General features: G+C 41.0%; 7 protein-coding genes, 1 non-coding gene and 1 pseudogene across 19 annotated transcripts; 4 read left to right on the forward strand and 5 right to left on the reverse strand.

The window, feature by feature from the left end:
• Positions 1 to 1842: 1842 nt before the first annotated feature.
• Positions 1843 to 23423, forward strand: ADORA3 (adenosine A3 receptor). 4 transcript variants are annotated; one of them, XM_003933459.3, is made up of 6 exons: positions 1843 to 2936; positions 15730 to 15836; positions 17413 to 17760; positions 19614 to 19680; positions 20423 to 20523; positions 23012 to 23423. In XM_003933459.3, the coding sequence occupies exons 1-6, from the start codon at positions 2587 to 2589 to the stop codon at positions 23080 to 23082; spliced, it is 1044 nt and encodes a 347-aa protein (XP_003933508.1). In that variant the 5' UTR covers positions 1843 to 2586; the 3' UTR covers positions 23083 to 23423. The 4 variants fall into 4 exon arrangements, 3 of the variants coding, with proteins under 3 accessions (XP_003933508.1, XP_074237359.1, XP_010342327.1); XR_012512536.1 differs by having other exon boundaries at positions 1846 to 2936; positions 17570 to 17760; XM_074381258.1 differs by lacking the exons at positions 15730 to 15836; positions 17413 to 17760; positions 19614 to 19680; positions 20423 to 20523; positions 23012 to 23423 and adding an exon at positions 4582 to 5086 and having other exon boundaries at positions 1849 to 2936.
• On the forward strand, positions 16078 to 16179 carry LOC120360564 (U6 spliceosomal RNA). The gene has a single exon (XR_005577028.1). It is a non-coding gene; the product is annotated as a U6 spliceosomal RNA (small nuclear RNA).
• Positions 23424 to 29406: 5983 nt separating the features above from the next.
• C11H1orf162 (chromosome 11 C1orf162 homolog) lies at positions 29407 to 43497 on the reverse strand. Of its 3 annotated transcripts, none has more exons than XM_039460987.2 (7): positions 41421 to 43497; positions 34497 to 34576; positions 31847 to 31894; positions 31024 to 31093; positions 30491 to 30585; positions 30146 to 30195; positions 29407 to 29938 (listed from the first exon to the last, which is right to left on the reverse strand). In XM_039460987.2, the coding sequence occupies exons 3-7, from the start codon at positions 31881 to 31883 to the stop codon at positions 29798 to 29800; spliced, it is 393 nt and encodes a 130-aa protein (XP_039316921.1). In that variant the 5' UTR covers positions 31884 to 31894; positions 34497 to 34576; positions 41421 to 43497; the 3' UTR covers positions 29407 to 29797. The 3 variants fall into 3 exon arrangements, with proteins under 3 accessions (XP_039316921.1, XP_074237363.1, XP_074237362.1); XM_074381262.1 differs by having other exon boundaries at positions 31847 to 34576; positions 41421 to 41461; positions 42196 to 42238; XM_074381261.1 differs by having other exon boundaries at positions 31847 to 34576.
• Positions 43498 to 43680: 183 nt separating this feature from the next.
• On the reverse strand, positions 43681 to 55440 carry ATP5PB (ATP synthase peripheral stalk-membrane subunit b). The gene is made up of 7 exons (XM_010344023.3): positions 55296 to 55440; positions 55004 to 55040; positions 50635 to 50780; positions 48779 to 48942; positions 48279 to 48404; positions 45352 to 45531; positions 43681 to 44096 (listed from the first exon to the last, which is right to left on the reverse strand). Exons 1-7 carry the CDS (start codon positions 55333 to 55335, stop codon positions 44019 to 44021), a joined length of 771 nt encoding a protein of 256 aa, XP_010342325.1. The 5' UTR covers positions 55336 to 55440; the 3' UTR covers positions 43681 to 44018.
• A 140-nt stretch (positions 55441 to 55580) lies between these two features.
• WDR77 (WD repeat domain 77) lies at positions 55581 to 68361 on the forward strand. 3 transcript variants are annotated; one of them, XM_039460765.2, is made up of 11 exons: positions 55581 to 55836; positions 56075 to 56260; positions 57297 to 57438; positions 57731 to 57780; positions 61077 to 61147; positions 61280 to 61334; positions 61802 to 61873; positions 62967 to 63075; positions 64432 to 64500; positions 65123 to 65198; positions 65254 to 68361. In XM_039460765.2, exons 1-11 carry the CDS (start codon positions 55722 to 55724, stop codon positions 65314 to 65316), a joined length of 1008 nt encoding a protein of 335 aa, XP_039316699.1. In that variant the 5' UTR covers positions 55581 to 55721; the 3' UTR covers positions 65317 to 68361. The 3 variants fall into 3 exon arrangements, with proteins under 3 accessions (XP_039316699.1, XP_074237360.1, XP_003933504.1); XM_003933455.4 differs by having other exon boundaries at positions 55583 to 55836; positions 65123 to 68361; XM_074381259.1 differs by lacking the exons at positions 61077 to 61147; positions 61280 to 61334; positions 61802 to 61873 and having other exon boundaries at positions 55582 to 55836; positions 65123 to 68361.
• Positions 68362 to 70197: 1836 nt separating this feature from the next.
• Positions 70198 to 77962, reverse strand: CIMAP3 (ciliary microtubule associated protein 3). 2 transcript variants are annotated; one of them, XM_010344022.3, is made up of 6 exons: positions 77492 to 77962; positions 77160 to 77299; positions 76465 to 76563; positions 75572 to 75702; positions 73991 to 74108; positions 70198 to 72978 (listed from the first exon to the last, which is right to left on the reverse strand). In XM_010344022.3, exons 1-6 carry the CDS (start codon positions 77586 to 77588, stop codon positions 72910 to 72912), a joined length of 654 nt encoding a protein of 217 aa, XP_010342324.3. In that variant the 5' UTR covers positions 77589 to 77962; the 3' UTR covers positions 70198 to 72909. The 2 variants fall into 2 exon arrangements, with proteins under 2 accessions (XP_010342324.3, XP_003933506.1); XM_003933457.4 differs by having other exon boundaries at positions 77526 to 77957.
• Positions 77963 to 101428: 23466 nt separating this feature from the next.
• Positions 101429 to 125769, reverse strand: CHIA (chitinase acidic). Of its 4 annotated transcripts, XM_003933450.4 has the most exons (11): positions 112694 to 112718; positions 111496 to 111525; positions 110849 to 111050; positions 108333 to 108389; positions 107483 to 107648; positions 104210 to 104334; positions 103905 to 104028; positions 103455 to 103640; positions 102775 to 102894; positions 102546 to 102687; positions 101526 to 101785 (listed from the first exon to the last, which is right to left on the reverse strand). In XM_003933450.4, exons 1-11 carry the CDS (start codon positions 112716 to 112718, stop codon positions 101526 to 101528), a joined length of 1437 nt encoding a protein of 478 aa, XP_003933499.1. The 4 variants fall into 4 exon arrangements, with proteins under 4 accessions (XP_003933501.1, XP_003933502.1, XP_010342323.1 ...); XM_003933452.3 differs by lacking the exons at positions 110849 to 111050; positions 112694 to 112718 and adding an exon at positions 125671 to 125769 and having other exon boundaries at positions 101429 to 101785; XM_003933453.2 differs by lacking the exons at positions 110849 to 111050; positions 111496 to 111525; positions 112694 to 112718 and adding an exon at positions 125671 to 125769 and having other exon boundaries at positions 101429 to 101785.
• On the forward strand, positions 104695 to 105380 carry LOC101046221 (protein MIX23 pseudogene; annotated as a pseudogene).
• A 4668-nt stretch (positions 125770 to 130437) lies between the features above and the next one.
• Positions 130438 to 134875, reverse strand: LOC101044746 (acidic mammalian chitinase-like). Its single transcript, XM_010344020.3, has 9 exons — positions 134676 to 134875; positions 134059 to 134115; positions 133798 to 133963; positions 133429 to 133553; positions 133124 to 133247; positions 132304 to 132489; positions 131678 to 131797; positions 131423 to 131564; positions 130438 to 130766 (listed from the first exon to the last, which is right to left on the reverse strand). Exons 1-9 carry the CDS (start codon positions 134750 to 134752, stop codon positions 130495 to 130497), a joined length of 1269 nt encoding a protein of 422 aa, XP_010342322.2. The 5' UTR covers positions 134753 to 134875; the 3' UTR covers positions 130438 to 130494.
• Positions 134876 to 141928: the final 7053 nt, after the last annotated feature.

The raw sequence follows: 141928 nt of genomic DNA on the forward strand, positions 1-141928 counted from the left end.
CCCCACCCACCCCAGCAGTGATGGACCTTGTCTATTCAGAGAACATGAAGGAAGGGCTTCCCTTGTTCACAGAAAAGAAATTCCCATGGTGCATGCAGAGAATTCTGAGGGTAGAATTCCCAGGTGGGCAGAGGTGGCTAGGTTGGTGACCCTAAGTAGGTCTCCTGCCTTTCTTCTCTCTAGTGGGTTATTCTTTCATGTGTTAGCTTGCCTGCAGCATGCTATGTTTAGACACAAACCTCTTTCCTTGGTTTCCCTGACCCAGCTGAGATGAACTGATTCCAAAGGAACTTACCTATGTACTGGAGTAAGGGAGGGCGGGTTATTTGTAGTGTTTAACCGCGATTCAAAGAGTGCTATATAGTGAGAAAGGCTGTTTTTTTTTTTTTTTTTTCTCTTGGTAGCATGCAGCCTCCTAGAAATTTCTCTCAGCAACTTTCTTCTCTGAAGCACAGATAAAGAAAGCAGTTACAGTAAAAACATTTAAGAGAGGCCACATTGGAGGCCGATGAAGTTTTTCAAGTTCCAGCAGTGCAGGGGTATGGGCGGAACTGACACTGGAAAATACTAGAATGACGGAAATTCAGCTGGAGAGGACTGCCTTTTTTTTTTTTCACATTTATTTATTTATTTATTTATTTTATTGCATTTTAGGTTTTGGGGTACATGTGAAGAACATGCAGGATTGTTGCATAGGTACACACATGGCAATGTGGTTTGCTGCCTTCATCCCCATCACCTGTATCTGGCATTTCTCCCCATGCTATCCCTCCCGACCTCCCCATCCCCTGCTGTCCCTCCCCTATTTCCCCCCCAACAGACCTCAGTGCATGATGCTCCCCTCCCTGGGTCCATGTGTTCTCATTGTTCAACACCCGCCTATGAGTGAGAACATGTGGTGTTTGATTTTCTGTTCCTGTGTCAGTTTACTGAGAATGATGGTTTCCAGTTTTATCCATGTCCCTTCAAAGGATACGAACTCATCGTTTTTGATGGCTGCATAGTATTCCATGGTGTATATGTGCTACATTTTCCCTATCCAGTCTATCATCGATGGGCATTTGGGTTGGTTCCAGGTCTTTGCTATTGTAAACTGTGCTGCAATGAACATTCGTGTGCATGTAGGACTGCCCTTTTTAATGTCTGGGGAGTTTGCTCAGGGAGAAGTGACAAATCTGGCAGGGATGAGCATGGGATTTGGTAAGACTTGGATCAACTTGGGATACAGTGATGAGGGGTGGGGGCAGAATCAGTGAATGATGCCAAAGCAGAGCAACCAACAGGAGGTTGCTAGGCAGAAGCCTCTCCCTTATTCCCCTCTCCAAAGTGCTTGTTAGTAAACACCAGAACACCATTGTCGTTACTGCTGAATTTTATTTTAGGCTGTACATATTTAGATGCTTAAGGTAAAGACGATAAAGCCCTCAAGCCCCTGTGTGGCTTCAGTCCAAGTGTTCCTTCCCGCTGCCTCTCTAACATGCCTGGTTAAAACAATCCCTTTGTGTGTTGTTGAGACGCACCTGAACCAGATAAGCTCCCCAAATAACAATTGCGTTCAAGTGTCTGGTTCCCAGAAGTTGATGACTAGGTAAGGCATTTTCAGGGAGGGGGGCTGATTACCAGACAGTCGTCTGTTCCTGCGGGGTGGGACTGAGGCTTGGGGAGTGTGGGCAGCAGGGTATGCCATGTGATTCTGATGCACACCTTCCTTTTCCTTCTTTTTGTATGTCTGGTCATTCTGTTATCCTGTCGTTCCTCACATAGGCTGGACACTGGCCGTGTGATTTTGCTGGGGTGTGAGCAGCAGAGAATCTTTGCTTATCCCTTTGACCAAGCATCTCTGCTGCAAAGGCTGGGTATTAGCAGTGCTCAGTGAGGCGTCAACTCATGCAAGCACTTAGCAGGAATAGTTCTGGCTAAGGTTAGGAGGCTGCCACCAAAATCTCTTTTTTGTTCCTCTTCTTCTTCTGTTTGCCTTTTTATCGTGAGATCTTTTTGCAGCTGGCAGAAAGATTGCATAGTCAGTGCTTCCAGCTCCCCCAATTCTGCACTGTCATCTGGTCCCTGAATAAATCAATTCTGACACCCGATCTCGTCTTGAGCCTTCTCCATGCCACTCCTGACTCCTCCTCTGCTCTTTCCATCTTTTTGCTGAGAGTTCCTGGCCTCTGTACTTCCTCCTGGGCCATCTCACTTCCTGAAACACCCTGAAGAGGGTTGCTTATCTCGATGGAACTAAAAAAGCTGAAGAAAGAGGCCTTGACGGCCTCTGTTTGGGGAACTAGGAGCAGCAGCACTTTCAGATTCAGTGCATGTAGAACTGTCCTCCAGGGTTCTGGGAACTCGAGGATGTGTGGCGCTCAAAGGGGCTGGAAGTGATCCACCTGTGATGAGCCCTTTCTAAGGAGAGGGATCTCCAAGAGATCACCCCACCAGAAAAGAGTAGGAATGAGTGAGTTGTGAATTTTAGACTGTCACTGCACATGGACCTCTGGGAAGACGTCTGGCGAGAGCTACACCCACTGGCCCTACAGACGGATCTTGCTGGCTCACCTATCCCCGTGGAGGTTCCCCTGGGAAGGCAAGATGTCCATCAACAGCACTGCTGTGTCATTGGCCAACATTACCTACATCACCATGGAAATTTTTATTGGACTCTGTGCCATAGTGGGCAATGTGCTGGTCATCTGGGTGGTTAAGCTGAACCCCAGCCTGCAGACCACCACCTTCTATTTCATTGGCTCCCTAGCCCTGGCTGACATTGCTGTTGGGATGCTGGTCATGCCTTTGGCCATTGTCATCAGCCTGGGCATCACGATCCACTTCTACAGCTGCCTTTTTATGACCTGCTTGCTGCTGATCTTTACCCACGCCTCCATCATGTCCTTGCTGGCCATCGCCGTGGACCGATACTTGCGGGTCAAGCTTACCGTCAGGTAGCCTGCGGGGTGGGGTGGGCAGCGATTGAGGCACATGGGAAATGAGGCTACAAAGCCCAGAGCCCAGACTTTTTGAATGAAAATGAATCCAAATTGGCCCTTGATGTTGAAAGAGGGCAATAAGTGTCTTTTTCTGATATGGTCTGTGAGGGGGTTAGCAACAATGAGTTGGAATTCAGGAGCTAGAATCAGAGGAATGCTCCGATCTTGTCTCCACTGACTAGGGGTGGGTGCTCAGTCCCCCCAGCTATAACCGCTAATCACTGGCTAAAAATGATGAAATCTTGATGCATTTTTAATTTGTAAAAAGTGCTCTTGAATTTTAGAAATGATTAAAACCTACTAGATAAGACGTACTATTTTAGGGGAAGCAGGCAGATAAGAATGAGAGGAGATAAACTGATGGTTCTGTTGTTTTGCAAATGTAGGTTGTTATTTTATCTTTGCTTCCTGTTCTGTACCCACTTCAGTGCTGAGAAAGGGATTCTTGCTGTATATATACGTATATGTTTCCCCCCTCCTCCTCCTCCTCCTGAGGTGTGAGAGCTTTTTTTCCCCAAAGATGTTTTTCATTGCATGTGATCATATGAAGAGAAGGGGCTGCGAAATGGAGAAATCTCCTTCCCCGGGTGACCTAAATTGCACTGGTCTCGTGTTTCTCCCCACTTCTCTTGAGGACAGAGCACAGTGAGGGAGCGACAAAGAAGCTTTAGATGTAGACAGGTCTGGGTTCAAGGCTCAGATATGCGATCTGATCTCGGACAAGTTGTTTGACCTTCTGCCCTTTGGTCTCCACTCCGCGTCACGGTGGCTACGATGCCTGGCACTCAGACTTACCTCGTTTTAATTTTAGCCCCACCACTTCTAACTTGTGTAAATTACTTCTTTGTGTTTCACTTTTTAATCTATAAAATGGGGATAATTGGACTTTCCTCATAAGATGAAATGAGTTAACATATGTCCAGTACCAGTCACACAGTCTGTGCTCAATAAATGGTAGGTGTCGTTACTATGATTTTCACTGTTGTCATCAGTAAAATTGAGATTGTGGCCGGGCGTGGTGGCTCACGCCTGTAATCCAAGCACTTTGGAGGCCAAGGTGGGCGGATCACCTGAGGTCGGGAGTTCAGGACCAGCCTGACCAACATGGTGAAACCCCATCTTAAAAATAAAATAAAATAAAATAAAAATAAAAAAAAGAAAAAAATAGCCGGGCGCGGTGGCTCACGCCTGTAATCCCAGCACTTTGGGAGGCCGAGGCGGGTGGATCACGAGGTCGAGAGATCGAGACCATCCTGGTCAACATGGTGAAACCCCGTCTCTACTAAAAATACAAAAAATTAGCTGGGCATGGTGGCACGTGCCTGTAATTCCAGCTACTCAGGAGGCTGAGGCAGGAGAATTGCCTGAACCCAGGAGGCGGAGGTTGCGGTGAGCCGAGATCACGCCATTGCACTCCAGCCTGGGTGACAAGAGCGAAACTCCGTCTCAAAAATAAAAAAAAAATAAAAAAATAAAAAAAAAATAAATGAAATAAAATTGAGGTTATAATAAAATAGCTCCCATTTTTGTTGTGAGATTTAATTGAGTTAAAATCTACTGATACTTAACTATTTTTGTTTCCTTTTTATGGCCTGTGTAGGCTGTTGTCAGAAAGGACAGTTTAAGGAGAAATGGGGACTGTGACTGGAAGAGTCTTTTAAGGTCTCATGTTTCTCTCTGAAACACTTCAACACAATTTTGTAACTTCATTGATTCATTTAACTCAAATACCAAGCATGGATGCCCATGAAGGTAGAGAAGTAGGAGCAGGCTGTGAGCTCTCAGGAAGTGGAGCCCTGAGTGGGGCACATGAGCACTTGACTCTAGGCAACATCTTCCTAATCTATTCAAGAGTGTTCTTCTTTAGACAAGTCCTCAGAGGAGTTTGCTGGATTTCTCTCCAATCGTTGTCTGCTCATTTTGACTTCATATCCGGTGGAGTTTAGCTGGAATCACCGTAGAACATCAGTACTATCCTCTCTTAACAGAAGATTGGAGAATTAAGAGAGCGTATGCCCTACTTCGCCTTCTCTCTCTCCTTTACCAGCTCCATCTCCCCCCACCCTTTAGCAGTTCCTGCTGTGGACTCACTGACTCTCTTCATTCACACAGATACAGGAGGGTCACCACTCACAGAAGAATATGGCTGGGCCTGGGCCTTTGCTGGCTGGTGTCATTTCTGGTGGGATTGACGCCCATGTTTGGCTGGAACATGAAGCTGACCTCAGAGTACTACAGAAATGTCACCCTCCTTTCATGCCGGTTCCCTTCTGTCATGAGCATGGACTACATGGTATACTTCAGCTTCTTCACCTGGATTTTCATTCCCCTGGTCATCATGTGTGCAATCTATCTTGACATCTTTTACATCATCCGGAACAAACTCAGACAGAACTTCCCTAACTCCAAAGAGACGGGCGCATTCTATGGACGGGAGTTCAAGACGGCGAAGTCCCTGTTTCTGGTGCTTTTCTTGTTTGCTTTGTCATGGCTGCCTTTGTCCATCATCAACTGCATCACCTACTTTCATGGTGAGGTACCACAGCTTGTGCTGTACTTGGGCATCCTGCTGTCCCATGCCAACTCCATGATGAACCCTATCGTCTATGCCTATAAAATAAAAAAGTTCAAGGAAACCTATCTTTTGATCCTCAAAGCCTGTGTGGTCTGCCATCCCTCTGATTCTTTGGACACGAGCATTGAGAAGAATTCTGAGTAGTTATCCACGAGAGATGACTCTGTCTCATTGACCTTCAGATTGACCATCAACAAGTATTTGAGGGTCTGTCTGCCTGGGCCAAGGGATTTTTACATCCTTGACTACTTCCACTGAGGTGGGAGCATCTCCAGGGCTCCCCAGTTACACCTCCCCGACTCCACTGCTCTCCATTTTTATTTCCACTCCATTTTTCCCTTGTCCTTCTTCTCTAAGTCAATGTTTTGGAGGCCTGACTTGGGGACAATGTATTATTGATGCTATTGTCTGTTTTCCTCCTTTCCAAATAGAAGCATAAGTCATGAAGCCTAAAGGGGACCTCGTTGACTTACTGACAAAAGGTTGTAGGTGGGCTGGACATGTGTGTGGTGGTGACTCAGTTCCATGCCATTGTGGAATTGAGCCGAGAACCTGCTCTCAGAGGGTGCCTAGGAGATGCTGGGAACAGAAGGAATTAGCTAAGTTTAAGGAGGACTTAAACTGCTGAATTCACCTGTGGATGTTTTGAGTAAATAAAGGACAATAGCTAACTGTCGTGTAGCTCTTTGCTGGGGTCACTTGGGGCTTAAAAACCCAGCTGGCTGCCTTTAGCACTCAGCCTGCTTGCTACTTGGAGCCAGGTGGTGGCACAGGCACCTCCTTACTCTTTGCCCCAGAACACCCTGCTCCTTATTCTCGGGTTCGTCAGACCATTTGCTAATTTTATGAACCATTCATTCATCCATTGTGAGAGAAAGAATCCTATTCATTTCTCCTGGAGTTTCATTCTCGTAGGATTAGTGGGGGAAGGGCAAAAAGAGACAAGGGATAGCTATTATTTGCTGAGCACTTTTCTTTCTTTCTTTCTTTCTTTTTTTTTTTTTTTTAGAGATGGGGTTTCACCGTGTTGGCCAGGATGGTCTTGATCTCTTGACCTCATGATCTGCCCACCTCAGCCTCCCAAAGTGCTGGGATTATAGGCGTGAGCCACTGTGCCTGTCCGCTTTCCTTTCTTTCTTTTTTTTTTGAGACAGTCTTGCTCTGTCACCCAGGCTAGCACGTAGTAGCTTGATCAACAGATCACTGTAGCCTCAACATCCCTGGCTTGAGGGATCCTCCCACCATAGCCTCCCAAGTGACTGGGACCAGGTGCATGCCATCAAGCCCAGCTAATTTTTTTTTTTTTTTTTTTTTTATCAGTTTTTGTAAATACAGGGTCTCTTTATGTTGCTCAGGCTGGTCTCGAACTCCTGGGCTCAAGTGATCCTCCTGCCTTGGCCTCCCAAAGTGTTGGGATTACAGGTGTGAACCACAGCCCCTGGCCTGTTGAGCACTTTCTATGCACTAAGTTCTTTGGATGCATTATCTCCTTTGATCCTGACAATCTGTGAGGTAGGTTCCACCATAATGATCATCTCCATTTTGCAGAAGAAAAAATTGAGGCACAGAGAAGTTAGGTAACTTGTCCATCGTTTCCTGATTAACAAATAATAGAACCAGAAATTAAGCTTAACTCTGCCTTACAGGGCAACTCAAGTTTCTTGCCACCTACTCTCAGACATAAAGAGGAACTTGTAACTTTAAAGCCCAAACTTTCAAGATCATCTTATGTACGATGAACAGACAGACAGGTACAAACTACAGCTTTGTGCATTTGAGGACTTCCGGTTTTTTGCCTTAGCTACTATTGTCGATCTCTAATTAATCAGGATACCAGACAGGACAGAGTGCCAGTCACGTCTTCTGAGCATTGACTGTGGCTTTAGAGATTCAAGGTGGCATCTCTGGTTTGGTCTATCCAAATTTGCTGCTGTGAACTCTTACTCCCAAGACAATATTTAGCTTGACAAGAGCAACAAGATGGATATTTCAATTAAACAATATTAAAGAGAATAAGTGTATCTGAAAATGAAATTAATTCTTAGCCAGTCCTGAAGGTTTATCCTAAACCTGATTTTAGGCCAGAGCCTGATAACCCAATTTATCTTGTTAACATTTCATTTCAGTAAAGGAACCTTGCTTCTCCTCCAGTCAGCCCAGGAATCCAGAATTCTAGGCGTTTCCCCTCTAATTTGTGGTAGTTAAAAGACACCTCCAGGGTGAGGCCGTAGCTTTATTCAATGGCTTCAGGTGTCTCACACTATTCACCTTGGGACAACTCTTGCCCCGTTTGGAGGAATGAGAGGAAGGGTCCTGCATCCCTAGTCTCCTGGGAATAATCTTCACACCATGCTTCTTAATTTACAAACAGTTTCTAATGTAGTTGCCATAGAAACACTTAACACTAACTACCCGGTCTTTCAAAACATGATTTAAATGGACCACTTCCCTCAAGACAAAACAGCATTCTGTCCTGAGCCATTTGGTATCCTTAGCTCCCGAGTTTCAGAACCGCTTTTACGTTTTTCTTTACTTCCCTCTTCCTCCTCCTCCTCCTCTTCCTCCTTCTCTTCCTCCTCTTCATCCTCCTCCTCCTCTTCCTCCTCCTTCTCCTCTTCCTCCTCCTCTTCCCCCTCCTCCTCCTCTTCCTCCTCCTCCTCCTCCTCCTCTTCCTCCTCTTCCTCCTCCTCTTCCCCCTCCTCCTCCTCTTCCTCCTCCTCCTCCTCCTTCTCTTCCTCTTCTCTCTCTCTCTCTCTCTCTCCTTTTACTGATTGTCACAGCTTAGCAAGTCCACTGATAGCTTGCTGGGAGTTGTGTTTTTTATTTTTGTCTAATGGGAATCTCCTGACTTAAGGTGTTCCATAAGCCCAGGAGTCCTCATAGTGAAAATAAATATCTTTCAAAGTAAACTCAAAAGAGATGAACCAAGAATCACTGGTGAGGAGCTTGATTAGAAACGATAAGATTCACCCTGGTTTCCGGTTTAGAGATTATCGTCATGGGATTAGTGTCACAGGCCCCTCTTCGGGCTAGCTCTCTTTCAGCTCAACAGTAGAAGATAACCGTGGGCTGTTATTCTAAAGAAATAAGATTACCAAGGCCACCCAGGCAAAACTGAGGTTTGCTTCCTCCTTCTCCTCCATGTGAATAAGCTGGAACAAGGGTAGATGTTGAGTAACTGGGTTTATTTGCCTTTTTTAAAAAAATCAAGTCAACTGGGGAAAAAAATAGAGGCCGGCCTAATGAGAAGAAGCAAAGGCTGTTTACTCTGAGCTTCTGTGTCAAGGGAGTCAGCTGTAGTCACTTGCATTTTGGCAGAGACTCAAAGGTAGGCAGAAGAGTGGGAAACATGTATAGTAGCATAAAAATACAAACTAGTAGCATCAGTGATTCATGAATTGGGCAGCACCGGACTGCAAGTGGTTCAGTGCTCCACCAAAGGAGGTGAGAGAGGAAACTGTTAGGAGGTATATGTGGAAGTAAGACAAAGAAAATACATTTTATTGGTTAAAGTGGGAAGCCCCTAGTTTGAAATTAGTTTGGTGGTTTCTGATTGGCTTAGCTTAAGTTTTGTTTTACTGTTTGCACTGTTTCAGTTTGTGTTAGGTAGGAATCCAAGGCACTATAGCCGTCTTCGACTAATGGCTGTCCAATGAATTTTTTTTCAACAGTGAAAACAGGGAAAGGCTTTAGGTGTGCCTTGATTCAAGGCTGTTGGCATGGGGAAGCTGTAGGCAGGCTAACTAGAAGTGAGGTGTCCTATGTGATTAATTGGGGGCACATATTTGGCTTTCTTGGTTGGTCCTATGTTGAAACTGGAAACAAAAATTAGGAGAGTTTTTAGGAAGATGGATGGAGCTGGAGGCCATTATCTTTAGCAAACTACTGCAGTAACAGAAAACCAAATATTGCATGTCCTTCCTTAGAATTCCCCTAATTTTTCTCTCCAGTTTCAATTTAGGACTGAGTAAGAAATCCAAATACGTTATTAATCAAGTCCTGGCTATTTTTTAATGCTGCTTTAAAAAAAATTTTAATACTTTTAGGTTTAAACTTCCATTTTAGGGTCAGGGATACCTGTGCAGATTTGTTATATAGGTGAACTCACGTTACGAGGGTTTGTTGTATAGATTATATCACCACATGAGTACTAAGCCTAGTACCCAACAGTGATTTTTTTCTGCTCCTCTCCCTTCTCCCACCCTCCACCCTCAAGAAAGCCCCTGTGTCTGTTGTTTCCCTCTTTGTCTCCATGTTTTATCATTATTTAGCTACCACTTACAAGGGAGGACATGCAATATTTGGTTTTCTGTGACTGCATTAATTTCCTAAAAACAGTGGCCTCCAGATCCATCTATGTTCCAGCAAAGGACATGATCTTGTTCTTTTTCATGGTTGCACGGTATATATGTGCTACATTTTTTAAAAAATCCAAACTGCTATCGATGGGCATTTAGGTTGATTCCATGTCTTTGCTATTGTGAATAGTGCTGCAATGAACATACACATGTATGTGTCTTTATGATAGAACAATTTATATTTCTTTGGGTATATACACAGTAATGGAATTGCTGGGTTGAATGATAGTTCTGTTTTTAGCTCTTTGAGGAATTGCTACACTGCCTTCCACAAATTGAACTATTTTCATTTAATAATTGGTTCAATTCCTACACTAGTTGAACAATTTACACTCCCACCAACGTTTAAGTGTTCTCTTTTCTCTGTAACCTCACCAGCATCTGTTATTTATTGATGTTAATAGCCATTCTGAGTGGTATGAGATGGTATCTCATTTTGATTTTGATTTGCATTTCTCTAATGATCAGTGATATTAAGCTTTTTTTCACATGCTTGTTGGCTGCATGCACGTCTTCTTTTGAAAGGTGTTCATGTCCTTTGTCCACTTTTTTTTTTTTTTTTTTTTGAGATGGAGTTTTGCTCTTGTTACCCAGGCTGGAGTGCAATGGTGCGATCTCGGCTCACCGCAACCTCCACCTCCTGAGTTTAAACAGTTCTTCTACCTCAGCCTCCCAAGTAGCTAGGACTACAGGCACGCGCCACCATGCCCAGCTAATTTTTGTATTTTTAGTAGAGGCAGGGCTTCACCTGTTGACCAGGATGGTCTCAATCTCTTGACCTCGCGATCCACCCGCCTCAGCCTCCCAAAGTGCTGGGATTACAGGCTTGAGCCACCGCACCCGGCCCTTTGTCCACTTTTTAATGGAACTGGTTTTTTTCCTTGTAAATTTGTTTAAGTTCCTTATAGATGCTGGATATTAGATCTTTGTCAGATGCATAATTCACAAATATTTTCCCAATTCTGTAAGCTGTCTGTTTACTCTGTTGATGATTTCTTTTGCTGTGCAGAGAAGCTCGGAAGTTTACTTAGATCCCATTTGTGAGTTTTTGCTTTGGTTGTGGTTGCATTTGGCCTTTTCATCATGAAATCTTTGCCAGTTCCTATGTCCAGATGGTATTGGCTAGTTTGCCTTCCAGGGTTCTTATAGTTTAGGATTTTCTGTTTAAATTTTTAATCCATTTGAGTTGATTTTTGCAAATGGTGTCAGGAAGGGGTCCAGTTTCAATATTCTGCATATGGCTAGCCAGTTATCCCAGCACCATTCGCTGAATAGGGAGTCTTTTCCCCACTGCTTGTTTTGCCAGTTTTGTCAAGGATCAGATGGTTGTAGGTGTGTAGCTTTATTTTTGGGTTCTCCGTTCTATTCCAGTGTCTGTTTTTGTACCAGTACCATGCTGTTTTACTTACTGTAGTCCTGTAGTATAGTTTGAAATTGAGTAATGTGGTATCCTCTAGCTTGGTTCTTTTTGCTTAGGATTGCCTTAGTTATTTGGGCTTTTTTTTTTTTTTTAATTCCATATCTTTTTTTTTTTTTTTTTTTTGAGATGGAGTTTCACTCTTGTTACCCACACTGGAGTGCAATGGCGCCATCTTGGCTCACTGCAACCCCCACCTCCTGGGTTTAAGCAATTCTCCTGCCTCAGCCTCCCGAGTAGCTGGGGCTACAGGCGTGCGCCACCATGCCCAGCTAATTTTTGTATTTTTAGTAGAGACGGAGTTTCACCATGTTGACCAGGATGGTCTCGATCTCTTGGCCTCGTGATCCACCTGCCTTGGCCTCCCAAAGTGCTGGGATTACAGGCATGAGCCACCGTGCCTGGCTTCCATATCATTTTTTAAATAATATTTTCTAGTTCTGTGAAGAGCGTCACTGGTAGTTTGATAAGAATCACACTGAATCTGTACATTGCTTTGGGCATTATGGCCATTTTAATGATATTGATTCTTCCTATCTATGAGCATGGAATGTTTTCCTGTGTTTTGTAATTCTCATGATAGAGATCTTTCAGCTGGGCATGGTGGCTCACGCCTGTAATCCCAGCACTTTGGGAAGCTGAGGTGGGTGGATCACGAGGTCAACAGATTGAGATCATCCTGGTCAACATAGTGAAACCACGTCTCTACTAAAAATACAAAAATTAGCTGGGCATGGTGGCGCGTGCCTGTAGTCCCAGTTACTCAGGAGGCTGAGGCAGGAGAATTGCTTGAACCAGGAGTCAGAGGTTGTGGTGAGCTGAGTTGCACCATTGCACTCCAGCCTGGGTAATAAGAGTGAAATTCCATCTCAAAAAAAAAAAAAAAAAAAAAAAAAAAGTAGAAATCTTTCACCTCCCTGATAAGCTGTATTCCTAGACATTTTATTCTTTTGTGGCAATTGTGAATGAGATTGCATTCCTGATTTGGCTCTTGGCCTGGCTGTTGTTGGTATATAGGAATGCTAGTGATTTTTGTACATTGATTTTGTATTCTGAAACTTTGCTGAAAATGTGTAATAGCTGAAAGAGATTTTGGGCTGAGACTATGGGGTTTTCTTGATATAGAATCATGTGGTCCTTAAGCGTGGATAGTTTGACTTCTTCTTTTCCTACTTAGATGCCCTTTATTTATCTCTCTTGCCTGACTGCTTTAAGTCCTGGCCATTTTGGGTTGATTGTTAAAGGGGCTATTGTTTGGCTTTCTGGCTTAAGAAAGCAATCTGACTTCCTATAAGTCTGACTTGCAGCAGACTGGCTTACTATTTATTGATTAGCAGTTGGTTTTCTGAGCAGGTTGCTGCAGGTTGTAGGTCAGAATTCTACTTTCATATATGGTCTGGCTTCCTAATAGTCCACTTGTATATTCAGTTTCTTACAAGCAAATGTACATTTTCTAGGGAAACTCTGCTCCTAGCTGCTATAGCTAAGTATAATGGGAATAAGAAAATTTGGGCTGCATGTTTTCCCAACTACTCAAATGACAGAATTTCTGTAAAGAACCTTTGTAAATTCTAACATGCTCTACAATTTTACAGTATTACAACTACCGTGAAAGCAGCACAGTGTGACGAAAATAGTTTTTGTTTGTTTTCCTCCCAGATTTGCCATAAGATCATAGTGATTCTACCAGCTGTGTGAATATGGGCAAGCTACTTAAACTTCTGAGCCTCAGTTGTCTTCATTTGTAAGATCAGTTTAATAATATCTGTGTCAAAGTTGTTTTTGTGTTTTGATTTTTACTTTTTCTTATGGAAAATTTCAAACACACAAAAGTGGAGTGACTATGTCTTTGTTTGTTTGTGTTGCGATAAGAGAATACCTGAGGCTGCATAATTTATGAAGAAAAGAGGTTTATTTGGCGCACAGCTCCACAGGCTGTCTAAGAAACATGGGGCTGGCATCTGCTTGGCTTCTGGTGTGGGCCTCATGCTGCTTCCACTTATGGTGGAAGGCAAAGAGGAGCCAGCATGCACAGATGACGTGGTGAAAGCAAGGGAAGCAGGGTGTGGGAGGGGCCAGGCTCTTTGAAATAATCAGTTCTCATGGGAGCTAATAGATTGAGAACTCACTCATTACCATGATGACAATGATGGCACCAAGACATTGATGAGGGATCCACCCCTATGATTCAAACACTTCCCACTAGACCCCACCTGCAATATAGGGGATTAAATTTCAACATGAGGTTTGGAGGGTCAAATATGCAATCTATAACAGACTAAAAGAAGGACCCCTTATTTGTCTATTATCCTGCTTAGTAATGATCAACTTAGGTCCAATCTTGTTTCATTTGTGCCTGTATCCACTTGCCCTGCCCTGATTATCTTGAAATTCCAGATACCAAGTTATTTCATCTATAAGCCTTTCATTTGGCATTCTAAAAGATCTTTTAAAAATTATGTGATTTATTCTTATTGCCTATTTACCTTCATATTTATACATCTAAATAGAATGAAAGTTAATTCTATGGAATTACTACATTAAGTAATAGTCAAAATACTAGTAGACACATTATTCATTCTCTGTAACCCTTGCACTTTCATTTACTTTAGAGTTACTTTATTGTGTCTTGGGCGTTTTGCTGGTGTCTGTGCACAATGCATTTCTCTTTTTGCCGGTTTCTTTGGCTTCATGTTGCCATCTCTGAGCAATGCTGAGTGTGTTTGTTTTGCATGCAGTATTGTCAGAGATAAGGACTGCTTTTTAAAAATATAACCACAGTATTTGCAGTAATTATCCATTGCTGTGCAACAAATTTCACCCAAAACTTAGAGGCTTGAAACAGCAATACTTTATCATCTCTTATGGTTTCTATGGGTCAGGAATTCAGGGGGCATTTTGGTTGAGTGGTTAATGCATGGTCTCTCATGAGGGCACTAGGTCTGCAGTCATCTGCAGGCTTGACTGTGGCTGGAGCATCCACTCCTGAAGTGACTCTCACATGTCTAGTGAATTATTTTTTCCATATGGGCCGCTGTACAGTCTGCTCAAGAGTCCTTGCAGCATAGTGGCTAACTTTCCCTAGAGGAGCAGCACGAGAGACTAGGGCGGAAGCTGCACACCTTTTATCACCCAGCCTCTGAAATCACATGCCATCACTTCTGCCTTATTTTATTGATCACACAGGCCAGTCCTGATTCAGTGTGGGAGGACACTACATAGCAGCATGAATTCCAGGAGCCATTGTGAAGGGTGGCTACGACAATGCCATGATCACATCTCAAAAAATAAATTGAAGAATTATATCCTAATTGTATCACTGTCCATATATTCTGAATTGTTTGCTTCAATCAAGATCCAAATAAGTTCCATATATTATAATTTGTCAAAAGTCCCTTTTGATCCATAGATTCTCCTTTCTTTCCTTCCTTTTTCATTCATGTAATTTATCTGTGGAACTCATAGATGTTTTTGATGAGGAGCACCTGAGGTGATGTAGCTAAAAACCTCCCATGATACAGGCTTGCTGGGGGCCCACATGCTGACTACACATGAATTAGACAGGCTCCCCTTCCTCCAGAGAGGACATTATTGCACGACGTGGACAATCCATGTATGACCCTTGGTGGGACATGCTGACTCTGGGGTGTGATAAGTAGCATCCTGCTGAACTTCACCTGAGAGCTGGTTCAATAATTCAGACTTTTAAAGCCAGTGGTCAGAGCACGTGAGTCTCATTAGAATCAGGAGCAGCTGCTGCAGCTGCATAGATGGATCTCCCTGATTTGTTCCAGCTCTTCTCAGGAAAGCTTTCAGGAAGTCTGAAGACTGCAGCCCAAACCGTGGTCATCCAAACACCCACACTTCCGCTTGCTCGCATGTTTCAGGTCCCAGGCACGCAGGCTACTGACAGCTGGCATGCTCCACCCCTGGCCGTACTCCCCATATGAGCCTGCAGTATCCACTTGGGGGCTGGGTTAGTTGAGAATCTGATTACTAGGATTCCTCTCAACTATATAAGAAATTGGGCCTCCAAGAGTGGTGAACAGACAAAACGAGTGGCCTCTGATGAAGCCGGGACCATTGGCAGCAGAACAGGGTACAGTGGAGCACATACAGATGGGTGCCAGTGATGGTTGTGAGCATGTGCTTTTCTGAGTGTGGACCAGAGCCCATCTATCCAGCAGGGACATCTCTACTGCCCAGAATTTTCTTAGTTGCCCTGTCAATAAGTTTAAGTCTATGAAGAGCATCTGGTGTGGTACCCTTGTGCAGTGTACCTATACATGGCAGCACTGCTTGGATTAACTGGTTGCAATTAACAAGACCTTTTCACTGGTCTTGTTAAACCAGGATAAAGCCATATTAAGCTCAAGCGTATCTGTTTCCCTTAAACAGATTTGGGATTCCTGTGCTCCCTGGGTGCATTCTATTAATCCAGTTGATGGCTCGCGTCCTTCTTGTCATGTGGCTCGTCATTCTACTCCCATTGACTCTCTTTTCAGGTAGGATGGGGGAAGGAACAGTTCCAGCCCTTTAAGCTGTGGCCTTTCCAGAGATTTTGCACTGAAATCCTCTCCTACTTGGAGTCCCTGCTTATTAGTTTGAACCATCTAAGGAATGGGACGGGAAAATAAAAGGAGGCAAAAATAGGTCTTGTCCATGTTAGTTCTTGTTCTTAGCTCAGATTTTGTGAGACTTTGTGAGGAAACTGGAAAGCCTGGCTGAAATGATGGCTCTCTGCATGCACGTCGGCCGCACACATACTAAAATTGGAAGGATACAGGTAGATTAGCATGGCCTTTGTGCAAGGATGACATGCAAATTCATTATGCATTCTATATTTTCCCCAGCATCTCCACCAAAATAAAATAAAATAAAATAAAATAAGAGCTCCATGTTTTCTCTTTTAGCTCATCCAAGTTCCCCTTCCCCCTTTTCCCCTCAAAACTATATGTGCAGATATATGAGGACACAACTTGCCTTTTTCTCGCTCATGCTTGAGCCCACAGAGGAGACTGGGAAGACTGGCCTTTTCCGAGCTCTGTCGACCTTCAACTGTGCAGTGTTTAGAGTCGCTGAACCTTTCTCTGGGTCAGCATTCCTACTTCTAAACTGAAGATCATACTGTCCTCCTTGTGGGGTTGTTAGAAAAACACAATGTTATAAAGGACATGAGCCTGCATTTGAGTGGTCTCTGCTACACATCTGGAAGGCTGAAGGACGGATGGGCTGTGCTGTCCCGTCTCCTCTCCTTGGTCAGACATTTGCCCTGCCACAGTCCAGCTGGACATGGTGTGCGTGACTTTCTCATTGTGCAATATCTGAGATGATAGAGGTGCCTATGCTGCTCTTGCAGGAGGGAACATGAAGTTCTTATCTCCTAAAGACAGAATACGACTTCCTCTGTTTTCAGCCCTGCGCAGTCAGCAGAAGATAAGTTCAAGATCAAGGTGTTTGGCGAGTTTGGTTTCATTCTGAGGCCTTCCCTTGATCTGCAGATGACTGCCTTCGGGCTGTATCCTCACGGGCCACTCCTCTGTCTGACGTCCTCACGGGCCATTCCTCTGTCTGACGTCCTCACGGGCCATTCCTCTGTCTGACGTCCTCACGGGCCATTCCTCTGTCTGATGTCCTCACGGGCCATTCCTCTGTCTGACGTCCTCACGGGCCATTCCTCTGTCTGATGTCCTCACGGGCCATTCCTCTGTCTGACGTCCTCACGGGCCATTCCTCTGTCTGTACTGTCAGAGTCCTCATCTCTTCTTTTTATAAGGACACCAGTTAAATTGAATTAAGGACTACCCCAATGACCCTATGTTAATTCATTATCTCTTTAAAGGCCTTATATCAAAATACAATCACACTCTGGGGGCACGGGAGGTTAGGACTGAAACATATGAGTTTTGAAGACAACATAGTTCAGCCCATAACAGTTGCCAATCAAATAGAGGCAAAAACCAGTCTCCGATTCTTGAATTATCCTTCAGGAGGGCAGGAGCTGCAATGTTTTGAGAGAACAATGGTGCACGCGTGTGTGCATGTGCATGTGTGTGTGTGTGTGTGTGTGTGTTTTCACAGATGCCATGGTCATGGATGAAAAGGTCAAGGAAAGCTTTGTGCTGGACACGGCTTCTGCCATCTGCAATTACAATGCCCGCTACAAGGACCACCGCAAATACTGGTGCCGAGGCTATTTCCGTGACTACTGCAACATCATCGCCTTCTCCCCCAACAGCACCAATCATGTGGCCCTGAGGGACACAGGGAACCAGCTCATTGTCACTATGTCCTGCCTGGCTAAGGAGGACACAGGCTGGTACTGGTGTGGCATCCAGCGGGACTTTGCCAGGGATTACATGGATTTTACAGAGCTGATTGTAACTGACAACAAAGGAATCCTGACCAATGACTTTTGGTCTGGGAAAGGTAAGGAGCCTGCCGGGGTCTGGGTGGAGGTGACCCACGGCCACAGGTGTTTGCTGCTGAGAGAGAATTCACTGCAGCTGGTGAGCCCCAACTCGGACCCCCGCTGTGTTCTTTGGGGCTGCGTGGCCTCTCTCTTCCTCCAGCAAACGTGGGGTGGTCATTGACAGAGCTGGGGGATAGCTGGAAGTCGGGGACAAGGAGAATGTCTGTGGCCTGGGGCGTATTTAGAACCTCTCTTCCCTTGCAGCAATATGCTTTAAGGACCTTGGAAAAGGCTGACAGGGCCTAGTAGATGTGAGATCTTTGTGTTGAAAGGCTTTGAAGTTGTTATTAAATGTCTGTGTGCCTTGTGGGTCTAGAATTTTGAAGATTAGTTTCTTGAGAGGTGTCTAAGCCTGCAAAATATGACCCAGGTGCCTGGTAACTGTCAACTTAAATCATTTGATAATGTACCAAGGTAGCCAGGTAACGGTGGCTCACTCCTGAAATCCCAGCACTTTGGGAGGCTGAGGTGATTGGATTGCTGGAGCCCAGGAGTTTGAGACCAGCCTGGCCAAAGGGGAGAAAGCTCATCTCCACAAAAATGACAAAAATTAGCTGGGTGTGGTGGTGCCCACTTGTGGTTCCAGCTACTCGGGGGGCTGAGTTGGCAGGATCATCTGAGCCCAGGGAGGCTGAGGCTGCAATGAGCTGTGATTGCACCACTGCACTTCAGCCTGGATGACAGAGTGAGAACCTGTCTCAAAAAATAATGATAATAATTTACAGAGATAAATGCCGTGGCCCAACTAGTAAGCACTCTCTTTTGCTTTTAAGGAGTGTGCAGTGTTTATTCAGAGACCACGGGGAAGCTGTAGGTGGAACTGGAGTCCATAGCCGAAAAGTCTGAGTTGACCAGTTGTGATTTTTGGCTGGAGCTAAGACACAGGATTTCCAGATGTTTCCCTAAGTTCTTTCTGCTGAATGATGAAAACCTCCTTTTGCACAGAAACACCTCTGTCTCTCAGACGGAGGACTTATGGAAGGCACTAGACCTTCTTTCTTTCTTTCATTTTCCTGTACCTTCTCCTTGTTTCCATTTCTAGAAAGGATGTCCTTTTCTATCACAGTCCAAAGTACAATGCTGGTAGGAAAACAAACCAGAAGAGCTTAAGGGGTGCTTGGGAAACCTGTCCCCATGCTGGAAAGAGAGTTTTGCTCACACTTCGCCAGCTGGTGATTGACCGCCAGGCTCTTACTGAATGTGACATCGTTCATGCCCACAGTGTTTCTACTTTGTGTGGTTCTGCTTTTAGTCAACTGTGCAGCTTGACCCGAATCTTAGTGTAAATGAAGCACAGATCCCTCCCAGGTCTTATCAGAGGAGGCATTGCAGGTGGTCGTGTTGCCATTGCTCCCACTGGGTTTTCGTGGCTGTCATAAGAACAATACGGCAATTATATCACCAAATGAGCAGTTCTTTAAAAATAGGATTGACCCTCTGGTGCTTCTGGTGTCCATCCCCTCCTATGGGGAAAGGACCACAGTGTGGGACTCTAGGCCACTTCTAGTCCATGTGGGGCCTTTGTCCAAATCTGGAAAGGGGCCGCTTCCTTCAGGTGCATGGAGGCAAGGTGCATGGCTTAGCAAGCAGAGTGCGGGCTAACTGTGGGCCCTTGTTTGTCCCCTCAGCCTTGCTCCCTGTGCAGGGCACATTTATACAACTGTACTTGGTGCCTCTGTTTTACTCTGAAGTCAACCAGGGGACCCACTCTCTGGAGACTGAGAGAATCACAGGCAGCGCTGCAGCTGAGAGGCAGAGGCAGGGCCTGGCTATGGGCCTCACCTGACGTAACAAATCCTTTCTGATTCAGACCTACCAGGCAACAAAACCAGAAGCTGCAAGGCTCCCAGAGTTGTCCGCACGGCTGACCACTCCAGGTGAGCCATACTCTCAGGGTACGAATGGGCGTGGGGCAGTGGGGCGGAGATAGGGGCTAGGGTGACAATTGTATGATATGACAGTTGATTTGCACCGACAGCTTTTCTGCTGCACATTATTTCTCCATTTGAACTATGTATCCTTAATATGAGTATCTGGTTTCTTTCAAATATATATATATAGTTTAGGACTCTTGGTTGAAAGCCGAAAAAAATACCCTCTAGGTATTTTAGTTAAAAGGGGGCATTTATCATAAGGAGAGAATGGTGTTTCAAATGCAGGAGCAGGGATGTTGGCCACCCTTGAAAATCGTCAGGAGCTTCATCAGGACTTTACCTCCATCTCTAATCTGCCTTGAAACTGTGTGTTTGCTTCCTTCTCTCTCTGTACTGACCTAGTATATTTCTCTTTTTTTCCCCAACACTCATCCATTTATAGTTCCTGAGTTTATTTCTCCCCCATTCAAGAGGCTGGCCAGTCTGAGACTGGATTCTCCTAGTCCCAATCCACAGTTAATTTCTGAGGCAAGGATTCGTTGGCCCAGCTCAGTCAGATGCTTAGCAGGTCCCATCGAGTGTGGTTCAAAGGACAGGATCACTCTAAAGGAATACAGCTGCCAGGAGCTACTGTAACTGGATGGGGGGCGGGCAGGTGTGCAAATCCCAGAGAAAGGGATCCAGAGCTGAGAACCAATAGGTAGTTTCTTCCAAGGAACATAAAATCTGCTGTGGTTCCTTCCAGGACATCCATTCTCATCATTTGCATACTGATCACGGGTTTGGGAATCATCTCTATAATCAGTCATTTGACCAAAAGGAGGAGAAGTCAAAGGAACAGAAGGAGTAAGTAGCTACTGTTGGAGCGGGGGAGGAGCGGTGGGCAAGAATTAGAAAAAATTAAAGAGGTCAAGGATCATCTTTCAAATGAGTGAATGTGAGCCTCTTTGTATTGCCTGGTCACCTGGGAACAATCCAGCCAGCCATGGGCCAGGGTAGATATCTACTTGATGGTGACAAGATATGAGACGTAACAGAGGGAACCCTAGAGCTTTCTTTCTTTTTTTTCCTTTTTTCTTTCTTTCTTTCTGTTTTTTTTTTTTTTTTTTTTTTTTTTTTTTTTTTTTTTTTTTTTGAGACAGAGTTTCACTCTTGCTGTCCAGGTTGGAGGGCAGTGATCTCAGCTCACTGCAACCTCCACCTCCCAGGTTCAAGCAATTCTCATACCTCTGCCTCCCGAGTAGCTGGGATTACAGGCATGCACCACCACACCTGGCTAATTTTTTGTATTTTTAGTAGAGATGGGGTTTCACCATGTTGGCCAGTCCAGTTTCAAACTCCCGACCTTAGGGGATCTACCCACCTCAGCCTCCCAAAGTGCTAGGATTACAGGTGTGAACCACCGTAACCCACTGGAGCTTTTTTTTTTTTTTTTTTTTTTTTTTTTTTAAAGATGGGGTTTCACCATGTTGGCCAGGCTGGTCTTGAACTCCTGACCTCAGGTGATCCCCCCATCTCGACCTCCCAAAGTGCTAAGATTACAGGCGTGAACCACCGCGCCCTGCCTGGAGCTTTCTTAAGTGGATACGTGTGTAGACCAGGAAGGAGGGAGGCCCTGAGACCACATCACAGGTTCCACATCTGCAGAGCCACCTACCTCCCTGGCTCACAAACTCTGGGTTCCTGTCAAAGGAAGGAGCTTCTGGGACCCCTGGGTAAGCAGGTGTAGAAGAGTCTCCTTTTTCATATACACAGGGTGTGGCTCTGTCGCCCAGGCTGGAGTGCAGAAGTGTGATCATAGCTCACTGTAGCCTCATACTCCTGGCCTCGAGTCATCTTCCCACCTCAGCCTCTCAAGTAGCTGGGCCCACAGGCACCTGCCACCATGCCTGGCCAATTTTAATTTTTTTTTTTTTTTTGGAAACAGAGTCTTGCTCTGTTGCCCAGTCTGGAGTGCAGTGGCTCGATCTCGGCTCACTGCAACCTCCACCTCCCAGGTTCAAGCGATTCTCCTGCCTCAGCCTGATCTTGTCTCCGCATTCCTAAATAGAGAAGGGACTGTGTGCCCACCTTTCCCTTTGGGGCAGCACCAGAGACACAAAGGCTGGTCTTACTGTTTAGAGAATCCTCTGAGCCAACATGTGGTGAATCTGCCAACCTCTGAAGGGTACACAGAGGAGAAAGAACATCACACAGTTGCCACTGTTTGGCCAATGGTAGTTTCTCATTTTTCTTTTTACACCCAGAAACCACAGGAACACCTTAGGCACTGAAGAGACTGTAGGCATAATTATAAAACAGACTGCAACCTCCTGTGGGCATGGAAATGCAGAAGAACAACATTTCAGAGAAAGAGAGAAAAAAATCTCCTAGTAACTCTTGCTAGTGACACACCAGGGTCCGTAGCCAGAAGAATCTGAAATGCGAAGCAAAGGCTGCAAGGCCTCGTACTTTCCCTGTGATTTTTCGTTCCTGTGGTCAGAATAGGAGCCCTAAAAAAGTAGTGGCTCCTACAACATTGTTGACCTTTGTCCTCTCACAGCCTTGAACTACAAAGCTGGGGCATGTGGGCAAGGCAATACCTTTCTCAGGTCTGCCCAAGACCATTCCCTCTGGGACAGAATTGCAGTCTAGGTTTTTGCTAAAACCATTGTCAGTTTTTAAAGGTGTGACCTTGGGCAACTTTATACTTTTCTGGGCCTTTTTTTCTTCTCTATAAGTTGAGGGTCTCATTTTCATACTCTCCAATATTTTTATTCATTAGTTCAACAAAAAAGGACCATGCTAGCTAGATGCTGGGGAGACAAAGATGGGTGAAAGCAAGGGCGTCTGCGTTTGTGGGACTTGTAGAGAGGGAGGAAGACAAACTGTCACACATTGACGCCCAAATGTAACACTGCCAGCTGGAGCTGGGGCTCTAAAGCAGAGGCACGTGATACTGTGAACGTTGAGGCAGTAGAATCCAGCCCTCTTCCTTTTGAGCAAGAAGTTGTACAGCCTGTTGTAGCCAGGTCTGCTTCCTCACACTCAGGCAGTTGAAACGTGGTAGCCTGAACGAAGGCTTTGAGATTCTTGGATTCTGAAGTTCAGTTGTGTTCACATTGCCAAAACTTGGGGAGAGGTGAATGCAAGCCCCATGTACTAAGCTTTCCTATTGACTTTCCTATTGATGAGCTTGGCAGTAATGATACCTGATCTCAGCCCTGAAAATAAACTTGTGTTTAGTCCCCATGAAACCCCCATGATAGAATTTGCAACTTTTGCTGCAGAAACACTCCTCAGAGGTAGGCAATAGATCTCAACTCGATTTTTCTCTTTCTGTTCCCCAACAAAGTAGGCAACTCTTTGAAGCCCTTCTCACGTATCCTGACTCCAAAGAATATGGCTCCTACTGAACAGATGTGACTGAAGAATTCTTTTATTTAGTTCATAATTAAGTGATGCTACAACAGAACAGCCCCCATGACAACTGCCCCACACCTCAGAGACCGATTCTGATCTCCCGGGAATTCTGAAGGACCCTCTATCCTTGCCAGCAGTCATTTGCAGCCTGGTAACAATAATGGTAGTCAGAGGAGCTATGATAGACCACATCCAAGCAAGGCTGCACTCAAATAACATCTCAAGATCTAAGTTCTCATGCGTTCCATCAGTCAGAAGTGAAGAAGAGGTGAAGAATTTGCATCGGGGGCCAGGAAATCACTTATTTTTCTTAGCCAATAAATTCCTATCTAGTGTTGAATGAACTCCGAGATACTAGTAACTTCTTCTAGGGTATCACTGGAAAAGTATTTCTGGAAAAGTTTCTTTCAAAGAATAACATTCTAACTCATTTCTGAATTGGTATCAAATGCTGTCCAATCCAAAGACAGGGAGACAGACTAAGTCAGTAGTTCTGAGATTCTCCTGGTGAAAAGGCCGTTCCTCCCATCCTTTTTGGGAAACTATCACCTGACTAAAGGGATGCTGCTTTTGATCAGTGAGAAACCAAGGTGTGATAACTTAAGTGAAATATCCATTCAAATTGAGAAACACAAATCAAGAACAAGGCATCAGCAGCCATAGATGCAAGTGAGGTCATATTGTCATTCATGCCAGAATTACCAACACTCTTAGCTCCCACCAGCATATCTATACCCTCTCTCCCCATATAGGGTCTCTCTTGCTGTTTCTGGGAGTTCCCAAGGCCTCCTCATCACTGTCTGTGCTGCCCTTATCATAACCCTGCTTTTCACTATGCCATGATCTCTTCTGATGGGGGTACCGGCCAGCTTCAGTCCTCTGGATACTCAAGTGGCCTTCTAGTCTGAGCAGAGTTGGAACAGGGAGGTTGTTGATATGATTCTGCACATGCCCTGCGTGTTTACACCCAGACTCCCACAAAGTCTTTCATGAACACACTTCTTTCAGCTTCCACCCTAACTCCTCTCTCCAAAGGTAGGGAATTCAAAGCTACTCAACAGCCTGATGGGAAGGGATGAGAGTGTGGACACCACACCTCTGTGTTTCTGTACAAGCCACCTCCCTGCCAGATACTCAGATCAAACATCAGAAGTGTTCTTTTTCTCCTCAGCCACAAAACAGCCCCAAAATCTCCATTGTGGCCCTGTACTGAATTTAAACAAACGGGGTCATTAACCCACCATTTCTGCAAATAGCAATTCAGTTTGGGTTCAGTTAGGACAGCCCATTCTACAAGGTGAGATAGCAGATGTGGAACTTCCGCAACTGATGAAGACATCCACAGATGTCTTGGAAGATTTACACTCATGATGTCTGGAGAGCTATTTCCCTATAGGTCTGTCCGGATTCCATGATCTAGGATTCAAAAGCCTTTGTTCTGCTCTTACCTAGGAAAGATCTTTGAATCTGGGATCAATCTTTTATCCACCAGCAAGGCTGGTTGCATAATGTGAAGACAAAAATCAAGACTTGGTATAGGGCTGTACTGTTAAAAAAAAAAGGGGGGGTGGGGTGGGGCGGGGACATCTTCAAGAAAACAGGGAAGAGCAATTAATTTGATGTTTCCTGTACGAGTGGATAGCCGTGGGATAATGCTTACTCTGCTCTTGCAGCTATGTTTATAAGGTGCCGACCCTGAACTGGAAGGCTGATATGGCCTCTAGCTTCAGGGCTGGCAGAATTGTTTGATGTCAGCCTCGAGTTCGCGAACAGCTGAAAGCTCAAGAGGCCTTCCTTTGTGTGCTTCCTACAGTGAGTGAACGGGAGAAGGCCATTGCTGGGTCTCTGCTGCCCTCGTGGGGCTGGCCGCGCTAGTGTTGCTGTGGCCACTTCACTGAACTAGCTCCCTTGAACCCGTCTTTCTCCTAGACCTGTTCACCCTCACAGAGAGATTATGCTTTTTTTTTTTTTTTTTTTTAAATCATACTTTCTTTCACTGGCCTCTCCCTCAAAATCCAGCTTCCAGGAGCAGCTGCTCTGTCTCAGAAAGAACATGCTCTCTGGATCACGTCACCTGACTCTTTGCCTGTCTTGTCTCTTTGCCTACATGAGTGCTATGGGGCGGCTTGGTGTGGAGGCCAGATGCAAGGAATTTAAAGTCAGAGGACGTGATTTAAATTTTTGTTCTGCCTTTTTTTTTTTTTTTTTTTTTTTTTTTTTTTTGCCAGATGTCGTTGAGTAAATTATTTCATCTCCTTGGACTTCAATTTTCTTAACTTGATTTTGCAAATTGTTATTATTAAGACAGAGTCTGACTCTGCCACCCACGCTGGAGTACAGTGGTGTAATCTTGGCTCACTGCAGCCTCAACCTCCTGGGCTCAGGCAATCCTTCCACCTCTCCCTCCCAAGTAACTGGAACCATAGGCATGCACCACCATGCCTGGCTAATTATTTTATTTTCTGTAGAGATGGGGTCTCCCTGTGTTGCCCAGACAGGTCCCAAATTTGGGGCTCAAGCAATCTTCCTGCCTTGGCCTCCCTAAGTACTGGAATTACAGGCAAGAGCCATCACACTCAGACCCCAAAATACTATTTTATGTATTTTTGAAAGATCTCTGGTGGTTGCTTCTCTCCCACTCCTGCTTCCTTTGGTATTCATCACATCCTCACAGAACACTATGAGGTTACAACTGTTACTCATTTTAGATACAAAAATGGAGGCACAGAGAGGTTAAATTGCTGAAAGTGTAATAAGCCTCTGTAAGTTCTAGCCAATTTGGTGTAGACAGGGATCCATTAAGGCAACACTCCTCAGTGACTCCCCGTGGGACGTAGAAGGGACTGTCTGACATTGGAGACTGGGAATAGGAACTGGGCATACATACTTTTTCTCTTCCTCTTCCTTTTTTGCTCTTTTGGGTGCAACTTTGAAAGAGCACTTGATCTCTTCTGCAACTCCTTATGGGCAGGCTGAACGACCGCATTGCTTGTGGGAAGGGGTGGGGCTTGCTCATAACTCAGTTCTGGAGTTCAGTGTTCTGAACTTCTTTGCAGCTGTCATATAAGCTCTGTTCTCCAATGTTGACCATATTCATAATAAAGATGATATTTTGGTTTCTGTCTGCTGAGTCCTCTTATTTATGTCTATCTATTTAGGGATCCTCAGTACCACAGGTAACAATTTCCCCTCCTAAGAGGCTGTCACTAAGACCTGTTAATTGTGTTTTCTTCGGGAGATATACTAGATATATAGGTACACATATACTTCGCTACATGTGAGTAAAGCATATTCAGAATGCTGTTCAACAGCTTGCAATGTATCATAGATATCTTTTTAAATTAGAACATATAGAGCTGCTTCATTCTTTTTAATGACTGCATTGCACCCGATTAACCAGCTACGTTGCACCTGATTAACCAGTCCCCTCTCCATGTACAATGAAGATTTTCTCAATCTTTCACTATTTCAGAGAATTGAGCATAGTGGATAAACGTGCAAACTCTGGAGCCAGCCTACCTAGGGTTGAGTTCCGGTGCCACTACTTACTAGCAATGTGAACCTGGGTAAGTTACTTAACCTCTCTGTGCCTCCATTTCTGTATAAAATAAGTAATAATTGTAACCTCGTAGTAGCTGGAATTACAGGCAGGCACCACCATACCCCATTAATTTCATAGTGTTCTGTGAGGATTCGATGAATGCATGCCACACATTTGGAATCATGCTGAAAGTGTAATAAGCATCAGTAAGTTCTAGGCAATTTGATCACTGCTGCAATTCAAGTTATGTAGGCAATTTTCCATGTATTTGAGCAGAATAAATCCTTAGAAATAGGATTTCTTATAAATTCTTAGAAAAGAATTTAGAATGTTGTTGGCTGTTGCCAAATCATCTTCTGTGGTAGCTGTACCAACGGGCCGTCCTACCAGTAGTATATGTGTGTCTTGGTTCCCCTCAATCTTTTATTTATTTATTTTGAGACGGAGTCTCTTTCTGTTGCCAGGCTGGAGTGCAGTGGCGTGATCTCGGCTCACTGCAACCTCCCACTCCCTGGTTCAAGGGATTCTCCTGCCTCAGCCTCCCAAGTAGCAGGGATTACAGGTATGCACCACCATGCCCAGCTAATTTTTGTATTATTAATAGAGACGGGATTTCACCATGTTGGCCAGGATGGTCTCAATCTTCTGACCTAGTGATCCACCCACCTTGGCCTCCCAGAGTTCTAGGATTACAGGTGTGAGCCACCGCTCACCGCAGTACCCCTCAATCTTGTTCACACAGTTCATTAGCAAACTTTTTCAATTTTGCCAGTCTTATCCATGAAAAAATTATCTAATCATAGTTGCGATCATTATTTCCCTTATAATGAGTGAAGTTGTGTATCTTTTCATATATTTTAGCCATTTATATATTCTTTCCTGCAAGTTGCCCACCTGTATCCCTTGTCTTTTCTATTGCATTGTTCATTTTCCCCCTATTGATTTAAAAGAAATCTTTATTTGTCTATAAGACACTTTGCAAGTGTTTCCTACGCTTGTCATTTGTCTTTTGTCTTTTTTTTTTTTTTTTTTTGAGACAGAGTTTCACTCCTGTTACCCAGGCTGGAGTGCAATGGCATGATCTCGGCTCACCGCAACCTCCATCTCCTGGGTTCAGGCAATTCTCCTGCCTCAACCTCCTGAGTAGCTGGGATTACAGGCATGTGCCACCATGCCCAGCTAGTTTTTTGTACTTTTAGTAGAGACGGGGTTTCACCACATTGACCAGGATGGTCTCGATCTCTTGACCTTGTGATCCACCCACCTTGGCCTCCCAAAGTGCTGGGATTACAGGCGTGAGCCACCGCACCCGGCCCTGTCTTTTGACTTTTTAATGGTACTTTGGAAGTCAAGTTAATCTTTTCTGATTTCTGGGCTTTGTGACATATATTCAAAGGTATGCTCTACAAAAATATTTTTTAAAATTCTCCCATGTTTTCTTCTAGTGCTTTATGATTTTTTACAGTTACATTTTTGACATATCTGGAATGTATTATCACATAAGAAGTGAAATATGGATCCTACTTTATTTTCATTTACAAGGTTACCTATATATCTTAATTCATTTATTGAATAAACCAATTTCTCCCAAATGATTTCATATGCCATCTTCATGATACACTAAATTTCCTTATGTGTTTTGGTCAATTTCTGGTCTTTAAATTCTATTCGATCGATTAATTTACTCATGCACCAATACCATATTGCTTTAATTTGTCATGCTTAATAAAACAGGCACTTTAGTTAGCTGCAAGGGCTAGCCTTCTCACATAACTTTTATTTATTATTTACTTATTTTTATACATTTTCCTGAATTTGCTGTTTCATTTATTGTTCACATAGGAAATTTAGAGTAAGCTTGCCTAGCGAAAAATAATCTTATTGATATTTTGTTGTTGTTCACCTTTGGGACTCATCGGATGCTTTTTTTCTTTTCTTTTTTTTTTTTTTGCGGGGAAGCTTTCTGGCAAAAACCGGAAAGCCTGCTATAAAAATGCCATTATAAATATCAACAAGTGTCTTGGGCACAGGGAAGGGAATAGCACTCACAGGGCTAGGTGGAGGGGGGAGTGGAGGGAAGGGGAGGGACAGTTTGAGGGGGAGGATGGGAAGGGATAACATCGGGAGAAATGCCTGATGTAGGTGATGAGGGGGCAGGGGCGGATGGAGACAGCAAAGCACCATGGCATGTACGTACCTATGCGACAGTCCTGCAGGATGCAGGACATGCACTTATACCCCAGAGCCCAAATACAAAAAAAAATAAAAAATAAAAATAATGCATATCATTAAGCGATACAGCTCTTTTATAATGGCATTTTATATGTGATTATTCATTAGGATTTGGGGGGAATTAATGTTAGATTCATCTTTATCTCTGGTTTTCATATAATATTGTTATGCATCTCTCTAATGCTATAGGACAAAGGTGAAAATCTCCATTTACGTAGTGCTTTTATACAGTAGAGACCTTGTATTTGTGTAGAATTCTGGGATGTATGTAATGCTTATGTATAAGATATTTCATTTAATACTCATGCTAAATATTAGTGTTAAGTGTTATCTCTGTTTTCAAGATGAAAAACGTGAGGCTTGAAAAGTTCAACAAGCTTGCCTAAATGAATGCAGCTAGTTAGTGGCAGAGTTTGAGACCTTCACCCCAATCAAATCTGACCTTGTTTCCAAGTGCCGTCACCTTTAATGGCTGTGAATGAGCTATGGACTTTTAGTCTTGACCTCTGGAGAAGGTGGCAGGAACAGACAAATAAATAATAAAGAGGGAGGTAGCACTATGGGGGGTTGCTTTTATTTGGAATTCCTGGTAGATTGTTCATTTGGTTGACTCCTCCCAAGCTGATTCATGATACTGGGCAAATATCTGTTCACTGAGCTCCGTACCGCACACTTTGGAAGGGTACAAGGAAGGCAGTCTATGCCCCCAACGGCCTCAGAGGCTGTCATTTCAAGTGGGAGGGTCATCCGTCTTTTCTCTGTCCAGGAAAAGACTGACCATTGGTCTTCAAAGCTGCTAGACAGCATTGCCAGATCACACCTAAACAACTCCGACTGCGGTTTTATCTGGGTGTTGGTCCAACATTTGTAAAAAAGGGAAAGTGATGTGTGAAGATGGAGCTGAGAGGAGAGGAAGTGGATTCAAGTGTCATTGGAAAAGCCGGGTCAGTTCTTTACGATAATTTGAGCATAGACAATGGGGTCGAAGTCTGCAGAACGGTTCTCAGCCGAGTGATTGCTCTTTTCTTCTGAGTGTTTGAAAGTCATGTTAGCACAGGCAAGGGATTCCTCTGGGATGGATGAAAGCTGCAGTGGGAGAAAAAGGAGGAATGAGTGAGTTCAGTTTGGAGCAAAAGGTTACTCTTTAGAAGCAACCTGAGCACTGTGGTCAAAGAATCCCTTGCCCAGTATCTGGAAATCGATACCACCATTCTAGTAGATAATGCAGAGTGTGCAGGGGAAATCCAATGACAGTGACTTTTCAGTGTCCTCAAAACAGTGTGGTTGTCTTACCATGGCCGGAGGATCTGTGTGAGGATCCAGGGCTTGGGGCTTGGGGTGACCTGCCGTAGTGCCAGAAAGAAGAGGGACCCATCTTAGCAATGAGCCTGGAGAAATGGGAAGCCTCTCCCTTCAATCTTGGGTGAAGGGTGGGGTGGGGAGGAGGAGTTGGCAGGTGGGGAGGGCAGGGTAGAAGAAAAATGAAGGGTTTCAAGTTCTCAGTCTGCAGACAGGGTGGGCTAAGCAGGTTTTATCACACTGCACCCTCCCCCACCTCCTCCCGCTACTCACTCATAGCTAATTCTAGTCTCAGTGGCAGAGAAAGAAGGGCTGTCCTATCCCCTGGAGACTGCTTACATTTTCTGTAGCTCTTTATGATGAGGAAGATAAAGGCCATCAGCAGCAGCGTCAGTAGAACCCCAACACAAAAGGCAAGGATTAAATGTTCTTTGCTGTTTTGGCAAAGAAAGGGAGAGGATGAACTGTTGGACTTTTGAAGGCCTTTCCGAAAGGTCAGAGGGTAACTTTTCCTGCCTATGGATGGACTCCTGAAATGGTTTTCATACTGGTTAATAGACCCAGTGGTTTCTAGCTTTTGCTTTTGAGTTTCACATCCATTTGAGGCCCCAGTGAAAGCTGTGGCCTCTCCCCCTACCCCTCCGTCAACTCACACAATGTTTATCATTCCCCACCCAGCAAATTTTACTTATAAGCTTAGGGGATGCCAGGTTAAGAGCCATACTCCTGAGATCACAAACTGACTTTGTTCCTTTACTGTTTCTGGTCCTTTCTCCCCAGACTCCCTGACCAAGTCCCCAAGCCAAAGCTGTCAACACAATATCAAATCCCATGTGGTACAAGGTGAAAGAGATGAGAGAATGCTCATTTACTTGCGGTGGTTGGAGAGACAGGGTACAGAGCTAGTTGTTGGGGCTGCTGTGGAGAGATTGTCTTGTCTTTCTACAAGAAAACACAAAAGGAATTAGTGTATCTGCGTTTTCCGTGATATCCTTCCAGCTTAAGTGTCCCCAGGTGCCCCATTCTGCCCAAGCAACCGGTGGAAATTAAGGATGGGGCTGCAACTCTTATAAAAATGGGAGAACATTATAGTTTTTAGATTCCAAGTACTTTTAAATGCAAATTAGAACTGGAACTTAAAAATCAACCAGCTGCATAAATGAAATACAAGCCTAGTGTCCCTTTGATAAATAAAAACATCTCAGGTGTTGCCTTCCTCAAAGATTTTAACAGGAATCCCTGAAGAGATATGCTCCCGACCTAAGGAAAGCATCTCCCAGCTAGGGAGAAACAGAATAAATGTTTCCCAAAGTCTTGGGGAATTTGACCTTGAAACTGCTGCCCTTTTTTTTGCTTTTTTTTTTTTTTTTTTTTTTTTTTTTTTTTGCAGGGCAGCGGTTAACAGTGCCTAGCCCAAAACACAGTGGTTTTCGCAATACTTACACCACAAATAGGGGAGCAGGACCCAGCTAGTTTGATATCAAGCAGATACACCTTTTACTCTGATTTGGAGGGCCAGGTAGTTCTCTATGGTTCCGCCTTTCACCCCTCCCGGCATTAGATTCTGTGTCATGGTAAAATCAGAATCTTCCAACTTCAGAAATGCTAGTGCCTTTCCATGACAGCCCTTCAGCACCATTTCTAGTTCTTTCAGCTCAGAAGTGAAGCAAATAATTATTCCTGTCGTAAACTCACCAGTGACGGGTTTAGGTGTGGAGTTATTTCCTCCCATGCTGTCATCCCCTGAGAACAAAAAAGGTATCTCTTAGAAAGCTTGGAAGGGGCCGGGCACGGTGGCTCAAGCCTGTAATCCCAGCACTTTGGGAGGCCGAGGCGGGTGGATCACGAGGTCGAGAGATCGAGACCATCCTGGTCAACAAGGTGAAACCCTGTCTCTACTAAAAATACAAAAAATTAGCTGGGCATGGTGGCGTGTGCCTGTAATCCCAGCTACTCAGGAGGCTGAGGCAGGAGAATTGCCTGAACCCAGGAGGTGGAGGTTGCGGTGAGCCGAGATCGTGCCATTGCACTCCAGCCTGGGTAACAAGAGCGAATCTCCATCTCCAAAAAAAAAGGGAGAGGCAGCTGAGGGGCCTTATACTCTTATATGACTGTGATTGTCATGTAAGAGTAGTGACAATGAGAGGCAATTTGTAGGTGTTCTGGTGCCATCAGTGGTCACAGACCACTCGTCAGTGGTCAACAACTCTGGGGTGTTTCTGCAGCTCAGCAGCCAGCCTTCAGGTTTGCAGATCCAGCAATTTGATCTTCTTATCAGGGCACCAAGAATTGACTGATTTCTCCAGAACTGATTCCCACCAACCAACTCACAGGAGACCGATGTATAAGCTGAATTGAATTAATGTAAGGTATACATTGGTGCAACCAGTGAATTTTGCCTATCAGAACATGTAAGAATGCCAATAAAAAAATCATAATTTTGCTTGGTAAGCACTGAAGTAAGTATGAGAGAAAATGAATGGATGATATTTATATTGACTGCCAACTAGGTCTGATGTATCAACCTTACTCTTCCCTGGCATTGCTGCGTAGACTTTGATAAACCTGCTCTTGGAGACCCTTACTCTAGGCCTCATTAGAGACTTCTAATCTGTTCACGTATTGTCTTCTCAAGTCTGCCAATATTCTTGCCTAGGCTTTATATCAAAACGTATAAAGTATCTAAAGACAGAAAAGTGAAATCACCCAAACTCCCTACTACCCATTAATATTTTTAGTGTCTTTCCTTTTAGCCATACTTCCATGCATTTTTTAAAAAGCTAGTTGAGATATTTCTTTATACAAGAAGTTATATCTTCCTTTCTAAATCAGCATTTTATCATACGCATTCTTCTATGTCACTAAAAACTTTTTATAACATTTTTAGTGGCGATAGGTCTTTCCATTATAGCTATTTGCTTATTGGATTCCCCACTAATTTATAGAATTGTTTCCATTTTTATTTAAATCAATAACAATGAAACAGATATTTTTGTGCGTAAAACATTGCGTGCATCCCTGATTTTTTTTCTTTTTTCTTTTTCTTTTTCTTTTTTTTTTTTTTTGAGACGGAGTTTCGCTCTTGTTACCCAGGCTGGAGTGCAACGGCGCGATCTCGGCTCACCGCAACCTCTGCCTCCTGGGTTCAGGCAATTCTCCTGCCTCAGCCTCCTGAGTAGCTGGGATTACAGGCACGCGCCACCATGCCCAGCTGATTTTTTTGTATTTTTAGTAGAGACGGGGTTTTACCATGTTGACCAGGATGGTCTCGATCTCTTGACCTCGTGATCCACCCGCCTCGGCCTCCCAAAGTGCTGGGATTACAGGCTTGAGCCACCGCGCCCGGCGATTTTTTTTCTTTAGGAGGCCACAATTTTACTTCATATTTAGGCAAACTCATGGGAAAATGTTTTGGCTTTGTTATTTATTCTATATTTTAAGGTCATTTATTTAAACAAGTGCCATCAATTATTTATTGTTGTATTGTTCAGCTCTCAAAAGTTAACTTCCAAGTCCTTGGATCTGTGGGAGGGTACGGAGGATACCTTATCTCCATGTACCTGTTACAACAGCAACACTGCCAAGTACCTTACAATTCACCAAACATTTTTAGATCAGGCAATGTCAGACAATAAGAAAGGGGCCAACAGGAAAATGTGATGAGGAGTCTGAGCCATGAGAACAGGAAGGCCCTAGTCCACAGCAGAATCGGTAGTGGTAATTTTTCTCAGCTTTTTTTGCTGCTTTTCTAACTTGTAAGTCAATGGTGCTCTTTGCAGACCATCATAAAATATTGAGATAATATTTTTAAAATATTGAAATATATGTTGGTGCTAAATAGAATATGAGCTTACACCAGGCTTTGTCACTGGGGAGGTGGAAGAAGATTTGATCATAGGTTTCTGTAAAATCCTGACCTTCACATCAGTAGTTCTGCATTTACAAAAATGTTACCGTAGCCTCCGTAAAAGCATCAGGCCACCCCACCCTAACTTTCACATAAATGGACAAAATCATCACGCAATACCACAGGGAAATAGCTACTCACAAATCCAGGCCAAAAAAAGCAGGAAACACATTTCCCTTTCAGCACAACCCAAACATTTGGCAGAAGCATACATTAAAATAGAAATGGTGCTATATTTACTTTTTCACGTTTCATCCAACACTGGAGAATCTTACTGATTGCTGTAAAACACATCAACTAAATAGAACCATTCAAATACAGCCCTTCCCACACCAAATAAAACAGGTGATAGAAACCACTAACAATTAGATGACACTTACTTTTGGTGAGCAATTATTTAATCTAGATTAAAAGCATATGGTAAATGCATTTATTTACCTTTCAAGAAAACGCCCGGTCATAAGACGCAATTGTTTAGGACTGAGCACTTCATTTGCTTCCGTTACTATGTTTGCTTCCTATGTTTCAGAAATGACGAAATAAAGATTACTACCTCTGCCACTGCCAGCATCACATTGTGTGTCACAAAGATCTAAACTCAAGGGTAGACTTCCTCTTTGATGTCAACGTTAGGATTTTTTGATCTTCCTTTTGTGTTCCTTTGTGTCTGACACATGAATGCCAGAACATATGGAGACGAGACAGGTTTCTTGCTAATTAAATATTTATTATTTACTTTAACCACCGTGCCAGATTTTCTGTGGAGGGCGCATCATTATGACATTATCATTGTCATCAAAAGCCTTATAGTCTCATCTATTCCAACCAGGGAGATGAGGCTGATAATGAAAAATGAAGAGCAAACAGTGTTAGGAGTTAAGTACTAGCTGTGCAGACTTCAAATGTGTTCAGAGTGTTGAGATCCCTTCAAAGGGAAGGTGAATCATTTCTTTATAAATATTTATTTGTAAAATAATATTAATAATATACTTACTAAGTAAATGCTATAGGCCATACAGTGGGCTGGTTATAGGATTATTATTATTTTTTTTTTAGAAGGAGTTTCACACTTGTCACCCAGGCTGAAGGGCAGTGATGCCATCTGGGCTCACTGCAATCTCCACCTCCTGGGCTCAAGTGATTCTCCTGCCTCAGCCTCCCAAGTAGCTGGGATTACAGGCATGAGCCACCACTCCTGGCTAATTTTATATTTTCAGTAGAGATGAGTTTCACCATGTTGGTCAGGCTGGTCTCAAACTCCTGACCTCAACTGTTCTACCTCCCTTGGCCTCCCAAAGTGCTGGGATTTACAGGCGTGAGTCACTACATCTGACCAGGTGTTATAGGTTTTTTGGAGAGCAAGGTAGAAAAGTTCCTTGGCTCACGGACTCTACCACTTAATTGAGAAGAGAAATGAAAAACAAGTAAATGATAAGTCAATGACACATTGCATTAAGGACCATGAAGGGAAGAAACAGAGTCCTAGCTGGAGAGAATACACTGGGAGAATGTCTTTAGAGAAGATGGAGGACTGGGGAAGGCTTCTCTAAGGAGTGGACACTTCCACTTAGAGAACTCGAGGATGAGACGGAGCTGGCCAGGCACAGAGTCTGGGGAAGAGGTTTTCAGGTGGAGAGAAGAGTAACTGACAGCTGGTGGAGCTGGAGAAATCAGGCAAGGATGCATGCAGGTAAACCTTGAGCACGGATAGGCTTTGGGTGGATGGAGGGAGAAAGGGCTGCGGGAGGGGTGCCCAGGCCCAGGTTAGCTGCTGAAATTCAAGTGATGTATTTCTGGGATATCAGCACAGTTCAAAAGTGGGACATTATGAGTGGGTGTGGTGGTTGACTCTTGTAATTCCGCACTTTGGGAGGCTGAGGCAGGAGGATCCTTTGAGCCCAGGAGTTTCAGGCTGCAGTGAGTCACAATCATGCCATTGCACTTCAGCCTGAGTGACAGAATTCTTAAATAAATAAATAAAATAAATAAATAGAGTGGCGCATTTGGAGAGGGTGGGAGATAAAAAATAGTTTACATAAGCCGGGCGCGGTGGCTCAAGCCTGTAATCCCAGCACTTTGGGAGGCCGAGGCGGGTGGATCACGAGGTCGAGAGATCGAGACCATCCTGGTCAACATGGTGAAACCCTGTCTCTACTAAAAATACAAAAAATTAGCTGGGCATGGTGGCGCGTGCCTGTAATCCCAGCTACTCAGGAGGCTGAGGCAGGAGAATTGCCTGAACCCAGGAGGCGGAGGTTGCGGTGAGCCGAGATCGTGCCATTGCACTCCAGCCTGGGTAACAAGAGCAAAACTCTGTCTCAAACAAAACAAAACAAAACAAAAAAAAACCAAAATAAAACAAAATAGTTTACATAGATGGATTACAGCCAGATGGTGAGGAGCTTTAAATTCAAGCAAGATATAGTTAAAATATTTTTTTTAAAAAAAGCACTAAATCTTTTTGATTGAGATATAACATGATAAACAGCCTTTATGACAGATTATATAATATCATATAAGATAAATTGTGGATAGAGACAAGCTAGAGGGCATGGTGATGTTCTGGGTATTGTGTAGTAAGGGTGCAGGCTGCAGGAGTAGGAAGGAAACCACGGGGATCATAACATTGGAGGACGTATAACTTGGGACCTGGATATGGGGCATAAAATAGTAGGATGAGTCAATGATTACTTCAAGTTTTTGGATCTCGGTTGCTCAGATAATTCATTTCTTCATTCACTTACTCCAAAAACACTTACTGAACATTTACTATGTGCTATGTACTATTCTAAGCTTTGAGGATATTATGATGAGCATGAGGGCCTGCCTTCATGGAACTTTCAGACTAGCAAAGGAGGCCCTTACCACACAAAGAAATGGTAAATTGTGACTGTTACGTGTGCTGTGAAGGATCAGGGCCCCGTGCCATCAATGCCTACAATAAAGGAGAAGAGGACCAGGGAAGACTTCTTAGAGCCAAAACACAAAACAACCCAACAGAAATCTGAAATGTGAGTTAGAGTTCCGCTAGACCAAAAGGAAAGGAAAATTCAGAGGAAATAGAACATTTAAAAGCCCTGTGCCAGAAAGAGGGTAGGAAGTTGAAGCGGGGGTTGGCGGGGGGGGGGGTAAAGACTACCGTGACAAAAGCTGAAAGAGGAAGTATGTGAGGTGGCACTGGGGTGGGGTGGGGACAGAGGGTGGAGCACGAGGAGGATGAGGTTGAATAGGCAGGAAGGGCCAGTCCTCCAGAACTTTTGACTTTAAGAGAAGTGGGTTTGCCGGGCGCGGTGGCTCAAGCCTGTAATCCCAGCACTTTGGGAGGCCGAGGCGGGTGGATCACGAGGTCAAGAGATCGAGACCATCCTGGTCAACATGGTGAAACCCCGTCTCTACTAAAAATAGAAAACGTTAGCTGGGCATGGTGGTGTGTGCCTGTAATCTCAGCTACTCAGGAGGCTGAGGCAGGAGAATTGCCTGAACCCAGGAGGCAGAGGTTGCGGTGAGCCGAGATCGTGCCATTGCACTCCAGCCTGGGTAACAAGAGCGAAACTCCGTCTCAAAAAAAAAAAGAGAAGTGGGTTTATCTGTACTAAAGATAGTTAAACAAGGTGACAAGATCAGGTTTGCGTTCTGGAGCAATCACTAAAACTGGAGCAAACAGACTGGAAGTTAGCCAGAATAGATATGAATAGACCAGTTGAGAGATTACTCCAGTGATCTAGTTGAGGAAGGTAATAGTGACGTGGACCAGGATGGCAGCAGTGGAGAGATGAAGAGATATATATGGATTTCAGAGATATTTAGAAAAGTGGCAGCAAAAGCAATGGGTGATAAAAAAAATCAGATTATGATCAAAGATACCACCAAAGGGCAAGAAGGTGGAAGAGGAGCCAGAGAAGGAAACAGCTGTAGTTCCAGTCTTAGAGGGAGGATTAACTAATTAATCAGACATTTACTGAGCACCTACCCAAACACCCTGTCAAACTCTGGAGATTCAATAATGAGTTAAGACATAGTTCTCGACTTGCAGGATCTGTCTCTTCTAGAGAGACAGGTATCTTTGCTCATGTACAAAAGTATGCTCCAGATTGGCCAGTGACATAAATAAGCATAATGAAATAATGAAATGTAGACGTGAGACATCTGTATAGGATAGAGTGAGACACAATGAACAAAGGGATCTGACTGCACGGTAAGGAGGGCGGATAGGTGTCAAGAAAAGCCTCGTAGAGGACACAGTGTTTGAGTTGCCCCTCGAAAGATGAATAATTTTCTAGGCAGACCGAGGGCGGAAATGTATTCCAGGTAGAGGGACAGAGTGAACAAAGGCATGCTTTGGCACGTTGGTTGAGTTTAGGGAAATGCAAGTATTTCACCATAGGTGATGCTATGGAGAACGAGGAGAGGATAAGGGTGGGAATGGAAGAGGAAAGGCTGGAGAGGAAGGATAAGATCAGGTAATGGTGGGCCCTAAACATATTTTACCCTTAAAGGCAATGGAAAGACTGCTGAAGAGGACTAACGCAAGCACAATTGGGTTTTGACGACAGAGCTCGGGGGACTGGTGAGGTACCAGACAGTGGGTGAAGAATTCTTTGGTGTTGCAGAGTTCCAAGTGAGAAACTAGTGAAAAGAGGCAATGGCCATGGAGAAGAGGTAGAGCAGACGGGTGATGAATCTAGTCATTTATTAGGGGTGAGAGGAAAGTAAGAGAGAGAGGGGAGGTGGCGATTACTACATTTCCTGTATTGTATCCATCAGCTAACGTTGAGAATATAAAAGAAGGGGTTATAGGATTGGCAAAAAACAATGAGTTTAATTTTGGACACATTGGGTTTGGGGTGCCTGTGGAACATTCAGGTAAAGATGTTGAGAGAGCAGTTGTATGCACAGATCTGGGGTTCACAAAAGAGATCTAGAGTTGTGTGGTAGGCAGTTGTAGTTCTCACCAATAACCAGCTCTCTCCTTGTGTGGACCGTCCCTTGTGGTTGGGTAATGTCATGTGACAAGTTCTGGCCAATGGGCAGTGAATGAAGTGATACATGTCCCATTTAGTCAAAGCATTAAAATGCTGACACAAGACCTCCTCTGACCCCCTCCCACAACAGCGCAGTTATGGAGATTTTGTGATGGGAAGGTGAAGGTAAGAGTTCTAACCCTGGATCATTGAGTCAGCATATGGAGGACAGTTTCTCTGGGGAGTCACTTGGACCTGCAGTAGACTCTATATGAGCAAAAAGTAAATTTTTCCAAATTAAGCTACCGATATTTTGGGTAGATCTTTTCTTTTCTTTCTTCTTCTTTTTTTTTTTTTTTTTAAGACAGGTCTTATATGTTGCCCAAGCTGCTCTTGAACTCCTGGGCTCGAGCTATCCTCTCGCTTCAGCCTCCCTAATAGCTGGGATCATAGGGGTGACATTGCTATTATCTCATCTCACTTTCTAATCTATCTTTCCAAATACAATTTGAGATATAGATTAGGCAGTCACCAGCATATACATGATAGTAGAAGCCACAGGAATGGATAAGGTAATCCACATACAGTATGTATTATAGAATGAGAATAAAATTCCTAGGATAGAACTCTGAGGAGCACCAAGATTTAAGAGAGGGAGGCAGAAAAAGGGGAGTCAGCTAAGGAAATCGAGAAGAAACAGTGACAGTAGAAATAGCATAAGCATATGTGATTAGAAACTAGAGGAGGAGAGGAAGGAAGGAACAGTCGAGGCCAACAGTGCCAAATGCTGCTGAGAGAGACGCCAAGTAACATGAGGACTAGAAAGAGTTGACTGGATTTGGCAATTAAGAGATCATAACTTTTTGCTTAAGTAGCTTGGGTTGTGGTAGTAGTAGGAAATTTACTTTCAATGGGCTGATGAGTAATGGAAATTCCCAGGCATTTAGCAGATTAGGTATGTAAAGAAATCCTCTTGTCATCCACACTTGTTGGATAAAATATTTTAAACACCATAACTTAAAAACACATGGCTAAAGTAGATGTGGGAAATCCTGGACGAGATAAGAAAGCTGATTGAGACTTGAAGTAGGTATTTGCCCTGGGTATAGCTACCAATTTTTGGTGACCTGAAGGTTGGGTTTAAAGGTCATGTGTGCAAGGTTAGGAAACCAAGTCTAAAGTGTGCACAAAGATGGCGACTTGGATTCACTCCCTGAAAAGGGACCCCTGCTGGGTGAATGAGGAAAAAAATCCATGCCACAGGTGGAGATGGTAGAGACCTTTGCTGTATTCGTTTTCTATTGCTGCCTAATATATTATCACACATTTAGAAGCTTAAAACAATACACATTTATCTTATAGTTTCTATGAGTTAAAAGCTTGGACATGTTTTATCAAGGTTCTCTACATCAGGGTTTCACCAGGCTGGAATCCAGATATTGGCTGGGGTTGTGGTGTTATCAGAGGCTTGACTAGAAGAAGATATGCTTCCAAATTCCCTCTAGTTGTTGGATGAACTCATTTCCTTGTGACTTATATGACTGAGGGCCCTGGCTTCTTACTGGTTGTCAGCTGGAGTCTAATCACAGGTCCTAGAAGATGTCTACAGTTCCCTGTCATGTGGTTCTCTCCATAGGCAGTTTACAACATGGCAGTTTGAATGCCACAGAAAAGTCTCTCCAGCCTGTTAAGACAAAGTTGTATATAACATAATGTCATGATGGGAGTGACAGCCTGTCACCTTTGCTATATTCTATTGATTAGATGCAAGTCACAGATCCCACCCACATTCAGGAGAGGGAGGATGATACTTGGGGTAACACAAGGGAGCAGAGATCATGGGGCATTGTAGAATTCTACCTGTCATACTTGCTTATCTCAAGCTTGGCTCTGGGTAGAAGGGGATAAAAAGAAAAACAAAACAAAATACCTTTTCCTTGGACATTCCTAACCACAAACCTAACTTTAGGAGGTTTTAGGCCAGACTTTGTACTCTATATGGACCTCAAATTTCTAAGCAACAACATTGGTTGTTTAAGTTGGACCCTAAGAGAAGAAAATGCAGATTATCTGTAGAAAAATGCCTTTTCTACCAGGTGTCAAAGACTTCCACAGACACATTTCCAATAAATATGAGCCAACAACAAGACAAATCACAAAAACTCAAAAGGTAATTAAGCCGTCATGGAAGAGATAGCAGAAATAACAAACCACAAAGGTTAGAGACAGAAACTTGCAAAGACTGTAGGTATAGGAATGATCATATCCAAAATTAAAATATGCTTAATATTTTTAAGTAAATAAAATGGATATTGAAAGTGTAACAAAGGAACAAAAAAGTACTAAAATAATCAGGCAAATTTGAAAAGAAATACATAGAATGTAAAGATATTAAACCTACTGTAGAAAGTAAAAAGTTCCTCTTCAAAGTTTCCCTTCTTGCTAAAGAAAAATAACAATAAATGTTAGAAATACTAGTTTGTTTCAAAGACTAACTTTCTTTAAAACCTTCTTGCTTTTTGCTAATATCTCTTTGTTAAGCCCTAGCCTATGTAGCTGTTAGACATGCTCACAGGCATGTAGTACATTCCATGTCCTTGTACTTTAATCAAAATATCTGTGCTGAATGTGCTCACAGGCGTGTCCTAGCTTGCAGCCTATGTCCCTTCCTTATCTGGACTTCCTCTTTCCTTTGTTCTCCATTGCCTTTACTTATTTAGAAAAGTTTTAAGTTGTTAGCCAATTGGGTTCAGTTTAGATTGTGAGATCTGGCTCCAAACAATGGAGATCTGATATAACAGTAAGGACCCAATGCATAAGAAATAAATATTCCTGCCTTTCCTTTGTTCATTGTACTCTCGTGGCAAGATGGCTAACAGGAGCGCCCTTTCTGCAGAAAGTAAAATTGCCTTGCTGGGAAAATTTTCTGTCTGAATGATAATTTTTCCTTGTGGTACCTGGAAACAAGCATTCTGTCTCAAACACCTATTATTGAAATTAGAAATTGCTATGTTTAAATGTGTCCCCTCCAAAATTCATGTTGAATCTTAATCTGTATTGTGATGGTATTGAGAGGTGATGCCTTTTGGTAGATGATTAAGTCATGAGCACCCTGCCCCTGATTGGATTTAGCATCCTTACAAAAGGGCTCAAGTTTGAAGACAGTCCTCTCTTACCTTTCTGTCTCTTCTGCCATGTGAGGATACAGTATGCCTTCCCACCAGAAGATACAGAAGCAAGGTACCATCTCAGAAGCAGAGAGCAATCCTCACCAGACACTGATCTGGCTGCCACCTTGATCTTGGACTTTCCAGCCCCCAGAACTGTGAAAAATTAATTGTATTTTATTTTTATCTTTATTTTAAAAAGAGACCGGATCTTGCTATGTTGCCCAGGCTGGAGTGCAGTGGCTATTCACAGGTACGATCCCACTACTGACCAGCACAGGAGTTTTGACCTGCTCCATTTCCAGTCTGAACTGGTTCACCCCTCCTTAGGCAACCTGGTGGTCCCTCACTCCTGGAGGTCACCATAGTGATGCTGAACTTAGTTCGGACACCCAATCAGCAAAACACTACAGCCCAGAACTCCTGGACTCGGGAAATCCTCCCACCTCAGCCTCCCAAGTAGGTGGGACTACAGGCATGTGCCACTGCACCCGGCAATTAATTGTATTTTCTTTTTAAGTTATCTGGTCTCAGCAGGTATTCTGTCATAGAAGCATAAATGAACTAAGACAGACATTCAGTAGTGGGGATAAATCACAAGTTTAAAACATTTGAAGAGAAAAACAGTGGACTGGAAAGATAACACAGAGAGACAACAAGATAAAAACATAAAAGAGAGATTAAAATATTAAAATTTCTAGTGTGATCACTAAAATAGAAAGAGTAACTCAAACTATTAGAGAAAAAAATTGGAATTAAATTAGATTAAATAATCCAAATCATTAAATTTTCCAAATATAATAATTCAATAATTAAAGAACCCAAAACAAGAGTTCCAACTTCTCCACATCCTCGCCAACACTTATTTTCGATGTTCTTGATAGGTGCCTGCTGGATTTTTTTTTCCCTAGACAGAGTCTCACTGTCACCCAGGCTGGAGTGTAGTGGTGTGACCTTGACTCACTGCAACCTCTGCCTCCTGGGTTCAAGCAATTCTCCTGCCTCAGCCTCCCAAGAGGATCCCAAGGATCCTCTCAATCCACCCAAGCAGGATTATAGGTGCCTGCCACCATGCCCAGCTAACTTTTTGTATTTTTAGTAGGCATAGGGTTTCACTAAGTTGGCCAGGCTGGTCTCAAACTCCTGACTTCAAGTGATCTGCCTGTCTCAGCCTCCCAAAGTGGAGGGATTATAGGTGCAAGCCACTGTGCCTGGCCTGCTGGATTCTTAAGAGTGATTTTATGACACACTGAGTCCATAATATTTTCTACAGGCATACTACTAAAATGGTAATAAAGTCAACGATATGCGTTGATATATAATATTCCATTTAGTTATTTTAAGAGTACTACAAAGCTTTACATATCTCATATCAGCCAGAAATAATTCACCACTGGATGGTCTCAAAAACAAGACAGTAGTTCAATGACATCTTTAATTTTTACCTATATGACAAAAGCTGAGTATTTCAGAGACTTATACAACTTGAAAAACTTCATGTCATTAAATTGTCACTTTATTGCAAGACGGTAGAATTAATTACAAATTTACGCTACAACGTGGTAATCTTTAGTCAGGCAGCAAGTTTTTATAAAGGCAAACTGCTTATATAGAAGTGATCATAGAATAACTCAAATGCAGAGTAAGAAGGATGAGAAATAGTTGACTGGCCGATAGAGATTTCGTTCTGTCACTATTTAACACAAACTTTTCATTTTTAGGAGAGGTAAACCATAACTTCAGTAGACATCAATACAGAAAGATTTTGTCAAATAGACTCGTTTCCATTTAGTCAGTCAACTTTCTAGCTGTCTCAGTTGGAATAGATACATTTACATAACTGGCTGTGCTTGAGCCTTCTTTGCCAGCAGCTTTAGGTCAGCAATGCACTTGGCGATCGTCTCCTTCTCCTGTGATAAGGAAAGAGAAATCTGGTAAGACCTTTCCAAAACATAGAAAAGTACAAATACCATTATTCTAAAAGACACCTCCTACCAGACCAGAAGCTCAAGAGGATTACTGGCTTAACATTATTACGGCTACTAGACTGGTTTAGACGTAAAATTAAAACAGAGAAGATACAATTTATTTTAAGCAAATTCAGGGGGTTAGTTAAAATTCCCTGGCTCACAGCTTTTATGAGTAAAATCTGCATAGAATTTGAGGCCAGATATTCCTGTAACCATCTGCCACTGATGTTGGCTTGTATAATAAACAGCTGCTTGAAAAAGACCAACCAAACAAATGTTAGTAATATACAAATGTTAGGAATGAAAATAATTTTTAGTATCTTTTTTAGACTTCTTTTGTATTTTCTAAGTTTCTTAAGCATGTATATAGTTATGTGAAAGACAGTTTATTAAAAAAAAAACAACAAAAAACTTTGATCCTGTTCTTCTAATTCTATATAGGTTATGCTGAAAATGACCAGAAATACTTAAATGTTATATTCCTGAGAAAAAAATCAAGTCATAATAAAGCAAAAATATAAATAAAGTAATTCAGTTTAAGCAAATAGAAAACATTTCCATTCAAAACAGATAAATTATGCAGCTGAGAAGAAGAAATGGAATGTCATGGAATTAGAAAATGGAAGGGGCTTAGAAATAGCCTTGTTCCGTCTTTTACTTAATTTTCTGAGACAGGGTCTTGCTCTGTCCCCCGGCTGGAGTGCAATAGCACAATTATAGTTCATTATAGCCTATGCTTCCTGGGCTCAAGAGATCCTCTCACCTCAGCCTCCTGAGTGGGTGGAACTACAGGCATTTGCCATCGCACCCAGCTAACTTTAAATTTTTTGTGCAGACAGGATCTCGCTATGTTGCCCAGGTTGGTCTCGAACCCCTTGCCTCAAGTGATCCTCCTGCCCTGCCTGCCTCTCCAAAGTGTTGGGATTATAGGCAGAGCCACTATGCCCAGCCCAGTCTGTTTTATAGAGAAATTAAATATATTGGTTAATGTTACCCAAATCTGAGGAAAGAGAAAAGCCATCGTGGTAGGTATGCAGCATCTTCTTGCTTATCACTATCCAGAAAAACAAACTGGGGTCACATTGCTGTTTCTACACTACAGACTCCTTGCCAGCTATTCCTACCTTAACAAAACATCAGTAGATACTTATCAGAGATACAAGTACAATGTCAGAACCTCAAAAATATTGTGTACCTGTTGTGCAGAGATGCTCTGCACCACGTGCTTCTCCACCCAATTTATCATGTGCTCTTGTTCCTTTCGACGCATCATGTTCTGCACAGATATGTGATAGTCCAGGCGATTCTTTACTTCCTTATATACCGTATGCAGTCGTTCCCGGTAAGTAACCTCCATAGCCAGAGCAATGTTATTCTGCAGCAAAATTAAGAAATCAATATTGTTTGTACACTTGAAGGAATACTTATACTCTGAAGATTCTGCCAGTGAGAATGCCCCACTTCTTTTGTATTTTATGTGAAATTCTTTAATAGGTAATATATACCTAGAAATTATAGCAGGATATGGCAAAAACCTATTTAAAAGTGTATGCAGTAAGAAAAAGTCTCCTTCAGTCTCACCCATAGACCACTAACTTACTGTATTTCTTATATTCCCTCCCAGAAATATTTAATAGAAATAGAGGTATACACATCAAAATATAGGCATATACACACTACTTTTATTAATTCTGACACACAAACCTACCTCAATTTTAAATTACATTGGATTCCACTATACTGGTATTCCATAATTCATTTTTTGTACTACAAATAATGGTGCATACACTGTATATTTGTCTTTGTGTATATGTCATAATACTTGCTGGGTCAAATAATAGCTAACATCTGTAGGGTACCAACTATGCTCTAAACACTCTTATGTTTAGATTCAATTAAATCTTATAACCACATCATGGCATAGTTATTATAATTATATCCATTTTGCAGTGAGAAAAGTGAGGCAGAGTTAGGAAACTTGCCCAAGGTTACAGAGCTAATAAACTGTGAAGCCAAGATCAGCACACAGGCAGTAAGGCTACAAGGCCAAGCTCTTATGTATCTCTACTTGGCTAACCCACAGGCATCACAAACCAATGCATACCAAACTGAAGGCTATCGGCAACAAGGCAATCAGAGTGATCCTTCGATGACTTTCTCTCATTCACAGTCCAAGTCCAAGTTCTTATAGAAGCTTAAAGTCTTCACATATCATAGTCCCAGGCCACCCTCTATCTCCTTTCATTCTTCCCCCACCAATTCTACTTCAGCTGTATGGGCCTTCTTACTTTTCCTGGACTATGCCAAGCCAACTTCCAGGTTTACAGCATTTGCAACTGTTCTTCCTTCTGTCTGGAGCTTATTTTCTCCGAAATCCACATACCTTGCACTGTTAGTTCAGGTCTCTGCTCAAATATCATATTAGAGACATTTCTTGAATGCCCTATAAAAATAGTAACTCCTGCAATTTTGTAGACAGGGGGTCTCACTATTTTGCCCAGGCTGGTCACAAACTCCTGGGCTCAAGTGATACTCCTGCCTTGGCCTCCCAAAATACTGGAATTACAGGCATGAGCCAAATATGCCCGGCCTGCAATCTTTTTAATACGAGTTTATTTTTCTATCTAGCATTCATTACCTGTTGACATTTGTATCTGTTCTATTATTTATTTTCTGTGCTTCTCCTATTGCCTGGCTAGAAAATAAGACTCCATGAAGGCAGAAACTTTTTTGTTCTCCACTATATTTTCAGCATTCTGCCTTGGTCAGAATATCTACACAGGAAGAACTCAATAAATATCTATCAAGTAAATATATTATAAATAAATAAAAACCTAAACTACTATTATTTGACTCTTAGGAAAAAGCTGCATTTTCCAATATAGTTTTTGTTTTGAAACAAAGTTTCCCTCTCGTTGCCCAAGCTGGAATGCAATGGCACAATCTCAGCTCACTGCAAAACCCAATATGATTTTTTTAAAAAGCCAAAATATATGTGTGTATGCATTCACGTGTGTATACATAATATGCAAGAAGCAGGAATTAGTCTCTAGTTGTAACCTAAATATACACAGAATTAACATTTTCCGAGATTTTCAAATATCCATGTGCTTAAGAGTATTTAGGGATCTTGTTTAAAAGAATACAGATTCTTGGATAGCCCCTAAGAAAGGTTCTGATTCCACAAGTCTTAGAAAGGAACCAAAAACTTAACACCAAAGATAACTCTAATGCATGTGGTACTGAGACCACACTAGCCAAGATCCTAAATATATCAGATGCTTACTCTATCTTAGCATCTCATTTTTCATTTCAATATAAAACTTCGACATATCAGCACTTCACTTTTAAATATTAGCCATAAAATACAAAGCTCAAAGTAAAAACAGTAATAACAAAATACTTGAACATGTTCCTAAGGATTGTCTTGGAAGCTACATATTTTAGAATCTAATCATGTCCTGACTATGATAAAAAGCTCTACTGCTATCTGAATTTGTTATGTGTATATGTGTGTGTATATGTGTATAAGTGTGTGTATATGTGTGTTTGAGACAGTCTTGCTTTGCTGCCCAGGCTGGAATGCAGTCGTGGGATCCTAGCTCACTGCAGGCTGGACCTCCTGGGTGCAAGCGGTCCTCTTGTCTCGCCCTCCTCAAGTCCTAGGATTACAGGTGTGAGCCACTGTGTCCAACCTGCTTTGTGGATTCAGAATGTACAGTATCAGATTTCCTTACAACAAAGACATTAAGATGTTCTTGTAGTGTGGTGTGTATGAAATACACAGGATATATTTTACCTACAGTCTTTCTTAGACAATGTATGCCATTTTTATATCAGCTTTAACTTAATGACTATTTCCTTTTGTGTGGATCCAAAATTTTTTTAAATAACTTCCACTGTTTCTAATTTTATAATAATTTGAATTATTTTTCCAATTGACAGTTCTTAAATGTTTAAATAGCTGTGAATGCCAACTCCTACACAAATCTCTTTTCTAAATAAAATATGTTCAATCTATTTAACCATTTTTCATTAAAAATTCTGAAAAAAAAAAAAAAAAAAAAAAAAAATCGCACGCAACAAATAACTTAATTTTTCCTAGAATCTTCTGAAACCTACCCTCTGCACATCAAAAAGGTAATGGCGCTTCTGAACCAGTGCCTGCTGTGCCTTCTCCGTATCAATTGCATCCTGGAAGTGGTTGATGTGAGACTGCTTTGCCTCTTCCAGTTGGGTAAGTTTTTGCTACAATTGTGATAGCAACGACAAAGATCAGTAAAAGCACATAGGGTTAAAAAAAAAAAAGGAGATTTCATGCTTCCTCAAAGTTGTATCTCTCATTTGTAAAAACACCCACAAAGAAACATATATAGAAATGCACAAATCCTTAAAAAGGATTGCCCATAACAGCTACACGATATCTTTTGAATGATTAAACTATGGAAAAGCTGAAGGGTTTAATAGATATTTTAAAAATCTCAAATTAGTAATAACATTAACATTTATTTGAAACGTTAAATACATTTCTATGTTGCTCCTCTAACACTCACATCAAAAATATCACTAGATGACCTTCATGTTTCTATTCTAAAACGGGAAATAATGTTTCTGGTTCTTACCTCATTGAGTTTATCAGCAAATGCTGCAACAGAAGGACCATATTTTTTAACTGCATAGATATATATCCCTATTGTTGCTAGGCCAGTGATGGTCTCTCCAGTAATCACATATATTTCTTTGGATAAAGCATACAAGATAAGCCCAGCTCCAAGCACATAGGGTCCTAAAAGAAGAAAGAGCTATTTTATGCATGGATATGCTATATCTAAAAGAGGGAAGATAGAAAGATACTTCTATATTTGATCAGTTGAAGGCAAAGTAATGACTTAATTAGATTCAAAGACAAAACACTAGACTGAGAAGCAAGCAGTATGGTAGAGTTGAAAGAATAAAGATATGGGCTCAGGGAAATCCGTATACTGACTTTACAACTTTAAAGAAACTGAGCAATCTAAATAATCTCTGAATTTAGTTCCTTATTTGTAAAATGGGGACAGTACCTTCTTCAATTTGATAAATTTGAGAAGTAATGTTAAGTACAATACCCAGCACAGTAACTTAAGTTATTCTACAAAGATGTCACATAATTTTCTAAAGTAATTTGTCCAGCAAATATACTATTTATTGAATGGGAACACTAGACAAGATAAAATTTACAAGAGAAACCAGCAAAAACCAACTATAAAGTGATATGTATATAAAAGGATGAATAAGTATTAGGATTCTCAACTCCTGTAGCACCTAATTACTAACAGTTCAAATATGGCTTTTTCTTTAGCCAGGCCATGAATTCTGAAAGGATATAAAGCATGATTTATATTTCTTTAGTCTTTCCTCTGTGCCTCACAGGATGTAAGGGAGGGCCAGAGCAGGCTTTTAGGAAAACATTTTACAGTATTTCTGAGAATCATCACAGGATGGCAGGATACATGATGAGAATAACAGGGTTACAATCTCAAATACATTTTACCCAGTTTCCCATATAAAATTCCAACAGTTTTTTAAAACTGTCTTTAATCTATAAATTTTAAATATGAATTTGCAAGAAACATCTATCATATGTAATATTTTTATCACCTATGGAAGTCTGAGACTAATGTTTCTAGCAATTTCAGTTAGGAAAATGCTACTTTAGGTGACTCCAGGGCTAAAAAACACAATCTTTGGTTGCCAGTGTTCCACAGTCATAGCAATACTTGGGTACAGGCCAAGAAAGGCAGTGTATTATACAGTTACTCATTTCTTTATTGTTATCCTACAACAGAATGTCTGTTCCATGACAGCAGGCACTTAACACTGTTCAACACTGTATGCCTGCAACAGTGCCTGGCATAAAGCAGCCATCAAAAAATTGGATCTACTAATGAATAGTGACAATGCTGTAAAATTAAGTTAAAATCCCAAATAAATTTATACCAAAGACAAGTTGGTGCAATCAAATCAATTGTTACAATTTCCTTTTAAAACAGCTGACTTGTGGCTGCAGGCAGGTGGCTCAAGCCTGTAATCCCAGCACTTTGGGAGGCTAAGGTGGGTAGATCCCATGAGCCCAGGAGTTGGGAGACCAGCCTGGGCAACATGGTGAAACCCTGTCTCTACAAAAAATAGAAAAATGAGCTGGGTGCATACCTATAGTCCCAGCTACTTGGGAGACTGAGGTGGGAGGATGACCTGAGCCTGGGGAGATGGAGGCTGCAGTGAGCTATGATTGTGCCATTGCATTCCGTCCTGGGTGATGGAGTAATACCCTGTCTCAAAAAACAAAGAAACAAACAAACAAACAAACAAAAAAACCCACTTGACCCACTTACATCAAGGCTTCTCAACTCAGCACTACTGATGTTTGCACTGGATACTTCTTTATTTTAGTGGTGCCATCAAAATATATCATCAAAGACTCAGCAAAAATGCTCACCTGTTACACCAGTTTTAGGATAAAGATACTGAAAGAATTCCTCAGGGATCAGTCCATGACGAACTTTTCCTCCATATTCAGGAAGAGGTGGTACAGGTGCAAGGTGTGGCTGCTCTGTGTGAAAGGTCCTTGTTGCTTGTAATACCCTACAGGTAGCAATTGTACAAATGTGAAGCCGGTTTAAGGAGAATACAATGTATGAATAATTAGCAGAAACAATGAATAGGGTTGAGGATTGAGGCAGTTTTCTAACTGGAAAGAGAATGGACTGGGAACAGGAAGGTTAGGGTCCAGTAATCAGCTGTGACAGGAGCAAAGACTTAATCACAGATACTTAACCTTTTACCCAATACTAGAACCCTTTCTATAAGCCTTGCAGATCATCTGTCTAGCACTTTGTATGTCTATTATTAGCAATGAAATATATAAGAATGTGGATGTGGCAGCCAGCTAGACTCCCTGGGTTCAAATCCTAGACCTGCCCCTTGACTTTGAGTAAAGAACTTAAGCTTTTGTAATCTCAGATTTCTCTCGGTAAAATGAAAATAAATACATGTAAAGTGCTTAGAATGACGTCTAGCACATGGCAAAGTTTTATGTAAGTGGTTAGCTGTTATATGCCTGACATGTTGTAAGCTCCTTGACCTTTTTGAATACTCTTTTGATGGGGGTGCTAATCACTATATGTAGCAGACTTTTTCAGTACTGGGTAGCTCTAATTATGTTCATCTTTAAATTGAGATACTACATACATTCTTGGAACTTCAATCCATTCTTAGTTCTAATTTTGCTTTTCTATGTCAGATAAACACACATGTACCTGGGTCAAACATCTGTTCCCTCACAATCCTGACTGCCTACAAGGAGTTCTGTTTTTTGTTGTTTTTTTGTTTTTTTTTTTTTTTTTTTTTTTTAAATCAGGTAAACAGAACTGAATATAATACTCTTAGCTGGGTAACTCTTCACTCTACAAATACTTGTTGAGACCTTTTATTGCCAGTACTGAGCTTGAACAACTGCACTATTATCAACAGTGGATATGGAAACTATTCTTGTATTAAAGCAGCTTAAGACTACATTCTTAACAGTTACAGTATGCCGATGTCTCCTTAAGCTTCCGATGACATAAAATCTAGTCTCTTTATATCTGTTGTCAAGTTTGGTCTCCTTCAAGTTTTCAGTATATTTTTGTCCCACTTCCTACCCTCTATTCCTCCACTCTCTCAACTTCTATCTCCTTGTAATGTAAGAGTTTATTATTTCATTTATTTTGGTACAGTGCTTATCTTCTGAATATTATTTCTGCCTCCAAATATATTAGCTGCCATGCCAGGTTTTGAAATCTGAGAATCATGCTTGAGATTTCTTCACTTAAACATCAAGGCTTCTCAACTCAGCACTACTGATGTTTGCACTGGATACTTCTTTATTATAAAAGGCTGTTCTGTGCACTGTAGAATGTCTGGCAGTATCTTTGTGGCCTTTGTAAAATAGATACCATTAGCACCCTCCCTCCCCTACCCACCCAATGGTATCACTGAAAAGTATCTCCAGACATAGCCAAATGTCCCCTGCGGGCAAACCACCCCAGGGGACAAACCACCCCAAGTGACTGATTTAAATCACAGCACTAGAGAATATGCTAAGGCTGACAAGCCTTCTCCTCAGCTAGCTACCTTAGTCCAAACCCTTATAATCTCTAGCTTAGTTTAACAATCCAAAACATGGTGTCTTTGCTTTTTTTTTTTTTTTGAGAAAGAATCTTGCTCTGTCACCCAGGCTAGAACACAGTGGGGCAATCTCAGCTCACTGCAACCTCCGCTTCCAGGCTCAAGCAATTCTTGTGCCTCAGTCTCCCGAGTAGCTGAGATTACAGGTGTGTGCCACCATGCCCAGCTAATTTTTCTATTTTTAGGATAGACAGGGTTTTGCCATGTTGGCCAGGCTGGTCTCAAACTCCTGGCCTCAAGTCATCTGCCTATCTTGGCCTCCGAAAGTACTGAAATTACAGGTGTTAGCAACTGTACCTGACTGCTGCTTCTTATTAAATTCCCCAACTTAAAACCTAGCCACTCACATTACTGCCAATGTTTCTAAAATGAAAATTTGACTTGAAAACTCAACAGGCGGTCTCTTGCCTACAGAAAACTACTTAGTCTAACAGTACTTGTCAATTTTTTTTTTTTTTTTTTTTTGAAACAAGGTCTCACTCTGTCACCCAGGCTGGAGTGCAGTGGTGCCATCACTGCTCACTCACAGCCTTCAACTCCTGGGCTCAAGCAATATTCCCACCTCAGCCTTCCCAATTGCTGGGACTACAGGCATATGGCATGATGCCCAGATAATTTAAAAAATTTTTTTGTCTCACCATGCTGCCCAGGCTAGTCTTGAACTCTTGGGCTCGTGATCCTCCTGCCTTAGACTTGGGATTATAGGAATGAACCACCATTGTGACTGATCCTGTCAAATTTTATAACCTCATCTTCCTTCATTCTCTTATTCCCCTGGAATTACTTAACAGCTCTCAAAAACAAATGAAGAAACATCATAAAAAAATTGCCCTATGCTGCTCCTTCTAACCTTTTATTCCCTTCATACTATGACTTAATAGCAATGACTACCAAGACCAATCAGCCTCCAGATTTGTAAAGCCCTCCCCCATTTTGGGCTAACATTCATTCTTTTAGTCAATAAAACATTTACTGACTTTCTAGCAATACTAGGCACCGGGAACAAAGTTCCAGCCTTCAACTTTCTAGTGGGGGTATGGGAAGGGTGAGTGTGTATCTCCATACAAAATTTCAGGTAGCTGTAAGTGCTATGAAGAGAAACTGAGCAAGGTAAGGGAATAGGGAGCAACAGAATGGGGAAGAGTATTTGGTAGGGAGTCAGATGGCATTTGACCCAATGATCTGGGGAAAAGAGAGAAGAGCAAGTAGAAAGATCCTAAGGCAAGAATACGTTTGGTAGTTTTCAGAGGAACACCAAGGCCAGTATGGTTGGAGAATGACTTAAAAAGAGAATAGAAGGAGATGGTGTCAAGACACAGAATGGGATCAATTCATGTTAGAACTTCTGGGTTATGCTAAGTTTGGATTTTATTTCAAGTGGGATGGGGAGCTCTGGAAGGCTTTGGTGGGAGACTGACATAATCCTTCTGGCTATTATGAGAATGGGTTGTAATGGGACAAGAATAGAGATGCAAGGCTAATTAAGAGACTACTAAAATACCTAGGTGAAAGTTTATGGTGCTTCATACTTTAGTGGTAGTGGAAGTAGCAGCCAGAGTACAATTTTCTAGAGGAAGAGCCTTGCTGAAGTATTGGACATGGAGTGTGAAAGAAAACCAAGGATATTTCTTGCATCTTGTAAATTCAGTTATTTTATTTACTACCCGGTATTACAATTATTTGTTTACAAGTCTGTATGGGGTCCTTTTTCTTATAAATTGGAAGCAGTCATTTATAGCCTTACTTTATCGCATACATGAGACTTAATTACAAGTAAGACCACATTTTCAAGTCCATTTTTTTCAGTGTAATAGTTAACATATTTTGCATGTTTTAGAACTAAGTTTGGAAGTAAAAAGAGAAATCTCTAGGAAAACCGACATGTCTTATGAAACATTAACAGTAACAGCTGATGTAATAAGCACACACCATGTATCAAGAAACTGTTTTTGAGTTTCACAGAAATTGTCTCTTAATTCTCATAAGCCACAATGTACTACTATCTCCATTTTGCAGATGAGGAAATTGATGTCACACAGGTAGTAACTGGAGTAGCCAGGTGTACCCTGTTCTGGCTTTGGAGCCCTCACTCTAAACGAACACTCTACCATTCCTAGACTGTGAGCTCCATGAGAGCAGGTAATTAGCCATACTTATTCTTGTATCCTTGGTTATGTGTTTGGCAACATAAGTATTTACTGAATCAATGAATGATTTCTCTGATTGTTATCATATGGCACTAAAAAGTAGGTATCTGGGAAATCGACTGTAAACAACACGCTTTACTCTTTTGTTGAACAAAATTTGTTCTTGGGTATGTAATCTATTCCGATTTCGGCTCTAGGAACTACATGTCATAAGGTCCCAAGGGAAGGTCACAAAAGAGTGGGGACGGTATAGAAAACACCAAAACCAATTTCTAGTTTTGTTGGAATACGTTACTTATCCTGTTGAAGTCTATTAGGTGATTTGAGACCGTTCCTGGCAGTTACAGGAACAAGTGTCTGAAAGGGGGTTTAAGTGTCCCAAAATTATCGGAAAGAAATTTCTGGCCTAAAGCTAACGGGGTAAGGGCAGGAATCGAGAAATAAAAGATGATTAAAAACAAAGACGAAAGGGAGCATTAACCTTAAACTTACCCTGGACCTAGGAAGGCTGCATTCTTCAGAGAGGGGGCTGCAGATAAACAAGGCGAAGGTCAGCAAAGTCGAATGAAATCTGGTTTACCCCTTCCTCATCCCTGCCAGGCTAGATCACTAAGGCCATGTACCCCTTTTTCCTGTCCCTCAAGACCCCACGCTCCCTTCCGAGCGGCGAGGATCACTCGCCGCCCAAGCCCCTGTCGCTGCGCCCTTCTCCCTTCCCTGTGACCCCTAGATTCACTTCTTTCCGGTCACTCTGATAGCCCAGACCAGGGTCTATACCCCTCACCCGCTGTGGCGGCAGCAGAAAGTACTACCCGGGACAGCATGGTCAGCGAAGATCCAGACAGCGATCTTTGCGTTCCTGTGACCCCTGATAGGAGAATCTGTCAGGGCAGGAGCAAGATGGCCGCTCACAAATCTCGCGAGATAAAAAATTTGTACTCTTCATTCAACTTTCATCGGGAGTTTTTTTTTTTTTTTTTTTAATTCTCGCGAGAAGACGCAGGAAACGCTGAGAACCTATCGCAGAAGAGCAACAGCCGGAAAGCAGGATGGAGCCATTGAAGCAATTCTCGCGAGAAGTAGAGTTACCACAGCCTAGAGAAGGGGGCGGAGGCTCGGAAGCACACCACGTTGGGTTTGCTGCCAGAGCTGAGTCTCCGGCCGGTGTCCAGTTTGATTTTGAGTCTCGGTTGGAGTTGGAACCGTGGAGATGCGAAAGGAAACCCCACCTCCCCTAGTGCCCCCGGCGGCCCGGGAGTGGAACCTTCCCCCTAATGCGCCCGCCTGCATGGAACGGCAGTTGGAGGCTGCGCGGTACCGGTCCGGTGAGCCGAGATCCCGGGCCTGGGAGCTCCCTCACCCCGGCCCAGGGCGCCCCTCCCCGGGGACTGACCCTCCTAGCCCTTCCTCGCCCTGCATGTTATCCCGACCTCGAGCTGTCCCCAGCCCTGCCCCGCGTTGCTGAGCTCAGATCCAGACCCGGCCAGCACGCTGTTCTGTGCGGTCTCCATGGAGACGAGCCCTTCCACCCTTCACGCGCTGACAGCTTTTACCCCCCTGTAGATGGGGCGCTTCTCCTCGGGGCCTCCAGCCTGAGTGGCCGCTGCTGGGCCGGCTCCCTCTGGCTTTTTAAGGACCCTTGTGCTGCCCCCAACGAAGGCTTCTGCTCCGCCGGAGTCCAAACGGAGGCTGGAGTGGCTGACCTCACTTGGGTTGGGGAGAGAGGTATTCTAGTGGCCTCCGATTCAGGTGAGTCACTTCCCCCTCATCCACGCCCCCACCCCCGCCTCCGGGTGGAGTGATGGAAGCTCGGGGTATGGGTAGGGCTGAGCTCAGTGTCTGATGTCCTATACTCAGTACTTGGAGGAGCATGAGAGTATTGGCCCCAAATGCAAACTCTTGTGTGGGTGGGAAATATCTTTTCTAAAATTCTAAATGGTCTGGTGAGATTTCCTAGAAAAATCCATAGCAAAAGTAAGCAATGGATTGGAACCATTTTTCTTCTGTGTAACCTGCCCCTTAACCCCCGCAGCCCAGACCAAGCATAATGGTGGTTTTAAGATGAGACCGAAGTCAATCTGCGCCACATGTCTTTTCCCATTTCTTCCCGCTTTCTTGTCTTCATTCTGCTTTTTTTGTGCTGATTGTTAGGCTCAGCGATGCACGCTTTGGCATTAAAAAAAAAAAAAAAATCAGAATTTGGAAGTTGGCCGGCATTGGATGGAAGTTAAAAAGTTCCACTTTCTAATAGATTTAACCTCTCTGACAATTGAGCTTTACTGCTACATAATCAAGACAACTTTTGGTGGATTTTTTATACTTTGCCAGTCACTGTGCAAGGCATTCAGTTATTCAACATATTTTTAAAGACTCTGCAAGACCTTTATTCAACTAGTCAGCGAATACTTATTACTATAGAAGTAATTGGGAAGTGTTAACATCACTAGATAGTGCGCTGCTTAGACATTTGTGGAAGCTTAATCCTTGTCCCCTTGGAGCTGATTTTCCAGTGTTCTCTCACTAAAAGCAGGTGATGAATTTTACAGGTGGTTTTTGTCTTTTTCTAGAAGCATTTTCCACCTACTTGACTGGGCTGTCATTGGGAAAACAGTAACGCAGAATAAAGTCAAAGGCTCGGAAATTAGCTAAACTCTCCAATGATGTGAACTTTGCTTTATAGGAATAACTTACTTTGCTAATTTAGTGACAACGTCTCTGAATCCTAGAAGTGAACTACTGCCTTAGTATAATCCAAGCTCATGTTTTCCTTACCCTACTCCACCAGGTGCTGTTGAACTGTGGGAGCTAGATGAGAATGAGACGCTTATTGTCAGCAAGTTCTGCAAGTATGAGCATGATGACATTGTGTCTACAGTCAGTGTCCTGAGCTCTGGCACACAAGCTGTCAGTGGTAGCAAAGACTTCTGGTGGGTCCCTGTTCTCACTGCTCCTGTCTCTGAGCCTCCTTTGGGTGCCTTTCTTATCCTATGAACCTCATTAGGTAACGTTTTGGGCTTATTCTAAGAACCCAGTGCCTAATTTTAGCCTTTCTATAAGGTTTCCTTAGGGATTTTGCAGTCCATTGTAAGTAGACCATATTAGCAGTCCAGGAGACAAAAGACTTGGGGAATGATGATTACAGGAAGTTCTTGTTTGTACATGTTTTTATGTTGATAAGTGTAGGTCAAGATTAAATGTCTGTTTCCTTTTGCTTCTTAGCATCAAGGTTTGGGACCTTGCTCAGCAGATGGTACTGAATTCATACCGAGGTGAGTATTATTTCACTTTTAGCCCTGGTCTTAGCCGTTGTGTTTTTCTTCTCCCCTTTGGACTTTTTGAACTTTGCTTTGATGTTAGGAGCAGCAATTCCACCTTATGTCTGATAGTTTTCTTATAAAACATATAGTCAGGCTCCAATATCCACCCCTTGTTCTTTTCTCATTTTCCCTGTTTCTCTTCTTCTTCTTTTTTTTTTTTTTTTTTTTTGACTAGTCAAGTGCAGTAGTGAAAAGACGGGAAAGAGTAGAACAAGGAGTTTAATCTGTAACTGACTGAACAATCAGTTGAGATAACTTGCTCCCTTCAGACCGGCCAGTTTCCCTGTTTCTATTGATGGTCTCACCACCTTGGCAACACAGGGCTCAGACTCTTGGTCCTCTTCCACCCCTTCTGTTCCCCACCATCAGTTGGCCACTAAGTTCTTTTTAGTCTTTTCCACTGATCAGTCACTTTTCTGTCCATTTCTATGCCCCCATTCACTTTCAGACTTTATCTTACACAGGCGGTGGCACTTATCTCTCCACTAGCAGTCTAGCTCTTTTGGTCTTTCATTGGTTTCTTGTGGCCTGTGGATTAAATTCCCATTTTCTTGTCATGGCATTGAAGCCCTTCCGTTTCATCTCTTCAAGCTTACTAGATCCTTGATGTTCTTGAGGGATAAACCTTGAGACTTTCAAATCTTGAACTTTTGAGTGTTTACCTTCATAAAATGTCTTTTGGTGAGAACCATCACTTTTTTAATGCCCCTCTTTCTGCTCACTTTGATTAACAGCACTAGTAGTTGACTTTCTCTTGGGAGCCATCTTTGTGAAGATGATGTCTAGAGCCTTAATATGTGCATGGCTACAAGATTTAGGTGCTGGGTGATCACTGTGATTCACTCAATGGCTAAGTGCCTTTCCCTGCCATTTCTAACTTCAAAGTGCATGATTAAGTTATAGGCCAGAGAGGCTGCGCGCGGTGACTCAAGCCTGTAATCCCAGCACTTTGGGAGGCCGAGGTGGGTGGATCACGAGGTCAAGAGATCGAGACCATCCTGGTCAACATGGTGAAACCCTGTCTCTACTAAAAATACAAAAAAAAATTAGCTGGGCATGGTGGCATGTGCCTGTAATCCCAGCTACTCAGGAGACTGAGGCAGGAGAATTGCCTGAACCCAGGAGGCAGAGGTTGTAGTGAGCCGAGATCGCGCCATTGCACTCCAGCCTGGGTAGCAAGAGCAAAACTTCATCTCAAAAAAAAAAAAAAAAAAAAAATGTTATAGGCCAGAGAAATCACAGACTCATATCTAAGGTCCAGTGTCCTGGACCCTCAGGGTCACTTTCAAATAGTTTTACAATAATATTGAATGCCCGGCTGTAGTGTAGTGGCTTACCACTGTAATCCCAGCACTTTGGGAGGCTTAGGCAGGTGGATCACATGAGGCCAGGAGTTAGAGACTAGTCTGGTCAACATGCCAAAATCCCCTATCTACTAAAAAGTACAAAAATTAGCCAGGTGTAATGGTGCACATCTGTAATCCCAGCTACTTGGGAGACTAAGGCCTGAGAATTGCTTGAACCCTAGAGGCAGAGGTTGCAGTGAGCCAAGATCGCATCATTGCACCCCTGCCTGAGCAGCAGAGTGAGACTATCTCAGGAAAAAAAAAAGTCAATACCCTTTGTCTGTTATGTTTGCTTTTCATTTCTTAGACATATGATGTGCCTTCCTGGTTAATATTAACTCTTCTTCAGCACTTCTGCCATTATCCCTTATGTTAGTTCTTTGTGTTTGTGTCGTATTCCCCTTGCTGAATTCCAAATCCCTTCTTATTTTTTAATTTTTTGTAGAGACAAGAGTCTTGCTATGTTGCCCAGGCTGCTATCAAATTCCTAGGCTCAAATGATCCTCCCACCTTGGCCTCCCAAAGTGCTGAGAGATTGCAGGCATGAACCACTGCTACCTGCCCCCAAACCTCTGAGGGTAGAGGAGCCATGTATTCTTCATCTTTTGTACGCCACCATGGTGCTTGTCCCAGAGCTTTGCTTTTCTCAAGTGAGCAATAAATTCCTTTTCTTAATTCTTATTCCGTTGGCTTTCTATGAATTCTAGGGCTAGGAAAGAACTGTGGAAGCTGGTTTAATTCCATCCTTCTGCCTCAGGAAGGGCCACATTCAGACTCCCTGGGAAAGTCTGGTAAAATGACTAGGAAAGTTTCCACAGTTTCTAATTAACATGTAGCAGTGACTTAAAGTTTTTTACATGTAGACCTCCCAAAACAATTTTGAAAATTGATGCCCCCTCGTACATTTTTAAATTGATACCTAAAAAATTGTAAGTAGTTGCAGAGAAGGTAATTTCTGGCATATAATTTATTACATACTTATTTCAAGCATACATTTGTCAAAATTGTAGATTCGCAGGTTAACCCTAGTTAGTTTGTACGAATGTCTGCCAAATAGCCTAACTGGCAAGCGCCAGTGTGCATCGTAAAGCCAGTGAAACAAGTTAGATTAAGTCTTTTGTCAGAAAAAGTCTGACTGTTAGTAAATTCAGATAAAGTTGTTGAATATGTCCTTATCACAGCAGTCTATCATAGTTTTTAATTCTTGTTATTAGACAGAAACAGAGTTAAGTCACAGAACCATACTTTTGTTTGTGGTATGACTGAAATAAGATCAGCCCCTTCACTGAATTTTACTCAGATGCTCTTTTTGCTCTTTGGTTCTTAGGGAAAACCCCTTTTGTCCCTTAGTTTAGAACCCTTATATTTTTATACCCTTGAGCATTGTACCATGGAAAGATCTGCGATAAATGACAGATATGTGTTTCTTCCATAAAGTGGGAGAAGGTTGAGATGGTGAAAATAGAGGCAGTTCAATTTCAGGAAGGAGAACATTAAGAGAAATTGGCGCTCTTAATGCTATTAGTGCCCAGAACTCCCTCAAAAGTGTTTGTATGCTACTTGGAGGTCTATGTACTCCAGTATGAAGTCTGCTATTCTAGAATTATTTAGCCCTCATGTCTAGGATGCCTTAACTGGAAAATTCCTTTATTATTCTTAGTAAGCCCCTAATTTCTCATTCCTTGTCTTTACTAATACATTTTTTTTACAAGACTTTTTAGGTTTTATAAGTCTGTACACTTCTCTTCGCTTCTGTCGAATCCATAATCTACCACAAAATTGTTAAATTGCATCATGAAACCAGCCCTCCCTCCCTCCTGCCCCTCAGTTATTCCTGGGCTGGCCTTCTTGTAATGCTTCAGCTTGTTTTCTGTCATATTTATCTTTCTCTCTACTTTACAGCTCATGCTGCTCAGGTCACCTGTGTTGCTGCTTCTCCCCACAAGGATTCTGTGTTTCTTTCATGCAGTGAGGTGAGAGATAGCTCCTTCTTCCCTAAACACACTCCAGCCCTCCATAGGCCACAGTCTCTAGTGTGGAGATTTTCTGGCCTACAGCTGCTCCTTTGGATTGTGAAGTCCTTTTTCTGTTCCACCTCCCTCTAGGACAATAGAATTTTACTTTGGGATACCCGCTGTCCTAAGCCAGCATCACAGATTGGTGAGTCTGAGATTCATTGGTGGGAGAATAGTACTTGGAACCCCAATAGAAGAGACTTTCTTTGGCCAGTGTCAAAGCAAATTTGCCAGATGCCCGATCTAGTTACTGTGACATGAGTGACATAATCTCTTTTTTTCCACTGAGGCTCTGCTAACCCCATTCTGTGCAGTGAATACCAAGAGGAAGGGCCAGTTCCTGGGTGGGTTATTTACTTTATTAGATGGGAGGACAAAGGGGTCAGAATTGTTATCTTCATGCTTTGTGTTTGAAACTGGCTTGTGACTCATGTCCAGAAAGGGCAGGAGGCTGGTGGATAAATGGTTATGAGGCTGAAGGATGAGGACACTGCTGCCTTAGCAGGGTTTGGGAAATCCAGTAAAGGTGCTCCCAGGATTTAGAGTGATGTCACTTGAGAAACTGCTTCTTCTGGGCTCTGAGTTTTAGTCCAGACCCTCTTCTCTTTGCAGGCTGCAGTGCCTCTGGCTCCCTTCCTACCTCACTGGCTTGGCATCCTCAGCAAAGTGAGGTCTTTGTCTTTGGTAAGGCAGCATGTCAGACTTCATATTGGCTCTGGGAAAGGGGAGGAGGAGAGAAAAAAAGCTGACTCCACAATCCACAAGGCTGTTGCTGCTCCGTCTTATCAGCCCTCATGGACACTAGATGAATTATGAATTAAGGGTGGAGAGGTGGGGGTGATGCTAACGTAGTTTTACTGTAGCTTTGGAGAACTTTTTTTTTCCCCAGTGGATTTGATTTTTTTTTTTTTTTTTTGAGACGGAGTTTCACTCTTGTTACCCAGGCTGGAGTGCAATGGCGTGATCTCGGCTCACCGTGAACTCCGCCTCCTGGGTTCAGGCAATTCTCCTGCCTCAGCCTCCTGAGTAGCTGGGATTACAGGCATGCACAACCATGTCCAGCTAATTTTTGTGTTTTTAGTAGAGACTGGGTTTCTCCATGCTGACCAGGATGGTCTCGACCTCTTGACCTCGTGATCCACTCACCTCGGCTTCCCAAAGTGCTGGGATTACAGGCTTGAGCCACCGTGCCCGGACTAGTAGTTTGTATGTTTTTAGAAATTTGTCCATTTTCTCTAGATTATAAAAACTGGTTGTCATGCAATTGCTCATAGTAGTCTTATAATTCTTTTTATTTCTTTTAAATTTTTTTAAGCCAGTCAAATTTAGCAATGGGGGTTGTATACCAACTTTAGTGACACTAATGTTAATAAGTTGACCTCGTGATCCACCCGCCTCAGCCTCCCAAAGTGCTGGGATTACAGGCGTGAGCCACCGCGCCTGGCTGGATTTGATTTTTGATTGATTGATCCAGCTCCTGTATTCTGGGCATGGCTAGAAGTCAGTGAGCCACGAAACAAGTGGGTTGCTATATAGGGAATTCTTTTCGACTGTGGGTAGGTGTAGGGCTATTGTGATGAGGCTGTGGATATGGTGACAGAGTTTGTGGTTAAAATAATAACTCCTTCATTCATTAACTTAATTTTCACAATCGTTCAGTGACTTCTTATTCCTGCTTTGCAAAAGAGAAAACTGATGCACCAAAAGAGAAAACTGACTTTGGCCGGCACCAAGTCCATGCTCTTAACCACTATGACATGTTCCTTCTCTTCTACAGGGGATGAAAATGGGATGGTCTCCCTTGTCGACACCAAGAGTACAAGCTGTGTCCTGAGCTCAGCTGCACACTCCCAGTGTGTTACTGGGCTGGTGTTCTCACCACACAGGTACTGGTCTTTGTTATCAGGGGCCTGATGGGTATGAATGGGAACAGTGAGGGTGTGTGTGTATATTTTCAAAGCATTAGCTGATTAAGTAGTTCTTTAAAGCAGACAATGTTCTAGCTGAGGTTTCGGAACATCAAAGGTCTTCAAAGGGCTCTTAAGTGTGAAGGAGCAGCTGCAGGCCAGAAAATCTCCACACTAGAGACTGTGGCCTATGGAGGGCTGGAGTGTGTTTAGGGAAGAAGGAGCTATCTCTCACCTCACTGCATGAAAGAAACACAGAATCCTTGTGGGGAGAAGCAGCAACACAGGTGACCTGAGCAGCATGAGCTGTAAAGTAGAGAGAAAGATAAATATGACAGAAAACAAGCTGAAGCATTACAAGAAGGCCAGCCCAGGAATAACTGAGGGGCAGGAGGGAGGGAGGGCTGGTTTCTTGATGCAATTTAACAATTTTGTGGTAGATTATGGATTCAACAGAAGCGAAGAGGAGAAGTGTACAGACTTATAAAACCTAAAAAGTCTTGTAAAAAAAATGTATTAGTAAAGACAAGGAATGAGAAATTAGGGGCTTACTAAGAATAATAAAGGAATTTTCCAGTTAAGGCATCCTAGACATGAGGGCTAAATAATTCTAGAATAGCAGACTTCATACTGGAGTACACATACCACCAAGTAGTATACAAACTCTTTTGAGGGAGTTCTGGGCACTAATAGCATTAAGAGCGCTAATTTCTCTTAATGTTTTCTTTCCTGAAATTCAACTGCCTCTATTTTCACCATCTCAACCTTCTCCCACTTTATGGAAGAAACACATACCTGTCATTTATCGCAGATCTTTCCATGGTACAATGCTCAAGGGTATAAAAATATAAGGGTTCTAAACTAAGGGACAAAAGGGGCTTTTCCCTAAGAACCAAAGAGCAAAAAGAGCATCTGAGTAAAATTCAGTGAAGGGGCTGATCTTGTTTAAGTCATACCACAAACAAGAATTTTTCAGATTGTGCAGTTTCTGTTGAAATGGCTAAAATGTGGTCTCATTCCTGCCCAACACCAAAATGGTTAATATTGTGGGCTTCTGTAACTGTGAGATTGGAAAAGCCTGTGTTTCCAGGTTATTGCTGAAGCTATAGAGAGGATGGGGTGGTTAGTTGCCAGGATGGTTGTCAACCCTATCTTTGCTCCATTTCCCTCATCTTTCCTTGAAACTTTTAGTGTGAACTTGTAGTAGCCAGACCTTAGCCAAAAGTGGGGATCAAGCTGTCTTTCCTGCATCAGTTTACAGTGGCGGTGGGGCCAGCCCAGTTAAAGTTTTGTCTTGGGATCCAGGCTTCACCTACCCTCTCCTCTCTCTGATAGTGTTCCTTTCCTGGCCTCTCTCAGTGAAGACTGCTCACTTGCTGTGCTGGACTCAAGCCTTTCTGAGGTGTAAGTGTGAAGTGGAATCCTTTGGGATTCAGGGAAAGGGAGCAGTGGGAGGACGAGTCCTTTTCCTCTCCCGAGAAGTGTGTTACGCCTTTGGAGAACAAATTCTCCATCTGTATCCGAAGGGACCTGGTGCTGGAACAGGCTGGCTGTTGACCATCTCTGTTCCTGGGGCACATTCACAACCAGCTGTATCCTTGGTAGAGGAGGGTGGTAGGTGGAATTTCTAAGTCTAGTACTCCAGCCCTCCTACAAGGGTGCGGTGTCTACCCTTTCACATAAAGAACTGCATAGGAAATGCAGCCTGCTGCAGGGTAAAAGGCAGCACCTGGAGGAACTGAATTGTCCTTCCCCCCTTGCCACGATTTGCTGCCGTTGCCGCCCCACATCACTGTCTTGTTCTAGCCAGTGTTTCTTCATCTATGAAAATGGAGGACTGGATTGAATCATTGATGGCATCCACTATGGACAGCTACACTGCTATCCTGGTGATGAGGCCATACACTTGGTGAAATACGTGTAACACAGCCAGCAAATGTGCCACAGATATGCTGGCTTCTCTTTTTTTTCTCCAGCTCTGCTTTTCTCGTCTCTACTATGCCCCAACTTTTTTTCTTTCTTCTAGGTTTAGAAGCCGAGCCCACAGAGACTTTGTGAGAGATGCTACTTGGTCCCCACTCAATCACTCGCTCCTTACCACAGTGGGCTGGGACCACCAGGTTGTCCACCACATTGTGCCCACAGAACCTCTCCCAGCCCCTGGACCTGCGAGTGTTGCTGAATAGATTGGATTTAAGACAAAAAGCAAGTCCCCCATGAGTGTCTACTTCTTTGCCCTGCCCCCTCAACTTGTGAGACTACACAGGAGCCTTCTATAGTATGCTGATACTAGATCTGTACCGTTAATAGACATTGTCTCTCAGCCTGAGGGTGGCTGGATTCTGGCATCCTGTAGTCACAGGGAGGAAATGCTTTCTTAAAAATGGACATGTACATGTGTCTGAGCGTGTGTGTAGAGCTATAGTTTTTGGTGGGGGCAGGAAGAAAAAAAATCTATCCTACACCTTCTCTAAGCACTGCTTCTCCCTCACCCCCAAAAACAGTTGACAAAAGGATTTTATGCTTCCCATGTAGCCGTCTATGAGGAATTGGCCATGTCTGGGTGGGTTATGGATGCGGCCATCCCTGGGTTCTTGGAAGCAGCTCTTATGCTACTTATAGAGATGGGATTGATTTTATTTTTTTATAGTGCTTAATTCACTATTACGAGAAATGCTTCCAATCACAAAAATCCAGCCCAGTTCACTTTGAGGAAGAAGCAGACTTGGTATGGTTTTACACAACTCTTTGCCATTACACTGAATCAGAAATCCATTTTCTGGCTGAATAAAAAGTTTGGCTTGCCTGTGTAATGCTCACTCCCCTCCCCCCAGCTTTATAGTAGTGGGGCATATATTAGAGAGGAGTGTTTTTCTGTCATAGACGCTACGGGGGAAAGTTTGGGGCTGAAGGAAAGCTTAAAGGCGTTTCAATTAAGTTAGAAAACTGACACAGACTATTGAGAAATCTTTGGCACTTTTCCACCCCGAAATAGCCTGGGGCCTGACGTCTTCTGCCCTGTGCCCCTTTCTCTTGATGTGAAAAGTCTGAATGCAATATTTATAGACTTTTAAGGTTTTAAAATCCAGCATCAGGAAGAAAATCAGAAATACTGGTTGGTGAAATAAAGAGTTTAGGCATTGTTGGTCTGTCTTTTTTTGAAGCGTGTGTGTTATGTGTAGTTAGACATATTTCACTTAATGTGAGTCATCAGGATGTCTGTCTTATAGCCCATTATTCTTCCTGTGCTTTCCCAGCCTCCCAAAGTAGCTAATTAGAACTTAAGATAAACATTTATTTATTTCTTGGGTTGATGGAGTGGATATTGCCAGTTAGAAGTCATGGATGAATTACTGATTATATTGAAACTAAATATAATAATTAATGTACTTTTGAGATTTGCAAGTTCAATATAGGTAAAATCATGTTATGAAACTGGAAGAGTCTGAAGGAATATGGGCAAAATATTTCTCAGTAAAGCTTCCATGCTTCACCCTTCCCATGATTACACTTGAGTAAAATGTGTTAATTTGTAGTCATATGATCTGGGGTTGATGTGGGGTAGGAATAAAGTCTTCCATCATTTTTATAATGTGGGAGGAAACAGAATGGGTAGGTACAGTCACTTAAGTTCTGCTTCTCAAGACTTCAATTTTGTGGACACTTAGAGAAGGTAAAGGGTTGGGGAGCTTGAGGTGAGTAAGAATTTGCATAGCCCTTTTCCTCGTGGTCTTAAAAACGATGGAGGAAAAAACAGTGAAAGAGATAAGAAAGGAAATGTGTGTGTGTGTCAAGGTGGTTATAATAAGGAAGGAAAACATAGTGGTTTTTTTTTTTCTCTTTTGAGATGGAGTTTCACTCTTGCAACCCAGGCTGGAGTGCAGAGGCACGATGTAGGCTCACTGCAACCTCTGCCTCCCGGGTTCCAGCAATTCTCCTGCCTCAGCCTCCCGAGTAGCTGGGATTACAGGTGCACACCACCACGCCCAACTAATTTTTGTATTTTTAGTAGAGACGGGGTTTCACCATGTTGGCCAAGCTATTCTCGAACTCCTGACCTCAAAGGATTTGCCCTATCAGAAAGCTTGGTTTTTGAAGGACTGTATTTTAAAGTACACAGATACTTTGTGTTTAATTTCATTGGTTCAAATGTCTAAACACTAGAGTAAACCCATTTCCTTTTCTACATTCTTACTCTGAAGTCCACTAATCCAACCTCTATTCCATGGCTGTTCTCTGGTCCACTGGGGTCAGTAAGGCTCACCCCTTGGATGGGCTCAGACCATAAGAAATACTGAAGAAGACTTGCATATGATTTCACTAATTAGATACCTAATCATTTCACTGAGTGGATACCTACTTTCCAAGGTATCTCTCCTGCCCAACAGGACAGTTGGAGTCTGGTTCTTTAATATATAGCTATATGGACATTAATTACTGGTTCACAATCACATTACAGCAGCAAAAACACCCAAGGTCTAACTGCTCTGGCCTCCAGCCATAGTACCTCCAGATAGCACGTTAGAAAGGGCAAGAGATTTTAAAAAGCAGATTGGACTTCCACCCTTATTTCTCGCTACCTCCTTTTTAAGGCCAACTTCATTCTTTTTTGTTCTTTTTTCTTTTGTCTCCTCTGACTGTATTTTTAAATAGCCTGTCTTCAAGCTCACTAATTCTTTCTTCATCTTGATAAATTCTTCTGTTGAGAGAATCTGATGCTTTCTCCAGTATGTCAACTGAATTTTTTAGCTCCAGAATTTCTGTTTGATTTTTAAAAATTATTTCAATCTCTGTTAAGTTTATCTAATAGGAATCTGAGTTCCTTCTCTGTGTTATCTTGATTTTTTTTTTCTTAAAATAGCTATTTTAAATTCTGTTTGAAAGGTCACATATCTGTGTTACTCTAGGATCCATCATTGGTGCCTTATTTAGTTACCTTGGTGAGGTCATGTTTTCCTGGATGGTGATATGTGTGGATGTTGGTCGATGTCTGGGTATTAAAGAATTTGGTATTTACTATAGTCTTTGCAGTCTGGATTTGTTTGTACATCCTTCTTGAGAAGACTTTCCTGGTACTTGAAGAGAGTCGGGCTGGGTGTGGTGGCTTACACCTATAATCCCAGCACTTTGGGGCACCCAGGAGGAGGATCACCTGAAGTCAGGAGTTTGAAAACAGCCTGGCCAACATGGTGAAACCCCATCTCAACTAAAAAAAAAAAAAAAAAAAAAAAAAAATCAAACAAACAAAAAACCAAAAAGTCAAAATTAATCTGATGTGGTGGCATATGCCAGTAATCCCAGCTACTTGGGAGGCTGAGGCAGGAGAATCGCTTGAACCCGGTAGGCAAAGGTTTCAGTGAACCATTATGCTCCAGCCTGGGTGACAGAGGAAGACTCTGTCTCAAAGCGCACACACACACACACACACACAGAAACAAAAACATGAAAGAACTTGGGTGTTGTGATCTAAGTCTTTGGTCACTGCAACTGTGTCTGCATTAGGGGGCAACCCCAGCCCAGTAACAATGTGACTCTTGCAGACTTGCAGAGGTACTGCTTTGGTGGTCTTGGGTATGATCCAAGAGAATTCCCTGAATTACCAGGTAGAGACTCCTACTCTCTTCTTTTTCCTTACTTTTCCCCAAATAAACAAAGTCTCTCTTGCTTTGTTCTAAGCTGCCTGGAGCTGAGGGAAAGGTGACACAGGTACCTTTGTGGCCACCACCCCTGGGACTATACTGGGTCAGACCTGAAGCCAGCACACCACTGGATCCTGCCCAAGGCCCCTGGTGACCACTGCCTGGCTACCACTGATTTTCACTCAAGGCCCAAGGGCTCTTCAGTCAACAAGTGTGAATCCAGGCAGACTTGTGTCCTTCCCTTCAGGGTGCTGAGCCCTCTCCCAGCCTAGGGTGGTCCAGAAATGTATCTAGAAGCCAAGGCCTGAAGTAGGAATCCCAGGAGCCCACTTGGTGCTCTACCCAACTGTGGCCAAGTTGGTAAACAAGCTGCAAGAAAAAGTCCCTCTTAATCTTCTCTCTCCTCTCTCAAGCAGAAGGAGTCTCTTTGTGGCCACCATAGCTGGGAATGTGCTGGGTTATACCTGAAGCCAGTGTGGTACTGGGTCTCAGCCTAGGCCTGCAGCAAGTACTACCCAACTACTGCTGATGTTTATTCAAGTACCATGGGCCCTTGAATGAAGGTGATGAATCCCGCCATAGACATAATGCTATTGCATACTTGATAGACTACAGTAGAGTGTAAACATAACTTTTAATATGCACTGGGAAACCAAAAACTTGTGTGACTCATTTTATTGCAATATTTGCTTTATTGTGGTGGCCTAGAACTGAAACTGTAACATATTTGAGGTATGCCTATATGAACTGGCATTTATCTCTGAGGTAGATCAGTTCTCTCACTCATGGCAGTGCACCATTTCCTAATTTAGATGCAGAAATTTTGTTGTCTGGGTCCTGGTGAGGACAGCTGGAAGGACATCATAAAAAGGATCAGGGACAAAGGCTTAGGTGGCTGATGGGTCTCAACAGTAGGAAGTGAGAAACTCCTGCTCTTCATGGACTTTGTATGTTCCTTGGATTAAGCATCCCTTGGGACAGGTCTAAAAGTGGAGGGAGAGCAGTGGAAGCTGCTATATAAGGTCTCTAAAGAAATTCATATAATTATTGATTTTTTTTAGAACTGTAGAAACCTATAAGAGATTATAAAATAATATGCTCAGCTGGGCACAGTGGCTCATGCCTGTAATCCCAGCACTTTGGGAGGCTGAGGTGGGTGGATGATGAGGTCAGGAGTTCAAGACCAGCCTTGAACTGGCCAATATGGTGAAACCCCGTCTCTACTAAAAAATACAAAAAAAAAAAAAAAAAAAAAAACTGGGCATGGTGGTGCATGCCTGTAGTCCCAGCTACTCAGGAGGCTGAGGCAGGAGAATCACTTGAACCTGGGAGGTGGAGGTTGCAGTGAGCCAAGATCTCACCACTGCACTCCAGCCTGGGCAACAGAGTGACACTCCATCTCAAAAAAAAAAAAAAAAAAAAAAAAAAAATTATTGACTCAAATTGAACAGTGAGCCAGAAAACTTTAGTGGTTAAGAGCATTCTACTAGCAGAGGAAAATGAAATATAAAATTTCTGAATCAACATGGGAGAGGAAAGAAGGAAAAATCAGTGCTGAAATGAAGCAAGAAAACAAAGCATGAAAGACAAAACATAACAAGGTAAGAAAAATCTAAATACATTACATATGACAGAAATACTGACAGATAAGCCTCCCCTATCAAAGCTCAAATATTAGAGTCTCAAAATAAAGTCATTCCTTATCACTGTAGGGTTGGGTTTATTTCCCCTCTAGTGTAACTAGCATGGAAGCCGAGGTTTGACGTCCTGCTAGGACCCCAGGGCCTTTGTCTCTCTCCTCCTTCCTTTGGACATCTGACCTCATGCAGCAGTCTTCCCAGCTGCAGCTTTCCTCCGGTTTTCTGAGAACAGAACTGATATAGGACAGAGTCCAGAGCTGCTTGTTTCTATGCATAAAAACAGGATATGATGATGCTCTGAAATGTTGTTATTCTTTCAGAATGTATTCCACCAGCCGTCAACAGCTGGTATAACTGACCTGTGACACCCAGAAGTGAAGGCTTCTGTGCTAATATTGGTAGAGGCAGTGGCAGTGGTGGAGAAAGTGGCAGTAACGAGGGAAGTGATGGAGAAGGCAGTGGTGATGGGGGCAATTGAGGAGACGGAGCTTGATGTAGTGGTAAAGCCGATGGCATTTATAGTAATCCTGAAGACAATACCAAGTTCCACCAGTGTGGGGAAGGCAGTACCTTTCACCTCAACTATGCCCAAGGCTGGAGCAGAACTGTAAGCGTGACAACTGGCCTTAAATGTACTTGTAAAATCCTAGTGTCACAGATTCTGTTGTCTGCATGTCAAACCACATCCTCCGATGTGTCATGTAGTCTCCATATTTTATAAATCTGTCACATTGGAAGCTTTACCCCAATAAAACAGCATTATAATAAAGCTTAACTCTATTAAGCCCTGAAAATACTATAAACTCCTCGAACCAAGTCTAGCTGTAAAATAAATGTGGCACAGTATGTTTTGGTCTTTGTGTTCATTTGTACTTTCTTAATTACTTTTATGTACAATTTAGCACCTTAAAGGACCTTGAAGGTTAACTGAAGCTATATTAAAATCTTATCTTTCATCAAATCAGATCACTATTTTAGAGAGTTCTCTTCCCTGGAAAAGTCTTTGAATGTATGTACTAAACAGTGTGAAAGATGTTCTGTCCCCACCTCCACCCCCTCAATATCCTCCAAAGAAGGGACCTAAGACCCTGAATCAGAAAATAAACCACTGAATGTTAAATTGTCACCTCTGAAAAAGTCTGCAGGTGTGGGTACAAAGGAGAGGAAGGAGGAGATGTGGAGGAGAGGTGATAAGAATTAATGCGGACTTAGCTCAAGTCATAAATACTTCTTGACAAGATAATAGAAATCATTAAATCATCAGATTAAAAGAAGTGTATATATTAGGTACGTTTTTTGCTGAGTATGTTTATCATTATCTTAATATGTCCTAGGTGATTTCCCATCAAGACTTTCCTGTCCTTCACCACCATTATTGTTTTAGAAGACCTTGGCCTTTCAGAAATTAGGCCCCCCCAGCATCATATGCCCAGGAGGTTTCACCTCTTGCTAGCCCTTTCCCCAGCTATCACTGATCGGGGGGTGGCCGTAAGGGTTACAGTAGGCTAGTGCTCTCCTGCAGCCATGGGCAGCTTCTCAGTCTTTGGTATCCAGACACATGCAGGCTTACCACTTTTCTGGTTATGACAAAGAAGCCTACGTGGGTACTAAAGGGCCATCCTATTACAAGATTAGATTACATTTAACGCCAATCCTGAACAAACTATACTTGATTATTTCAGTTAGTGCTGGAAGGAAAGGGTTCTAACTCTCAGGCCTGAGTGTCTGAGTAAGTACTTTAAATGTAGCTGTTTACAAGTCAGTCTGGGGCTATATATTTTCTGACCTTTATAACCCTAGACTGACTTGTAAAGGCTCTAGGGGGTCATTCAGATTGGAGGGCAGACCCAATCCACTAGCTTCCCCCAGGAGTCCTCCTCTGACTTCAAGCCAGGCCCAAGGAGTTAAAAAATAAGTTTGATTCTTGCCATATCCCCAGTGCTTACTACTCTGCCCAATACGTAGTAGGACCTGAATATGTATGTTGACTGACAGACTAAGTAGATGATGTCATGGGAAATGGGCAAGTTTTGGTTTTTGAGTTTTATGTCAATCTGGGTAAGTCAACCAAATCAAGACCTTCACACTCTACGCTGAGGAATGCAACTGGCAGAGCACCAATAAATGTTTTAATCTGCCTGGAAGTGTCTTCTGTGTCTAGCAAGCCCAAATCCCATCCAAATCCTTGATATGTATAGGCTAACAGCCTCCTACGACCAGGGCTAGTGGTAGAATATATAAAATTGGCACCTGGGAATTAGAACTAGAAAGCAGGGGCCCAAAATATTTCATAAAGTGAAATCATCCAACTCACCACCCAGCAGGAACCCACAGACTCAGACACGCACATACACACCACAAGCACTGTACACTAATCTTTATGCTCTCATGCAGCAGCTATAAGCCCCTGTCCCTCCCTGGGTCCCAGACTGCCAGACAAGAAGGTCACAGTAATGCAGAAGAAGAAGAAAGCTCTGTCCTCAGTCCTGGAGAGTCTGTGTTTAAGAGGAGCACGTGAAGGTAGTTACCGCTGCTCAATTATAATACAGGCTTAGGTAGGCCGCACGGTTCCGATGCTTTCTAAAGTCTTTGTCTGTGGACAGCTGCAATGCAAGAATGTTGTCTAGATCAAAATTCTAATGAGAATCCTCTGCCTCTGGTCTTCCCAATTATGCAAAAAAGAAGCGTACATTACAGAAGTGAATCCCAACCCTGTAGTAACCTAGCCTTAGTGATTCTCCCAAGATGCATATGTACATCTTACCCTTTATCATCTTACTATAGTATATACCATGCTAGGAATTATTTGCTACTTAGCAAATCCCCAAGCAGTTGGTGGGCTTATTGAAGTCAAGAATTATATGATTAATTCCTGAATGTTACCCATAGGCCCTAATGCAATAATGCTAATACATTAGGCACTTAATAATAAAGAATTGTGAATTTAGGAAAGAAAAAAAGCACCTCTGGAATTATGATAGTTAACAGATTGAACAATTACTATGTTATCAGGTATTGTGCTAAGTAATTTTCCACATTTCCTTTATAACCTTATTGGATTGATTCTATTGTAATACCCATTCTACAGATTAAAAAACTGAGGCTCAGAAAAGTCAAAGGATTTGCTTAAGATTATACAACAAGTAAATACTGAAGCTAGTATATGAATCCAAGCAGATTTGTACTCAGAATCCATGCTCTTAGCTGAATGCTCTGCGGCTCCTTAGTGATCTAGTACTCAAGGGATGTGTTGGAAAGAGCAACGGATTAGGAGTCACGAGATCTGGTTTCCAGCTGTGCAACCTGCACAAATCACTTAATCCCTCTGAGCCTCTATTGTGTAGGGATACTTCCTCTGTACCCGTCACAAAAGATTATTTAAGGATCAAATGAGAAAATGTCCCTTGTTTAGTCATATATACCTTTAAGAATATAATAAAATAGTGTCATTCTCCAAAAAGATCTTTATATTCATATACACACAAAATTGTACATATAATTTTTGGGGCCAAGGACTTCCTGAAGTTCATCCACAAACCCCTAGATAAGAGTCCCTTATACATATGAAAGTACTATATAGAATAAGAGTCCTCTACAGAAGTCCAATCTTATTACCTCAGCTTTTAAGGTTCTTTTCTGAAGACATGGAACCTGAGCCCAGTCTGGAGATCCAAATCTCATTGGCCAGGAAATTTTTGGAGGTGGCTTCTTCTCCGGGTTGTATGTGCCAGGGCTAAAAATCAAAATACAAGCATCATGTCTAATGAGTTAGTGACCATCCACAAACTCTGTCAGTACCAGAGCTGACCCTGAACTAGGCCTAACCTCTTGGAAAAAGGCAACAGACTGATTAGCTTTTTAATTAAGCATGGAATTCTTTTACCTGTTAATATATTTTGAGTTAGATGTTGGTGTTAAATATCTAACTTGACAATCTTGACATCCAATTAGAGCACAGATTGACTCCAGTTTAAAAGATATTTCTGCACCTCAGTCTCCATAGCTGAGGGACAAGAAGGTCCTAGAAACGGTGGGTGATGAAACAGATCTAAAACAGTGATAAATTATCACAATTTAAAGTTGGTGATAAAAGTGCAGTGATAATCTATCTGCAATGTAGGCACAGCAAAGCAGAACCAGTTAAATTTTCTTGACAATGGGCTCATTTAAAATTTATCTTGTTCATCACACTTTGTCTTTTGTGTAGACTCATTACTGTCAGGAAATTACAAAGTGAACACGGGGGTCAAGACTCAATGTTTCTACTTCCTTAATGCAATCTTGATAAAGTTACATTCACTCTGTGATCCTTGGATTTCTCATCAATAAAATAAAGGCCTTGATCTTTTGCCTTACAATTCTATACATTCTGAACAGCTTCCTGAAGCATTGAGAGTAAGCCTGTTGGCCCGCAAGGCCTATATGCTCCAGTATGCCCTCCATTTCTGTCGCATTTCTCCTTGCTCACTATACTCTGGCCATGTTAGCGTTCCTTTTTGCTCAAGCCAGTAGTCAAATTCCTTCCCAATTTATAGCCTATGCACCTGCCGTTCCTTCTGCTGGGATGCTCTGTCCCTGGATCTTCATAGGGCCAGCTCAGTCTTGTCATTCAGATCTCAGGTTGAGTGTTATTTCTCCAACCCTTGCTAAAGTAGACTCCAGCCCATCACTCACTATTATACTGTCTTCCTGTTTTACCTTCTTTGTAGCATATCACCTGGGCAAGCTTCTTCCTGGTTTGTTCTTGATAGTCCCTACCTCGTGGCTACTGTCTTGGTAGAATTATTAATAGGATCCCTTTTACTCTCAGAAGTGTCATGGTTTGACTAACAAATTATATGGTCACTCCTCATTACTATTGATATTTTCTTGTGTATTTGCTTGTGCTCTGTCTGGGCTCTAGAATATAAGCCCCAAGAAATCAGGAGCCTTATGTGATGGACTTACTGCAAAATCTATTGAACTTACAGAACTGCCTGGCACGTTAATAAAAATTCACTGAATGAGTAAATATAATTCTGCAATTCTACAATGCCAAAATCTGAGACAACTGATTAAATCTGTTGAGTGGTTCCTTATTTAACTGGGACGGTTTGGATGGCATCCCTTCTTTACACGCTTCTTTTCTTATTACATACAGTACTCATTTTCCCCTATTGCATTTTGTTGTAGTGCACCAGAAGAGAGGAGACATACCTGGGATAGTAAGTGTCCTTTGAGTAGTTCTTAAATCGAGGCACCAAGACATTAAATGGAGCAAAATTTTGTTTGTGTTTTTCCAGCTGAGGACTTACTGGTTGGTACATGCCTGCGTGAGGTGTTATTTCCTGTTTCCAAGAAAAAGAGCATTATGTTAGAGAGTGACACACACACACACACACACACACACACACACACACACTCACACACACATAAAGCCTTCCAGGTAGAAAGAAAACAGAATCATCTTCTTTCTATTCATAAATCAGCTATGGTTTAGCCACCTCAGGCTACAGAAATAAGCCTTCGGTAGAAAACTGAGATGTGTGTGGTTCAGCTATCTAGGGATACATAACATATAGGTTGTAGAAATAAATCTAGGATGTGTAGAGAGGCAAGGCAACTTATCCCAGCCACTACCCTTAACATCTCATTCAGAGATTTTTAGAGCTAGTATCTCTGCTCCTTATGCTCAAGTGTCAAGAAATGTCCAATAAGAGATTAGGATCCTATACTGAACTTTAGACTTGAAACCCAATCACACAAAAGGGTGGAAAAATTGGAATTTTTTAAAACTGACAAGATAATACAATGTATACAAATGCAAGCTTCTAATATTTTAACCTCAGGCATCTCAGCACCAAAGCCCTGTGTTGGGACCATTTCTTCTGTAAATTGTTTTCCACTCTTCCCAGTATACTCACACGCATCTTTGCAATGTCAATGCCCAAGCTTTTCAGATAGGCTTCTTAATAGCTTTTGCCTAAATGCCCACTTTTCTTTAATTTCAGGGCATATGCTTTTAGATCAGCCCCCTTGCTCTCTGCCCTTTGCACTCCTGTGCAAATGCATGCGGCAACGTGGACAACACTAAAATCCCAGCACATTACCTTCTGTATTGGCTTAAACCTCACAGCTGTTCTGGCTCCCAAAGTATATCCTTTTATGCTGGTTGGGATCTTAGACAAGTTGTATGCCAAGCCATATGCCTTTCGGTGATATATTAAACAAACAAACAAACAAAGAAAAGACAACACATAGTCAGAGAACATCAGGACCATCAAAATTGGGTGAACTTAGCATGTACCCATCTGAATTTTCTATGCAAGGGATTACACTTTCTTGTCTTGACTCAAGACCATAGAATTACACAAGTAATACAGGTAACTTCGTAGAGGGGTGTGGCTGGATAGGTAGAATAAAGGACATTGCCGTATATTCAAATGAATCCAGTCTTCGGAGCGCCACAGAGCTGAAACTTACTGTAATGCACCTGTCAGCCTGAGGTTTGGAGGAATGGGAGGGTAACTGGCATTGGCTCACAGGCCTTTGGAAGTGAGGACGGAGCAGGAATTACACGAAGCTAGCGCTTGCTTTTAGTGGAGGTGCAAGGCAGGGAGCAACGGTGCATTAATCTCCAGCATTGGCTTAAACAGCTGCTTGCAGAAGAACAGAGCGCTTTCTTACGTTGGGACTCTGAAGATCTCAAGTCCCATAGAATTTTTTCTTTTACAAAACTTGGAAACTTGGCTATCCGTCAATAGCGGGGGAACTGAGACCCACCCAAGGAGAGGTGAATACTCACATCTGGTAAGTAACACCCAGGCCCTCGGTGAGGTGATCCCTTAAGAGGGACAAACTTGTTCCCAATCAAATTTGGGGGATGGAAGTAAGGAAAAAGTTTCCTCTGTTGACATGTTCCAAAACAGTAGTTATTCACAGTGTCTAGAATAAAGAAAGAGGAGAGGTTCCACGTGAGGATCGGCACCTGGGTCTACATGAGCGCGCTCGGGGAGACTGAGCAGAGGACAGGGCCCAACCGTGCACTTTCAAAACCACGCCAAACTCCACAGTGGGGCTAACTGCACTTCCTCCCCCTTCATCTTTCGCAGCGTCTCCACCCTGCCCCCTACCTACCCTCTACTCTAGACTCCTCCGCAGTCCTTCTCACCCGCTTTGCTGAAGCACATCGCCGCGAGCTTCTAGGGCTAGCGTTTGTGTACTGCGTTGCCATGGAAACGAAGGCTAGTTCCGCGAGCCCCAGCTGCGGCGCTCTGGGACCGGGAGAGGAACCGAGCGCTCCTGCGCGGCAAGTCGGGGCGTCCGCACAGCCACCACGGGGCGGGAACGCGCACCCTGGAGCCCAGAGCCCAGGGGACTGTAAACTCAGCAGCTGGGCTGCGGGTAGAGGGTTTCCTGGATCCGCGGCCGTAGGGCCTGCAGGGATGACCCGGTGGCCAAGAGCTTTGGAAGCTGGGCCAAGAGGAACGCGCTGCTGTAGCGGGAGGGTTCAGAACGTCTCAAAGGTCCGGGCCACCAGCACGTAAAATGAAAGTAGAAAGACAAAGCCGCAGCAGCGTTTGGGGTGGACTCCCTGGGCAACGCCCCGAGCAGAGGAGTAGGGGGTGGAGTTGAGCTGACAGTTGGTTCCTTATTAGGCCCTTCTTAGACCACTTTTCCCTTTCTTCAAGCACCTCCAATCAGGTTGCCCATTCTACCCCGGGGGTCGGGGGGAGGGGGCGCGAGGCCTTAATAGGACTGGAGGCCTTGCGTGGACCGGGGTAGATTGCCAAGGAATCAGAGAAGACTAATAGTTTTAGAAGTTGGGGCAGCCAAATTTCTAAGCCCCAGTTTTCTCATCTCTAAATTGGGAATGAAATTTTCTCTTTATAGGGTTGTCGAGAGGATTAAGATGACAAGATTAAACCAGAGCGTGGTGCTTGGTGAGTGACATACAACAAGTTATTGTCACTGAAGATAATACTAACCCAAGAAAAAAAGACCAGAGTGTGTTTTGTCTTTTTTGCCTTTGTCATGAATATTAACACTAGCTCGTTTTCACTAGATTTTTAGGAAGGCATTAGGAGTTGTCCGGGTGTGAGAGGTAACAGGACAACCATTGTGACTGGTCCATACTTTGACTCTTTATGGGTGATGACCTTGGAATCCAGACATACTCAACGTTAGCATGGACTTCAGGGATGATTTTCATAGATCTAAGGTAGAGTTTCCAAAAAAAGTGACACTGACTCCCAGAGAGTGTCTTGGAAATTTGCGGAATAATTTTTGTTTGTGAAAAATTGTTGGAGTGTTGTTCCTTGTCAACAGTTTAGGGAAGCTAGACATCCTACAGTGCATTGCCCAGGCACACAGTGAATTGTCCCGTGTCCCACATGACATTCAAATATGTCTTGTTGGACTCTGGAAAAATAATTAGTACACACACACACACACACACACATATAAACATTGAGAAGAAATTTATAGGAAGTAATGCAGAAAGCCCAGTAACAGACCCCGGTTACAAGGAAATATATGGAATGCCCCCCAAAACAATTTAAAATAATATTAAGGAATCCTAGTGAGGTACAAAGAATGCAGATAGACAATTCAATGAAATAAGGAAAACAGTTCATGATTTGATTAAGAAATTTAACAAAGAGATAGATATAAAAAAGAACCAAACAAATCCTAGAGCCCAATAATTCAATGAATAAAATAAAAATACAATTGAGAGCTTCAACAACAGACTAGACTAAGCAGAAGAAAAAATTTCTGAACTTAAGGACATGTTCTTTGAAATAATACAGGCAGATCAAAAAAGAAGAAAAAAGAATTAGAAAGAATGAAGAAAGATTACAGGATTTATGGACATCATTAAGTCCATACTATGGGTATTGCAGAAGAAGTGAGGGAAAATAAAATAATATCAAATAACTACCCAAATATTGGGAGAGAGACAGACATCCAGGTTCAGGAAGGTCAAAGAATGCTAAGTAGATTCCACCCAAACTGGTCCTGAGGCACATTATATTTAACTTGTCAAAAGCAAAAGACAAAGAATTTTGAAAGCCGCAAGAGAAAAGCACCAAGTTACATACAAAGGAATATCTATTCAACTATTAGATTAGTAGCAGATTTCTCAGCAGAAACCTTATAGGCCAGGAGAGAATGGGTTAATATTTTCAAAGTGCTTTGATTTTTCAAAGTGAATAGAAAAAATTTCCAGTTAAGAATATTATTCCCAGTAAAGATACTTTTCAGAAATGAAGGAAAGGATTCCCAGTTTATTTCTCATGGGTCCCACCCCTCTCCTCACTGCTCATCACCAGACAGGGCTTCGGCCCACAGCACAGACCCTCCTGTTGTACTGAACCAAGCATAGAAAGTCAACACCAAGACAAAAGTATGCCAAATAGCAGGGTCTTTATTGCCAGCGGCCATGGAGGACTCTCATCTCTACAACCTGTGGCCCTGAAAGGAGGGTGTCAAGACCTTTTATACCCATAAAACCACCTCAGGAGTGAGGGTGAGGGGTGGAGGTATGGGTGAGTGGCTTCAGACATTCCGAGGGCTAGTGGATTCCGTAAATCACCTCCTGGGCGGAGATGAGGGTGAGGGGCTCTGGACATTCTGAGGGCCAGGGGCCTTTTGACATTCTGATTGTTACTTAAGTGGTTCACAAAAGTCAAGACAAGCATTTGTTTACACATTGTCTGGGTAGGATGGAATTTACAGTCCTTAATTACTTATTACAAGTCACAGGGGCCAAGATGGTGTGGGTTTGGACTGCTTGCCTGTCAGATTTGGGTTACAGAGAGCAGTTTCAACAGAAAGTGGAGGTATGGTTGAGGTATGCAGTTTTATGGGGCTTTTACCATATCACACTCCATCCTGGGCTGATTGCACTGAGTGATTACTGACCTGCATCTCTTTGGAGTGGAGCCCCAGGAGACAAGCAAGTAACCCTTGGCCACAACCTTTACTAAGATCTCTTCCTCTGCTGCCTCCTAGGTGGGGAAGAAACATAAGCACCGAGATCACCCCAGAGCTGTAATGGGCAGCTCAGGAGTGCCAAATCATGATCTACAGCCAGCACTGAAGTGGGAGAGGAACTCACAATTTCAGAGCATTGAGAAATAAATTGCTGCAACTGTGCGGAAACATAGGGAACCACATAACTGAGCAAGAGTCTACCAACTGACCAAAAAGCCTAAGTGCCACCTGCTGGATCACACCTCAAAGCATCAACATCAAAAATACCTCACTAGCAAACATCCCTTTAAAATCAGAGACAAGAAGTCAGCTTCAAATAAAGGCCCTGCACAAAGCCTCAGTCTGGTGCAAACATCCAGAAAAGAACTCTAGTGATTGTACTCAGTCTACACTGCAGTTAAAGGAAGACCCACAGGCAAGGATGAGAAAGAACCAATGCAAGAACTGTAGTAACTCAAAAGGCCAGAGTGTGGTATGTCCTCCCAATGACCAAATCAGTTCTCCAAAAAGAGTTTTTATCCAGGCTGAAATGGCTGGAATGACGGAAATATAATTTATGGATAGGAAAAAAGATTATCGAGATTCAGGAGGATGGCAAAACCCAATCCGGGAAAAATAAAAATCACAATAAAGCAATACAGGAGCTGCAGGACAAAATAGCTGGTATAAAAAAGAACTGAAAAACACAACAGGAGAATTTTACAATGTAATCACAAGTATTGACAGCAGATTAAACCAAGCTGAGGAAAGAATCTCAGAACTTAAATACTGGTTCTCTGAAATAAGACAGTCAGACAAAAATAAAGAAAAAATGAAAAGGAATGAACAAAACTTCTGAGAAATATGGGATTATGACTTGGTGTGGTGGCTCATGCCTGTAATTCCAGCATTTTGGGAGGCTGAGGCAGGCAGATCACCTGAGATCAGGAGTTTGAGACCAGCCTGGCCTACTTGGTGAAACCCTGTCTCTACTAAAAATGCAAAATTAGCCAGGCATGATGGCACATACCCATAGTCCCAGCTTCTCAGGAGACTAAGCAGGAGAATCACTTGAACCTGGGAAGTGGAAGTTGCAGTGAGCTGAGATCATGCCACTGCACTCCAGCCTCGGCAACAAGAGTGAAACTCCATCTCAAAAAAAAAAAAAAAAAAGTATAGGGAAAATGTGGTACATATACACCATGGAATATTATGCAGCCATCAAAAATGATGAGTTCGTATCCTTTGTAGGGACATGGATGAACCTGGAAACCATCATTCTCAGCAAACTGACACGAGCAGAAAATCAAACACCGCATGTTCTCACTCATAGGTGGGTGTTGAACAACGAGAACACATGGACACAGGCAGGGGAGCATGACACACTGGGGTCTGTTGGGGGGAAATGGGGGAGGGATGGGGGTGGGGAGGTGGGAAGAGATAGCATGGGGAGAAATGACAGATACAGGTGAGGGGAAGGAAGGCAGCAAACCACACTGTCATGTGTGTACCTATGCAACAATCTTGCACGTTCTTCACATGTACCCCAAAACCTAAAATGCAATTAAAAAAGAAAGAAAGAAATATGGGATTATGTAAAGAGGCCAAATTTGTGAATCATTGGCATCCCTGAAAGGGAGGGGGAGAAAGCAAACAACTTGGAAAACATATTTTAGGATATCATCTATGAAAACTTCCCCAAACTTGCTAGCAAGGCCAACAGTCAAATTCAGGAAATATGGAAAATTCCTGCAAGATTCTACACAAGAGGATCATCCTCAAGACACAATCACCAGATTTTCCAAGGTCTAAATGAAAGAAAGAATGTTAAAAGCAGGTAGAGAGAAAGGTCAGGTCACTTACAAAGGGAACTCCATGAGGCTAATAGAGGACCTCTCTGCTGAAACCCTGCAAGCCAGAAGAGATTGGGGGCCTATATTCAACATTCTTAAAGAAAAATAATCTTCGACCAAGAATTTCATATCCAGCCAAACTAAGCCTCCTAAGTGAAGGAGAAATAAGATCCTTTTCAGATAAGTAAATGCTGAGAGACTTCATTACCACCAGGGTTACCTTACAAGAAACCTTGAAAGGAGCACTAAATAGAGAAAGGAAACACCACTACTAGCTAATACAAAATCACATTTAAACATACAGACCAGTGTCATTGTAAATCAACTACACAAACAAGCCAACATGATAACCAGCTAACAGCACAATGATAGGATCAAATCCACACATATCTATACTAACCTTAAATGTAAATGGGCTGAATGCCCCACTTAAAAGGGACAGAGTGGCAAGCTGGATAAAAAAGTAAGACACAATGGTTTGCTGTCTTCAAGACACCTACTTACAAGCAGTGACGCTCATAGACTGAAAATAAAGGGATGCAGGAAAATCCATCAAGTAAATGGAAAACAGAAAAAAGCAGGAGTTGTCTCCTAATTTCCAACAAAACAGATTTCAAACTAACAAAGATCAAAAAGACAAAGAAGGGCATTACATAATGGTAAAGGGTTCAATTCAACTAGAAGGCCTAACTTTCCTAAATATATATGCGCCCAACACAAAGTACACAGATTCATAAAGCAAGTTCTTAGACACCTGCAAAAAGACATAGTCTCCCACACAGTATTTTTTTTTTTTTTTTTTGAGATGGAGTCTTGCTCTGTTGCCCAGGCTGATGTGCCGTGGTGCAATCTTGGCTCGCTACAACCTCCGCCTCCCAGGTTCAAATGATTCTTCTGCCTCAGCCTCCTGGGTAGCTGAGATTACAGGCACACACCACCATGCCCAGCTAATTTTTGTGATTTTAGTAGAGACAAGGTTTCATCATCTTGGCCAGGCTGGGCTCGAACTCCTAACCTCATCATCCCCCCACCTTGGCCTCCCAAAGTGCTAGGATTACAGATATGAGCCACCGTTTCTGGCCTAATAATATTAAGAGACTTCAACACTCCACTGACAGTATTAGAGAGATCATTGAGACAGAAAATTAACAATGATATTCAGGACCGAAACTCAACATTGAACCAAATGGATCTGATAGAGCTTTCAGAAATCTCCATCCAAAACCAACAGAATATACATTCTTTTCATTGCCACATGGCACATACTCTAAAATGGACTACATAATTGAACATAAAACAATCTTCAACAAAATGTAAAAGAACCAAAATCATACCAAAGACACTCTTAAAACACAACACAATAAAAATAGAAGTCAAGACTATGAAAATCACTGAAAGCCATGAAATCACATGGAAATTAAACAATGTGGTTCTGAATGACTTTTGAGTAAACCATGAAATTAAGGCAGAAATCAAGAAGTTCTTGAAAAATAATGAGAACAAAGATATAATATACGAGAATCTCTGGGACACAGCTAAGTTAGTGTTAAGAGGAATTCATAGCATTAAATGTCCACATCAGAACATTAGAAAGATCTCAAATTAACCTAACTTCACAACTGAAATAATTAGAGAAGCAAGAACAAATCAACCCCAAAACTTACCAAAGATGAGCAATAACAAAAATCAGAGCTGAACTGAAGGAAATCAAGACACAAAAAAGCTATTCAAAAGATCAGCAAATCCAGGAGTTGGCTTTTGTAAAAATAATAAAATAGGCCACTAGCTAGACTAATAAAGAAGAAAAGAGAGAAGATCCAAATAAACACAACTAGAAAAGATGAAGGGAATGTTATAATTGCCCCCACAGAAATAAAAACAACCATCAGAAATTACTAAGCGCACCTGTACACACAAATACCAGAAAACTTAGAAGAGATAGATAAATTCCTGGACACATACACCCTCCTAAAACTGAGCCAGGAAGAAATAAGAAATTACTTTTCTGAACAGACCAATGACAAGCTCTGAAAACGAATCAGTAATACATAGACTACAAAGCAAAAAAAAAAAAAAAAAAAAAAAAAAAGGCCTGGGACCTGATAGATTCACAGAGAATTCTACCAGAAGTATGAAGAAGAGCTGGAACCATTCTTACAGAAAAAGTTCCAAAAAAATGAGTAAGAGAAACTCCTCCCCAACTCATTCTAAGAAGCCAGCATCATTCTGATACCAAAACCTGGCAAAGACACAACAAAGAGAGAAAACTTCAGGCCAATATGTTCAATGAGCATCAATGCAAAAAATTCCCAAGAAAATGCTTGCAAACCAAATCCAGCAGCATGTCAAAAAGCTAATCCACCATGATGAAGTAGACTTCATCACTGAGATGCAAGGTTGGTTCAACTATGCAAATTAATGAATGTGATTCATCAAATAAAAAAAAAAAAACCCAAAGACAAAAATCACATGATTATTTCAATAGATGCAGAAAAGGCTTTGGATAAAATTCAACACCCCTTCATCTTAAAAACTCTCTAGAAACTAGCTATTGAAGGAACATACCTCAAAATAATAAAAGCCATTTTTGACAAAGCCACAGGCAACATTATACTGAATGGGCAAAAGCTGGAAGCATTCCCCTTGAAAACCAGCACCAGACAAGAATGCCTTCTCTTACCACTTTTATTCAACATTGTATTGGATGTCTTAGCCAAGAGAATTCCATTACCTTGGAATCAGGCAAGAAAAACCAATAAAGCGAATTCAAGTAGGGAGAAAGGAAGTCAAACTATCTGTTTGCAGATTACATAATTCCATATCTAAAAAACCCAATACCCTTGGTCCTGGTGCTCCTTCAGCTGATAAACAACTTCTGCAAAGTTGCAGGACACAAAATCAATGTACAAAAATCACTAGCATTCCTATACACCACTAACAAGTAAACCAAGAGCCAAATCAGAAAGCCAATACCATTTACAATTGTCACAAAAAGAATAAAATACTGAGGAAGACAGCTAACCAGGGAGGCGAAAGATCTCTAAAATGAGAATTACAAAACATTGCTCAAAGAAATCAGAGAAGACACAAAGAAATGAAATAACATCCCATGCTCATGGATAGGAATAATCAATATCATTAAGATGTCTATACTGACCAAAGCAATTTACAGATTCAATGCTATTCCTATCAAACTACCATCATCATTCTTGACAGAACTAGAAAAGACTATTTTAAAATTCATATGGAATCACAAAAAGAGCCCAAATAGCCAAGGCAATTCTAAGCAAAAAGAGCAAAGCTGAAGGCATCATGTTACCCACCTTCAAATGATACTACAAGGCTGCAGTATTTAAAAAAAAAAAAAAAAGCATGATACTGGTACAAAGACAGGTACACAAACCAATGGAACAGAATAGAGTGCCCAGAAATAAGGATGCAAACCTGTGACCATCTGATCTTTGACAAAGTTGACAAAAGCAAGCAATGGGGAAAAGACTCTCTATTCAATAAATGGTTCTTGGATAACTGACTAGTCATATGCAGAAGATTGAAACTGGACCTCTTCCTTACACCATACACAAAATTCAATTAAGATGGATTAAAGGCTTAAATGTAAACCCCAAAACTATAACCTAGGAAATACCATCCTGGACATAGGAATTGGCAAAGATTTTGTGACAAAGACACCAAAAGCAATTACAACAAAAGCAAAAATTGACAAGTGGGATCTAATTAAACTTGAGAGCTTCTGCACAGCAAAGGAAACTATCAACAAAGTAAACAGACAACTTGCAGAATAGGAGAAAATATTCACAAGCTATGCATCTGACAAAGTCTAATATCCAGCATCTATAAGAAACTTAAACAATTTACAAGAGAAAAAAAACCTAATTAAAAAGAGGGCAAAGGACATGAACAGACAATTTTCAAAAGAACACCTACATATAGCTAACAAACATATATATATAAAAAAAAAAACCTCAATATCACTGGTCATTGGAGAAATGCAAATCAAAACCAGAATGAGATATCATCTCATACCAGTCAGAATGGCTAAAATAAAACAAAAAACAAACAAACAAACAAAAACTACCATCAGAGGTTACTACAAACAAACAACTCTCTGCACACAAATGAGTAAAACTGGAAGAAATGGATAAATTCCTGGACACTTGCACAGTTGCACAAGCCTAAACCAGGAAGAAGTTGAAACCCTGAATAGACCAATATCAAAGGCTGAAGTTGAGGTATCAATTAATAGCCTATCAACCAAAAAAAACCCAGGTCCAGATGGGTTCACAGCCGAATTCTACCAGACGTACAAAGAGGAGCTGGTACCACTCCTTCCGACACTATTTCAAACAATCCAAAATGAGGGAATCCTTCCCAAATCATTTATGAGACCAACAACATCCTGATACCAAAACCTGCAGAGACTCGACAAAAAAAGAAAACTTCAAGCCAATATCCATGATGAACATAGATGCAAAAATCTTCAGTGAAATACTGGCAAACTATTTCAACAGCACATCAAAAAGTTTATCCATCACAATCAAGTAGGCTTCATCCCAGGGATGCATGGCTGGTTCAACATATGCAAGTCTATAAACATAATCTACCACATCAACAGAACCAAAGACAAAAACCACATGATTATCTCAATAGATGCAGAGAAGGCCTTTTATAAAATTCAACAGCCCTTTATGCTAAAAACTCTCAATAAACTAGGTATCGATGGAACATGTCTCAAAGTAATAAAAGCTATTTATGACAAACCCACAACCAATATCATACTGAATGGGCAAAAACTGGAAGCATTCCCTTTGAAATCTGGCACTAGATAAGGATGCCCTCTCTCAAAACTCCTATTCAGTATAGTATTGGAAGTTCTAGCCAGAGCAATCAGGCAAGGAAAAGAAATAAAGGACATTCAATTAGGAAAGGAGGAAGTCAAATTGTCTCTATTTGCAGATGACATGATTGTATATTTAGAAGATCCCATCATCTCAGCCCCAAATCCCTGAAACTGGTAAGCAACTTCAGCAAAGTCTCAGGATAAAAAAAAATCAATGTGCAAAAATCACAAGCATTCCTATACACCAATAACAGACTGAAAGAGAGCCAAATCAAGAATGAACTGCCATTCACAATTGCTACAAAGAGAATAAAATACCTAGGAATACAACTAACTAAGGATGTAAAGGACCTCTTCAAGGTGAACTATGAACCACTGCTCAAGGAAATAAGAGAGGACACAAACAGATGGAAAAACATTCCATGCTCACGGTTAGGAAAAATCAATATTGTGAAAATGGCCATACTGCCCAAAGTAATTTATAGATTCAGTGCTATCCCCATAAAGCTACCTATGACCCTCTTCACAGAACTGGAAAAAACCACCTTAAATTTCATATGGAAGAGCCTGCCTAGCCAAGACAATCCTAAGCAAAAAGAACAAAGCTGAAAGCATCATGCTACCTGACCTCAAACTATACTACAAGGCTACAGTAATCAAAACAGCATGATACTGGTACCAAAACAGAGATATAGACCAATGGAGCAGAACAGAAGCCACAAAGGCAATGTCACACATCTACAACCATCTGATCTTTGACAAACCTGACAAAAGCAAGCAATGGGGAAAGGATTCACTGTTTAATAAATGGTGTTGGGATAACTGGCTAACCATTTGCAAAAAACAGAAACTGGACCCCTTTCTGACACCTTATACTAAAATTAACTCCAGATGAATTAAAGACTTAAACATAAGATCTGACACCGTAAAAACCCTAGAAGAAATCCTAGGCAAAACCATTCAGGACATAGGCATAGGCAAGAACTTCACGATTAAAACTCCAAAAGCATTGGCAACAAAAGCCAAAATAGACAAATGGGATATAATTAAACTCCAGAGATTCTGTAGAGCAAAAGAAACAATCATTAAAGTGAACTGGCAACCAACAGAACGGGAAAATTTTTTTTTACAATCTACCCATCTGACAAAGGACTAATATCCAGAATCTACAAAGAACTAAAACAGATTTACAAGAAAAAAAAAAAAACCATTTAAAAGTGGGCGAAGGATATGAGCAGACACTTTGCAAAAGAAGACATATATGAGGCCAACAAACATATGAAAAAATGCTCATCATCACTAGTCATTAGAGAAATGCAAATCAAAGCCACATTGAGATACTATTTCATGCCAGTTAGAATGGTGATCATTAAAAAATTTGGAGACAACAGATGCTGCAGAGGATGTGGAGAAATAGGAACACTTACACTATTGGTAGGAGTGTAAATTAGTTCAATCATTGTGGAAGACAGTGTGGTGATTCCTCAAGGATCTGAAAATAGAAATTCCATTTGATCTAGCAATCCAATTACTAGATCCAAAGGATTATATCCAAAGGATTATAAATCATTCTATTATAAAGACACATACACACATATGTTCATTGCTGCACTGTTCACAATAGCAAAGACCTGAAACCAACCCAAATGCCCATCAATGATAGACTGGATGAAGAAAATGTGGCACATCTACACCATGGAATACTATGCAGCCATAAAAAAGATGAGTTCGTGTCCTTTTTAGGGACATGGATGAATCTGGAAATCATCATTCTCAGCAAACTGACACAAGGACAGAAAATCAAACACTACATGTTCTCACTCATAGATGGATGTCGAACAGTGAGAACACATGGACACAGGGAGGGGAGCACCACACACTGGGGTCTGTTGGGGGACTATGGGAGGGAACAGTAGGGGGTAGGGAGGTTGGGGAGGGATAACATGGGAAAAATTCCAGATATAGCTGATGGGGGGATGGAGGCAGCAAACCACATTGCCATGTAGGTATCTATGCAACAATCCTGCATGATCTGCACATGTACTCCAGAACCTGAAGTACAATAAAATATATATATTAAAAAAAGGAGTAGCAGGGGGGAAAGAGAGAGAGCGAGAGAGAGCGAGAGAGAGAGAGAGAGAGAGAGAGAGAGAGAGAGAGAGAGAGATGTTGGCTAGGTTACAGAGAAAAGGAAACACTTACATACATTGGTGGGAGTGTAAGTTAGTTCAACCATTGTGGAAAGTAATATGGCTATTCCTCAAAGAGCTGAAAGCTGAACTACCATTCAACCCAGGAATCCCATTACTGGGTATATACCGGAGAAATATAAATCATTCTACCATAAAGACATGTGCACACAAATGTTCATTGCAGCACTATTCACCAAATGGCAAATACATGGTATTAACCTAAATGTCTGTCAATGACTGATTGGATAAAGAAAATGTGGCACATATACACCATGGAATACTATGCAGCCATAAAAAAGAGTAAGATCATGCCTTTTGTGGGAACATGAATGAAACCTGGGGCTATTATCCTTAGCAAACTAACACAGAAATAGAAAACCAAATACCGCATGCTTTCACTTATAAGTTGGAGCTAAATGATAAGAACTTACAAACACAAGGAAAGAAACAGCAGACACTGGGGTCTACTTGAGGAAGGAGGGTGAGATGAGGGAGAACAGCAAAAAAGATAACTTGAATACTGAGCTTAATAACTGGGTAATAAAATAATATGTACAACAAACCACCGTGACACATGTTTACCTATGTAACAAACCTTCACATGTACCCCCAAAGCTAAAATAAATGTTAAAAGAAAAAGAAATAAAGGAAAAATAAAATTTTTCAGACGAGCAAAAACTAAGGGAGTTCATCACCACTAGACAGGCCGTACAAAAAGTGCTCAAGGGAGTCTTACATTTGGAAGTGAAAAGACAGAACCAACATCATGAAAACATGAGACTACAAAATCCACTGTTAGAAGTGATTCCCAAAGGAGAAATAAAAAGGCAAACTTTTCACTACAGAAAATCATCCAATCACAAAAATAAACAATATTAGAGGAAACAAAGAACAATGAATATATAAAATAACCAGAAAACAATCAATAAAAGGACAGGAGTAAGTCTTCACCTATTAATAACAATCTTGAATGTAAATGGATTAAATTGGACATTTAAAAGATATAGACTGGCCAAACGGACTTTTAAAAAGACTCAAATGTAAGTTGTCTGCAAGAAACTCACCTCACATGTAAAGACAAACATAGACTCAATATACAGGGGTGGAAAAAGTATTACATGCAAATGGAAATAAAAAATGAGTGGGAGTAGCTATCTTTATATTTCACAAAACAGACTTTGAGTTAAAAGCTGTGAAAAGAGACAAAGAAGGACATTATAGAATAATAATCAATTCAGCAAGAGAATATATAGTATTTGTAAATGTCTCTGCACCCAACACTGGAGTGTCCAGATACATATAGCAAATATTATTAGATCTAAAGAGAGAGATAAACCCCAATACAATAATAAAGGACTTTAACACCTTTTCTCAGCATTGGACAGATCAGGTAGACAGAAAATCAACAAAGAAACATGAATTTTAAATGGCACCTTAGACAAAATGGACCTAAGAGAGTTACAGAACATTCCACCCAACAGCTACAGAATGCATATTCTTTTTATCAGCACATGAAACGGTCTCCAGGATTGACCAATAATAGGACACAAAACAGGTCTCAACAATTTTTTAAAAATAAAAATCATTGTAATTATTTTCTTAGATCACTATGGAACAAAACTATATATCAACACTGAGAAGAACTTTGAAAACTATACAAATATATGTATAGTTAAAATTAAACAATATGCTTCTGAACAACCAATGGATAAAGGAAGAAATTAAGAATAAAATTTAAAATTGTTTTGAAATAAGTGAAAACAGAAACACAACATATCAAAACCTATGGGGCACAGCAAAAGCAGTATTAGGAGACAGATGTACAGCAATAAATGCCTACATTTAAAAACTAGAAAGATTCAAATAGACTGAAAGTGGAGGGATGGAAAAAATATTTCATGTGAATAAACAACCTAATAATGTATCTCAAGGAACTGGAAAAGCAAGAGCAAACTAAACCCCAAATTAGTATAGGAAAAGAAATAATAAAGATAAGATAAATAACAAAATTAAGGCCAGAAAAATACAAAAGATCAACAAAATAAAAAATTGACTTCTTGAAAAGATAAACAAATCAACAAACCTTTAGGAGACTAAGAAGAAAACAGAGAAGACCCAAATAAAGAAAATCAGAAACAAAAAGGGAGGTGTCACAACAGATACCACAGAAATATGACGGATCATGAGAGACTACTATGAATGGCTATAAACCAATGAATTTAAAAATCTAGAGTAAATAGATAAATTCCTGGATACAAACAACTTACCAAGATTCAACCATGAAGAAATAGAAAAGCTGAACAGACCAATAAAAAGTAATGAGATTCAATCAGTAATAAAAAGAATTCGAACAAAGGAAGAGTCCAGGACTGAATGGCTTCATCACTTAATTCTACCAAATCTTTAAAGATGAATTAGTACCAATCCTTCTCAAAGTATTCTAAAAAATTAAAAAGGAGGGAATTCTCCCTAAATCATTAGGCCAACATAACCCTGATATCCAAACCAGATAAGGACACAACAACAAAACTGTAGGCCAATATCTCAGATGACCATAGACACAAACATTTCCCAAAAAATGCCAGCAGCCAGAATCCAACAACATATCCAAAGAATAATACACCATGATCCAGTGGGATTTATCCCAGGAAGGCAAGGATGTCTTCACATACACAAATAAATGTCACACATCACATCAATGGAATAAACAAAAATCAGACAATCATCTCAATAGAGGCAGAAAAAATATTAGATAAAATGCAACATTCCTTCCTGATTTAAAAAAAACTCTAAATAAATTTGGTATATAAGAAATATATCTCAACATAATAAAGGTTGTCTGTCACAGATCCACAACTAACATCTTACTGAACAGGGTAAAGGTGAAGGCTTTTCCTCTAAGAACTGGAACAAGACAAAGTCGCTCAGTTTCACCACTCTTATTCAACATAGTATTGAAAGTCCTAGTCTGAGAAATCAGGCAAGAGAAATAAATAAAGGGCATTCAAGTTGGAAAGGAGGAAGTCAAATTGTTTCTTTTTGTGGAAGACATAACCCTTTTATAGAAAAACATAAAGACCTTACCATAACAGTGTTAGAACTGATAAATAAATTTAGTAAAGTTTCAGGATATAAATTAATATCAAAAAGTAGTATTTACTTTTTCTGCATATGGATAGCCAGTTCTCCCAGCACCATTTATTAAATATGGGATTCTTTCCCCATTGCTTGCTCTTATCAGATTTGCCAAAGATCGATGATTGTAGATGTGTGGTCTTATTTCTGAGTCACCTATTTTGTTCCATTGGCCTATGTGCTTGCTTTTGTACTAGTACCATGCTATTTGGGTTACTGCAGCCTTGTAGTATAGTTTGAAGTCAGGTCGTATGATGCCTCCAGCTTTGTTCTTTTGCTTAGGATTGTCTTGACTATATAAGCCCTTTTTGTTGTTGTTGTTGTTCTGTATGAATTTCAAGATAGCTTTTTCTAGTTCTGTGAAGAATGATGTTGGTAGTTTGAGAGGAATAGCATTGAATCTGTAAATTGCTTTGGCCAGTTTCTTCTGATTCTGTAAAAAATGTCAATGGTAGTTTAATGGGAATGACACTGAATTGATAAATTATTTTGGGCAATATGGCCATTTTCACAATGTTGGTTCTTCCTATCTATGAGCATGGAATGTTTTTCCATTTGCTTGTGTCCTCTCTGATCTCCTTGAGCAGTGGTTTGTAGTTCTCCTTGAAGAGGTCCTTCACTTCTCTTGTTAGCTGTATTCCTAGGTATTTTATTCTCTTTATAGCAATTGTTAATGAGAGTTCATTCAAAATTTGAAGTTGTGCTTGTCTGTTTTTGGTGTATAAGAATGCTTGTGACTTTTGCACATAGATTTTTGTATCCTGAGACTTTGCTGGAGTTGCTTATCAAGTTAAGAAATTTTTGGGTTGAGACTGGGGTTTTCTAGATATAGGATGATGTCATTTGCAAATGAAGACAATTTGGCTTCTTCTCTTCCTATTTGAATATACTTTATTTCTTTCTCTTGCCTGATTGTCCCAGCCAAAACTTCCAATACTATGTTGAATAGGAGTGGTGAGAGAGGGCATCCTTATATTGTGCCAGTTTTCAAGGGGAATGCTTCCTACTTTTGCCCATTTAGTATGCTATTGGCTGTAGGTTTGTCATAAATAGCTTTTATTATTTTGAAGTCAGTTTCTTCAATACCTAGTTTGCTGAGAGTTTTTAACATGAAGGAATGTTGAATTTTATCAAAGGCCATTTTTGCATCTATTGAGATAATTATGTGATTTTGTTTTTAGTGTAATCAATAAATGAATTACATTTATTGTTACCTGCACATTCTGCACATGTATCCCAGAAATTAAATGAATTACAGTTATTGATTTGGATATGCTGAGCCAGCCTTGCATCCTGGGGATGAAGCCAACTTGACTGTGGTGGATAAGTTTTTTGATATGCTGCTATATTCAGGTTTGCCAGCATTTTATTGAGAATTTTTGCATTGATGTTCATCAGGATATTGGTCTGAAGTTTTCTTTTTCTGTTGTATCTCTTTCAGACTTTGGTATCAGGATAATACTGGACTCATAAAATGAGATAGGGAGGAGTCCCTCCTTTTCCATTGAAGTAGTTTCAAAAGAAAGGGTGTCAGCTCCTCTTTGTGTCTTTGGTAGAATTCAGGTGCAAATTCTGGACCCCTTCTTTACACCTTATACAAACATTAACTCAAGATGGATCAAAGACTTAAATATAAAACCCAAAACTAGGGAGATCTGGCAAGAAAGCCAAATAGGAACAGCTCCTGCCTAAAGCTCCCAGCAAGACCAACACAGAAGGCGGGTGATTTCTGCATTTTCAGCTGAAGTGCCCAGTTCATCCCATTGGGACTGGTGTCTTTTTCATGTCTAAAACACCAAAAGCAATTTCAACAAAAGCCAAATTGACAAAAGGGATCTAATTAAACTAAAGAGCTTCTGCACAGCAAAAGAAACTATCATCAGAGTAAACAGGCAGCCTACAGAACAGGAGAAAATTTTTGCAATCTATTTTTCTGGCAAAGGTCTAATATCCAGAATCTACAAGGAACTTAAACAAATTTACAAGAAAAAAACAGCCCCATCAAAACGTGAGTGGAGGATATGAACAGACACTTCTTAAAAGAAGACATTTATGTGGCCAACAAACATATGAAAAAAGCTTATCATCACTGGTCATTAGAGAAATGCAAATCAAAACCACAATGAGATGCCATCTCATACCAGTTAGAATGGCAATCATTAAAAAGTCAGGAGATAACAGATACTGGTGAGGCTGTGGAGAAATAGAAACGCTTTTACACTGTTGGTGGGAGTGAAAATTAGTTAAATCATTGTGGAAGATGGTGTGGCGATTCCTCAAGGATTTAAAACCAGAAATACCATTTGACCCAGCAATCCCATTATTGAGTATGTATCCAAAGGATTATACACCATTCTACTATAAAGACACATGTACATGTATGTTTATTGCAGCACTATTTAAAATAGCAAAGACTTGGAACCAACCCAAATGCCCATCAGTGATAGACTGGATAAGGAAAATGTGGCACATATACACCATGGAATACTATGCAGCCATAATAAAGGATGAGTTCATGTCCTTTGCAGGGACATGGATGAATCTGGAAACCATCATTCTTAGCAAACTAACACAGAAACAGAATATCAAACACTGCATGTTCTCACCCATAGGTGGGAGTTGAACAATAAAAACACATGGACTAAGGGAAGAAACATCACATACCAGGATCTGTCTGGGGGTAGAGGCAAGGGGAAAGAGAGCATTTGGACAAATACCTAATGCATGGAGGGTTTAAAATCTAGATAATGGATTGATAGGTGCAGCAAACACCATGGCACATGTATACCTATGTAAAACTTGCACGTTCTGCACAGGTATCTCAGAACTTAAAGTACAGTTAAAAAAAAAAAAAAAAAAAAAAAAAAAAAAAAAAAAAACCAATACTATAAAAACCCTAGAAGAAAATCTTGGCAATAACCTTTAGTATATAGGCATGGGCAAAGATTTCATGACAAAATTGCCAAAAGCAATTGAAACAAAAGCAAAATTTGAAAAATGATATCTAATTAAACTAAGGAGCTTCTATACAGCAAAAGAAACTAACATCAGAGTGAACAGACAACCTACAGAGTGGGAGAAAAAGTCTGCAATCTATCCATCTGACAACATTAAACTAACAAGCTTCTGTGCAGCAAAGGAGGCAATCAACAGAGTGAAGATATAACCTGTTGAATGGGAGAAAATATTTGCAAAGTGTTCATCAGACGGGGACTAATATCCAGAATATACAAGAAAGTAAAACAACTCAATGATAAAAAACAAATAATCTCACTAAAAATTGGACAAAATATATGAATGGACAATTTTTAAAAGAAGACAAAGAAATGGCTAACATGTATATGAAAAAATACTCAACATTACTAACCATCAGAGAAATGCAAATTAAAACTACAATGAGATACCATCTCACCCCAGTTAGAATGGTTATTATTAAAAAGACTAAAAATAGCCGGGCGCGGTGGCTCAAGCCTGTAATCCCAGCACTTTGGGAGGCTGAGGTGGGTGGATCACGAGGTCGAGAGATCGAGACCATCCTGGTCAACATGGTGAAACCCCGTCTCTACTAAAAATACAAAACATTAGCTAGGCATGGTGGCACGTGCCTGTAATCCCAGCTACTCAGGAGGCTGAGGCAGGAGAATTGCTTGAACCCAGGAGGCGGAGGTTGCGGTGAGCCGAGATCGCGCCATTGCACTCCAGCCTGGGTAACAAGAGCGAAACTCCGTCTCAAAAAAAAAAAAAAAAAAAAAAACAACAAAACAAAAAACAAAAAACAAACAAACAAACAAAAGACTAAAAATAAAAGATGCTGGTGAGAATGTGGAGAAAAGGGAACTCTTACATATTGAAATTGTGGTGTATATACCCAACGAAATACTATTTGGTCATAAAAAAAAAAAAAGAATGAAATCATGTCACTTGTAGCAACATGGATGGAACGGTCATTATGTTAAGGGAAATAACCCAGACACAGAAAGACAATATCACATGCTCTACTTACATGTAGGAGCTTAAAAAGTTGATCTCATTAAGGTAGAGAATAGAGAGTAGAATGATAGATACCAGAGGCTGGAAAGGGTGAATGGGTGGTGGGGGATGAAGAGAGGTAGATTAACAGAAACAGACATACACTTAGGTAAAAAGTGTAAGTTCTATCATTCGACAGCAGAGTAGAGTGACTATGGTTAATGATAGCAAATTGTGTATTTCAAAATAACTGGAAGAGAGGACTTGAATTGTTCCTAACACACAGAAGTGACAAAAACTCAAAGTACTGGACACCTCAAATACCCTGACTTGGTCATTATACGTTTTATGCAAGTAACAATATCACACATACCCCATAAATAAGTACAATATAATATATCAGAAAAATATAGCATATTCACACTCTTGCTTATTTCACTTCAATGGCTTGTAATATGTCTGGGTATTACTCCTATTTCAACTAAAATATTTACCTTTTTCTGCTGTCAGAAATCAGTAAATCCAAATTGTTATTAATTCTCCCAATGCTGGTTTTTGTTCTAGTGTCTACTTATAACTGTTGTTTTATTTTCCTGAGCTCCTTATATGAAAGGACTTTTGATCTTCTCTTAATTTCAAACTAATTCATTACACAACTCATTGTGCAAGAACCTGATTACTCCACTGTCTCTAAAGTAGTTACATCTGAACATTTATATACTGAAATCCATATTATTTTGTTAAAAATTATTTTTTCTTCTTTATAGTTAGGGCATTATACTGAGTTGTTTGTGAAATTACATGCGGTAGGTTATGTTATCCGTGAATTAATTCTAATTTTAGCATAATAAATAGGGTGTTATAAAATATTCTATTACTCAAAGCAGGGTTGAGAATCCCTGTTTAAGAGAATAGAGATCTCTATTTTGGAAAAGAGACAAAAAGGGGAAGAAAATATACTTTCTATATCCTTCTTAAAACCTACATCTCCCATCTGATGGTAGAGGAATGAACAAAGGCTTTGAAATTTCTCAGAATTGGCTTTCAATAAGTATTACTCTGTCACTGACTAACTATGTGATCTTGTGCATTACTTAAACTTCCTAAGCCATGGTTTATCTATTAAATGGCATGAATCATTTATTTCCTACTAAGGATGCCATAATAATTTAGGAGCTAACACAAGGACAAATCTCATACACTGAGGGACTAACCTATATTTGGGATTTAACAAGTATTAATGCACCTCCACTTTACCAACTCCATGCCCAGGGCTGCAGCCAGCTCCAAGGGTATCTTTGTGCAAATAAACAGTGCGCGTTTATTAAGATGGGCGGTGGCCCTTGCCAAAGCACATGATTCGGTGAGTGGAACGCTCTTTCTGCCTCCATATAGAGTCAGAGACCTTGTGTAATCCTGTGTATATTCTACTTCCCTCCAGTTAGACTCCAACACTGAAAGGATGCGTTTTCATACATCAACTAGAGTCCAAGGACACGATTACCATTATCAAAGTCCCAGATGTATGGCTGCCTGATCCCTGATACGGTTTCGTTGCCTCTCAAGTTCCCAAGTAGAGAAGATCGCATGGACCTTCTGGATTTCTCAGTAGTTCTGGGAAAGGACAATTCTTCAGGGAGCCTTTCAGTAAATGTGGCTCTCCCATGCATTATTTCCATGAGTTGGCACTCTCACATGTGGACTTTAACCAAGAAAATGAAGGGTGTAACTAAGGCTGGCTGCTAAGCAACAGCCACTCTGGAAGTCCCTCTTTAAGTCATTGTGACATTGCTTTGTGCAAGGCAGCATTGTGGCTTAAAGGGAGACAGAAAGGCCTACCTTTGAGAATGAGGTCCACTAATTACCAGCTCTGTGATCCTGGGAGAGTAGCTTATCCTCACAAGATCTTGATTTCCTCACCCTGAAACCTGGGGACTATATTCACTAAGTAGGAGATAACCTGTATAAAGGTACATTGCCCGATGCTTGAATATTCAGCTGGTTATTTCCTGTCTCACTTCCTTTACCTCTTCATTTATTAATTCACCAAGTATTTATTAAACTCTTATAATATGCCAGGCATTGTTCTAGGCAGTGAGAATGTAGCAGTGAACAGAAATGCCTTTCCTCATGGACTTTCATTCTAGTGAGGGAGGGAGACGATAAAAAAGATAAATACATTGAATGGATGTAGGTCAAGTAGTGACAAGTGTCAAGAAAGGGAAGCACAGCTGGGAGAGGCAGAGATAGGGTGTTTTAAAATTAGGTTGAGTGGCCAGGAAAGACCTCACTGAGAAGGTGACTTCCAGGAAAGGCCTGAAGAAAGTGAGGGAAAGAGTCAAAAGGAAATCTATGGAAAGTGTGTTCTAGCTTGTGTGAAGACCCTGAGGCAATAACGTGCCTGGAGTACTTGAGAAACAGCAGGAAGGCGACATAGTTGGAGTGGAGTGAGTGAGAACTGTAGTAGAAGTCAGAGTGTTCAGGGGGGCTAGCTCATGCTCACTCTCTTTTTGCACATAGTAGGTGCACAGTAAACATGTATTTGAATGACTAATATGTAAAAATAGGAAGAAAAATGGAGGGGACACTACTTTTTTGACTGCAGTAATTTCTATGTTCTAGAAATGATGGCAGACTTAATCATTGTGGGAAAATAGTGGCATTGAAAACGGTGTTAGTTTTGAAAAACACTTTGATTTATTCACTGGACACTATGTTGTTCAAAGACATTCTTCTTCAAAGCCAACAGCTAATGTCATGTCATTGTTTCATTAACTCCAGAGCCCCACATCCCCAAGTCCCCCCTCAGTGCTATTTACCTTAGTAGTGACCTAAATAGGAAACTCCTTTCAAAAGTCCACCCCGAAAATTTCAATGCTCTGTTTTACTCCAGATTTCATCATTCTTTGACTAGAACTGTAATGACATTACTAGTAATACCCACTTTTGCTGCCTCTTGCCTTCATCTGCTCATTGAAGACACAAGTCCCCCACTTCTATGTCTTCAATCTTCAAGGCATGTCACACAAGTGCTCGATCAATTTATTGGCTACAATCACCATGAGTGCCATTTTCCTCGATTCTTTAATCCTATTCCAGGCTCATCTCATCAATGCTGAATTTAGATCCTGTCACCAACCGCCATCCCTGCTATCACTTTCCAATGATGTCACAGCCCACTGACAACAAAACACAAACTTCTAACCATGTTTCAAGCCCTTCCACGATCTGACCCCTGCCTATTTCTTCCCTGTGCCCACCACCTGACGGCCATACTGGGCTTCTTGTATCTAACGCTTCATGTTCGTTTCCACCTCAAGGACTTTGCATGTAGTCCCTCTGCCCAAAACACACTTTTCCCAGATCCCAAAACAGATGAACTCTTTTTGACTGTCAAGGCCATCTGGTACAGGACCTCCTCAGAGAAGCCTTCTGGGATTTCTCAAACTAAAGTTCTCTCCTTGTTTGGTCACTTTCTATCATGATTTTACTGTTCTCATTTGTTCATTAGCTTACATATCATCTAACACTTCCACCAGCAAAATATAATCCCCATGAGAGTAGAGTATGTCTTACTTAACACTATATCTTCAGTACCAGGAATATCCCCTGACACATAATAATCAATAAATGCTGTGAGTTCATGAATAAATGATGCTGCCCAGAGAGTGGTGTGTGCCTCATCACGGCCACTAGTGGTCATCTCCCATGAGAACACTGTGGTGTATGTCAAGGGAGGCAAGCAAAACATAGTAGGTAAGACTGTGAGCTCTGGGGCCAGCCCACCGGGCTATGTATCTGGCTCTGCAACTAACTAGCTATGTGATTTGGGGCAGGTTAACTAATCTGTTTCTACTTCAATTTCCTGGAGTTAACGTTATCCACCTCATGAAGTTGCTGGGAAAACTAAGAAAACACCTGTAAACGATTTAGAACAGTTTGACACATAGTAAGAATGCCAGGGGAAAAAAATAATAAGCCCTTATATTCTCATTATGTTAGTTAGGTTTCTTTCATTTGCAAGTAAAAGAAACAAACTTGAGTCAGCTTAAGCAGCAAAGAGGAATTTATTACATATTATAGGGATATTTCGCAAAATCCAAAGGCAGAAGTGCATCTGGGCCTCAGGAAGAAACTATAATCAAGAGTTAGAAAGCCATCTATCTGGCCAGGTGTGGTGGCTCGTGCCTGTAATCCCAGTACTTTGGGAGGCTGAGGTGGGCAGATCACTTGAGGTCAGGAGTTTGACACTAGCCTGACCAACATGGTAAAACCACATGTCTACTAAAAACACAAAAATTAGCCAGGCATGGTGGCATGTGCCTGTAATCCCAGATACTTGGGAGGCTGAGGAAGGAGAATCACTTGAATCTGGGAGGCGGAGGTTGCAGTTAGACAAGATCATGCCACTGCACTGGAGCCTGGTGACAGAGCGAGACTTCATCTCAGAAAAAAAAAGAAGGAGAAGAAGAAGGCCGTCTATCAGCAAATGTTCTCTCTCATCTCACATCCTGGCTTTTCTCTGTAGCTCAGCTCTGCATCAGGGACGTTGCCTTCCCCCTCGTCCCTCACTACAGCTCCTGAGCTTACATATGACAGACCCACCCACACTAGGGACTGACAGGCAATTACTTGTTCCCAGCTGCAAATTCTGAGGGGTGATGATCTTATTGGTGTTCTTGAACCTGATGTCAATCAGCCAAGCCATGGGAGGGGCCAGTCAATCAGCTCTAGGTCTTCGGTAGAAGTGGAGAGAATGTCCCAGCCTTCCACTCCTTGAGCAAGCCAGGCAGCACTGCCCATATCCCCCAAACTCATGGAAGCACTTCAGCTCCTTCCTGAGGAAAGTCACCTGGTGACAGACCTATCCTCTTCATATCTTCATCCCACCCATGCATCAAACATGCAGATGTTTCCTCCTTACAGCTTCCAACCTCTATGGAGATGAACACAGGCAGACAGAAGACTGTGGTGCTATTAGCTCCACCACTTCTTTACACACTCTACTCCATCACTCCATCCCCACGCATAGCCCTTATTTTCATCTCTAGAAAAGATTTCCACCCAAATCACTTAAAACCAAAGACACTCATGTTTTGACTGCTGATTTTATTGCAGGCCTTTAGGTAGGAGCAATATGTCCTGAGCAAAAGAGACTGGAACTCTAGGGAATATAGGCCAGATCAGGCTTATGCCCAGTTGCAACAGTCACAGCTGGTGTCGAAGACAAGCCCGGCCTGGCAGTTCTGCTGGTACGTGACTCCATTCAGGCAGTGCCAGAAGGCATTTCTGTTATTTGCCACGGGGTAGAGGCCGTTGGCTTTGCCAGCACAGAATCCACTGCCTCCTGAGCTGCCTCCAGAGCTGCTGCTCCCGCTCCCGCTGCCACTCCCACTGTCGCTGGGAGCAGCAGTTACTGGCTCAATGGGCTGAGCTGGAGCCGTGCAACCTGAAACATACAGCAATAAGAGCAGACTTGTGGGCCTGGGAGAGGTTCTAAGCTTCACCTAGAGGTGAAGAGAACTGTGGGAGTGGAAGTGTGGAGGTGGGGTGCAGTTGGCTCTGGATCCCTGCAACTAAGAAGATGGGAAAGTAACTCCAGATTCAGGAGTTAACTGAAACTATTGTGTCAAACCAGCCTGGCTTTTAATTGAAAAAAAAAAAAAAAAAAAAGGTTGCTCTTTCCTTATAATATCTAAATCATTCAAAAAATATTTACTAACCACCAGTGTATGCAAAACACTTTTCTAGAATCTGGGCATAAATGGTGAACAAATAAATTCTAGGAAAAATCTGGAAAAAAATTTAGAGAACTGTCACATCCCCTGAATCACAGATTAGACATATGAGAACATTGGTGAGGGTTTCTTAAATCTCCCCAGGTGGGCTAAGACTTTGGATAAGGGATTTGTGAGAAGTAGATACTCGTGTTCAAGTTAGTATAATTTCTTAAGTCTCTTCCACACTCTGAAGACTTAGCAGACTTGGAAAACCTACCCAGTTAGGCCTGGCTTCCCATAAGTGCTTGATGTTCCTGACAAGGCAGTTCAAGGGTCGAACCTGTCTCTCACCTGGGCAAGAGCAGTGAGGTGAAGCGGAAAGAGGATCCCTTGGCAGGGGGTAGGAGGTGGGAAGACATCAGGGTTGCTTTTTGAGTGAAAGAAGGGGCATTTATACACCTGGGCATCACCCCACCCTCAGTCACTTACTTGCATTCTGCAGGCTGAGGGCCTTCTTCAGGATGGAGATTAGGGGAAACTTGCCCTGGTCACAGAAAGTGCCAGTGAAGTCATCCAGATCAATGGCCCAGACCATGGCACCTCCAAAGTTGTTCTGCTTAAGCCACTGAGCCTGTTTAAATAAAGAGGAAAACAGGAATCACTTGATTTCCTGGGACTCAGGGCTCGGACCTCAGCACGTTTAAGGGGCTGATCTTACCTTGATTTCGAAGCTCTTGACATTGTCATAGCCAACCCACTCATTGCCCTGATAGGCATAAGGCACTTCCTGAGGGGCATCCCACTCCTGAGTGGCTCCATTTTTCAAGAAGGTACAGATCTTTCAAAAGTCAAGAGATTCAAATCTTTTAAATGTTACTCCCATTTAAAACATGTTTCTATTTTTTCTTCTTTCATGTCTACAGTTGGGGTTTTGCTCAATGTTTAATTACAGGTTTTTATTTGTAGTAAAGAGGATTAAGCTGCTTGTCAAATAATTTTGAGAACCCACAGTAATATGAGAGGTTTTATCTCACAGAGATTTTATAAATAAATGTTTATTTATTTATTATTTATTTTAAATATTTTAAAAATAAATAAATATTTAAAAAAATATTTATTTTAAAATAAATATTTTATTTATTAATAAATAAAATAATATTTATTTTATTACCTGTGTGATAATATAAATTACATTAAAAATGTAGTCTGTTGTGTGAAGGGATATTATGCATTATTAAATGCTCTTCAACATAAATGAATGTTATTTAAACACTTTAAGCAACTGTGTTTAAAGCAGTTAGGTAGGAGACAGAATGAACATTCGAGATTTCAGCAGATCCTAGCCCTGAGGCACAGTGCATGGAATTCACAGAGCCCTTTTCAGTCCAATCTATGTACCTCATAGTAAGCCAAGAACCCAGACTCCCTGGTGTAGGGCCCAGCAGGACCAGCACCAGAGGTAGGGGCACCAATTCCAGTGTTGGAGGGGTTGCTCAGGGTGAAGGTGCGTCCATAGGTGGGGAATCCAACGATGAGCTTCTCAGCTGGGGCCCCGTTGTCCTTCCAGTAGCTCATGACATAATCCTGCCATGTCAGTGGGTTAGTTACAGGGCCCAACCAGCTGAGGACCCAGTGCTTAGTTGTAAAACTGTGTGATGTTAATTGAAAATGGATTAGAATTTTTTTCAAAACATTTTGGTGAAGTTGTAATTAATGAAATACAATCAACTTAAGAGGACAGTTGTCTAAGTGAGACACTTGCAGAATTTATGTTTATTTTGTGTCCCAATCTCTGTTGTATTTACATCATCATCTCTGGGCAGCACTTGCATCTGTACAGGGACTCACCACATTGAGGTAGGCGTTGCTGCCAGTGTCCGTCGGGTATTTGTACAGGGGGCTGTTCTCTCCAGTGTAGCCTTCCCAGGAGCCATGGAGGTCGTAGGTCATGACATGGATGTAGTCCAGGTACCTGAGGTGGGGTAGAGGATTTAAAATCACTTCTGATGGTCACTTCCCACACCCATGAAGGCACATTTCCCCACCCCCAAAGCCTCCTAAACAAGGTCCCTGAATAGCAAGACAGACCAAGGGCAAGACAGACCTGCCCAAGTGATACCTCCAGGAATCTGGGGACAAGGTACATCACTCACTGTGACAGCTGGGGGATCTCATAGCCAGACTGGATGTTGGAGATGCCAGCAGCCACTGCAGCAGTGACCATCAGCCTGGGCTTGTTGGTCTGCTTGGCTTCCTGCTCAAAAGCTTCACGCATTTCCTACAGAATAATAAGGCATAATAGGACATTTATGATGCTGATTTTAGCTCCTTAAATAATAATAAACACAGGCTTGTATAATACTTTTTCTTAAATTGCTTTCAAGTATTTTATTTTACTTTAGTCTCTCAACTACCTAATAAAGTAGATAGGATACATAATATTATTGAATTTTACAGCTATCTAATATGCATAAAAGTTAGGGCACTTCACCAAAGTCCCACAGTGAGTTAGTAGGTAGGTCATGACCAGAACCCAGATCCCAGATGACATCAGAGCTCCATGGTATCTCATACTCTGAGGCTATAGTTGCAGTGATACCTTACATCTAGCAGTATAAAAATTTGTTTCAGGTCCAATATGGCGGCGCCCAGTGGCGGTGTGAACTGTGAGGAGTTCGCCGAGTTCCAGGAATTACTCAAGGTGATGAGGACAATTGATGACAGAATAGTACATGAATTAAACACTACGGTTCCAACAGCTTCCTTTGCAGGGAAAATTGATGCCAGCCAAACCTGTAAACAACTTTATGAGTCTTTGATGGCAGCTCATGCCAGTAGAGACAGAGTCATAAAAAATTGTATAGCCCAGGCGTCAGAAGTAGTAAAAAACCTCCGAGAGGAAAGAGAAAAGAATTTTGGACGACTTAACGTTATTAAAGCAACTTAGAAAAGAGCAGACAAAGTTGAAATGGATGCAGTCAGAACTGAATGTTGAAGAAGTGGTAAATGACAGGAGCTGGAAGGTGTTTAATGAACGCTGCCGAATTCACTTCAAGCCTCCAAAGAATGAATAAAGAGAGATACTTGTTTTTTTTTTTAAAGGACTGGGTCATCTCATAAGAGCTAAGCATAACAGGTATCAACAGGGCGGGCTTCCTAGGATGATTTCTGAGCCAACAGTCCAAGACCTTTTGTTGATTTCAGCCCCACTTAGCCAAGACCTCAAATATAAATAATTCTGATAATTATGGAGAAATCAACTGCTATTTTATACTGATTCTGTAAAAAAAAAAAGTTTTGTAACTATTAAAATAATTTTCTGACTCAGTGTAAAAAAAAAATTTGTTTCATAAAGTAGTTGAAGTACTTTATAGGACTGACATCCCATCAAGTAAAATGGTGAATTGGCCAATAAGGAAGGTGGTAACAGCTAGATGATAGGTTCCCATTCAATGTTAGAGATTAATCCACATGTATGACTGTAATCTCATTTGAAGTACTGGGTTTAGTTCTTATAACTGAAACATTAGGGGTGCCAGAGTATGTTCTGGTGAAGGATGGCTCATGTGGTTACTTATTGAGGGAACTAAGTTATTTAATTGGAGTAAGAGAAATTATAGGCAAGACATTATAGCTGTCTTAAAACATTAAGCCCACATATTGCAAAAGGTACAGTCTTTTTCTCTGTTGCTTCAGTAGGCAGAACTAGAAACAATGACCAGAAGTTGTAAATTATGACTGGAGGCATGTTCAAGCCAAGAAAAGAGATATTCCTTTCTGATCGTTAGAGCTATTCAACAAATAAGTAAATTGACTTTTCACCTAGTTACTTAACATTGAAACTATTCATTGGCTGGCTGATGATTTGGTAATAGAATGGTATAGCAAACAATGTGTCTTGGGAGACAGTAAGTCTAAAATCCAAGTCTATCAAGTCAAGCTTTTTTGTCCTGAACTCCAGATGGATATTCATCTGATGCCTACTGCGCATTCCTTTAGGGTGCTTTGCAGATACCTCACTCACACTCATCATGTTCAAGAGCAGTTCTTCTTATTTCAAATCTATACTTCTTCTTGCATTTACCATCTTAGTTAATAGCATCACAATCAAACCCATCCTCAAAGTCAGAAAACTGGGGGTCCTCTCTGTTTCCCATTTCCAGTTGATCTCCAAATCCTATTGATTCTATCCTCTTGATATCTCATCTATAGCCTCTTCTTCCCTCAGTGTTAGAGCCTTTGTTGGGGCCCTGATTCTATCCATCCCTTCTCATCTCCTTCTAATTCATACTCTATGGTTAAAGTCAGCTCTCTACTATTTAAAATTATTCGAAATAGTCCCATTGCCTCAAAGGTAAAGTGCAAATTCCTGGACATAATATAAAAATTCTCACGATATCTGGTTCTTGTCACCCATGCAACTTCACAGCCATTGCTCACCCACTTGCTCACACTTATCTATATCTATCATTCATGCCGTTTCCATCCTCACTTTCTCTAGGAAATGCTTTCTGATCCTGCCCCAGAGCAGAATCGGGTACACTCTCTCTTTGTTACTTTTGTACCCTGCAGACCTCTATCATAGTATTGATCACAATGCACTGTCATTGTTCATTTTTTTCAGTCTTCCGCCTCAGAAGTTCTTTAAAGCCAAGGATAGTGTCTTATTCTTATCTTTAGCCTGACAATATCTGCCACAGAGTCTGTGCTCAGTAATAATGGGCAGCCTAGTGTAATGGTTACAAGCAATGGACTCTGTAGCCAAACTGCAGAGGTAGTTATGATGCCTACTACAGCCAGTGCTCGACTTACGACCACGATGGGCTCCGAAAGACCGGTCATAACACGGTTTGGTCGTAAGTTGAGTAGGCTATATGTACAGTACTGTGAAACGATGTTATAAAAATCTTTAAGTCATAAGAGATCGTAGAGCTGCCGGAAGCTGGTCCGCACTGTCGTACGACCAGCTGGGCAACGTTTGCGCTGCCAGACATGGAGCAGTTGTGGCTAGCGATTGTGGTCCTAAAGCTGAATGGTCGTAAGTTGCATAGGTCGTAAGTCGGTCAATACCTGTAGTTGTGTGACTTGGGCAAGTTACTTAAACCCTCTCTGTACTTTAGTTTCCTCATCTGTAAAATAAAGATTATAATACTTAGAGTATGTATGCCATAGAGTAAATGTGAAGATGAAATGAGTTATGGTTCTTAAAACAACAGGCAGAGTAGTGCCTGGCACACAGCTCACAGGTTGTTTTGTTGTTGCTATTGAATGTTTGTTTAATGAATGCATGACATAGAAGAATCTTTGCAATCCTATATTCCATCAGTTTAGATTCAAGTTTAGTTTTACCCTACAGCCACCCAATTCTCCTTGGAAAGAAAGACTTTGAATCTTTTTGGGCTGAAGACTGTGACTTCCTTCCCTACCTGCACCAGGACAGTGAAGAGATGCTTGTCCTGAGGAGGGCTCCCACGAGAGCCAGGGTACTCCCAGTCAAAGTCCAGCCCGTCAAACTCATACTGGCGCAAGAATTTGATGACTGAGGTGATGAAAGTCTGGCGGTTCTCAGGAGTGGAAACCATGGCAGTGAAACTGAGGGGGACACAAAGAACGCAGGGTGAGGCCTTGGTGGCCCCAACACGTTGGAGTAAAATTAAGCTCTCAGTTTCTGCCTGAGAGCCCTTCATCAGGACCCACAGCACAGATTAAAGCATGTTCTTGTTTTTCTCCTCTCTTCCCTTTGTAATCACTACTCTTCCCAGCCATGGTATCTTAACATTCCCTTTATTTTGTTATCCCCCAACTCTGCTCTTTCTCCCAAGCTGCCCTTGTTTCTTTGAACACCTGGCAAACCCAGCACACTGTGTTCCTTCCCCAAACAGTCCGTCAAGTTCATGTACCCTCCAAGAAGTCCTCTTGTTTATTTGTGTGATTTTTTTCATTCCTCCTCCGACCAGGAAGTAAACAGACAGAAGCACTGTAACACTCTCCTCAGGGTTTGTACTCTTGAAATACTTTAAGAAGAGGTTGTTCGGGAACCTCAGAAACTTCTGTGGATAGGGCCCCAAAATGTTCACCCAAAATTAAATGTATGAAATAAATTGTGTTCCACTTAATATTGAGATTTTGGTGTAGCAATTTATTTAATTCACATATTATTTTATGTATATCTGCAATACCCTGTCGTAGACTGTGAAGTCTAAAGGGTCAGTGATCACATGGGGCCAACTTGTTTTCAATAGCAAATGAACAATATGCTCTCCACAGAAGACTTACGGGGCAGTCCCGAAGTTCCAGCCTCCAATGGCCAGGAGAGTTTTCAGCTGGCTGTTCCTGTAAAGCAAAGGATAGAAACAGATAAATTTCAAAACTCATGAGTCCCTCTGTTTAAAATACATTGCTTTAGTATTGGATCTGATCATATATTTTTGTTTTGCCTTTTGTAGAACAATTTTCCTCCACTAATGAAAACTTCCTTTATAAAAGTTATTTGTGTTGTTCTTGCCATAAATGCTCTCAGGGATTCCTAGGGAAATTTGAATTTTGAAACTGGGCTTTAAAAAATATTGTGTATTGGCAATATGTTTGATATGCATAACTTAAAAAGCATAAATAGCTAATATAACATTCTATTCCATTAGATAAAATGGTAAGTATTGCTTGAGCTTAATTACATTCTTAACCTCTATAACATTAACATAAATTAATTAGATTGAAATTATACACATTCTCTGGAATAGAGATTCCCAAACATAAATGTACATAATAATTAAGTGCAAGGTTGTGGGAGGATGACATTAAAAATCTGAGTTTATCACCCCTTCCCCTGATATTTCGAGTCAGCTGGATTGCAGTAGGGATTGACACTTTAATCAGGTACTCCACATGATTCTGATGCAAGTAGTCAATGAACCACCCTTCGAGAAACACTGCTGTAAAGGGGTTTATTTACTCTTGGCCATTGTAACTTAAATTCTAGTAGCTGCATTCACGATAATGCCATTACTGATGGTAGCAATCACCTGTAGCTTTCCTTCTCTTAAACATAACTAAACCGAACAAAATCAACTCAGAATGTATTAAAGACCTAAATGTACGACCTCAAACTGTAAAACTCCTGGAAGAAAAAACCTAGGAAAAACCTTCATGAGCTACAGCAAGAATTTTTTGGCTATGACATGGAAAGTACAGAAACAAAAGCAAAAATAGACTGGGATTATATCAAGCTAAAAAGTTTTTGCATGACAAAGGAAACAGAGTGAAGAGACTACCTATGGAATGGGAGAAAATAGTTGGAAATCACACCTCAAGTAAGGGGTTAGTATCAAAAATATATAGGAAATGTATACAACTCAGTAATAAGAAAGCAAATAACCCAATTAAAAAATAGGCAAAGGACCTGAATAGACATTTCTCAAAAGAAGACATACCAATGGTCAACAAGTGTATGAAAAATGCTCAACAGCACTAGTCATCAGAGAAATGTATATCAAAATCCAACAAGGCGCCACTCAATCCGGTAAGAATGGCTGTTATCAAAAAGATGAAAGGTAAATGTTGGAGAGGATGTGGAAAAAAAGGAACTCTGGCATACTGTGGGTGGGAATGAACATTAGTATATCCATTATGGAAAACACTAGAGATGTTCCTCAAACAACTGAAAGTATAACTACCATATGATCCAGCAATTACACTACTGGGTTTATATCCAAAGGAAATGAAATCAGCGTGTTGAAGAGCTATTTGAATTTTCGTGTCCATTGCAGCACTATTCACAACAGCTAAGATGTAGAATCAGTGTAAGTGCCCATCAATGGATGAATGAACAAAGAAAATGAGGTATATATACACAATGGATACTATTAAGCCTTAAAAAAGAGGCAGAAATCCTGCCATTTGCAGCAATATGGATAAACCTGGAGGATATTATGTTAAGTGAAATAAACCAGGCACAGAAAGACAAACACCACATGATCTCACTTGTAAGTGGAATCTAAAAAAAGTTGAACTCATGAAAGTATAGAGTAGAATGGTGGTTAGCAGAGGCTGGGGGTGGTGTGGGGATGAGGGTTAGGGGGATGTTGGTCAAAGGATACAAAATTTCAATTAGAAATGAGCAGTAAGTTGTAGAGGTCTATTGTGCAATATGGTAAGTATTGTTAATATATTGTATTTTGAAAATTGCTAATAGTACATTTTAAGTGTTCTTACCACAAAAAGTTAAGTATTTGTGGTAATGCATATGTTGATGGTTAAATTGAGCTGTTCCACGCTGTATACATATTTCAAAATACGACGTTGTCAGCCAGGTGTGGTGGCTCATGCCTGTAATCCCAGCACTTGGGGAGGCTGAGGAGGGTGGATCATGTAATCAGAAGTTTGAGACCAGCCTGACCAATGTGGTGAAACCCCATCTTTATACAAAAATTAGCTGAGTGTGGTGCCAGATGCCTGTAATCCCAGCTACTCAGGAGGCTGAGGCAGGAGCATCGCTTGAACCTGGGAGGCAGAGGTTACAGTGAACAGAGATCACACCACTGCACTCCCGCCTAGGTGACAGAGCCAGAATTGTCTCAAAAACAAAACAAAACAAAACACAAAACAAAAACAAAAACAAAACCCACAACATTTGTCCATGATAAATACACACAATTTTGTCAATTATAAAAGAAAAATGAAATGCAGAGTCTTGGTCTCTATCTCAGACTCATGGATCTGAACTACATTACAAGAAGCATTAATGTTTGGGAAGTACTGAAAAAGTACCAAATTAAATATCTCCTTCCTCCTACTTGTTTTTCAGGCCGTTGAAAGCTTGGTAGAGAGTCTCATCATTCCATTCGATGGTGGTGATCTCGTTGTTCCGCATCCCAGCAAAGGCGTAGATCAGGTGGGTACAGAGGCAGGGGTCGATGTCATCAGGCTTGAAGCGCCCCAGGCCGGGCCGGTACTGGGCCCAGTTGGTGAAGTAGCATGTCAGCTGGTAGGCAGAGCCTATGTGTAATCAGCAGGAGGGACAATGGCCTGGTTTAGGAGCCACTGAATTGTGCTGTGAGTTTGACCCTGCCTCTGTTTCCCTCCCTGTGCCTCAGATGCCTGATCTCTGTGTGGAGGTAGTTAGTATGAATACTTTTACAGATGCACCCACAGATTCTAACTCAGAGCTAGTCACTAACTTAGGGTTGTTTATTTTTAACTTTGACAGACTCATTTTGGGATTTTTGGATAAGCCTAGCTAGCAGCCTTCTAAGAAATGGTGCCCAATGAATACAAGTTTATAATTCAGATGGTCATGCTGAAGAGCGTGGCAGTGACAGCCAATTGAAAACGATTACACCCAAATCAAACCCATCTGTCTGAAGCAAACAGCAGCTCTCTTTCCCTAGTATGATTTATCTTATATACATATTCGATGATAAAACATGGAGTCCATGACTACCCAGCTGCACATTCAGTACAAGGGCAAGACCTAGATAGAAAAAAAACAACAACATGTCCTTTGAACCAATTGTCTGTACCCTGTAGAATCTAATTCTGAAGCATTGATTGTCTTCCAATTTACCATAAATTAATTATTACAGCCTCAATGAAATTTAGTAGTGATTCCAAAGGTTTTTCAGTGAACCCAACAGTGAATCTACCTTTCTTCCTTACACCATGTCACAAATAAATGTTACGGAATGGTGAGTCTGAAGTCTACTGTCTATGGAAGATGCACTTACTGAAATAATCAACTGGTCACTGTACTCAGTGACTACACATCCATTTGTGCTTCACCTCCCTGAGTGATAGAACACAGCCTTCCAACAGACAAGGCATCTGCTAAAACAGATAACTCAGCATCTTCTGAGCCTTAGGAGTTTTTTGGAATGACTTTCAGGAGCCCTTATGTAAGGAGTGAAGGGCTAGGAACTGTGAGGTGAGACTCCAGACGCCTTTCCCTGGCTTCTACAAAGCAGTTCTTCTACTCTGAATGTTTTATAAATTGAGCCTGGGGTTTCATGTGGAAAAGGTTCAGAAGCTTAAACTGTTTGCAAATTCCAGCTCTAGAGCAACGAATAAATTCTGGGTATGACTTGACTCTAAACAATTTACTGAATCAACCTCTTTGAATAGTTTAATTTCTAACATGTTTATGGTACATCATCAACTCAGTAGGATAATTGAGGAATAAAAAGAGAAATAATTCTGAAAACAGCAGAACAAAGACAACTTCCACAACTCTCTCTTAATTCCTACTGATTTTCATCCCTGAAAAAGCTAGCCCAAGGACACAAGCACATAAGTAAACATTGTTCCAATTAAAATGAGATGGTGTAGGAAGATGAGCAAAGAAAAAGGAATGACGGAACAGAAGACGAAAGAGTAAGACTAACACTGGGAGAAAGTAAGCCTTTCCTTTAGGAGCAGGCCTGTGGCATTAACAAAGGCAGACAGGTTACCAGAGTTAGTTGTGCTTAAGAGAACAAGAGGCAGACTGATTTGTATGTCACAAGATTTACCTGAAATGTGAAACAATGGAAGACGAATGGAAAAGTATAGAGATGCAGCATAAAGACCACATCATGGTTATAAGAGCCTGTGAGAGGAAAAGAGACCAGCTAAGAGGAAGGGTGAATCTCTGATTATAAACTCACCTGTGAGGAGAATAAGCTTTGCCATGGTTGTGGTTAGTACCAGTCCCACAGAGCCTAGATTGGCTTTTTATGTGTTCTGATTCCGTGACTAACACAAGGGCTTCCAAATGGAGAGCAATTTGTCCCAGATGTGTATGTAGTCAATCAACAGATCCCCTCTTCTACAAACACCCTCCCCAGACCTTCAGCCATCACCTCCCCACCACCAGCAGAGATGGTGGTGACCTTCTCTGCCCAACAAGCACAGAACAAGTCCATAGCTCCTAATAGGGTGGTGGAGACCATCACCATGGAAAGCACCAGTTTAATAGCTTTTTTGGCAGTTCCAAGGGCCGATAAGCATCTGTTTAGATAGTGTAGTTAGATTTTCTGTTGTGGACATTTCGTGCCTAGCATCAAAGCAAGTCTTTATGGAAAAGTAAATAGCAAAAACCTCTGGAAGTAATTAGCTGTTCTTAAACTTTTTTCTTCATGGAATTATTCATATGTAATTTGTACAATCAGTGCCTAAGAAATTTTCCCTCTTCAGGTGCTGCTTTCTGAATATTCTACTCACACACGTTCTTTGGAATGGCTTCAAGTCACAGCTATATGATAATTTTATCTAAGAATGTTTGGGTTTCAAAATGTCCCCCATGAAGGTCACCAAAAACTCTCTAGTGTTCCGTAGTTTCAAATGACATCCACTAAAAACTATTTTGTGTTGCTAATGGATAGAAATAACGTCTATGATATTGACAATATTGAAATGAGTCTCTTAATAGAAATATTTGCAACTTGACCATTTCTGGAATTTTGTATTTAAAATTAACGCCAATCTACCCCTTCCAAACATAATTCACTACCATTATTCTATAATACATTTCTCCTTTGGTCAAAGTTCTATTCTTTGTCCTCAAACATGCCTTGCATGTCTTTGCTCAAGTTACCCCTCCACTCCTTGCCTGTAATGACTTGCCTGCCATGTCTCCTCATTCTCACTGCCTATCTCAATCTTAGCAATTCTTCCAAGTCCTGCTCAGCTCTTCTCTGTATATCTTAATGATCTCTCCTTCTTCTGATTTACTTTATGTACTCTAGCACACAATTTCTGTATTGCTTATATGATTGTCTTGTGACAATACCAGGAATGCAGCTGGTGGGAATATGGGTGCTCATTATGGGATTTCAGCACCTTAGCAGAATTCCTGTGAGTCCAGACAGTTTTATCCATTCATTCAGAAACTAAATTGTATCCATTCTTCCTGTGATCGGTAGGTTAAGTGTTTTGTTCTACTCTCAGAACCAGAATAAAAAGTTTAAGCTGAGTGACTAAAAAAAAATAACTATCATCAGAGGACTTGACTTTATTATTTCTTTTACACTACAAAGAAGATTATTACTATCACATCAATTTTGCAGATGAGAAAATTAACCAGCTATTAAACACCAGATCCAGGATTCAGTGACAAGACCAGCTGTCTCCACAATGGGAATTTCCTAATTTATACAGCACTGCTTCTCTGTGTTAAGTAGGCAAGCTTTTGGTCCAGGTTGAAATGAGTAAGGCTTTCTCCCCAGATAGTCAATCAGGAGAATACAGTTGAGCCACAGAGTCAGAATGTGTCAAATCAGAGTCAAGGATTTGCAAAAACAAACAGCAAGGCCAGTAGCTCCAGGTTTATTTTATTCAGGACTATCAGGTGTAGCTACCATTTATATCTAATGAGATATTGTCTATTGAATTTGGCATCCCTGATTCTAAATAAATGACGTGACCTGCAGATTAAACATTCCCTTTTTTTTTTTTTTTTGAGACGGAGTTTCGCTCTTGTTACCCAGGCTGGAGTGCAATGGCGCGATCTCGGCTCACTGCAACCTCCGCCTCCTGGGTTCAGGCAATTCTCCTGCCTCAGCCTCCTGAGTAGCTGGGATTACAGGCACGTGCCACCATGCCCAGCTAATTTTTTGTATTTTTAGTAGAGACGGGGTTTCACCATGTTGAGCAGGATGGTCTCGATCTCTTGACCTCGTGATCCACCCGCCTCGGCCTCCCAAAGTGCTGGGATTACAGGCTTGAGCCACCGCGCCCGGCCTAAACATTCCCTTTTAATAGCTCCTTAAGAGCTCCAAGTATGTCCCCAACAAACTTGCATACTATCTGAGCACTTGGGTATTGGAAAGAATTACTGCCATTATGAGTCACAGAATGAATAGTTTTAAATTGTGAACATGTGTATCCTTTTACATTATTAATTTTTTTCAATAACCTTGTATTATTTTTAGTCTCTTTAATTGTAAAATCTACAATAAACATGACTTTAGGTATACATTTTAAAAGAAAATGTGGCTGGGCACAGTGGCCTGTAATCCCAGAACTTTGGGAGGCTGAGGCAGATGGATCACCTGAGGTCAGGAGTTCAAGATCAACTTGGCCAGTGTGATGAAACGTTGTCTTTACTAAAAATACAAAAATTAGCTGGATGCGGTAACAGGTGCCTGTAATCTCAGCTACGCTAGAGGCTGAGGTAGGAGAATTGCTGGACCCTGGGAGGCAGAGGTTGCAGTGAGCCGAGATCACACCATTGCACTCTGGCTCAGATGACAACAGCAAGACCCTTTCTTTAAAAATAGACAAAAGGAAAAAGTTAAAAGTTAAAACCCTTTCCCCATCACCTAGCTTAAAAAATAACATTATCTTTGACTATTACCCTATATGCTTCTCCCCTGTTAAATGCTCCTCATTCCCCTGGAGTAACCACTATTCTGAGTTTTGATTTATTTTCTTATTTCATTTATAATATTGTCACATATGTCTGTTTCCCTATATTCATTAGTTTTATATTCACTTATTATAATTGCTTTATTATATTAGTTTTAACATATTCATTAGTCTTGACTTTGTAGAAATGAAATAATACCATATACATTCTATTTCATTCATTTTTAGCTGAGCATTGTTTTTGAGATTTATCCAGTTGTTACAAGTAGCAGCTGTTCACTTATTTTCATAGCTCTGTGGTATTCCACTATACAAATATGCTGTGATTTAACTTATCCTTTCTATGAATAGCAACATATGGTTTATTTTCAGTATTTTTCTTCTGCATGCTTCTATAAGCATTCCTGTACACAGGTCTCTTGGTGTTCATTTGGAAGAGTTTTTCCAGTGTTTACACCTAGGAATGGAATTGCCCAGTGAAATATTACATGCATATTAAAATTTACTATTTAGTTAGAAAGTTTCTTCCAAAATAGTTATATCAATTTACATTACCAACAGCAATGTATGAGAATTCCTATCACTCTACATCTTTGCCAAAACTTAATCAGACTAAAATTTGTGTCATTAAGATGAGTAGTTTTAGTTTATAGCTATCAAATTACTAATGTGGTTGAGCATTTTTGACATTTATTGGCTACTTTCGTTTTCTGTGAAATGCCTGCTTGTATCTTTTGCCCATTTTTCTATTGTGCTGTTCACAAGTTTATTAATTTTTATAGTCATGCTTTATATATTCTGGATTGCAATTATTTTTCATTTATGTGTGTTGAACATCTTTTCCCATTTTACGGCTTATTTTTTCACTCTTTTTATGATGCCTTATAATGAAAACAAATTCTTAATTTTAATATAGTCAAATGCATACCACTTGTTCTTTATAGTTTGATTTTTTGGAATCTTATTTGAAAGATTTCTCCCTACTCTGAGGATGTAAATATCCTTTATATTTTCTTCTAAAATTTTAAATGTTGCCTTTAAATTTGAGCTTTTAATCTACCAAGTTTATCTTTTGTGTGTAGTACATAGACTTAATCTAATTTTATTTTTTCCATGTGAGGAACCACTTGCTCCAGCATAATTTTAAAAACACATCTTTTCCACACTAATTGGAAATGCCATTTCTGCTGCTCCTCAGATCTGTCATAGTTAATGGTATCCCACCCTCTAATACACACACACATACATATGCAGACACACAGACACACACACACACACACACATGCATACACACAAACAGCTTTTCATCCTCAGGAATGCCTTAGTTATTTTGGCCTTTTATACTTTCATTTTAATTTTATCATAAAAATTTCATAAGAAATCTCATTGGAATTTTGATTGGAATTACATGGAATAACATTGGAAAAATGAAAATCTTCATGATTTTAAATTTTTCTATGAAAATGGGTTGCCTCTCAAGTTATTTGTATCTTTGAAAGTGTCTGTTAATAAAGTTATATAACTTTCTCCATAGTAATCTTTCACACCTTAAAAAATTATAGATCTCTTATATATTTTATCTCTACTATAAATGATACCATTTTAAACTGCATTTTCTGTTTATTACTTGTTTGTATAAATGCAATCGATCTTGATAAAAAACTTAATTCCAGCAATATCACTAAACATGATTATTAGTTTAAATACTTTTCTATTCATTTTTTGGTTTCTATGTCATCTGAGAATAATGGCAATTTTCTTTCTTCATTTCCAACATGCTTAGCTTAAAGGAGCATCACATAAAAGGAAAATGAGGAAAGTATTCGGAGAATATGGCAGAGTAGAAAGCACCAGAAATCTGTCTCCCTTCCTAAACAAAAATTTTACTGGCAGAATTTGTGTGATGCAATTACTTTGGAACTCTAGAGTCTATTGAAGCCCTGCAACTTCATAAGAAAGCTTCATAGGTAAATTGAAGTTAATTTTGGTCAATTTCAATTCTTAGCACGGTAGCAGATATTCTTCCTTCACCACTAAGCCCCAAGGCAGGCAGCTGTGCATGCGTTCTGGGAGAAGCTTATACAGAGCTTGTGGGAGCCAGGGTGGGCAATAAAGGACTATGTGTTTCAAACATCAGAGATCTGTGCTCTTGTCACTAATTGCTGCTTCTGATTACAAAGGTGCAGATGAAGAGGCAGGCAATCATTGTTGTTGCATCTTCCCCCATGGTTGCAAGCTACCCCCCCTCTGGCTGAAGTCATATCCTGGTTATGTAAAGGCTTGGCAGCATTCTTATCTTCCCTTTATTTTTCTCTTTGCAATATTTGGAAGCCAGACTTCACACATGAGGATATTAAAAAATTACTGTATATACTGGGAGAATTAGAAAGTGACTGTATATGCCCAAGGAAAGACTCAGAAAAGACCTGTGAAGATCTTAAGTTTGTACTTCAGGTTTATTCTCAGCACAGGGCTAGCTTACAACAAAAACATCAAAACAAAACTCCAAACCAAAGCCAAGTGCAGTGACCTGTAATCCCAGCTACTCAGGAGACTGAGCTCAGAGGAGCATTTGAGCCCAGGAGTTTGAGGCCAGTCTGGGCAACAGCAAGATCACAGCTCTAAAAAATAAAAAGTAAAAAAAGATAAGAAACCAAAGCAATGACAAAAAAAAAAAAACCCCAGTAAATCCTGGGGAAGGGGGAGAATCTGCTTGTCAGAGATACCACATTATTAGATTCAAATGTCCAGTTTTTAACCAAAAATCACGAGGCATACAAAGAAACAAGAAAGCAAAGCTCATTCAAGTGAAAAAAGTAAATCAATAGAAATGTCTCTGAAAAAGATCTGGCAAATATACTAGGCCAAGACTTTAGAACAACTGTCTTGGATATGCTCAAAGAACTAAAAAAAAAAAAATGTAGAGAATGAAGAAAATGATGTATGAACAAAATGTAAATATTAATAAGATTTTTAAAAACTTGAACCAAAACATAAAATAAATTCTGGAGCTAAAAAGTAACATAACTGAAATGGAAAACTCACTCGAAAGGTTCGGGGCAGATTTGCACTGACAGGAGAAAGAATTGGTAAACATGAAGACAGGAGAGTGAAAATTATCAGCTTTGAGGAACAGAAAGAAAACAAATTGAAGAACACCAAACAGAACCTAAAGGACATGTGTGTGTGTATATGTGTGGGATGCATGGCAACATATTCAAGCTTATGTACATGGCAATTGAGGTTGAGCATGGAAAAGTACTGAGGCATTGTGTGTATGTTATTTGTGCATGAGATTGAAACTCCTTGACCCTGGAAACAGGACAGGGAGTGGAGTGTGTGGTATGATAAGGAATACTAAAAACAGCCTCTTGAGAATGCAGTTTGACTGTGTACAAGGTCATAGGTGCCTCAGCATCCCACCTCAAATGACCATCTAGTGGATGTTTGTAGTTAATACAAGTCTTTTCAATAAATGCTTGCTGGATGGATATTGGGGCAGACTCTCCCAGAAGAGCTACCTTCCTATCCCCGCTCAGCTGGAACTGTCTGAGTACTTAGTTCTTGGCATTCACAGCAAGCTATATGATCTGCAATGTGAAAAGCCATCAAGTGGACCAACATACACATTGTGAGAATTTGAGAAAAATAAAAGAGAAAGAAAGGATTAAAGAGAATATTTTAAAAGATAATGGACTAACACTTTCCACATTTGATGAAAGACATGTATATAAACATCCAAGAACTCAGCAAACTCCAAGTAAGATGAACTCAAAGAAATCCACACCAAGACACATTATCATCAAAATTTAAAAGCCAAAGACAGAGTCTTGAAAGCATCAGAAGAGAAGCAACTGGCCACATACAAGGGATTCTCAATAAAATTATCAGCACATTTCTCATCAGAAACTTTGGAAGCCAAAAGACAGTGGGCAGATATAATCAAATTTCTGAAAGAAAAAAAGTGTCAACCAAAAATCTTGTATCTGGCAAAAATATCCTTCAAAAGCAAGGGATAAGATGAAACATTTCTAGATAAACAAAAGCTGACGTAGTTTGTTGCCAATGGACCTGTCCTGTAAGAAATGCTCAGAGGAGTTCTATAGGGTAAAATAAACAGACACTAGACAGCAACTTGATGCCATATGAATAAATAAAGTTCTCAGTAAAAGTAAACACATGGGCAATTATAAAAGCTAGTATTATTGTAACAGCGGCTTATAACTCCACGTTTTGTTCTCCACGTAATTTAAGAGACAAATGCATTTCAAAGAATCATTAGTTTATATTTTTGAACATACAATGTATAAAGGTGATATTTCATAACATCAACAACTGAAAGGGGTAAGAAATGGGGCTATAAAGAAGCAGAGTTTTTGTAAGTTATTGCAGTTAAACATGTGTAAATTAAAATTAGAATGTTATAATCTTAGGATATTAAATGTAATCCCCATTGTAACCACAAAGAAAATAGCTCTGTGTGTATGGATATATGTGTGTGTGAGTGTATATATGTATATGTGTATATATGTGTGTGTGTATATATATATATATATATATAAAAGGAAATAAGAAAGAAATGTAAACATTTTACTATAAAGAACTAACCACAAAGAAAGTAATGTCAGAAATAAGGGACCAAAAAACTAAAAGGCATATAGAAAACAAATAATTAAGATGACAGAAGTAGTTCCCTATTTATCAGTAATTAAATGTAAATGTATTAATGTTTCAGTCAAAATACTGAGATTGGCAAAATGAATTAAAACACATAATCCAACCATACTGTCTACAAAAGACTCATTTTAGATTTAAAGACATAAATAGTTTGAAAGAGAAAGAATGGAGAGAGGTATTCTATGCAAATAGCAACCAAAAGGGAGCAGGGGCGGCTATATTAATAACAGACAAAATAGATTATTAAAAAATTTACAAGAGACAAAGCTGGACATTATATATTAATAAAAGGTTTAATGCAGTAAGAATATAACAATAACAAACATTTCCATACCTAATGACACACCATAAAATTATTTAAAGCAAAACTTGACAGAATTAAAGGAAGAAATAGATAGTCCTACAATAAATAATAGTTGTAAAATTCAATAGCGCATTCTCAGTAATGAATACAACAACCACATGGAAGATAAGTGAGAAAATAGAGGACCTAAACAACATAATAAAACAACTTGATGTAAGAGATATATACAGAATACTCCACCTAACAAAAACAGCGTTTACATTCTTCCCAAGTGCACATGGGACATTTTTCAGTATAGACTATATATTAGGTCACAAATTAAGTCTCAATAGATTTAAAAATATAGAGATCATACCAAGTATCTTCTCCAACCACAATGAGGTGAAGTTAAATCAATAATAGAAGTGAAACTGTAGAAGCCACCAGTGTGTAGAAACTAAACAACACACTCTTAAAGAATAATAGATTAAAGAAGCAATCACAAGGGAAATTAAAAAATACTTAGAGATGAATGAAAATAAAAACATACCAAAACTTGTGAGACCCTGTGAAGGCACTATGAAGTGGGAACATTATAACTGTAAATGTTTACATTGAAAAACAAGAAAACAAGAAAAATCTCAAATTGACAATCTAATTAATTATACTTAATGAGCTAGGAAAAGAAACCCAAAGGTAGCAGAAATAATAAAGACTGACTCTCAGATAAATGAGTTAGAAAATAGTAAAACAATAAAGAAAATCAATAAAGTAAAAAGCTAGTTCTTTGAAAAGGCAAAACATTTCGACAAACTTTTGGCTAGATAAACCGAGAAAAAAGAGGAGACTCAAATTACTGAAATCAGAAATAAAAATGGGAACACTACAGTTGACTGTAAAAAAAAAAAGAATTATCAGGCTTTTATGGACAATTTATGCCAACGAATTAGATAATCCAAATGAAATGAACAAATTTCTAGAAACACAAAACCTACCAAAGCTAAATCATGAAAAAGAGAGAAAATTGGACTAGACCTATAACTACTAAGGAGATTGAATTAGTAACAAAAATGTTACACTGGACATGATGGCTCATACCTGTAATCCCAACACTTTGAGGCTGAGGTAGGAGAATCAATTCAGCCTGGGGGCTTGAGGCTGCAGTAAGCTGTGATTGCACCACTGCATTCCAGCCTGAGTAATGGAGTGATACCATGTCTCAGAAAAAAATAATAAAATAAGCTTCTAACAAAGAAAAGCCATAGACCTGATGACTTGACAGGTGAATTCTACCAAACATTAGTGACAGACTAACACGAATTCTTTTCAAATTTCCAAAAAAAAAAAAAAGTGAAGAGGAAAAACACTTTCTAACACATTCTATGTATCCAGCATTACTGCAATATCAAAGCCAGATAAATATACAAAAACTACAGACTAATACTCTTTATGAACATTGATGAAAAAATCCTCAACAAAATACTATTAAACTGAATTTAACAGTATGTTAAGGGATTATATACCATGATTAAGAGGGACTTATTCATGGAGTGCAAGTTCAACATATGAAAATTAATGAATGTAATATACAACATTAAAAGAATGAGGAAAAAATGGCATAATCATGTCAATTGATGCAGAAAATGTATTTACCAAAATTTAACACCCACTCATAATAAAAATGAACTAGGAATTAAAGCAAACTATCTCAACATAATAAAAGCCGTGCTTGACAAACCCACAGCTAATATCATACTGATTAATGAAAGACTGAAAGCTTTTCTTCCAAGACCAGAAACAAGATAAGAATGCCTGTGTTTGCCACTTCTATTCAACATAGTCTTAACCAGAACATTTAGGCAAAAATAAGAAATAAAGGACATCCAATTTGGGGAAAAAGTAGTGAAATTGTTCCTGCAGATGTGATCTTATACATGAAAAACCCTGAAGATTCCACACAAAAAATTTTGTCAGAGCTAATGAATTCAGCAAAATAACAGGTTACGAGTCAACACAAAAATCAATTTCATTTTTATAAACAATAAAAATTGAAAAAGAAAAATTGTAAAAATAATTACATTTACAATCGCATCAAAAAGAATAAAATACTTAGAAATTAACTTAATGAGGTGAAAGACTTGTACAATGAAAACTACAGAACTGCGTTCAAATAAATTAAAGAAGATATGAAAAAATGGAATCATACCCCATATTCATGAATTGGAAGACTTAATATTGTTAAAATGTCTATACTATCCAAAGTGATGTACAGATCCAGTGCAATTTCTATCAAAATCTCAATGATGTTCTCTTTGTTTTTGTTGTTGTTGGAGACAGAATTTCACTCTGTCACCCAGGCTAGAATGCAGTGGTTTGATCATAGCTCACTGCAGTCTTGACTTCTTAGGCTCAAGCAATCCTCCCACTTCAGCCTCTCAAGTAGCTGGGACCACAGTCATTGCCACCATGTCTGGCTAAATTTTTTGTATTTTTTATATGGACAGGGTTTTGCCATGTTGCCCAAGCTGGTCTCGAACTTCCTAGCTCAAGCAATCTGCCCACCTTGGCCTCCCAAAGCGCTGAAATTAGGAGCGTGGGCTACCACATCTGGCCCCATGATGTTTTTTGGGCCATTATCTAACATCATATGCAAAATTAACTCAAAACAGATCAAAGGCCTAAATATAAGACCTAAAAGTGTAAAACTCTTAGAAGAAAACATGGGGCAAAAATTTCATGATGTTGGACTTCGCAATAATTTGTGGGATATGACACCCAAATCACAGACAACAAAAGAATAAAATGCACAAATTGGACTTCATGAGTATTTTAGAAGTTGGCATATCAAAAGGCAATACAAACAGAGTAAAAATGCAACTCACGGAATGGGATAAAATATTTGCAAATAGCATATCTGATAAGAGATTAATATTCAGAATATAGAGAGAACTTCTAAAATTCAATGACACAGAAGGACACACACAAAACCAAACAGCTTGATTCAAAATGGGCAGAAGACTTCAATATATATTTCTTCAAAGAAGATATTGAAATGGCCAATAAACACATAAAAAGATACTTAACGTCATTAATCATTAAGGAAATGCCTATCAAATCTACAATGAGATATCACCTCATATCCACTAGGATGGCTACTATCAAAAGAAAGAAAATAATAAGTGTTAACAAGGATGTGGACAAATTGGAGCAGTTGTGCCCTGTTGGTGGGAATATAAAATGGTACAGCTACTATGAAAAACAGTATGGAAGTTCCTAAAAAAATCATATGTAGAATTACCATATGATCCAGCAATTCCGCTTCCAGGTATACCCAAAAGAATTGAAAGTTTGGTGTCAAAGAAATATTTGTACACCTATGTTCCCAGTAACATTGCTCACCATAACTAAAACATGCAACCAACTCAAGCATCCCTCAATGAATGAATGGATAACAAAACTGTTATATATACATACAATAAAGTATTATCAGCCTTTAAAAGGGAATTCTGACTTTGTTACAACATGAATGAACCTTGAGACATTATGCTAAATGAAAAAAGCCAGTCCAAAAAGACAGATACTATATGATTTTTCTGTTTATGTGAGATACTTGCAATAGTCAAAATCATGGAGACAGAAAGTACAATAGTGGTTTCCTGGAGCTGTGGGAGGGGGAAATGGGGACTTACTGGTTAATAAGCATACAGTCGAAGTTTTACATGATGAAAAAATTATGGAGATGGAAAGCGGCGATGGCTGAAGAACATGATGAATATATCTAGTACCACTGAACTGTACACTTAAAAATGTTTAAGTTGGTGATTTGTTTTGGTCTATTTTACTACAAGAAAAACATTTTTAAAACACCGAGGAAAGACAATGGAGACTGACCCATGCAGTCAATCTGAGTGAGAATGACAGTTTATTCACATAAAAAGAGGGCAAGACTGTTAGACTAACCAGTGCCAGCCAATTGCAGAGAGCGTTCTCCCACACCTGTCTGATACACCTGTCTGATATTCTGTTCTGACATATGACAGAATGTAAAACACCTAGCACCAGGCCTAGCACATATTAGTTATTTAATAACTAATTTATTTAATAAATTTTAGTTAATGTTATTTTTCCCAATCTGAGGAGCTCAAGTCCTTGGATAGCTGAGGAGTAATTGTAGGGGAAAGGGGAGTTTGCACCTCAAATATTGTGTATGAATTAAATAACTTACATGTTTCAAATATAAATTTAATTATAATTATCATTTTTTTAGATTTTATTTTATTTTAAGTTCTGTGATATGTGTGCAGGATGTGCAGGTTTGTTACCTAGGTAAATGTGTGCCACGGTGGCTTGCTGCAGCTATCAACCCATCACCTAGGTATGAAGCCCCACATGCTTTATCTGTTTATCCTGATGCTTTCCCTCTCCCGAGTCCCCTGACAGGCCCCAATGTGGGTTGTTCCCCTTCCTGTGTCCATGTATTCTCATTGTTACAATTATTTTCAAAATATGGATGTTTAAATAAAATACTAATTCATTTGGAAATTCCAGTTGAATTTTGTGATATATTTTCTTTTTTTTCTCTTTTTTTTTTTTTTTTTTTAAAAGTTTTACTTTAAGTTCCAGGATACAAGGGCAGAATGTGTAGGTTTGTTCCATAGGTATACATGTGCCATGATGACTTGTTCCACCTATCAACCCATTATCTAGGTTTTAAGACCCACATGCATTAGGTGTTTGTCCTAATACTCTCCCTCCCCTTGTCCCCCACCCTCTGACAGGCCCCAGTGTGTGATGTTCCCTTCCCTGTGTCCATGTGTTCGCATTGTTCAACTCTCAGTTATGGGTGAGAATATGCAGCGTTTGGTTTCTGTTTCTGTGTTAGTTTGCTGAGGATGATAGCTTCCAGCTTCATCCATGTCCCTGCCAAGGACATAATCTCATTCCTTTCTATGACTGCATAGTATTCTATGATGTATATGTACCACATTTTCTTTATCCAGTCTATCGTTGTTGGGCATTTGGGTTGGTTCCATGTCTTTGCTATTGTGAATTGTGATGCAATAAACACATGTGTGCATGTGTCTTTATGGTAGAATGATTTATATTCCTTTGGGTATAAAATGTTCTGTGCAGAAGACATCTGAGGGGAGAAGAAAAGACACACAAATAATACCTTTAAGGGTAAGCAACCTTTATCCCACATAAATGGCAATGCAGTTATAATAAGCAAATGATAGAATAAGCAAATTAATATAATAATCAAATTGCAGTCGGAAGGGGAGAAGGGAAAAGATTTATATATATATTTATACTCACCTGACTATGGAGGATTCACCACCAGACCTAGAAGCAGCAGCTGAGCTCCAGAGTCAGCCACCCGTTTGTGCACAGACAAGGAGAGGTCTCATGAAGCTTCGGTACAGTCTGGGACCCTAGCCCTTTCTGTAATGAGTTGTTTGGCACGAGGCCTAGTAATAAGGGCCCTTCATGACTGGACTCAAGGAACACAAAAAGGTCAACTTATTTTTTGCTATTGTCTATTGTTTTTCCATAACTCATGTATAGGAATAGATTGAAATAGATATTTCTGCAAAACACTACTGGATGAACACCTCAAGGGGTTCACACAACCTGCTTCAGGACTTGGTGACTATTGTTTGTGTCCATGTTCAATTGAGTTCAAATTTAATAATTTAACTTTTCCTCTAAATTCGGCATCAACTTGATACTCAATTGTAGGAAAATACCCTTATGGATACGTGGGGAAGGCTTATTTGATATAGATTACAGATACAGGGTAAGCACAGGAGAATTAAAAGCACAATTAATAAAAACCACACCCACCATGGCTTTGCAAGGAGAGTAATATTGTGAGAACTGGCTATACACACAACATTCAGCATGCAATAAGGCATAAACCCCTCCTTGGACTGCGGTAAGCTTATCTAATGCCGTTTGATTTTGCAACACAACAATACACAGCTGAGCAAATTCATCTGATAACAACAAAAGCCCAGTGTCTGACTCTGGAGCCCAGGCTGTTGCTTCCCAGTCTGGTGGTGAGTCCTCCTTTTGAAAAGCAATTGTTAGCTTCCTATTGGGCTTGCTGGAAACAGAGCACCGCTGTTTCAACCATGATGTCTTTATGAGGCCTGAAATTACTGTTATGACTTGGGTTATGAGTTCCCCCAAAACTCACTGGATTTTTTTTTAATAGACAAAGATAGGGACCATCATCAATTTTATCATGTTTAACCCTTTATTTAGAAGCCATAATCACATAGACTTTCTAAGAGGGAGCTGTGGTGGGAGTCTACCCAGAAGTTCTGTTGGTTCAATCGGCCTATTTTAGATTATATTCTTCACCTGTTATGAGGAACTAATCTCATAAGTCACATACTTTGTCTTTCCTCTCCTTTGCACCCATTTAACTGGAGCACATAACACCCCGACAATGTGACAACCTGTGCCATCTTGAACTAATCCTACCAGTCATGGGAGGAGGGTCAGAGGAATGCATATGTTTGATCCTGCTTAGATAAGACCATATACAAATCATTTTACATGCACCAAAGTTTTCAAACTGTAATCTCAATCTAAATGCTGAGTCCCCTCCTTGGAGCTAATTTTTTCAAGGCCAATGATAACGATCATGGAAAGATAGGCTTGGTGATCTTAACTAGCCAGTGTCCTTTTATCACTCTGTATCCGTAGGAATTTAGTGGACTAGTCCCCATGAGTGTCATACCAATCTTTGAAAGTGATGGGACACATCACCTGGGAAACACCTTTTAAATCCCTCCTTGGTTCACATGTTGGAGGCCATGGTGTGTGCCTCTGTCTGACATCCAGCTCTCTATACTGGTTGTCAAGTGATTAAGGGTGAGTAGCTAAGCAGCATGCACACTGGGATTTCTGGAACAGTACTTTTTAGGTAAAAAGTCAGAGACTGAAGCAATGGCGGATGAGTGATCCTCTGCTGTTTATTTTATTCTCAGGCAGCACATAACTTGAGAAAGAGGCTCTGGGCCTTGGATGTTGGGACTTTTAAACTTCTTAACAAAACCCTAGTGAGATTAGGATATGGGATCTAATAACAGTATTACATAGCAAAACCTTGGCTTTCAGTCTTATCTGCTACTTCAGCATTCATCTATTGGAGAACACTTGGCTTTCTCCTGATATAATCTAACCCTGTGATTACAGTACAATTGCTTGGTGTAAACTTGGCTGAAGTTCTCATTCACCACAGTCAGCACTCTGCCGGGATGGATTGCATTAGGACCCGGGCTATATAGGTAATAGCTGGTTTCCAGATGCAACCGGCCAACTTTCTTTTCCAGGAGGCCACCTGCAGGCCACTAGGCAAGTTAACTCTTACCTGTCAACTGTCTTATGGGAGAAATTGACAAAAACCATCATAACCAAGGCATAACATAGTTAAGTTATTGAACTTCAAGAATAAATCATGAATTCTTCAGGCATTCAGAGGAAAAAAATCAAATAACTTTTAAAAGTGGATTATAGAAGGGTAGTGATTATCCACTGGCTTCAAACATCCCCACAACAATATTCAATGCCAGAACACAGTGGAGCAGTGCCTGCTATGTAAAGCTAAGTTCACCTGGAAGCAGCCCACGTGAGAGTGTAGTAGAATGCAAGGAATGTAAGAGACAGAGGAGTGAAACAGGGAAGAAGAGAGGGCTAATAAAAACATGCTTTTATCAAATTAGCCACTGGTAGAAACAACTAAATGCTCTACCCCTGGGGAACAGTGTTAGAAGTCTTACAAAATGTGTTTCTAGAATATCATGAAAAGAAAGGTTGAAACATCATGTTCCCCTGATCTTCATAAATGACAATAACCCCTCTGCATGTCCAGATTGTACCCGTTTGAATGGAAACCTGTATCTCAGAAGCTGTAGGAAGGGTAGCAAGAAGGGCACAACACAGATCTAAAGGAAGATTTCCTAGCGCCATGAAGACAATTAAGGCTTATGCAGAATTGGTCAATGCAGCTTCAACTGGAATTAAAAGATAAGGCGGAGATAATCTGAAATCATGTTAAGAAGTTTTGTCTATACCTGAAGAGTTCTGACGAAAAGAAAGTACAAGCCCATCATATTATATTCTACCAAGTATAATATATTTGAATTATGCTTTCCAAGAACAGAGGAGACAGGCAGACATTCTCACATATGAAGGAGCTTAAGGCCTGTGGCAGCTACACAAATACTTGAAAAAACTATTCAACCACAGAACAGCCAACCCTGAAGAAGTAAATGAAAGAGCCATGGGAAAAGAACTAGCTCAGTATTCAATGCCAGAATAAAAAGCAGTGATATTTACAAAATTTCGAGTAAAGGAGTGAACCAATAACTTTATGTCCAAAAAGTTACCAATCAAGTAAAAAGACAACAGTCAGGCATTTTCATATATCCAAGAAAATGGAAGATACTGCAAGTCCTTCTTGGCAAACAAAGACAAAACAAACAAGTAGCTAATTAAAGAAACGAATATTGAAGAAGCTGTCGTATAAGTATAGGGGATGAATATTGCATTGATTTAAACACAGGACTTTAGTTCTATTATAAAACAAAGTGATAATAAAAATTTGGGGCTGGATGTAGTGGCTTATACCTGTAATCCCAGCACTTTGGGAGGCTGAGGCAGGAGAACTGCTTGAGCCTAGGAGGTCGAGGGTGTGGTGAGCCATGAGTTCACTCTACCCAGCCTGGGCAACGAAATGAGACCTTGTTTCAAAAAAAAAAAACAAAACAAAAAACCACTTTTTAAGTTGAAAAAAATTGACTCTGTGAAAATAATTTAAAAAATGAGGAGGTGACAGCTATGGAAAGGATTTTAGACTTTTATCTCCCATACCTCTAGATAAATAAATGTGGGTTTGAAACTATAAATTCAGCTTCTGTTTTTCATAATCTTTTATTCTTAATCCCATTTTTTTGCTTCTCTTTAGTGCACATAAGACAGGTTTTTGTATTCTTACTGTCTTCAATTCTTACCTTTCCATTCTCTCTTAAACCTACTGCACTCAGGCTTTTGCCACCAAGTTGTTTACCAACCCTACTTCTGTCAATCTTATCAGTGATCTACAGGTTGTTAAATTTGATGGTCAATTCTCAGACCTGACCTAAGTCATATTTAACAAACTTGATCACTTTCTCCTCCTTAATATGTTTCTTTTCTTGGCTTTCAGGGTACTTGACTCTTGGTTTTCCTTCTGCCTCCCTTAGCCCTCCTTTTTTGGTCTTTATTACTTGTTCCTACTCTTCTCTCCAGCCTCCCTCTGAGTGCTGAAATGCTCAGGGCTTAGTCCTTGAACGCTTTCCTTTCTCTGTCTCCCTTAATGATCTCATCTAATCTTTTGACTTTAAATATGAACTACCATACCTCCAATAGTCTTATGTCCAACTATCTACTCCATAGCTCCACTTAGAAACCCAATAACCATCTTAAATTCAACATGTCCAAAGTGAACTCCTGCTCTTCTTTCATAATTTACTCTACATTTAGCTTTCTTAATTTCAGTTGATGGTAATTTCATATTTGCAATTTTTTAAGTGAAAATGTTGAAATTATCCTTGGCTCCTCTTGTCGTCTCCCACACTCTACGTACAATCCATAAAGAAAATGGCCAGCTTAACAAATCTTAAGAATACAGCTTAAACGCAATCAACTCGGACCACGTCTACTGCTGCTACTTTGTTCTGAGCCTGCGTCTCTCCCCTCAGTCACTGCAATGGCCTCCTAATGGTGCATTCTCAGCAAACAGGCCAAATTGATCATAGCAAAATGAAATTTGTTCATGGGTTGTTGTTATCTGAGTCTTACATTCTTGGGGTCCCCAGCCTTCATGTGAGTACATGTTTTGAGAATGAAGGGACTATGTATTTTCCTTGAATCCCCCTGCTTCTGCTACCCAACACCCAGGAAGAGCAATGTATGCTGTAGGCTTGGGGGCTGGTGGGGCAGCTGTATACCATTGGGAGACAGGGATTAATTACATCTAAGATCTGACAGTAAAGAAGCAGAAGCCATTGTACAGTAATGCAATAACGCACAACCTTTTATTGCACAAGAACTACTGAGGCTGAGTGAGGTGGTATCTGACAAATGTCATCACCAGTTGCAGCAGGAGCAGGAGGCATCGAAGACAAGGCCAGTCTGGCAGTGCTGGATGAAAGTCTTTCCATTCAGACAGTTGTAGAAGGCATTCTTGTCAGTAGGGTCAGGGTACAGGCCACTGGCCCTGTTGGCACAGAATCCACTACCACTGGAGCTGCTCCCAGAGCTGCTGCCAGAGCTGCCCCCAGAGCTACCGCTGTGGCTGCCACCACCTGTGCTGGGTGCCTCGGTAATGGGAGCAATGGGTTGAGCTGGAGCCTTGCAACCTGAGAAGAAAAATTAAATAAATAAATCCTGAACCTCCTTGCTTTTAGCCAGTGATACCTGATGCGTGAGAGCTAATACCCTGGAGTGTGTTCTTGGCTCCTCTTTCCATGTCTGTGCATATTTCAGGCTCCTGATTTGCTATATCTTCCCTGTTCCACTCACCCCTTTGCTTAGCAACTCCTTCCTCATCCTTCAAGGCACAGTGCATTTCTTGCTCCTTACATCATACTGATTGAAATTTCTCAGGATCATGAACTCACAAGAACGTTATTTATTCTTTCGGGGCGCACTTTATCGTATAATATCTTCTGTATTGTCTGGCTTTGCAATTTTGTGAATCCAATTTCTCTCCCTAGATTGTAAACTTCCATAGAGTAGACATAGATATGGGTATTTACGCATTTGGATCACCTGTGGTACCTACAGAGCACTGTATATATAATAGATGTTCAACAAATTGCTTGTGAAATGAATGAAGGAAGGAAGAAATGGTGAAGAGCCCTATTTGTTCTTCCCACCATTAACCAATTGTTACCAGATAGGAATGGAGCAATAGTCAGACAATTACTTATGCAATGGCTCCCTGACTTCTAAGGAACCTTTGGCATTTCTCTCAAGTCTGAGGCTTAGTGTCCCTTCTCACTCCCTAACTCACTTGCACTCTGCAGGCCCAGAGCATCCTTCAGGGTGGTGATCAGAGGGAATTTTCCTTGGTTGCAGAAAGTGCCTGTGAAATCATCCAAGTCAATGGCCCAGACCATGGCCCCTCCGAAGTTGTTCTTCTTTAACCAATCAGCCTGTAATAATTAGAAAGGAAGCCAATTATGTAGACACCAAGACTGAGCTGTGGCTTCAGGGCTATAATGGGAACTTGCTCACAGGCACCAACAGCCCATGGAACACAGTCTACCTTGATTTTGAAACTCTTGGTGTTATCGTATCCAAGCCACTCATTTCCTTTGTAGGCATAGGGAACATCCTCAGGAGCCTCCCATACTTCAGTAGCTCCATCCTTCAGGAAGGTACAGATCTAACAATATAAGGAACAGATCAAGAGGTGGGCAGTGTCCTTGTGGTGGCAGAGGTAAAAGGACACGGGGACAGGGAAGTAGAGAAGGATTGCATAAAAACGACTTGAAAATGAAGGTCTGTGGCTCTATCGGCAAGTTTCTTAGTTCATTTGGGATTCTGTTTCTTCATCCCTTTTGAGTAATTTATTTTCAATGTGGGGAGAAAGTCTTAAATCAAGGAATGCCCTGGCAGTCAGAAGTATCTACAGATTTATATATTCTCACTAATGATAACCTGCTTTCCCACTCTTTCTGCGTTTGGAATCCAGCCTCAAAGGACCCTAGTGAAGGCCCAGTTGAAGTGATGCAAGAGGCGGGCTTATCTTGCCTCCCTTCTAGAGAGTCACAAACATCTACTTTCAGCTCCCATGGTTTACTAAATGGACCAAGAACTGCTAAATATTGTTTATATTATTAGCTACATGGACCCAGAAAAGCCACCTTTCCTCTAAATTTGCGTGTATACCTCATAGTAGGCCCAGAACCCAGACTGCCTGGTATAGGGCCCAGCAGGGCCAGGACCAGTGGTAGAGGCACCGATCCCATGGTTGGAGGGGTTGCTCAGAAGGAAGGTGTGTCCATAGGCGGGGAATCCAACGATGAGCTTCTCAGCTGGGGCCCCGCTGTCCTTCCAGTAGTTCATGGCATAATCCTGGAATGGCAGTGGGTTAGCTAGAGTTCTCACCCATAGCTGATGGCTTAGTGACTAATTATTAGCTAAACTTTTTTCGGTTTGGTGGTGCCTACTGTACAAAGTACTTGCAATACATTTAAAGTGGTATGCCTCATTCTAAACTAACTTCTTTTAATAACATGCCAATATGCAGGCTTTAAATATACCCTTCTGATAAAAGTATAATAGAAAAGTAAGACCTTTAAAATGATATTGCTGGTATGATTCATTAGTTAATGGCTGAAACTCTATATGACATACATGGGCAATGGATTAGAACAGTAGAAAATAGATAAGGCAAAAGCGAAACAGCAAAAGGGGAAAGGTGGAAACAACCTTTTATAATTTATTGAAATAGGAGCAGTGGGATATCATTTTCTTTTATTAAAAAACAACACACTCGTTATTAATCTTGTTTCATGTTAGGTAAAATTATCAATATGGTGTTAATAAATTGGCATGTTTTTTAGCATATGAGAATAGTTCATTAATTATGGCAGCCTAACTTCCCATTTGAGAAAACCACTTAACTTACAATACCTCTTGTGCCTGAATCTCTATGTGAGTTACATCATCATGTCTGGGCAGCACTTGCATCTGCACAGGGACTCACCACATTGAGGTAGGCATTGCTGCCAGTGTCCGTCGGGTATTTGTACAGGGGGCTGTTCTCTCCAGTGTAGCCTTCCCAGGAGCCATGGAGGTCGTAGGTCATGACATGGATGTAGTCCAGGTACCTGAGGTGGGGTAGAGGATTTAAAATCCCTTCTGATGGTCACTTCCCACACCTGTGAAAGCACATTTCCCCACTCCCAAAGCCTCCTAAACAAGGTCCCTGAATAGTAACACAGACCAAGGGCAAGACAGACCTGCCCAAGTGATACCTCCAGGAGTTTGGGGATAAGGTACATCACTCACTGTGACAGCTGGGGGATCTCATAGCCAGACTGGATGTTGGAGATGCCAGCAGCCACTGCAGCAGTGACCATCAGCCTGGGCTTGTTGGTCTGCTTGGCCTCCTGCTCAAAAGCTTCACGCATTTCCTATACAGGAGCAGGAGAAAGTCCGTGAATAGTAACTTTAAGTTGATTTTCATGAGGTTCGTGACTCTGAATTAAATTAACTTCTTCCATCCTTCCGTTCATCCCTCAGCATCCTTACTGAAATAGGGTCTTCAGGCCCTCCACCCCAACTAAACTTGTAGAAAACTAGGTTTAAGTTCCCAGTGATCTTTCATATGAGATGAGTGTATGCTTTCCAGTCAAAATGATCTGGAACTCAGCTCACCTGCACCAGGACAGTGAAGAGATGCTTGTCCTGAGGAGGGCTCCCACGAGAGCCAGGGTACTCCCAGTCAAAGTCCAGCCCGTCAAACTCATACTGGCGCAGGAATTTGATGACTGAGGTGATGAAAGTCTGGCGGTTCTCGGGAGTGGAAACCATGGCAGTGAAACTGAGGGAGACACAAAGAACGCAGGGTGAGGCCTTCGTGGTCCCAACACCTTGGAGTAAAATCAATCTAGGAAGTCATCACCAAAAAGAACTTACGGAGCAGTGCCAAAGTTCCAGCCACCAATAGCCAGGAGAGTTTTCAGTTCACTATTTCTGAGAGAAAAGAAACAACATGTTTTATCAGAACACATGAAAAGAAAGGGAAGCCATTTCAACACTGAGCTGCAACATTGAGCAAGAAGCCAGGAAAAGTGTCATGCAGCCTCTCGTCTCGATTTATCTTCATTCTTATCCTTATTTCCTAAATGATGAATGTTGCAGTAGGTGACTATGATTGCTATGTTTCAATGTCTCCACAGTTCTATTTACTTCCCTAGGAGTGAAGCCTCTGACCAAGGAGCCTGAATACTTTATCAACACCAGCTTTGGATTGCTTCCAAGTGGAAGATAGTTCTCTTCTGAGTCCACCAGTGCTTGGACTTGTAAGCTTCCCTTGGGAACTGAGCTGGGCTTTAGTTGGCAACTACCTTCTGTGAGCCGGCCATCCCCCTTAATATTAAATTCATCCTTGCACTTGAAATAATTTTTACAAAGCTAAATTTACCTGCCAGTTGGCCTGTTTGGAATTTCAGCCTGAAGTCTGCTGTGGAAGATCTTGTTTAAACTGTCTTTGAAGGTTAAAAGATTTGAAACTCAGGTTTTTTGTCACTTACTTGTTTTTCAGGCCATTGAAAGCTTGGTAGAGAGTCAAGTCATCCCATTCGATGGTTGTGATCTCGTTGTTCCGCATCCCAGCAAAGGCGTAGATCAGGTGGGTACAGAGGCAGGGGTCGATATTGTCAGGCTTGAAGCGCCCCAGGCCGGGCCGGTACTGGGCCCAGTTGGTGAAGTAGCATGTCAGCTGGTAGGCAGAGCCTGTTACCCAGAGGAAGAAGGTAAGAGACAAGCTCCCTAGGGAGTCATAGATTTATTTAAAACCACTGATTTCCAAATGATTTCCCTATTTGAAATCTCAAAGGAAAGGGGAAAAATCGATGTAAGAACTTTATGTTTCAGGAGACCTATAAAGAGCAGACAATTCAGGGCTGAAGGTATCTCTTAGAGATAGCGCTGTTCCTCCGAAAGAGAATTAAACAACCTTAGAAACCAGCGTCTTTAGCTGAAATAGAACTTTAAAGCTGGTAAACTATGATTTAGATGTATTTTTGCTCCCTTATGTGGGAATTCGCATTTATGTACCAAGCATTGCTCTGAGAAACTTACTTATATCCACTCATTAATCCTCACCAAAACCTTGCAAGAGAGGTACTATTATTTTTCCCATTTTACCCATTTGGAAACTGACACACAGAAAGGATGACGGTATAAGCCTATTTAGCCCTTGTACATGTCTCCCTGGGTAATTCCATCCAGGGGGAAATTAGCTATCCACCAGGAGCCAAGGGCCCTGGCTACTGGCTCAGATTCTGCCATGAACTCTCTATATTACCTAGGCCAAGTCACATGTCCTGTCTCTGCCCTGGTTAACTGGTCTGTGAGATGGGGTGGTGATGCCTTTCCTGTACAACTCTCAAAGAAGAGTTGTTTTCAAACTCAGTAAGATGACAGATTTGAAAATGTTTTAAGAGCAGAAGACACCATGTGGCTGCCTCACCATGTTAGTTTTTATTGTTAACACTTATTCTTTAAGACTGCCATCTGGTTGGTTTCTGCTTTGGGATTCTCAGGCCAATGGTATCAATCCTTTAAACTTGGTTAGGGAATTTCAAACTCTCTAGAGAGAAGCTAATATTCTTTGTCTGATGTGGAAGGATGCAGGTCCATGCTGAGCTTCCAAATGACGCAGAAGCAAAAAAGAAACAATATAGTGGTTCATTCCAAGAAATATACATACCTATCTCAGCTGTCAGCACAAGGAGCAGACCTTAAAGCAACAGAAAGAATAATGAACTGGAGGAACGTGAGCAGAGCAGCTTTTATACATGAGTCACCTCACTTTAGCAGTAGGAAGCTTTTGCTATTTTTCATTCTTTTAAGACCCTCTGTAGATGACCCACTTACTGAATCTGGTAAAGCCTCTGGATTTGTCCTGTAAACCCATTCCCCTCTATTTCCATTCAAAAGACCATTAAAGTGCCATGAGCCTTTGGGGCTTGGTGAAGGGAGACGGCAGTGGGAAACCTATCACCAGGCAATTGAGGGCTGTCCCCTGTTCAGTACATCCCCATACTTTTGCCAAAAGCAAAAATCTCAGGTGATTCGGTTTAAATTTGAAGGTAAAAGAGTTTTAAAGGGGCAGAAAAGCAAGAGGGAGAGAGTTGCTCAGAGGCACAGAGATGAGACAATCTCTTACCAGTGAGGAGGGTGAGCTTGGCCATGTTACCTCAGTGGCAATGTCTCCCTCATCCAACCTGCAATTTATACCCCCTTGGTCCTCTTTTATCAGATTCTCCTTTATTGAGATTGCCTTTCAAGTGAATGTTGATATTGGCAGTGCTCACAAAGCTCAAACCCATTTAAGAACCCATTATTGACCGAGAAACAATACTATCTTGATTTCATTTAATAAGAAGAAATGATTGGGCTCAAGCCCAGGAACCACGCTTATAAGCTCCATTATGGAGTAGCTTATGTAATTCAAAATGGCTTATGTACAGTGAGTTATATTCTCTATTTGGTTAGTGAAGCAACTAACTGGCTATTTTATGCACTCTTTGTCAGGCAGAGCATTGAGTAACTTTGCATTCATTTATTCTTTGCAGTCATCCACTCACTCATTGTATGAACAAAGGTTCCTCCTTAAGCAAAGGCTATAGAGGGTCGTTACCTACTTTGTCGTTTTGATCCCAAATGCGTTACCTCTTTTCCTTCTGTTGATTTTTCTACTTCTATATCTCCTATGCTTTCCCAGTCCTGTACCCCTGAAGTGGCCTTCACTTGGTTCTTCTCTTCTTAGGAGGCTCCTTTCCTCTGTGATGCTTCCTTGGATTCAGCCTGCCTCAGGGCCCCCAGCATAACATACCCGACCAGCAGACCCTGAGCCTAATGGCTGACACTTTACAGGTGGTTCTTTCCACTAAGCCAGCACCTCTTCCTGTTGTCCACATTTCTATGTGTGGTTCCAAAGTTCTCCTGATCACTGAGGCTCTCACCACTATAGTTTGTATGATTCACACACTTCTTCTATTCTCCAGAACCCATTGGTCACTGAAATCTATAGTCCTCTTCTCTTTGGTCTTAGAGTTTCCCTTCTCCTTGAAACTTTCAATTCCATTCCCCACCACCACTTCTTTCAGAGCTTAGCACTGTGACAGTGCACTGCAGCTTCCTTGTTTTTCTTCTAGATCTTTTCTGTATATGGCTCCAAGTCCCTGGAGTTGGGGCGCAGAGTTTAACCACTCCTTAGTGCCACACAGAGTTTTTTCTCCTTTGCCTGTCATCAAGACTCCATAATATTGCCTCAGTTTAACCTTCTGCCTTGCCTTCTGCTAGCCTCTCAATTTAAATCATGCATATTAAGTTATACTATTCTCCATGCTCAAAAATAGTCACAACTTCACCCTCTTGCTGAGGCCATTCCCTCTGTCTAGAATATAAAATACTGTTGTCCTGTACCCAGCTCACACTCCATTAAAAGCCCACCTGAATTGCTTTCCCTTCCTCACCTCTACTTCTCTGGTATTTTTTTTGTACCATTTGGAAAACTCACTGCTTCCTTTTATGAACCATTGGTAGGGAAGAAATGTGGAACCAGTGGAAAAGCCCACACATATTGGATTTCCTTTCTACCATTGAGGTTCAAATTCTTTCCATTGCTCATTTGGTATGAGAAATTGGGAAAGTTCCTCAATCTCAGTTTCCTAATCTAGAAAATTGGGATACAAATGCCTACTTTCATGGCAGTTGTAAGCATTACATGAAATATTTGTAAAGAATCAGGTGGATAATAACACTCCACAAATAATAATCATCATAGACTATTTGCACATGTGCCTTATCACCTGCTTAAAAACTCCTTAAGAATACCAGTCTTCCAAAGAACCCAATACTAGTCAAACCCATGTTAATTCCCATGTTGTACCTAAAGTCTATTTCCTATGCAATATAGGGCTTCTAAATAAACATTCATTGAGCACCAAATAAATTAATTTTAATAGGAGTAACTGCTGTATTTTACACATGAAAAAGCAGGCTAGCGTAAGAGCATCTTTTGGGTAAAAAGTTTTCTAATATTTTTAAAGTCATACCTTATAGAAGGATGTCTAGACATGCTGCCTACCTTAATGCAAATGCTAGGAATTGCAAGATGGATTTTAATTGGACCTTTTTGCAGTTTGAGAAAGATTGTTGTAAAGCTCATAGCCATAAGCCAGAGGCACTGAAGCACTGTGTACATTAGGAGCCCTTGCAGGAAAGGTAAGTGGTTTCACTCATCTTGCACTCTAGCTTTCCCAGATCACCATTGCTTTCTCCTGCTCCTCCCTAGTTGAGTTTTAGAATGCTTAAAGGCTTCCTTGTTCTTAAAAGTAAAACAGGCTGGGTGTGGTGGCTCATGCCTATAATCCCAGCACTTTGGGAGGCTGAGGCAGGTATATCACCTGAGGTCAGGAGTTTGAGAGCAGCCTGACCAACATAGTGAAACCCAGTTTCTACTAAAAATACAAAAATTAGCCAGGCATGATGGCTTATGCCTGTAGTCTCAGCTACTCAGGAGGCTGAGGCAGATAATTGCTTGAACTCAGGAGGTGGAGGTTGCAGTGAGCTGACATCATGCCACTTCACTCCAGACTGAATGACAGAGTGAGATTTGGTCTCATTAAAAAAAGAAAAAAAAGGAAAATAGGTGAGCTAGGGAGTACTAGCAATATAGCACATGTAGTTCTTTGCTGGTGGCTGTGGGTCCTAGATTCAGTCCTACCTTAGATTTGTTTTGGGTTCTCAGCCTAAAGTATGGCATTGAGGTCCTGACCTTGAATTTATTCCTGGATCTTAAGACTTTCAGGCGAGTTCAGGACATTCACAATTGTTTATGCTAGTTCAGTAATGGAACTGATTTCTTTGACAGCCTCCCAACCCTATTGTGTGGGCTCCTGGAAAGCTCACAGAGGGCTAACGATATTCCTTTGTTCTGGCCGCTTCTCTTGTAATGTTAAGAGCAGAACTCCAGGCTAAGTTTCCACGCGGTGCTGCCCATATCCCTCAAGGAACTTGAAGGGCTAAATATTACAATAGTGGCAGGAGCAGGTGTGAGTCAAGGTTAAAGGAAATACAGCCTTTAACCTAAGTCTGAGGTAATGAACAAGAAAGCATCGTGGATTTGAAAGTCAGGAAATGTCTAGTGTGTACCCTACCACTATCATGCTGTGGCTTTGGGGAATTTATGTAAAATATACAGTCGTTACATTAAGTATAAATGAGATAAATACTCCATTTATTAGTCAAAGATTACAAATGTGTTTTCTTTTAAAAATAAGTTTAAGTAAATGCTGTTTTTAAGAAAAATACCACAATGACACAGCAAGGTTAAAATAAAAGCATGGAAAAGTATGCTATGTAAACACTAACCAAAAGAAAGTAGGTATAGCTATATTCACAGCAGACAAAGTAGACTTTAAAACAAGAAGCATTTCTAGAGATAAAGATACTTCATAATAATAAGGGTTAATCTGACAGGGAGATATAAAAATTCTTAATCTCTATATACTCAGGAACATAGCTACAAAACATGGAAAGCAAAAATTGACAGAATTAAAAGAAGAAGAGACAAGTCTACAATTACAGTAGGAGATTTCTAATACTTCTCATAGTAACAGAGCAAAGAAAAAAGTCAGTAAGTGTCTAGACCTGAGCATATTATTAATATTTGGCCTAATTGACATATACAAACATTACCTAAAAATTTACACAATATACACTTTTACACAATCACATTTTTTTCAAGTGCATATGAAGGAGTGATGGGAGAAGAGGTTCTTGTTTCTAGGGCACTCTCATCAGCTAAAGCACATATAGAGGAGAAATGCTCTAAAAAAGAGATAGAGTCTAGCAGATGGTACTCATGGTGTGAACACATGAAAGCTGAGGGTGTTGATTTGCATATGGGAAATCAGGTAGGCAAATTAAAAGAAGGCATCCTTCAAGTAAAAGATGAGTCACAAATTAGAAGAAAGAAAGAGAGGAGGCACCATTCCCATCCTCTATAATCTTATAGTCAGATGGTGTAGTTTGCAGTAAACACTTTGGGAATGCACTTACATCAAACTATTCATTAATTAATGTTTATTCATTTATTTAATAATTACCTACTGAATGCCTACATTGTGCCAGTTACCTTGTGAGTGCTTGGTTATACAAGTAAACAAGACACAGGGCTCACTATCACTGGTGCAGATAGATAAGTAAATAAAAACTATGACTTATTGAGTCAAATATTACAGGGCAAGTTAGCCCAGAATAACTATTACAGTGAGTGAAAAGGAACCCAGCCTAAGGAGTAGACAGCCAGGCATCTGGATTTTAGGATTCCCAAGGAAATTGTTAGAGGCAGAGGTAGAGAGTCAAGGAAACACTTTTAGAGAAGATTGTTTTTAGAATATTTAGCATTTAGCATTGAGGTATGGTAAAGATAATGGAGAGACAGCAAAAAGATAATGCAAAAATACACCACTAAAAGGAATAAAACACTTCTGATATGCTGATGAGATGAAAGAGTGTCTGAGAAAGTAAGAAAAGTGAGGCACAGAAGAGTGCCTGGATGCTTCTGAATACATACAATATAAGAAACAGGCAATAATGGATTATTTTAGAAAATGGGATCCTTTTGTGGCATATATGAATTCTCAAACATTAGCTGAATACATTTTCCACTCTTGGAAAGGTAGATTTAGCTTCAAGTTGTTTTAGTTTCCAGGAGGCTGCCAGCCCCTCCTCATATTTAATTCTGAGTTTTGGGTGCCAGCCTAGGGAAAATTCCTTCATTTTTTTTTTTAACCCCCCGTAGGGGTTGTTGGGAGTGAGTCTATAGATCATAAAGAATAAGACTGCATTGGACCAAAATAGATGGGAAAATCACGGTTTGAAAAGAAGCTTTTGGGAGGTGATGAGTCATTTTGCATCAGGTAATAGGGAAAAATTGTGTGACCTCCAACAAACATGAATCGTTATTTTCTGGAGCCGGAAGCATTTGGGGGCCGTAATTCCCAGTGTTTTTTTGTGTGTTGGTTTTACCCTTTCTAAGCACTGTCCTTTTTGAAAGTTCGAATATATTCACATTCTGTTGAAACCTTGAAACTTTAAAAATTTAGACTCTTGTCACAAAGTTCTTCATGCTACTCTCAGCCTCCCAAAAAGTTGTCTCTAAGTCACACAGATGACCTCTTGGACATTTTCTCTCAGCCGTGGAGAGCTGTGGAAGGAAGAATCGCTGCTTTTCTCAAGCAAATCTTGTCTTTTGGTTCTCACTCCTTGTCTGCTCCTGATGCTTTGGCCCCTTTGATAGATCAGAGTGCTCTAGAATAATGGACGATCTTGGGTGGTAAATAAAGGCGGATAAATAGGAACAGGGACAGTTAAATTGGGAGCGTTCCTTACAACCTTGCGTTCTCCCCCCGCCCCCACCCAAGTTTCCTTCTCCAGTGAAATGCCACACCAGTGCTTGTTGGATTTATGAGGTGGCCAGACAAATGTGTGTTTTCTTTTTCTTTCTTTCTTTCTTTCTTCTTTTTTTTTTTTTAAAGCTTCCCTTGAGAGAATAAATGGTAATGAAGAGAACTATTTAATAAGGTCCTAGTTTCTCTTGCAACACAGTAGCTGAACTTGCCTGCTTTTATGTGCAGTTTTGTAGGGATCAGCTTGTAGACAGTATTAGTGGAGAAATGACACCTTGATCTTGGTTTGCAAACCCTTCTCCCATCAGCCCTAGATTAGGTCTTGTTCAGCCATGTGGGGGTGTTGGTTTATGTGTGCT

Source organism: Saimiri boliviensis, chromosome 11 (assembly GCF_048565385.1).
Source record: "Saimiri boliviensis isolate mSaiBol1 chromosome 11, mSaiBol1.pri, whole genome shotgun sequence".
In the NCBI taxonomy this organism is placed as follows: domain Eukaryota; kingdom Metazoa; phylum Chordata; class Mammalia; order Primates; family Cebidae; genus Saimiri; species Saimiri boliviensis.

Bases quoted from the DNA above. Each gene is read 5' to 3' on its own strand.
- ADORA3 (XM_003933459.3), top strand. From the start codon at position 2,587: ATGTCCATCAACAGCACTGCTGTGTCATTGGCCAACATTACCTACATC. The intron at 17,761-19,613 runs GTAAGGAGCCTG...TTTCTGATTCAG, and splicing joins TGACTTTTGGTCTGGGAAAG to ACCTACCAGGCAACAAAACC. The intron at 20,524-23,011 runs GTAAGTAGCTAC...TCCCCAACAAAG, and splicing joins AAGTCAAAGGAACAGAAGGA to TAGGCAACTCTTTGAAGCCC.
- LOC101044746 (XM_010344020.3), bottom strand. From the start codon at position 134,752: ATGCGGAACAACGAGATCACAACCATCGAATGGGATGACTTGACTCTC. The intron at 133,964-134,058 runs GTAAGTTCTTTT...TGTCTCCCTCAG, and splicing joins TGGAACTTTGGCACTGCTCC to TTTCACTGCCATGGTTTCCA. The intron at 131,565-131,677 runs GTAGACTGTGTT...TAATTATTACAG, and splicing joins CCAAGAGTTTCAAAATCAAG to GCTGATTGGTTAAAGAAGAA.
- WDR77 (XM_003933455.4), top strand. From the start codon at position 55,722: ATGCGAAAGGAAACCCCACCTCCCCTAGTGCCCCCGGCGGCCCGGGAG. The intron at 61,148-61,279 runs GTGAGAGATAGC...ACCTCCCTCTAG, and splicing joins TGTTTCTTTCATGCAGTGAG to GACAATAGAATTTTACTTTG. The intron at 61,874-62,966 runs GTAAGGCAGCAT...TCTCTTCTACAG, and splicing joins AAGTGAGGTCTTTGTCTTTG to GGGATGAAAATGGGATGGTC.
- C11H1orf162 (XM_039460987.2), bottom strand. From the start codon at position 31,883: ATGGGAGGAAATAACTCCACACCTAAACCCGTCACTG. The intron at 30,586-31,023 runs GTAAATGAGCAT...TTGCCAAAACAG, and splicing joins TGTCTCTCCAACCACCGCAA to CAAAGAACATTTAATCCTTG. The intron at 30,196-30,490 runs GTAAGCAGTCTC...GCACTACGGCAG, and splicing joins CATAAAGAGCTACAGAAAAT to GTCACCCCAAGCCCCAAGCC.
- CIMAP3 (XM_010344022.3), bottom strand. From the start codon at position 77,588: ATGGCAACGCAGTACACAAACGCTAGCCCTAGAAGCTCGCGGCGATGT. The intron at 77,300-77,491 runs GTAGGTAGGGGG...TCTTTATTCTAG, and splicing joins GGAGGAGTCTAGAGTAGAGG to ACACTGTGAATAACTACTGT. The intron at 74,109-75,571 runs GTATGTCTCCTC...TTTGATTTTTAG, and splicing joins AAGGACACTTACTATCCCAG to CCCTGGCACATACAACCCGG.
- CHIA (XM_003933450.4), bottom strand. From the start codon at position 112,718: ATGGCAAAGCTTATTCTCCTCACAG. The intron at 104,335-107,482 runs GTAGGGAAGGAA...ATTATTCTGTAG, and splicing joins TCTTCACTGTCCTGGTGCAG to GAAATGCGTGAAGCTTTTGA. The intron at 102,688-102,774 runs GTAAGATCAGCC...TTATTTAAACAG, and splicing joins TCAAGAGCTTCGAAATCAAG to GCTCAGTGGCTTAAGCAGAA.
- ATP5PB (XM_010344023.3), bottom strand. From the start codon at position 55,335: ATGCTGTCCCGGGTAGTACTTTCTGCTGCCGCCACAGCGG. The intron at 48,405-48,778 runs GTAAGAACCAGA...TCACAATTGTAG, and splicing joins TTGCTGATAAACTCAATGAG to CAAAAACTTACCCAACTGGA. The intron at 45,532-48,278 runs GTAGGTTTCAGA...ATTTTGCTGCAG, and splicing joins ACCTTTTTGATGTGCAGAGG to AATAACATTGCTCTGGCTAT.